The sequence below is a fragment of the Pygocentrus nattereri genome, chromosome 19 (genome assembly GCF_015220715.1).
Source record: "Pygocentrus nattereri isolate fPygNat1 chromosome 19, fPygNat1.pri, whole genome shotgun sequence".
Taxonomy (NCBI): Eukaryota; Metazoa; Chordata; class Actinopteri; order Characiformes; family Serrasalmidae; genus Pygocentrus; species Pygocentrus nattereri.
In genome coordinates this window covers 10,304,495-10,426,390 of record NC_051229.1, presented here as the reverse complement: position 1 = coordinate 10,426,390, position 121,896 = coordinate 10,304,495, and the positions used below count along the sequence as shown (strand labels likewise).

The 121,896-nt window shown below is 38.4% G+C and overlaps 4 protein-coding genes across 9 annotated transcripts; 1 reads left to right on the top strand and 3 right to left on the bottom strand.

The window, feature by feature from the left end:
• Nucleotides 1-296: 296 nt before the first annotated feature.
• On the bottom strand, nucleotides 297-25,445 carry LOC108414169 (SLAM family member 9-like). Of its 3 annotated transcripts, none has more exons than XM_037531053.1 (9): nucleotides 24,520-25,445; nucleotides 20,208-20,297; nucleotides 10,964-11,260; nucleotides 6,089-6,352; nucleotides 5,886-5,999; nucleotides 4,467-4,507; nucleotides 4,180-4,299; nucleotides 1,969-2,025; nucleotides 297-1,758 (listed from the first exon to the last, which is right to left on the bottom strand). In XM_037531053.1, exons 2-9 carry the CDS (start codon nucleotides 20,260-20,262, stop codon nucleotides 1,654-1,656), a joined length of 1,053 nt encoding a protein of 350 aa, XP_037386950.1. In that variant the 5' UTR covers nucleotides 20,263-20,297; nucleotides 24,520-25,445; the 3' UTR covers nucleotides 297-1,653. The 3 variants fall into 3 exon arrangements, with proteins under 3 accessions (XP_037386950.1, XP_037386951.1, XP_017542477.1); XM_037531054.1 differs by having other exon boundaries at nucleotides 1,969-2,022; XM_017686988.2 differs by lacking the exon at nucleotides 24,520-25,445 and having other exon boundaries at nucleotides 20,208-20,369.
• Nucleotides 25,446-26,376: 931 nt separating this feature from the next.
• Nucleotides 26,377-52,426, bottom strand: LOC108414170 (CD48 antigen-like). The gene is made up of 5 exons (XM_017686989.2): nucleotides 52,323-52,426; nucleotides 52,043-52,173; nucleotides 38,396-38,692; nucleotides 30,182-30,436; nucleotides 26,377-26,929 (listed from the first exon to the last, which is right to left on the bottom strand). Exons 2-5 carry the CDS (start codon nucleotides 52,095-52,097, stop codon nucleotides 26,835-26,837), a joined length of 702 nt encoding a protein of 233 aa, XP_017542478.1. The 5' UTR covers nucleotides 52,098-52,173; nucleotides 52,323-52,426; the 3' UTR covers nucleotides 26,377-26,834.
• Nucleotides 30,654-32,921, top strand: LOC119261597. The gene is made up of 2 exons (XM_037531052.1): nucleotides 30,654-31,041; nucleotides 31,330-32,921. The coding sequence occupies exons 1-2, from the start codon at nucleotides 30,861-30,863 to the stop codon at nucleotides 32,775-32,777; spliced, it is 1,629 nt and encodes a 542-aa protein (XP_037386949.1). The 5' UTR covers nucleotides 30,654-30,860; the 3' UTR covers nucleotides 32,778-32,921.
• A 24,287-nt stretch (nucleotides 52,427-76,713) lies between the features above and the next one.
• Nucleotides 76,714-107,855, bottom strand: LOC108413631 (natural killer cell receptor 2B4-like). 4 transcript variants are annotated; one of them, XM_037531111.1, is made up of 9 exons: nucleotides 107,790-107,855; nucleotides 104,281-104,574; nucleotides 103,286-103,476; nucleotides 82,484-82,556; nucleotides 82,234-82,341; nucleotides 80,826-80,866; nucleotides 80,527-80,652; nucleotides 78,661-78,720; nucleotides 76,714-78,450 (listed from the first exon to the last, which is right to left on the bottom strand). In XM_037531111.1, exons 1-9 carry the CDS (start codon nucleotides 107,842-107,844, stop codon nucleotides 78,346-78,348), a joined length of 1,053 nt encoding a protein of 350 aa, XP_037387008.1. In that variant the 5' UTR covers nucleotides 107,845-107,855; the 3' UTR covers nucleotides 76,714-78,345. The 4 variants fall into 4 exon arrangements, with proteins under 4 accessions (XP_037387008.1, XP_037387007.1, XP_017541734.1 ...); XM_037531110.1 differs by lacking the exon at nucleotides 103,286-103,476 and having other exon boundaries at nucleotides 82,484-82,747; XM_017686245.2 differs by lacking the exons at nucleotides 103,286-103,476; nucleotides 104,281-104,574; nucleotides 107,790-107,855 and adding exons at nucleotides 86,023-86,316; nucleotides 97,992-98,048 and having other exon boundaries at nucleotides 82,484-82,747.
• Nucleotides 107,856-121,896: the final 14,041 nt, after the last annotated feature.

Below are 121,896 nucleotides of genomic sequence, written 5' to 3'. Positions count from 1 at the left end.
ACACAGTTCCTTTGGAATGACAACAAATGACAAATAATTAAAATCTTAAGCAATAAATAAATAAATACATTTCAGTGTTGTCCGATTGTGTGGTTTCCCACCAAATTGGGCAGATTTTGGCTGGATTTAATAGGGGGAAGGCGCTTTGTTAGACAAAATTTGGACTGGTTTGTCATTATTTAGGTGGTATTACACAAATTTAATAATGTTTAACATATGCATTAGTAAAGTGCATTGTTTAATATATATAATCAGTAATGTAGACACGTAGACAACTCATGAAACATAGCACAAACCACGGTAAGACACACTTTTAATTAAGCCGAGATACATATTTACATATGAATACAGTACTTCAACCTGTAAACATATAGTGAAACCCAACAAATCTATTTACATCTATATACATTGGATGCAAAAAAAATGTAATAAATAAGTGGGGATGGTGGGGAAAGGTAAGTTAACACATCCTCTACTGAGAACACACTTTGGCTCATTTTAATGCCCAGTTACTGTTTAACTGCTTGCTGAATGTAACTAACCAGCGAAAAACATGGCGCATTTTAAATTATATATTCATTTTTTTCCCAGTAAATTCAGTGAATAAGCCGTACGTCTAAATTAAAATGTGGAGAAGTGTGTTCTTTGCAGAGGATGTGCTAACTTCCTTTCACTCTATAAATCCACAAAACATAATTTGACTGTGAAATATTTGCATAAGAATAGGGATTGTTGATCAGACTACCATCTGTTATTTGTTTACCTAGGGCAATATAAGATAAGCTCGATGGAACTCTACAGTTAAGTGACATGACATGAGAGTAGGCAGGCCTGGTCAGCAGTAGCTAATAGATATGTAATAAGCCTGGGATTTTTAACCCCTTAAAATCACAGGCTTATTACACACCAAGCCTTATTCTTCAGTAACTACAGGGACTTCAATGCAGTGATCTACTAGAATAGATTTACATGCTTTAATGTCCTAAAAACACATTCATTTTCTCATACTGTACATCTACATTCACCCTCTGTCTGAAACGCTCTATTAGAGCTCCTGTGTCATTAAAGACCCGCTCCAAAAAAAGCCCAGTGTGCTCTGATTGGTTACCTTCTTCACTCTGTTCTGATTGGTCAACTGCTAGAGTGGCATCCAGCCACAAGTTCTGTCCCTACACAACTATGGTGCTGCTAAGTTGACATTCTTGGGCCAATGAGCAAGAAACTTAACCCTGTCTGCTCCAGTGGCACCATATCATGGTTGACCCTGTACTCTGCCCCCAGCTTTCTAAGCTGGGATATATGAAGAAAAGAGCTTGATGCACTGTGCAAGTAAATTGACAATAAAAGTACTTAAGCATACCGTAACTGCAATTATCCATTACTAGTTGAAATTAACATATCATTGCACATGGACTACGTAACATTATTGATATTGTCAATGTCTACAAGTTTCACATTTATATATATAGCTAGCGTTGCACCAACATAATAATGCAAACCATGTAAGCACCCCAGCAGAAATTTACATTATCAAAGACTTCTTACTGAACTTAAAACTGAAAATATTGTCACTACCAGTTTTGTGAACTCCCACAAGAAGGCTGTGAAATCACTCGGAATCTTCTTAGTCAACTGTGTAAATCAAGAGTGGCTTTATTTTCTCACACCTGATGCGGCTTCATCCAATTTGGCTTGATTCACAGCTTTGTTGGGTTTTGAAACTACAGCATAAATGGTTTCAGGCTTCGAAAATTGAATCTATGTGAGTAAAAGAACATGGAAAAAGCACAAGTATTTAACATTCAGTTTACAGATCCATAATGAAATAAAAGAATTATTACACAATAAAACACGTTTTCAGCTTTTCAATCAACAAAAGTATCACAAACTCTTGTATGGATAACAACGCTGAAGCTTCTATGCTCTAAAAGCTCTTTTATTACATGACTGGCATTTAGTTCTCCTTACCTGATCTGGAACTGATTCATAGGTGTTAGGAACAGTGATATCCGCTGAGATTGACTGCTTGAAGAAAAGAAACAACATATGATTAATAAAAATAGTATCAGCAATAACAAAATATGATTCAAAGCATATATAAGCTCCTTTTGCAAAAATTGCATGAGGTTAAATAATATATCACTCAATCAAGTTACAAATTGTAAACAAATTTGGCAGAGACAAGTTGGGGAATAATCATACAGAGGCCTACTGTTAGAACAGAACTGTGTTTAGACAAAATATATACTTTTCTTACATTTTCAGTTGTACTGATTATGTACATACAGTACTGTGCAAAACAGCCATTAAGTACAAGTTATTCATTTTTGTAGATATATTTCTAAGGAGAAATAGATATGACAATTGAGTTGCATAAGAAAAGAGTAAAGTAAAATAAATGAAAAACTATGAATGATTATCCTACAAAAAGGGAAATGGGACCCCTAACAACCACGCAAGACCTGATAGACCATTAATACTGACCCCATCAGATAAATAGCACTTTCATCTTTGAGAGAGAGGAGAAAATCAAGCTTCACTCTTGCTTCAAATCTACAAAACACTGACAGGTGGGATGGTAGCCTAGTGGTAAGAGAGGTTCAAATCCCAAGAGACTGATTGGATATTTTTGTTCATGTAACTCACTTGGCCCCCCCAATGACAGCTTTCCTCTTGTAGGATCAATAAAAGGCTAACAAAACATTGTCCATAGTGCTTCTGTGTTTTGGCACTAAAAGGATATGTAGCTGCAAAAAGCCCTTATTGAGAAAAGGAAATAGACAAAAAAGAATAAAATGTGCAAATCAAACAAAGTGGCTGGTGTTCTCAGAACAATGAACTGGTGACCCCAGAGTCCAGACGTCACCATCACTGGGATTTGTGAGAAACAGAAGAAGACACAACATCTATAGCTGTGGAGATATTTCTGCAGATTTCTCAGTAAAACTGAAAGCACATCTCCTAAAAAGAATGCAAAGCAAAATGTGGACACACTAAATGCTGAAAATTCACAGTATATTTAATTGCTGAGGCTTTAAATATATTTTCTGATTTGTTTCCTGATGCTGAATAAATTGTACTATCATAAGACAAAGTCAGTGATACATTTGTTTTCACCCAGAAGACCAGAGAAGCACAAACATGCCTTAATGTGATCACAGTAGGCACTGTAAATGCATCTGAAAGTAATAATTTATTTATTAAACCTTTTAATTAGCTAATCACACAAACTGTGCATACAACTGTGTACTAACTGTGGTGACTAATGTGGCTCAAGGTTTAAATGGTGCAGTAAAACAGAGGAGCCGTCAATGAGCTTGGGGCTAAAGAGAGAATGCAAGTTCAGTAAAGAGATAGCAATTATAATTAATGAAATAATGCATCTTTCGCAACAAAACATTCAAAATATATTACTACTATATTCTTCTTCTATATATAAATATACTATAGTTCAAAAAATACATTTTGGCAAATAATAACATGGAAAGTCATTGGGCATATTGTGGAGGAGTTCTGAGACTTGAAGTATTTTCTGTTGGCAAATTCAAACAGTAAAAAAGTGTTACATGCATTACATTAGCATTTGGCTGACGCTCTTATCCAGAGCGACTTACAATTTGATCATTTTACACAATTGACCTGACTGCATGTCTTTTGGACTGTGGGAGGAAACCGGAGAACCCGGAGGAAACCCACGCAGGCACGGGGAGAACATGCAAACTCCACACAGAGAGGACCCCGGTCACCCGGCTGGGGAATCGAACCCAGGCCCTCCTTGCTGTGAGGCGACAGCGCTACCCACCACGCCACCGTGCCGCCATGCAAAACTGACAATCAATAGTGGTCACTGGCCACCACCCAATTTTTATTCAATTCTTCATTAATTGTCTATCTATGAGTGAGAGAAACTGCTGGTGCAAATGGGTTATAGGCTCATATCCATCCTTCACCAAGCAGAGAACTTTTTCTACACTGCAGCTCTAATCAGGCCTTTTTGACTGTGAATAAAAATGATTGCATGAATATTTTCCTGTAGTTTTAATGGTATCACTTTCACAGCTCTAACTGCATTAAACAGATCTGGATCTACACATACACCTACATATGTCTGATGGACATACATTGTCCATCAGAAATCAATATAAATGACAAATTTTTGTACATGCTGGACATTTTCACCTCATTTTCAGGAACTGGAGTCTGATTGGACTGTCCTGTACTTGCAGGTTTCTTCCCTACAAAACTGTACACAGTAGAAGGGCTCTCCAGCGCCATAGTTGGTGTTGTTGCACCATTGTTCTGTAAACATGATTAAGCCACATAGTCATTTATAAACACAACATGCTGTGTTTCATCTTACCTTCCATAGAATATCTAGCATGAATTAACAATATAAATCTTAAATCCATAAATTCGCATTATTAATGTCCAAATGTCTACAGGAATAAGAGTTATTTAAATCTTACCTCGACTTCTGCATAGACTGTGTTCTCACACTGTGTGGGACCTACACAGTTTTGAATGAAAAATAAAAAATTAACCCTCCCAAATTTCCAAAAGTATTTTGTTTAACTTCTATACAGCCTTTATTACTGATTCTCAGTTTGTGTTACAGGCTAAATTACTATTATGATTATTATGACTATCACAGACATTTCACAATGAGTAAGAGGAAGGAGTAAAGGAGGGCTTCAACATAACCTTTCCATACTGATCCACAGTTCCTGCATGATCCTGACTAGCCTAGATTCAGCCCTGTCCTAAATGGTCAAAGTTTCTGTGAATAACTAAATAGACTACATTTCCCATAACCTTACAGAGCCCCTGAGGGGACATGGTGTATTTGTTTTTTTTTTTAGGTTGAAAGAGACGTGGTGTATTTTTTTTTTTTTTAAGGTAAAAATCTGGTGCACACCGGATGCTATCAGGTGAGCACCAGATACTATCAAGTGAGTACCTGATACTATGTGGTGAGCACCAGATGCTATCAGGTGAGCACCCAATACTATCAAGTGAGAACCAGATACTGTGTGTTAAGCACCTGATACTATGAGGTGAGCACTACATGCTATGAGGTTGAGCACCCAATACTATCAAGCGTGCACCTGATACTATGTGGTGAGCTGTTTACAGCGTTTACTAGCTTGGCTACAAAAGCATCTTAAATTAGATTTCAGACTTTTTTTGTAAACTGTAACTTTGGTATTTATCTTTTTTGATTTGTGTCATTGTCTTATATGATTTTAAATTAGTACTCATGGTTTCTGCTGTTACTGTTGAGCTTTATCACCTGTCTGTAAAGCACTTTGAGCTGCCACTGGTATGAAAATGCTCTGTATATATAAAGATTTTGTTGTTATTACTATATAGTAAAACACCCCATCAGATGTCCATAAATGTACCTACTGGTCTAAGAATTATGAAAATACATTTCTTGAATGAAGTATGTGATAAAGTTTGTATCTGATAATATACCAAATGTTCCAAATATATTAGAATTGTATTACTCCATGGCTAAGATGACTTTATTAAAGTTTGAAAGTTCATTGTACTGCAGTTTTGCTATGCTCTGTAGTGCATTTCAAGCTACTCATATTAATGTAAGGACTTCTTCCCAGTTCTGCTTTGACTTAGATAACACTAAGAAATAAACATAAATTCACTATAAACATAGTGGTGCTATGCCAGAGGACATTTGCAAGGATTGGCCCATCAGTGTATACTGAATTGATGTGGTTCTAGAAGTGAAGGTCTTCTTATATGAGCTTTATCACTATGATCCAGAAGAGATTTCTCTTAGGTCTGATATCAATAAATACCCTATTAGACACATTTGCTGCTTAGAATTAATTAATCTCAAATTGAACATAAATAAAAGACAATACCTGTTGATCTTTTCCGGTGACAATGTAAAAGAGTAATGATGATGATGATGACAAATAGAATGGATCCCACTGCAATCCCCAGCCATAGCATAGTGTTGGACGGCTTGTGTCCTCCTAATGGGTGGGGGACGGTTATAAATCTTACAACAGAAGCACAGAATGGGTTCAAAATATGGGATGTGTTTTAGCATGGGAGTGCTCACCTTCATCAGCACAGTGTTGTTTAAGTTCTGTCATCTCCAAAACTTTGTTCTTGTGGTTGACTGGGTTGCTATGGTTACAGATGATCCTGCTGCCATTGACTGACAGGGAAAGGGTGATGCCTCCAGGTGATGTCACTGCCTTCTCCTTACAGGCTTTCCTATAGCAGCTGGAGTTGATAGAGAAGTCATGACCTCTACAGGTGACAGTGATGTTACAGGTGTCGTTGCTTAGCTGGTGATTTAGGACTGGAGCCTCCACTGGATCTGAGGTATACAGACATACAGATCACTGCAGTGTAGGTAAATAGCCTAAAAGTTTCATTAAGTCCCCTTTTCACAGTAGCCGTAACTTGCAATTTCTGTCTGTTTTGGAGGCCCTTCAGATTTTTGCACAATGCATTTTTTTAATTGAATAAGGCTATATTCCTATGTTTGATTTATAACTGAAGGTGAACTGGATTTTCATATTCATTGGAAAAAATGTTTTAGAATGTTTTAATGCTATTTTTCATGGTTTCAATTGTACTGGATTGTTGGATATGTAGTTGTGCTGACTGTTTTATCTTAGCATGGCTATCTTTGTGGAGAGGTCTGAATGGTTTTCACAACAAAGACTTCTCACTCCCTTTCACCTCTCATTGCTCACTAGCAGCTCAACACCGAGTCTCAACATTTGCTATAATTATACACAGTGCATTTAAAACATTCTTTGTCTGTACATATGACCTATACTCGTGCATGCTACCTGCAATGACTCACTGCACAACTTTGATTTTGAATATAAGCAGTTCCCTAAACTTTCAGATGTAGCAAAAAATACACTGGACTCTACATTCACAGAAGTAAATGTTCTTCAGGCAAGTAAATCCTTTCCATCCGGTAAGGCTGCTTAAACCTGATGGGTTTGGCTGTAGGTTCTATAAAGCTTTTTCCTCTAAACTTGCCCCGCTGATTTTGAGAATGTTATTAAATTCTTTGGACAATAGAAAACTCCCAAAGATATTATATGAGGCTAATATATGTCTCATCTTAAAGAAGGTGAAGGATGCTACTGATCCTCCTTCTTTTAGACCCATCTCTTCCTCCAAAAAATATTCTCTAAGATCTTGGCACTGGCAATACATATTTCAGAAATTGTGCATTTAGACCAAACGGGGTTTATATTTAATAGATTTTTGTTTTGTTTTGTAATGTCTGGCTTCTGCTGAATATTCTCTACTCAAATCATAATGTAGATTTGCCTGAAGCCATAATTTCACTAGATGCTCAAAAGGCATTCGATCAAATTAAATGGCCATATATGTTTAATGTTGTTAATCAATTTGGCTTTGGAGATATATCTTTGTTTTTCCCCCAACTTCATCTATACTTCATCCATTAACCATTATATTAACATTATTAAATTGTACAGAGAGGTGCAACAAGGCGATCCTCTGTTTCCTCTGCTTTTTAATATTGCTTTGGAGTTGCTGGCTATTGAAATAAGGAATCACCCAAAAATACATGGTGTTACATTTGAGGAAGTGGAATGTTTGGTTAGTCTCTATGCTGATGATTTATTGTTGAACATCTCAGTTCCAGCCATGTTTGTTCCTAGTCTTTTATAGTATGTAAATTTGTTTGGTAAATATCAGGATATACTATCAGCTAGGCCAAAAGCGAGTTTTTTCCTCTGCCTGGAACCTTAGATCCTATTTTCTTTAATGCACTACCATTTAAAGTGTTTGAATATTTTACTTAAAGTGGGATTCCTTAAAGTGCCAAGGAATCCCAAATTGTTGATAAAGGTTAAAATTCTTAAGCATAGTAGAAAAACTTAAGGCAGACATAGATTGTTGACATCTGCTTACTATGGTGAGCTGAGTCAATGCAATTAAAATGGTGATACTACCTAGATGTACATATTTTTCGAAACCTCCCCATTTTTGTAATTGCTACATTCTTTAAACAAGTAGATTCAATAATAATGCAATTTGTATGGGGTTATAAAACAGCACATATTTTGAAAATTAATCTACAAAAGCCCTATTCATATGGAGGATTGGCTTTATCAGTGTTTGAATATTACTGGGCTGCAAATGTGTGCAAAAGAGTTCTTATATTCTGGAAATTGGGATCTTCGTACAGTTGAATGTTAAAGTATAGGCCATGTTGGGTTGATCTGAAATTTAAATCAATTAAAGGAGCTTCTTTGGTAGGTTTTCAATCAAACAAAGTCTGGTTGTGGGGTGACTGGCAACAATTTCACATTGAAGAATTCACTTAAAATATTGAAACAAATTCCTGAAATCTCCTGCAGCCTCCATTCATACACCTCTCTTCCTTAATCATCTTTTAGCACTTTTCCATACGGGCCCAGAAAGGGTTATCTAGTATTGGTGATCTATTTACAGAAAATAAATTTGCATCATTTTTACAGTTGAGAGATAAATATAGTCTTGCTCATGCAAATTACATTTATAAACCAACAGATCATCCATTTGTCTTATTAACTCTTACTCTCCAGCACCTAATATCTAAGTTTGTTTCACTCTTATTTCCCTCTTCAGACACTGACCAATTCAGGGAGGCATGGGCTGTAGATATTGGCACTTCTTAGTCCGAGGAGGTCTGAGAGGAGAGTCTGTCCAGAATCTCATATTGCTCCAGCAATTCAAAGTACAGGCTGATACAGTTCAAGGTCCTGTACAGACTCCATTACTCAAAAACTAAACCATCTATAATCTACGGATCAGTATCTTCACTTTGTGACAAATGTGAGATTGCAGGTGGCACCTTGGCCCATCAGTTTTGGTTCTGTCCAGTCTTACATGATTTTTTATCCAATATATTTTTATTTCTTTCTAATCTACTTGACATCCACACATCTCCTGATCCTGTTGTTGATTTTTCCCAAATTCAGCAGCAGGTTCAAATGGCCAGTATGGTCGCTAATAAAAAGGTCATTCTTCTCAAGTGGAAATCATCCTCAGCCCCTTGTTTTTAAAAAAATGGCTGTCTGAGATGACATACATTGTCCAGGTGGAGATATTGAGATGCTGCGATAAAATCTGTTTTTCTTTCATTCTCTCCCTCCCTCCCTTTTTTTTTTTGTGTGTGTCTGGATGTTGGATTGTGCTGGGATATGGGAGTGTATTCAAAATGTTTCTGTTTGTTATAAATGTAAAATTATAAATAAAATAAAATAAAAAACAAACAATAATAAAATAAATAAAAATAATCCTGTATAGTCATGTGAAAAAAGGAGGACAACCTATTAAATATTTAGTTTTTTATTAAGAAATGTGACATAGTGACACATTTTTGATCTTCCTTCAAACAATATCTACAGATAAAGGTGATGTAATTGCATCACTTTTGCAAAAACAATATAAATTTAACTTTATTTATAAAAAAAAAAAGAAAGGTGCCCATGTCTACTAAGGAAAAGTTAGGGCACCCTATATGGTATTTGGCTGATATAACCTCAGTTAGAAATAGAACCATCTTCCAGTCTCTGACAATGATTGGGAGAAAGTTCTTCCCACTCATCCATACAGAATTCCTTCAGCTATGTGATGTTTGAGGGGTTTCTTCCATGCACAGCCTGTTTCAAATAATTTCACAGGGTCTCAGTAGGATTCAGATCCAGGCTTTGGCCATTCCAGAGCTCTCCACTTCTTTCTTTTGAGCCATTCCTTGGTGGATTTACTGTAATGTTTTGGGTCTTTGTCATGTTGTATGGTCCACCTCCGCTTCATCTTCAATTTGTGAATAGATGGTCTTACATTTCCTGAAGCACCCTCTGATACAAAAAATAATTCATAGTGGAATCAATGATGGAGAGATTGCCAGGCCCTGCTACAGCAAAGCAGCCCCAAACCCTGACGTTCCCACTTCCATGTTTCATAGTTGGTATGAGGTTCTTGTGCTCAAATGCTGTGTTTGGTTTGTGCCAAACGTGTTCTGTTACTGTGCCCAAATAATGCAACTTTGGATTTACCTGTCCAAAGCACATCGTTCCAGAAGTCCAGTTCTTTGTTTAGGTGTTTTCTGGCAAAATCTTTGCTTTGCCCTGATTTTTTTTTTTTTTTTTTTTTTTGACAACAAAGGTTTCCTCTTTGCCCACCTCCCATGGAAATCAAACATGTGCTGTGTCTTTCTGATGGCAAATGCATGTATTTTGATATTTACTTATAGGTCCTATGATGACTTCTTCATGCATCTTGTAATCTGCTATTGGGCTGAACATGCTAGAATGGCCTGATCTGGCCATGTTGGCATTTGTTTTAAATGTTCTCCTCTAGTAAATTATTTTCTGCATAGTGGAAAGGCTGATTTTTAATTGTTCTATATTGTTTAAAATTGTTTAAAAACCCTTCCCAGATTCAAATGCATCTACAACCTTCTTTCAGAAGGTTTGAATATTTTGGATCTTGCTGGTGACACCACTTAAGGAAACCAAACCAAACATTTGAGGTTTAAAAAGACAGGCTCCTCAAAAATTCTCTCTAAAGATGCCCTAATCATTTGCTACTAATGTGGTGCACCTGATTCTACTTTGTTTTTTTGAGTGTTAAAAATTTGTGTCCTAACTTTGTCCTCACAAGAAAATTGCATTTCTATTAATTATATTTTACTATTTTTTCAAACCATTACTACAGTTTTATGTGTTTAGTTATTACTTCCATTTCTCAATATTGTTAAAATGAAGATCAAATGTTTATATGTTTAAATATGTTAAGAAAGAAAAGGTTTTCATGGGCTGTCATAATTTTTTCACAAGACTGTATGTACATGGTTAAATAATGAATAGAAACATATAAGATTTGACTGATAACAGCAGTGTTGTGTCATGATGTTTCCTCTTACTGACTGATTTTCTATAAGACTTACCCAACACAGAGAGTCTGTACTCAGCAACAACTGTTTTCTGTGTACCAGATGCTTTTGCTTGATACAGTCCACTATCATTCTTCTGTAAGTTCTTCAGTGTCAGACTGTAGGTTTCCTCATTGAACTCCACTCTGCCTTCATAAGCAGTAGATGGTTTCTTTGTTTTACCTTCAGTATAATATTTTAGAACACTCTTAGTTCCATTAAAAACCCAGAGAAAGTCATCAAACGTCGGTACAGTATGTTGTATGTCCAGATAAACAGAACTGCCAACCAATCCAAACACATCACTGGATTCTGTAGAAAAACAACAAAGACAGATAATTTGATTATATTCTGGTTAAGCTGTAATGTACATTAGTTCTGTTAAGTTGTTTTTGGTTTAAGGTAACTGTACTTCAGTTATTCATAATTCATTAAAAAACAACTCTACCGCCATCATATCATCATTTACCTGAAGAAAAAAAAATTCTGCTGTTTCTCCACAACTTTTCTCTTTTTCTCTACTTACTTCCCACTTTGCTCTCTCTCCTCTCTCCTTCTCTAAGTTTTGCTTTTACTGCTATTTCCATTTCAGTCTTTCGTAATTGCTAAAACACATTAAACAATTTCATGTGGTTCGCTTAGTTTTTTCTTTTAATCTATTGCCTAAAAGAGAACCTCTTTGCCAAAAATTCAGGCAAATTTCCAAATACACACAGTGCAAATCTGCTAAAGATATATATTTTTTGCATAACAGTAAACATATATGTCATCACAAAGCTGTTTATCCACATGTTCATCTGTCAACTGCCATTTAATACTCAAAAATCCAGTTACTATAATGAAACACAGATAACACACTGTTTTCGTTTTTGGTTTACAAACTAACCATGAAGGACCAGATCTGCAAAAATAAAATTCAAAAATCCAGTTAAAAATAAATGACTTATATATACATGATTAATATACAAATTAGAATGGCAAAGAATAATGATAATGAATATAAAAATAAATATACATCAAAATGAATATATTAATAAATAAAACATTACATAAATTAATGTCTGCATATACTTGTATATCAATTTATTAATTTCCCGTTCTCACTAATTTTTGTCTTATATTTAAGTTATTTGTTAATATTTGTTATTTAAGATTCTTTATTAACATTGTTTCTTTATGAACATTTTATTCATTTATTTCCATAACTATTAATTTGTATATTTATTCATTTCTCTTTTTATTTATTTCTGTATTTCCTTCTCCTCATGTTAATAAAGGGGCTGTCAGTCAATGATGTGTCTTAATATTCCTATTGGTTGATCGATATCAGATTCTATAGATCAAACCTACAGTGTATCAAAAAAGTTGCCAGTGGTTTAGACATTAATGGCTGTATATTGAGTTATTTTGAGGGAAGAATAAATTTACATTGTTATATAAGCTGCACACAGACTACTTTTCATTGTGTCAAAGTGTCATTTTGTCAGTGTGGTCCCATGAAATGATAAACTTAAATATCTGCAGAAATGTGAGGGGTGTACTCACTTTTGTGATACACTGTACATGTCTTGCTCTATCAGTGGTATTTAAGTACAACAATGGCTGCTGACAGGCTGCACACAGCCAGAGATCTGAGATTCTCAGCTGATCTGGCTGAAAATACAGGTGCAGGTTATTTACTGTTTTGTGTGGAGGCTGTGGCAAACAGTTTGTTTCAATAAAGAAATTCAGAATTAAAAACATTAAATAATGAAATTAATTAATTAATGAAGAATGAATAAATGAATCAATAAATAAAGTAAACACATTAAAAAAAATTGATATGGGAAAAATGTAAATATGGCATTAATAAAATATATAACTGTATAATATAATATAACTGTAGAAAAAGGAAATGTGTATAATTACAATTAAAATAATCAAAATATACACTATTCAGTTATTTTTCATTGATTCATTTGTTTTTTAGTTTTGTCTATTTTTTATTTTGGCAAATCTGGTCCTTCCTACTAACAAGCTGAATTGTTCACACATATTTCTAAAGATAAAACAGATACTAATAATGGAGTTTGGATGCATAAAAAGGGACTCTAGTTGCTTAGTAAAATGTAAACCAAAAATTAAACAAGGATCAGAGGAAGAGGTCACTTAGGACAACAGACTACTCCCTCTGGATAAACTGTAAACCTACCCAATTGAATTCCTAATGTTACTATACAATCTAGCTATGACACTCCAGTTTAAAACTGGACAGTGTTAAAGCTTGTAATATTAAACTACTTAGAGACTTCAAATACTATAGACTTATAAAAGCTGTTAGCAGCCATGACCTAGACCAACAGTTATGTTGTTTTTAGTCAAGAGTTTTCATGCAATAATTAATTTTTGCACTAGCCTATCACATTATAATAGCACATTTTTGGATAGCAACCAATGTATAATTATGGCTTTATATTGATCATTTATATTGATATAGATATGAAGTTAAAAGACTTCTCTCTAGTAATACTACAAAAGAAAACTACAATAGTAAACCTCACAAAGATTATGAACATACATAAATATGCAATATGTAGGTCACTTTATAGTCAGACTTTCCACCAATGGACCCTTACAATATATTTGCCAGAATTTGAACCCTGGATAGTTTATAGCTTTAGACAATAAAGAACCATATGATACTTTTGGCCCAGAAAAGCGTTCATATTCTGATTTCTGTCTTTGGTTCAGCTGCGGAAAGACATGTTTATTGTCTCAGCATATCTAAGCACAATATGTGACTTAACCAAGATTGAGTATTTATACAGTAGCAGACCTGCCTACTAAAATGTTTTAAAAACAATGTATAATAGATGCTACAGTGTGCCAACTTAGACCTAGACATAAACCTCCCTCCACCATCTGTAATTGACAAGCCATGATTAATGCTCTGGTCTATAAGTGTTGCCTGAAATTCATTGTAAATTTTAGTTAGCATGGTATGTACAATATGCCCAGGCTTACTGTTTGGATCTCCTGCCGCAATCCATCATTCTACTGACAAATACTCCTACTTGGGATTTCACAATATCATTTAGTACACTGTTGCTTTTCAAGAGTAGGCAACATAGCACCATCACTGTGCTATTGTAGCAGCATGAAAATGATTTGTTTCTGAATATTTTAGGTGAACTTTTTTTTATGGTTAGTTGGGGGTAGGCAGAGGTGGGGTTATGTAGTACACTTAACTAAAATATATTTAAAAAGTCGGAGACCACTGGTGAAAATGTTTTTATTTTGCATTTCTTTCTGATTTAATGCAAAGTTGTTCATTTCAAATGATATTTTCTGCATTACAATTTGAGTTAAATGTAGAATCTTCGAATGTTCACATGAATTTCAGAATTTATTTTATTATTTTGCAACTCCATCTTATGCTTTTATGACAGCATACACTCAAGTTGGCATAATTTCCATATATTTGTTTAAAGAACTCTGGTCAATTTCAGAAATTTGCTACAATTTGAATTGTGGCCTAGAAATAGTGCAAAATTTGCAGTATTTCTTCTTCATTTTAACAATGGTACTGTCAAGTTGGGACCGGGGGGCCACAGCTGGGTTGGCCTCCCCAGTGGTCTCCCTAGTGGCCATCTTGGTGAGCTACATTTGCATGTACTATTCATTTAAATCAACAATGTATATTTTTCAACAATTTCTGGATCTTGGGGTCTTGTTCATGATGGGAAGAGAGATTGTGAGTCCTTTCTGGACTAAGTGGTTAACAATGATGAAGATGATGATGACGATGATGATATTTTTCACAATATTTAATGTGAAAGAAAATAACAAAAAATAATAATAAAGCAGCTAGCATGCCACTGTCACTGGTGTCACAGTGTCCCCCAGTCTACTCCTGCACAGTGTACTGCCAGATGACAGTCTCTTTATAGAGACTCTATCATAATGTGCACAATTTCAGGACCATTTGTATGGACCACAATTTGCCCAATTTCAGGACCATTTGTATGGACCACAATTTGCCCAATTTCAGGACCATTTGTATGGGCCACAATGTGCACAATTTCAGGACCATTTGTATGGACCACAATGTGCACAATTTCAAGAGCCAGTATAGACCATAGTGCAAAAGATTTCAGAAGCATCAATTTACAGTTGCAATCAAATTTATTCAACACCTATTGAAAATTAGGTTTGTTAGCAAAATTTACAAAATTTCAGCAGGGTGTTCTTTTCAACATATACTTCTTTATTCCTACTCCAGATGTACTGCTGATCTATAGATCCAAAAAGTTCCAGTTTTGTTCCTAGAGCTTTTGTGGCTTTTTAATATGGTTTTCAACACATTGGACTTTTTGTAAACAGACTCACTTTTCAGAATAATGTAGTATAATGTAATAATGTAATAATGTTTACAAAAAAGCAAGGCTGAGACTCTCTCTCTTCAGGAGGCTAAGGAGTTTTAACACCAGCAAACTCACTCTGATCATGGTCTACAGATCACTCATAGAAATTATTCTTAGTTTCAATATTGTGTCTTGGTACGGGAACCTCTCATTTAAGCAAAGAAATAAACTGGCCCAGGTGGCTAACCAGGCCAGTAAGATTATTGGATATAAACAACTGTAACTCCAGAACTTATACATCCGGGCATAACGAGGCAACCCAGATCTACAAGGACCCTACCCACCCCCTTCATTCATCATTCCAGTTGCTGCCATCAGGCAGGAGACTTAAGGTTCCACTAGCTCGAAAGAATGGGTAAAAAAATCATTTGTGCCCACTGCTGTGAGCATTCTAAATAAGGACATAATAAATAACCCCCTACATAGTTCATGTCCATCATTGCTGTAATTGTTTTTAAGTGTTTTATGTGTCTATGTATGTATTTCTGTGCCAGATTGCCAAAGACAAATCTCCATTTTATGCAAATTTAATGGGACAATGAAGTTTTCTTATTTTATCTTAAAATCTTTGGAGGGGTTTGAAAAAGCAGTTGCAGCATTGAAACCCAAGAATATTATTAAAATGGAGGCCACTGACCATGAGGAATGGCCTAAAATTCCTCAGGAATGCTGCAAGAAGCTGGTGTCTGGCTGTGCATCACATCTGCAGCAGGTCATAACAGCAAAAGGCTGCTCTATTAACTATTAAACACATATAATGAAGGGGTTGAATCATTCTGAGACTGCAGTAGTCATTAAAAATGGCAGTTTTATGTTGAATTTGGAGAAACCACTTGCTATATTGAGCTATATAAACTTTTCTTGCAAATTTAGCAAATAAACGTAATTTCCAAATTCAATTAGACCACAATTCAGGAGTGACAACATAGACCACAGTATATTTGATTTCTGAACCATCTATATGGACTACAATGTGCTGTTTTCACGAACGTCCATGTAGATCACAATGTGAAAGATTTCAGGAGCATCTATATAGTGAATGCTTTCACACTTAAAGGCCTCAGCAGTGATCATGCAGGAAAAGGGATAAAAAAAAGAAAAGCCAGCACTTACAGATGATGCCTCTGTCTGAAAATAATCTTTATCCATGGCCTTACTCAGTGCTGGAGTGGGTCATCTGGAAAGTTGGGAGAATTCCCAGTGGGCTGCTTACTGTGTGCTGAAGTATAAACTCACACGTTTAAGCACAAGAATGCTGAAAAAAGTATATTACATTTAGCTGTATATCTGTAGTAATTTTGGGGTTAAACAAGTGGCTCCCACCTCAAGTTATACAGCTTTGTTTTGCTGATTACTGAGACTTGTACAGAAAATTGAGCTTAGATGAAGCTGAAGATAGCTTCAGCCCCAGTTCCATCTTAAATTATGTAGCGGTTACATTCAGACGCCTGGACGAACGATAGCAGGATTTTTTTTTTAAGATGGAACAGAAATTTGAATAAACTGACTTCAGCCTCAAGAGATTGTGTGAATCTGGCCACAACATTATCCAGTCTGCTGTTGGCTGACACAACTCTACTGAGTTTATTATATTTGCTTCAGTTCGTTACCAGTATGCTAGCGTTTAGATTTTAAGCTCCATTTGCTATCAAAGTTCAAAGTTCAATTTCTTTCTGTCCAAAGCCGAAAATAACTGTAAAATCATTGTTGTGAATTTGGTACTTACAGTGCTGTTTTACTACATAAGCTGGCATGGGCTTTATGAAAATGTCAAAACAAACATTTCACATTACTTCAGTGCGTCAACACATCACAAGACCATAAATAGACCATAAACATGTTTCATGCCCACTGTGGCAATATGCTTTTGTCTAGAGTGATTAGGTTTAAGTGTTTAAGACTGCTGTGTTGTATTTCCCTGTTTTCACACATCAGCTGTTTGATTTAACTTTCTATTCTATTCTATTCTATTCTATTCTATTCTAACTTTCATATCACCCTCATCATGTCTATCTGCTGTGGCAGTAACTTGAGTTTTTCGCTTCGATAATTATTAGGTTTTAGGTTCATTCATTTTGTCAGACTTTAACTTTTCGTCTTCTCTGGGCAGAAGTTGTGTCTGTGGTATACCCTAATGTAATGACATTGCAGTTTTTTGTTTTGTTTGTATGTGTGTGTGTGTATGTTTAGTTGGGGTGGGCTGGTCTACATCATGTAACTACGCGTCTAAAAACAAATCCCACTCTGGCCTGGCCTTACTCAACCTTCCTGTCATGCTCAGGTCAAATTTGACCGATTTACAACTTAAAACACTCATAAATATTATGTTTTACATCTGATTGCCTCAAAGCCTTATGATATCATCCATACTATGCACTTGAACATATAAAAGTGATCACCTCTTTTATTGAATTTTGAGTGTTTAATCAATTGTTACACCCGTGGTGCTCCCGGTCAAAAGTGACCGCCATAGGAAACGAATGGGTATCCAGACTATATTCATCCATCAGACAGAAAACATCCTCATACACCACCCCCCCAACTCACTCACTCTATTTGTATTTTCACAGCAGTTATTTTAATTCTATAAATTCAGGTTAAACACTACTTTGAGACATTGTTCACAGCTAAAGAATGTTGAATAAAAATATGGTGGTGAAAAATGTTTTTTTGTGCTAATTTAAGAGCAGTTAAAACAGACCAGTCAATTTTGACCAGGAACACTAAAGTAAGGGGCGGGAGGTGAAGAGAATAGGAGGGTTAAAGGAATTAGCTGATCTGATGTTCAGTATTGACGGCTAAAATAAAAATGAACAGTTTTTCTTTGTTGAAATTCCAACAATATACATCTCAAATTCTTGTAAAGCAAGTCTGTTCTAGACAAGTAAGCTTTTGTAGAAGTTTTAGTATAAATCATTATGAACGCTCAGTTCCACAAATACATACCTATAATCCTCAGTAACACACACACACACACACACACACACACACACACACACACACACACACACTTTCTAAGCCACTTATCCTTGTGGGATGCAGGGAGAGAGCTGAATTATGAAAGGAGCTGAGCTGAAACCTATCCCAGCAGTCATTGGGTGGAAGGCAGGAAACACCCTGGACAGGTTGCTAGTCCACCACAGAGCAGACAGACAGACAGGCACAGCGTTTTAGTGTGTCCAATTCACCTGACTGCATGTCTTTGAATTATGTATGGAAACCAGAGCACCTGAAAGAAACCCACTCAGACACGGGTAGAACATGCACACTCCACACAGAAAGGACCTACCCACTGCACTGAGTAACAATACATCCATTTTTAAAAATCAATTAGCTACGTTTTTTTAAAAATACTTTTTTCTTCAAGTACATTTTGGAGCGTGCACTTTTATACTTCACCTGTCGAAGTAGCTTCAAGTGGAGGATACAATACTTTGTGCCACTTTAGGCTCATTTCATCAGTAGTTGACAATAAATTTAAAGACGTTAAAAGAATGTCCTGTTTCCCTCATTTCTACTCCTTCTCTCAATTTGTCCTGCTCCTTTCATCTACGCTGCATTTTACCAGGGTGGAAGAGGAGCAGCAGGAAGGGAAGGTTGAGGACAGGAACAATAGCAAATGTTTCTGGACACAGCTGAAGAGTTTTTCTATTTATGAAGAATCAGGGGATGGGGTCCTGCTGCCAGGAGAGATTTCCGAATAATCCCCCTCACAATTCAGTGTTTTAATCAGCCAATCAACAGAACTTTTACTAAGTAGCCTATGTTATTTTACATTAACGAACTGGGTTTATGTGAAAAGAGAGCACAGTCCAGTGAGCAGTTAGTTTTATTCTCGCATGTATGATTTTTCTTCTTAAGCAGTTTTCAAATGATGGGTGCCGAATGCTAATATGTGTTATCATTATTTGTAATGAAGTCAGTCAATGAGTCTTTATGTGAAATGAATGCTTATAAAATTCATAGTACATGTTAATCTGTGTGTGAGAAGCTGCTGACAGCGCAGAGAGTATCCGTAAAATATATCACAAACAGCGATTATCGAATTCCATGCACTAGCCATCAATATGAAGCATGATCTACTACAAGCCTTTTAGCATTCCTGCTAGTTGGCTAATGCAGAAGGAATCCAGATAGCTAATTTTACTGCTAGGAAACCAAATATTACGTCTATATGATAGCCACTACATCAGGGCATGTCCGTCACCATGGGGGTATTCCCAGTGGTCTGTCAACCAAAAAGATTGAGTTCCACTACTTGTTAGCTATGTTAAGGTAATCTAGTGTAACTTTTTTTGGTAAACCACAAAGTAGAGCTAAATGATTTACAAAGAACATAAATGTTTTTAGAAAAAACACTGAAAAGAAACTGTTAAGAGCAGATAACAAGAAACAGACTAGCCTGAACCATAAAATGCAGACACTTCATAAGGTAAGGCAAGGTGTGAGTGCAACTGTTCTCCACTCTACAGCACTGAGAAACCACTTAACTGGTCATTACAAAAGTCTACAAGAATCTTAGGACTAAACCTGCTCAGTTTTCTGACCTCAGTGCCATATAACTAAAGGATAAACTGTAAAAACAAGCCCACACGTGCCTATGTGTTTGAAAAGAGTGGCAGAAACATGTTGGGTAATTTTCTGTTTAAACATTTGAACTAAATGCCTCATGTTTGAAAAGCTGCAGTATAAAAAGTTCCATTTTAAGTGTTCCTCCAAGACTGTAGCATGGTTTAGTGTAAGTGATAGATGATGACTGCTTTGTCTATGATATGAACATGGATCAAGATAAATTCTGAAGAGAATACAGATAAACCTCTGTACTGCGTTAGGCATAAGTTTAGATTTTTCTTTACCTGTAATCGAGACGAAACTGAAGAGAACAAAGATCAGCCGCGCTACCACCGCCATCGTGTGAGGAAGTTTCTAAACCAAGGAAGTAAGTTCTATGAAGTAAGCACATGTTAATACCCAATAGTTAACGAGACATGAAAAAGAAAGAAATAAGTAAAGAAAAATGAGAATAAATAAATAAATAACTAAATAGTGTAAAATAAATTTACAACCCCAATTCCAATGGAGTTTGGACGTTGTGTAAAACACAAATAAAAACTGAATACAATGACTTGCAAATCCTTTTCAACCTATATTCAATAGAATACACTACAAAGACAAGATATTTGAGGTTCAAACTGATAAACTTTATTGCAAATATTCACTCATTTTGAATTTGATGCCTGCAACACGTTCCAAAGAAGTTGGGGCAGGGGCAACAAAAGACTGGGAAAGTTGAGGAATGCTCAAAAAACACCTGTTTGGAACATTCCACAGGTGAACAGGTTAATGAAGGTTAAGGAAACAGGTTAAGGAAACAGGTGAGGCTCATGATTGGGTATAAAGGGAGCATCCCTGAAGGGCTCAGTCATTCACAAGCAAGGATGGGGCCATTGCGTGAGCAAATAGTCCAACAGTTTAAGGACAACATTTCTCAATGTGCAATTGCAATGAATTTAGGGATTTCATCATTTACAGTCCATAATATCATCAAAAGATTCAGAGAATCTTGAGAAATCTCTGAAAGTAAGGGGCAAGGCAGAAAACCAACAGTGAATGCCTGTGACCTTTGATCCCTCAGGCGGCACTGCAATAAAAACCGACATCATTCTGCAATCGATATTACACATTATTTCAGCAAGACAATGCCAAGCCACATTCTGCACGTGTTACAACAGCCTGGCTTAGTAGTAAAATAGTGCAGGTACTAGACTGGCCTGCCTGCAGTCCAGACCTGTGTGGAATGTGGCGCGTTATGAAGCGCAAAATACGACAACGGAGACCCCGGACTGTTGAGCAAGTGAAGTTGTACATCAAGCAAGAATGAGAAAGAATTCCACCTACAAAGCTTCAACAACTAGTGTCCTCAGTTCCCAAACACTTATTGAGTGTTGTTAAAAGGAAAGGTGATGTAACACAGTGGTAAACATGCCACTGTCCCAACTTCTTTGGAACGTGTTGCAGGCATCAAATTCAAAATGAGTGAATATTTGCAAAAAACAATAAAGTTTATCCATTTGAACATTAAATATCTTGTCTTTGTAGTGTATTCTATTGAATATAGGTTGAAAAGGATTTGCAAATCATCGTATTCTGTTTTTATCTATGTTTTACACAACGTCCCAACTTCATCGGAATTGGGGTTGTAGTTAATATACTATATGGTACACACTATTTGGAGATTTTAGGACATGTCCATTCTAAATCCATGGGCATTAATATGGAGTTGGTTCCCCCTTTACAGCTATAACAGCTTCCACTCTTCTGGGAAGCTAGTGAGTGTGTGTCTGGGAATTTTTATCCATTCATCCAGAAGAGCATTTGTGAATTTCTGCTCTACTTCATCCCAAAGGTGTTCGATGGGGTTGAGGTCAGGGTTCTCTGTGGGCCAGTCAAGTTCTTCCATACCAAACTCACCCAGTCATGCCTTTATGGACCTTGTTTTATACTCTGGGGTTCAGTCAGGCTGGAAAAGAAAAGTACCTTCCCCAAACTGTTCTCACAAAGTTGAAAGCATAGAATTGTCCAAAATGTTTTGGTTTCCTGAAGCATTAGGATTTGCCATTAGGATTTTCACTGGAAGTAAGGGGCCTAGGCCAACCCTGAAAAACAACCCTATAACATAACATCCCTCCTCCACCAAATTTTACAGTTGGCACAATGCAGTCAGGCAGGTAACTTTCTCCTGGCATTCACCAAACCAAACCAAGGCTTGTCAATGGGTGTGGCTGAAATACCTGAACTCAAAAATTAGTAGATGTGTACCAAAACTTTTGTCCATATACTGTATGCATAACATAAAAATAAGTCATTATACTATAATGCTGAAGCTGATAAAGCACAGCAGGAATCAACTCGACATTCTGTGGAACCTTATCAGAATTACAATCAAAATCTTCATCACCATGTACCAGGTGTATGAGGAATTTCTCTTGGTGCAGATGTCAACATAATACAATTTAAACTCAATGAAATAAATACAGCCAGGTCCAGACGTATTTGGACTGTGACACCATTTTTGTCATTTTAACTCTGTACACCACCACAGTAGTTTTCAAATGAAACAGTTAAGTGATTAAAATGTAGACTTTCAACTTTAAGTTTGGGGTTTAACAAAAATATTACATGAACTTTTTAGTACAGTAATTTTTACATAGGCCCTCCATTTTTAAAGGGTCACAGTAATCAGACTAACATAATTATAAATGCAAAGATTATTTTCAATGACTGCCTGAAGTCTGAAACCCATGGACATTGTCAAATACTGAGTTTCCTCCTTTGAGATGCTTTGCCAAGCCTTTACTGCAGCTGTGTTCAGTTGCTGCTTGTTTGTGGGTCTTTCTGCCTTCAGTTTTGTCTTTAGTAAGTGAAAAGCACGCTCAGTTGGGTTGAGGTCAGGTCATTTAAAAACATTTAACTTCATTGCCTTCAGAAGCTTTCAAGTTGCTTTTACAGTAGGTTTTGAGTCTAGGCACTGCATCACATTTTATCCACTGGAGGGCACCTTTTGGGACACTATCATGTAGGGGTGGCATAGATGTCACTTCATAACGGCACCCTTTTCCATTTTTGAGAGACCCATAGAGAACATCAAGTTTAGACCATTGTAGGGGTACCTTATAAGAGAGCATCATGTTCTCTCCACTAGAAGGGCACTCATTAAGAAATTTTCTAGAGGTCTAGAGAACACACATCATCATAACTTATTGTACGAAGGGGCTCCCTTGAGGTCATTTAATCATTTTGTCCCATGTGAATCACAGTCAATAGGGCACTTCCTCTTCTTTTGCCTCTTCTTTATATAAATTTTCCATTCTACCTTAAATGGTGAGGCAGTTATATTCTTGCGTTGGGCAAGCAGTCATTGGCCAAAGACACCTATACATTTATTCAAACAGAAGAATGTATGGCGCATCCAATGTTGTGCCTGAAGCTATTTTTTTTCACTAGGAATCCTCAACAATTTAACAGAAACTGTATTGAATTTGACTAGTTTAATTTGAGCTGAAATGGACTTTTAAACTCTTTCCTTTCTTCATGAGAAGTACTTCTCAAATTATTGTAGACTGGCAATATGAGCACCATTAAAAAGTAGATGTATAGTATTATACCAGAATCTAAAAAAAGACAGGTCATGTTTTAAATGGATGTCTACAAGATAAGCTGCTTCTGAGCTCCGAGGTTACCCTTACCAAAAACCATATCCTTCCTGCTCAGCCCATGACCTCAGAAAGGAACAGTTTCTCAAGTCTGGATCTGACAGTTTACTTCTCACATCAGCTCTACAGTACTGGTGCCAATATGAAGAGCTAGAAAAGAGGCTTCAGTTTAGAGGAGGCAAAACTGAGGCTTTAGTCACTGAGACAACTAATAAAAATAATAGGCAACTGTGTGAGGCTGCTCTGTATATTAGGGAGTGCACATGGAAGGTAAATAGATGAATGTTTTTCAGTGGATGTTACTTGTTTTAAGGACCCTGTCTGTGACTGAATCAGTCCACCTGCTCACCGTATTGTACAACCTCCCTGGGTATAACTGAAGGTAGCTGCTATTAGATAAGAGCTTCAGTTAGCTTTAGAAAGGTGTGGGTGTGCAACCACCACTGAGTCAGATGTTCCATTTTATTTTATTCAGCGTCTATAATGCATGACATTTTGTCCATTTCATTTTGAGCTGGAACAAGTGAATCACCTGTCACAATGCGAGCATGTATGAGAGGAAAGGGGAAGCTATTACAATAGCAATAGCATCACCTTCCGGGGGCGCTTCATAGTGTGCGACTCGAGTAGCGGCTCGTCATATGTGTTATTTATTTATTTATTTTTCTTTGCATGTTTTGTATGTCGGGATGTATTTACATGGACGTAGCAATGTTTGTGGTGTTTTTCTTATTTTTATGGATGTTTTTGAGCCCTTGTTGCTTTAGTTGGGAAACTGCCCTTGGCATGGGCCAAGATCGCGGTACTACCATGGAGACAATCATTCTCACCCGCGAGTTTCTCCTGTATTTACAGGCTTCAACAAATGGCGTTGTGCCAGTTAGCATTCCCACAGAGCTTTGCAGATCAGTTTTTAAGAAGAATCGTCAGAAAAGAGGGAGAAGAGTTGGAATACCGTAGACTTAGAAGTATGGGTCTCGGTGACCGTCGCAAGCTTCCTGCACTGCCAATAGTCCTTCTTTCCAACATGCAATCTATCTGAAATAAGATGGATGAAGTGGAAGCGTGGGTTAAATTCAGACATGAAGGGAAGGAAGCATGTCTTTACTGAAACATGGCTTAGTGAATTAGACCGGGACGAAGAACTGTTAATAAGTGGGTTTAGTAGCCCACTTCGACTGGACCGGTCTCCTGAGATAACTAACAAGCACCGTGGAGGAGGTGTGTGCTTCTATGTTAACCAGAGGTACTGTAACACAGTGGTGGTTCGGGAGAGGATGTATACGCCAGATATTGAACTGCTGACAATTTCACTCCGCCCTCATTATTTGCCTCGTGAATTTCAACAGGTATTTTTCACAATAGTGTACATACACCCGCGAGCAAATGCTCCCAAGTTCATTCTTGGTGATTTTAACCATTGCAAACTGGACAAAACTCTTTTTGTTTTGATCAATATGTGAGTTGTACTACTACACGAAAAAACCATGATTGATCTTTGTTATGGTTCTTTGACTGGTGCTTATAAATCCTTGTCAATGCCTGCTTTTGGGGCATCTGATGCCCTTGTACAAACGTTCCTTCAGACGCCTTGAGCCTAAGGTGAGAACAGTAAAGATTTGGTCAGAAGACAGTATTTCCTGTCTTAAAGCATGTTTTGATTGTACAGACTGGCAGTGTTTCTATGATGCTTGTGATGATATTAATGAACTGGCTGGTCTCATCTTACATCACATTTTGTGTTTTTCATTATTATTCCAAATAAAAAGGTTGTTATTCATCCAAATAATAAACCTTAGGTAACAAAAGAGCTCAAAACGACACTCAATAAAAAGAAAAGGATTTTTTTTTATCGGAAATCCTCTGGATAAAAAGCTTGTCTCCAGAGAGGTACGAAATGAAATTAGGAGGGCAAAAATGAAATATAGGGAAAAGTTTCAGCTTCAGCTTACTGCTGATGCCCATATGGAAAAAAATGATCACATTTTAAATAGATCATTTCATTTTCAACATTTATATCAAACACTGAAGTACATTAAGCAAAAAAATATTTTCAGAGCACATCAGGGCACAGATCTGTGGATTTTTTTTTTTGCCAATCTAATCACAAACGGACGTCATGCATTTTTATCTTATATATTTCTATTTCAGTCATGGCAGATGTGAATGTAACAGAGTGATATAGGGTTAATTTGAATTGAATTGTTTTACTTGTTAACCGTCTGGTATGTACAACCTTCCAATGAGCACCTGAATGCAGCATAAGAAATACTGATTTAAACAGCTGCAAAGCTCACCTAGTTTGCTCTTTAGTGGACACTGCTAGACCATTTACTGCTAGTGATAGGTGGTACAGCTCAACTCAGAAGCTAAGGTTACCTAACTAATATTCTTCAATTTCCAAAGTATTTTACACAGGGTGACACATGACTCTGAACACGTTACATTAATGATTATGACACATATTGCTTATAATGTTGGACATGGCAGCACTGTCCTCTCTGGCAGTACTACACAGAGTATGAAGTGCTCCACCATATTTGAGGCAGATCATGCATACTGGGCTCACAGCTGTGGAGTGGTGTGTTCAGAAGACCTGTCACTCCAAATCAGGTGATCAACAAAGAGTTCAAATGAACGCCCTCTTCTAAGACCTACCCCCTCTGAAAATGTGCCAAAAGAAGCAAATGAAACGTTTCTGTCAAAATTAGTAATACATTTATATCAAAATGAATTAAAATGAGAAGCAGTGTTTTTGAGAAATTAATTTAACTGTCAATATTTGTATTTACAACATACTCTGTACCTTCTTAATGGACTACAGGACTAAAATACTCCAGGTTATCAAATGTCCTAATGGCACACAGGTGTTATTACATTTAATCATTCTATTCCAGTTTTTTTTTTCTTCTGAATTCCCAACAATTTGCCATGGGGTCATTTGAAAGAAAGCTTGTGGACAAACATTTATATTTCAGCACATAGAACCAAGATGCACTACACATTATATCAAAAAACAAACACAGGAGTTTTGTGTTGTTCAGTGGGCATGTGGGCAAACTCCAGTTAAAAAATACAATTAAGAAACAGTAGAAATATTTGTGTCACAGGACTTTTACGTTGTTCATAAGCTTGTGAGGTGGGCATGTGGGCAAAATGAAATCAAACAAATAAATAAATTCCAAGAAGACAAGCCCTAAAAGAGAGCAGCATAATTATAACAGTCAAAAAATACAATTAAGCAGGTAGAGTAGCATATCATTATAACAGCTATAATGAACTAGACAGTATTAGAATCAGAATAATGGGATACAGCACAGTCTTCAGCAAACACACAGATGCACCAGCAGAGGGAGAGGCTGCACCTGAAACACACACAACAAAACCCACTGTTGTATTAAATATGATGACACAATATAAAAGACCTAATTTGTTTCTGTCTCTTTCTTTATCCTATTCACTTAAAATGTCATTTTGCATTCATTTTCAAATCAAAGGTCTCTAGATGGTAGATGCTCTAGAACATGCTGAGTCTTGCCAAAATGCTGAACTGCAATTTGTAATTCAGCAGCTAGAAGTGCAAAACAAAATATATTTTAATTTGGGTTTGTTCTGAACAGAAATTGTGTTTCTTCTGCTCTAGCATTCCACACTTCCCTCTTCAGCTGGAAACTAGTTAGAAAAAAACAAAAGAACAAATAATTATGTTGAGTTCATATGTTTTATGCACATAGTCTGTATCAGTTTAATAGTACACTACCTAACTACCATTACCCACTGTCTAGGCTCTGTACACATGGGCTTTTCTACAATGTAATCAAGATTATACAAGACAAGTTTTCCTCGACTGCCATCAGCTGCATGGAATTCTCATGAAAGTTTAGCAAAGACTATCATGTTTCCTAATAATAAAACACAATGAGTCCAAACTCTAGTTTAGATATTTTATTGTAAGCTTCACTCAACATGCTTACAGGCAGTCACATGCCACAGTCTTTCTATAGGCTAATACATAAAGTGACACAGTACAGCAACATCACATCTCTTTTTAGAGACAAAAGGTAGACTACTTTTTTCTAGGCAGACTTTAGGGGATTAGTGGATTATTTGTTCTTAACTGGGGATTATTTGTTCTTGTCTGTTCATATCTAAACCTGTAAGAGCAACAAAACATTACAAAATCAAAATGCTTCACTTCCTAAACATTTAGCTAGTTTACACCTATTGTCAAACATATTTATGCCAACTGTTTCTTAACAAATCCAAATAGCTATATATTGATGGGTAAAGAACAACAACACACATTTTGTCCTTTTTTGATGGTCACCAGGGTCTTCACAACCCCATGCTATGCAAATATAGATTTTAAATGCACAATTACATTTATGCACCTGGAATGAGCTAAATGGGCAAACTTCATGTATCTGGAGTAGTAATCCACTACCAACAAGTAGATTTTGCTTCCCAATACATAAATGGATCATACACGGCCAACACAGATGGAGCTTACAGTGTCTCTTTTAGGGTTTGGAAAGCTTTGGCCTATTCAGTAACGCAAACCCAGCTGTTCTTCTTGGATAGTAGATCAAGAAGTCACTTTTTTTTTCAGCCAACTGAGGAATAAATTTTCCCAGCTGATTAACCATTCCAAGAAGACTACTGAGCTCCCTGACACTAGAAGGTTCCTTCATTTTCCTAATGGCCTCAGTTTTCTTAGGGTTAGGACTGATACCACTGTTTGAAATTTCATGTCCCTGAAAGCTCATGTCTTGTGGAGACAGATCACACTTATGAAGGTTGACTATGATACCTGCTTTCTGCATCCTCTACCATCCTGAGTTCTGCCCCACACCAGAACATCATTCATTCTTGTGACATACAATGCCCTCAAGGCTATATGTGTTCTTGGTTGCAATCCTTTTTCGGAAGTGTTCCAGCACAGAGGCAATGCTAAAGGACAGTCTTCTGAAAAAGGAGCGGTCAAAGGGTGTTGGGTAGGATGTACTCTTCTCCCAACATACTTAATCTTTAAACTTGGTGATAACCTTGCATATCCTCAGAGCACCAATCTGTTGGCTCTTCTACTCAGTTGATAACTTCAGTCTTTCCCAATGGGGTACTTTGTCTTTGCCCATTAACAGCTCCTGGTTTCAGCTTGAATAGCATATGGCTGACAAACCAAGCCTGCTGCACAGCTTTGGATTGCATGTTTTTAATGGCTTAATGTCAATGCTGTCTAGACATGCAAACAATCCACACTTTGAGATACTCATTCTGCCTTGCAGTGTACTATGAAGGTTCGAATGATATACACGTCTTCCACTGCAGGCTACTGACACCAGCAATATCTAACAGAATCTGACCTGGTCCTAGCAGTGGCCTCGCTGCATCCTTGAAAACAGGTAGGTCTGTGCCAATGAAGATTTCTTTAAACAGAGTTTGAAAAAAAGTCTTGCCAGGTCTTGGTTTAACTGCATACATTCATAGAGCCATGTATCCCATGCATCTTAGCCCAATGATAAGTCTATGGAGAATTAGCACTTTATGCAAAGCTCCATAAGTACAATGTTTAGACAAGGCATACAAAGATTTTGCACACTATGAATGTCGTGCTCGTAAATTACATTTTTATTGACAATAAGGTGATCTTGGAAGTCACTGTGCACACTGCTGTACTTTTACCTTTAAGCACCAAAGTGACAATTTGTCAAAATATTGTTCCAGTGTTACCTTCTGGCGGACTTACACCAATCAGGCATAACATTAAGAGCACCTCTTTGTTTCTATGCTCATTGTCCGTTTTATCAGCTCCACTTACTATATAGGTGCACTTTGTACTTCTACAGTTATAGACTGTAGTCCGTCTGTTTCGGACTACTATAGTACCTGCTCTGTGAGGGTCCATGGGGGTCCTCACCACTGAAGAACAGGGTAAAAAGGGGGCTAACAAAGTATGCAGAGAAACAGATGTAATACAGGCTGTAATTGTAGAACTACAAAGTGCACCTATATAGTAAGTGGAGGTGATGAAATGGACAATGAGTGCAGAAACAAAGAGGTGGTCATAATGTTATACTTGATCAGTGCAGTGGTCATATACTAGTGCTTGGGTATTCACCTGAGTTAACTACAGGTAAATAGCACAGCTTATACTGGAAAGTGAAAATTTGCAAGAGACAGACACAGCCAAGCCCAACTACTCACTATTGCATTACTGCATCCATTACTAGAGCTTTTGTAGTTTCCTTTACACCTGTCAAATGTCAGTAAGAGGCAGTGACTCATTTTTTTGACACACTGGAATGTATAATAATAAGTATTGTTACTTACTAATACTAACTGGTTAACCACATTTTAATGTAAAGTTTTTATTCTGAAACACTTGACTGACTTACAAATACAACATTATGATTTGCTGTGGTATAAATAAATAATGTATCAAATATTAGTCAAAAGGTTAAATCTTCCCCACTAGGCAACTGTACAGAAATACATTCAGGCTATTGCTTGCAATAGCTTGATGGAAAAAACAAACAAAAACAATAGGTCTGAATATTTTTAGTGATTTTGAGTGATTTTGGTGGCATTTTTTGTATGTTATGTATTTATGTGCAAACCTTTTTCAGTACAGATGTTTCCCGTGTCCAAAGTAATGTTTGCCCAGCTGACTGAGTTGCTATGGTTACAGATGATGGTGCTGCCACTGACAGACAGGGAAAGGGTGACGCCTCCAGGTGATGCCACGTTCTTCTCCTCACAGGTTTCCTTGTAACAGCTGGAGTTGATAGAGAGGTCATGACTTCTACAGGTGAGAGTGATGTTGCAGGTGTCATTGCTTAGCTGGTGATTCAGGTCTGGAGCCTCCACTGGATCTGAGGTAGAAGATGTACAGACACACTGTAATGCTGACAGTCAGTCACTGATAAATCATTCATCATAGATCACAAAAATTATAACACCATGTAACAATTTTCAAAAAAAATGTTGTTCCCAGTTGTTAAGTGTGTTTTCCTGATTGTTTGTACCCTAAATGAATAGAAAAAAATTATTATTCCCTGTAAACTTTGCTTTTGTGGTCAGCACAATGATATTTTGAAATTGATCTATTTTTAAGGATATTCGCCATATTTCAAGATACTTAAGAAGCTTCTGGAATTGTGAGAACTATCAAGAAGTTTCTAGAACTGTCCAGAATTATCTAGAACTTTCTGGGACTGTACAGAATTGTAGGTAGCTGTATAACTATAAATAATACATCCTTTTTCCTTATAGTACACAGCAACTTAGTCAATTTAGATGGCATCAAGAGGTTGCATACATCCAGCAGATGCATTTTGCTATGTATGTGGCCATTTTATAAAGACAAGAGCGAAAAAGTACTCTGTGGAAGCATCTGCTAAGATGTGTGAGGCCTACAAAGCATACTTCGGCATGCCTGTTGGTGACCAAGACAAACCATGGGCTCCTCATTTCACATGTGAGCACTGCAAGAAAACTCTTGAAGTATATAAATGATACTCTCTTAAATAGCAGCTTTAAATTTTTATTTTGCAAAATTTTTAAATCAGTTAAAGTTTAAAAGCTTTAATTAACACCTTTTCACATGTTGTAGTTAAATATATCAAATATATACAGATATTTTAATGTTTGATATATGTTTGATACAGATTTCAAACTGTGTTAATATCGCACATACCACTAGTCATTAGTGTGAAATAGGCCTAAATCAAATTCTCAATCCAAATTTTATTTTGTTTGCTTATAGGTTGGTACAGGGGAGAGAAGAGAGCCATGCATTTTGCTGTCCCAAGAATTTGGCGTGAACCGACTGATCACTCAACAAATTGCTACTTCTGCATGGTGGACCCTTCCAAACGTCGCACTGGCAAAAATGCAACGCCTGTAATGTATCCTGACATTCCTTCATCTATTGCCCCAGCACCACACTGCCCTGAACTTCCTGTACCATCACCTCCAGACAGAGCAACACCACCTTCAGAAGAAAGCAGCAGGTCAGACACCCAGGAAGATGTTGAAGATCACGATTTCTCTTCATGTGCAGATGAGGAGCGGAAGCCATACTACCCTAACCAAAAAGACCTCAACGATCTGATCAGAGACCTTGGTCTCACCAAGTCCAACGCTGAGCTTCTGACATCAAGGCTCAAGCAATGGAACTTATTAGATGAAAGCATCCAAGTCACAGGTCAGAGGAAGCGTCACCAAGTTTTTTCCACCTTCTTCAGTCATCAAGACGGACTGTGCTTCTGCAACAATGTGGCCGGTCTATTCGAGGCTATAGGTATCACCTGTAACCCGAATGAGTGGTGTCTCTTCATAGACAGCTCATGCAAGAGCCTCAAAGCCGTGCTGCTTCACAATGGGAACAAGTACCCATCTCTTCCTGTAGCTCAATCGGTGCACCTGAAAGAGGAATACACCAGTGTCAAGATGTTGCTAGGTGCCTTGAAGTATGATGAGTACGGCTGGGAAGTTATTGGAGATTTCAAAATGGTGTCATTCCTGATGGGCCTCCAAGGTGGTTTTACTAAGTATCCTTGCTTTATTTGCCTTTGGGACAGCCGGGATACTAAAGCGCACTACCACAGGCGGGACTGGCCTCAGCGGACAGAGTTCACTGTGGGGAAGAACAATGTAAAGTGGCAGCCACTGGTGGACCCACGCAAGGTGCTGATGCCACCACTACAAATCAAGTTGGAGCTCATAAAACAATTTGTCAGGGCTCTAGATAAGGAGTCGAGAGCTTTCAATTACCTCCAAGATCTTTTCCCTAAGCTGTCTGAAGCAAAGATCAAAGCTGGTGTCTTCGTCGGACCACAAATCAAGAAGATCATAGAATGCAGTGAATTTCCCAAGAAGCTGAATAGGAAGGAGAGAGCGGCTTGGAACAGTTTTGTCGCAGTGGTTCACGGCTTCCTAGGCAATCATAAAGATGAAAACTATGTACAACTGGTCCAGACTCTGATAAAGAACTATGCTGCAATGGGCTGCAGGATGTCACTCAAAATCCATATCCTTGATGCTCATCTTGATAAGTTCAAAGAGAACATGGGAGCTTATTCAGAGGAGCAAGGCGAGCGCTTCCACCAGGACATTATGAACTTTGAATGCCGTTACCAAGGACAATATAACGAGAACATGATGGGCGACTATATTTGGGGATTGATTCGTGCATCTAAATTTGCAGTATAGTCGTAAATCTCAGAAAACCACACACTTCTGAACAGTTTTTGGTAATCTGTGTAAATTTGCAATGCCTATAGTGTTCTTAGTCTGACTGTATAAATGAGAAGATGCAAAATCGTCTGTTTCTATAATAAAAATTCATAATTTTCGTTGCCGTGGTCACAAAAGCGAAGTTTATGATGAATGTAAGCAATTTTTAATTTGTTTTAGACATAAGCAATTGGAATATAACATTAAAAAGCTGGGAACAAAACTTGTGTTACATAGTAATGTAATATTAAATGTTGGTGATTATAATGGTCACATAGTCTTTCAGAACTAGTCATTATCTTTTGAAGTAGCTGAGATCCATCTAGACATTGGTGATAGTGTTGATATTAAACCTGAGAAACAAATGAGTAGAGAAAAACAATAAGAACTGCCCTTAAATTTTCAGTGTTTGAAATCAAGCTGGTGCATTGAGGGTCAAAGTAAAACTATATTTACTAGGAATGTTATAGTTAAAATAGAAAGCTAATTAAACAAAGAAGTCATCCATGCTGGAGACAGTACACTGACCTAGTTTCAGTATTGCTGTTAAAGGGAACTTTCTGCATAATTAAATGTAAACAAAGTCATTCAATATGAGTTGAAGGGAAATTATCTGTTCTAGAGGAACTTACAGAGTCTGAATTGTTCATTTTTGGTGATAGGAATGTCCAAGCATTTATTGCCTCTAAGGGCTGTGTCACAGAAAAATATTGCACAAAATGGTTACAAATACATTGTTTTCCATCCATCCATCCTCCACCGCTTATCCGAGTCCAGGTCGCGGGGGCAGCAGCCTAAGCAAAGAGGCCCAGGCCTCCCTCTCCCCTGCCACCTCCTCCAGCTCTTCTGGAGGGATATCAAGGCGTTCCCAAGAGAGTCGAGAGATATAATCCCTCCAACATGTCCTGGGTCTTCCCCAGGGTCTCCTCCCCGTCAGACATGTCTGGAACCCCTCTCCCTAAGGAGGCGTCCAGAGGCCATCCTTACCAGATGCCCGAACCACCTCAACTGGCTTCTCTCAACATGGAGGAGCAGTGGCTCTACTCCAAGCCTCTCTCGAATCGCCGAGCTTCTCACCCTATCTCTAAGGAAGAGTCCGGAAACCCTGCGGAAAAAGCTAATTGTATCCACGATCTCATTCTTTCAGTCACTACCCAAAGCTCGTGACCATAGGTGAGAGTTGGAATGTAGATTGACCTTCTGGCTCAGCTCTCTTCACCATCACGGACTGGTTTAGGGTCCGCATTACTGCAGACAGTGCGCCAATCCGCCTGTCAAGCTCTCGCTCCATCCTTCCTTCACTCGTGAACAAAATCCCAAGATATTTAAACTCCTCCACTTGGGGCAAGAATTCACTCCCTATCTGGACAGAGCATTCCACCCTTTTCCGACTGACGACCATGGTCTCAGATTTAGAGGTGCTGATTTTCATCCCAGCCGCTTCACACTCGGCTGCCAACTGGTCCAGAGAGAGCTGGAGGTTACGCCCTGATGACGCCAACAGGACCACATCAAGCAAAGGACCTACAAAAAGCAGATGTGAAATCCTGAGGTCACCATACTGGACACCCTCCGCCACTTGGCTGTTCCGAGAAATTCTGTCCATAAAGTTGTGAACAGAATTGGTGACAACGGACAGCCCTGGCAGAGTCCAACCCTGACTGGAAACCAGTCTGACTTACTGCCAGCTATACGAACCAAGCTCCTGCTTTGTTTGTACAGGGACTGAATGGCCCATAACAACGAGCCCCTCACCCTGTACTCCCGGAGCACTCCCCACAGGATCCCCCGAGGGACGCGGTCGAATGCCTTCTCCAAATATACAAAGCACATGTAGACTGGTTGGGCAAACTCCCACGCACCCTCCAGGACCCTGCTGAGGGTAAAAGGCTGGTCCAGTGTTCCACGACCTGGGTGAAACCCGCTTTGTACTCTTGTATCTGAGATTCAACTATCGGTTGGACTCTCTTCTCCAGTACCCCTGCATAGACCTTACCAGGTAGGCTGAGAAGTGTGATCCCCCAATAGTTGGAACACACCCTCCCTTTCTTAAAAAGCGGGACCACCACCCCAGTCTGCCATTCCAGGGAGACTGCCCCAGATGTCCACACGATGTTGCAGAGGTGTGTCAGCCAGGACAACCCTACAACATCCAGAGCCCTCAGGATATCTGGGCAGATCTCATCCACCCCTGGTGCTCTGCCACTAAGGAGTTTTCCAACCACCTTGGTTACCTCAGCCCGAGTGATGGATGGACCCTTGCTTGGATCTCCAGGCTCTGCCTCCTCTAGGGAAGGATCATTGGTGGGATTGAGAAGATCCTTGAAGTACTCCTTCCACCATCCAACGATGTCCCCAGTCGAAGTCAGCAGCCCCCCAGCCCCACTATATACAGTGTTGGTCGGGAACCGCTTTCCTCTCCTGAGGCGCCTGACGGTTTGCCAGAACATTCTCGGTGCCTGTTGATAATCTTTCTCCATGGCCTCACCAAACTCCTCCCACACCTGAGTTTTTGCCTCAGCAACCGCCAAAGCCGCGACCGGTGACCCGCTTGGCCCTTCGGTACCCATCTTTTGCCTCCAGAGTCCCACAAGCCAGCCATGCCCGATAGAACTCTTTCTTCAGCTTGATGGCTTCCTTTACCCGAGGTGTGCACCAACGGGTTCGGCGATTGCCGCCACGACAAGCACCTATGACTTTGCAGCCACAGCTCCGATCGGTTGCATCGACAATGGAGGCACGGAACAGGGCCCACTTGGACTCGATGTCACCGGTCTCCCTCGGTATGCCGTTGAAGCTTTGTCGGATGTGGGAGTTGAAGATCTTTTTGGTAGGTTTCTCTACCAGACATTCCCAACAAACCCTCACAACTCGTTTAGGTCTGCCAGGTCTGTCCGGTTTTTTCACCTGCCATCTGATCCAACTCACCAATAGGTGGTGATTGGTTGACAGCTCCGCTCCTCTCTTCACCCAGGTGTCCAAAACACATGGTCGCAAATCCGATGACACAACTACGAAGTCGATCAACGAACTGCGGCCTAAGGTGTCCTGATGCCATGTGCACTTATGCACACCTTTGTGTTCAAACATGGTGTTTGTTATGGACAGACTGTGGTGAGCACAGAACTCCAATAACAAAACACCACTTGGGTTCAGATGGGGAGGCCGTTCCTCCCAATCACGCCCTTCTAAGTCTCACTGTCATTGCCCACGTGAGTGTTGAAGTCACCCAGCAAGACAATGGAGTCCCCGCAGGGGGCACTTTCCAGTACCCCCTCCAGGGTCTCCAAGAAGGCTGGATACTCTGAACTGCCATTCAGTGCATAAGCACAGACAACAGTCAGAGCCCGTTCCCCGACCCGAAGGCGCAGGGAAATAACCCTCTCTTCCACCGGGGAAAACCCCAATGTACAGGCACTGAGCCGAGGAGCTATGAGTAAGCCCACTCCTGCCTGACACCTCTCACCCTGGACAACCCCAGAATGGAATAAAGTCCAACATCTCTCTCGAGAGTCTGTTCCAGAGCCCCTGCCATGTGTTGAGGTGAGCCCAACTATATCTAGTTGGTATCTCTCAGCCTCATACACTAGCTCGGGCTCTTTCCTTGCCAGAGAGGTAACGTTCCATGTTCCAAGAGCCAGTTTCAGTAGCCGAGGATCGGAACACCAAAGCCCCCGCCTTCGGCCGACCTCCTGATCCTCAATGCACCGGATCCCCATAAGTGCCTCTCCCATGGGTGGTGGGTCCATGGGAGAGTGGTCCCATGTAGCTCTTTCGGGCTGGGCCCAGCTGGGACCCATGGGTAAAGACCCGGCCACCAGGCACTCGCCGAGGAGCCCCTCCCCCAGGCCTGGCTCCAGGGTGAGGCCCCAGTAACTCTAATCTGGGCGAGGGAAGCTGGGTCCTGGTGTTACTGTTTATATGGGTTTTTTTTACATACATTGTTAAACATACATTGTTTTATCTTTTATGATATTTTTGAGATAAGGTTTTGGTCTTATATGCATTTATTATGAGGAATTACATACAGGGTGCTGTAAGGCAATTAGTACACAAAGAACATTTTTTAAAAATTTACTAATATTTTATTATAAGTAATGTTACATATTCAGTGACTGTTTTGAATTGTAAATAAAATAGCTATATTTATGTTGTTTGGGTAATTTCATTGGGTAGCTTCCTCTAGAATGCAGTTTTACGCTCAAATGGTGTACTGTGAGCTGCTGTAAAAAATAATAATAAATAATAAAGCAATAATATGTTTTTTGCTTTTGCACCATGGAGCATGTGTTTGGCCAAGAAACAGCGACCTGATTGATTAAATTTAACTTTGGTATACATAAAGATAATGTGCATCTCTGTTTTCTGTTTTCATGCTGGTGAATGTGAGAGTTACTAATCTAACAAGAGATATAAATGACTGTTTATAATTAGAAGGAGATGTTTGTGAACTTTAAGTTGGTTTGACAAAGCTGTTCCTGGGTCATTGCTATGTTATTCTTGGCAGTTGCTAAGGTGTTGCTGGGCTGTTACCATGTTATTTCTGCTGGTTGCTAAGATGTTGTTAGGCCACTGCTATTGTATCACAAATGATTGCTAAGGTGTTGTTTAGCATATAACTTATTATATAACTAACAAGTTATAATAAGTTCAGTAAATCACAGTCTTTGCAGAGCAGATTTGAGGTCCAGTACAGAACATGTGGCTGTCATGTACTCGAGCACAGAAAACAAATGGTTAATGATATATCAACAGCACTGAAGAAAAAGCTCTGGTTTCCCTTTTTCTCTTTGAGTCAACCAGTAACTTCAGTTTCAAACTCCAGTGTCCATAAGAAAAGTAACCAGAGAGAGAGTTTGACACATGAGAAAATCACTTTTAATAAACGAAAGGTGAAGACAGCTCAGATGATGAAGATAATAAGAGACAATTATATGTCTGTTACTACATGATGTCTGTCCTGAAAAATATATCTTAAAGAGCTTATATCCTACATTTTTCTTGCATTATATGATTTTTTTTTGACTCATGATTTTCTTGACTCAACTCATGATTTTTTTTTTTGTACGAATATGTTCCAAAAAGACATGTAATTCATATTTACATGATTATTTTCCAACATCTCTTTATTCATTAGAATTAAACAGACAGTGTTTGTTACTCTTTATTTAAGACTGAGGAAAATAAGCTCAGTGCTATTTTTTTGTGTCTCATTCAAAGGCAACCTGGCACTCCTTATAACCTCAATGTTAATGGGCAAAGCTAAACTGCTGTAGAATGAAAAGAAGGATATGGGCAAATGCATTTGTTTTTTGTGACATCACAACAAAAATAAATGCCTGTTTTCAAGCTTAATTTCTGTATATGGACAGTGCAGACTGAGGAGTAAATGATGCATTTTAAAACCTGTATATAACCTGCGTGGCATTCTTTAAAAAGCGCTCAGTTTAAAAAAATCTACTTAAAGTCGCTTTGTGTTTTTAGCATTCAGAGAAACTCAATATTGCTTAATAAAGAATAGAGAAAATTACAGCATTTTCATAACAGAAGCATTGTGTTTCCTGATTGACTGACTGATATTCTAAAAGACTTACCCAACACAAAGAGTCTGTAGTTAACAGCAACAATGACCTCATCACCATCTGCTTCTGCTTCATATTCTCCACTATCAGTCTTCTGTAAGTTCTTCAGTGTCAGACTGTAGGTTTCATTATTAAATTCCACTCTGTCTTCATAAGCAGAAGACTGTATAATTTTTTTACTGTGAGTATAATATTTTAGAACACTATTAGTTTTGTTGAAAACCCAGGATAAGTGATCAAACTTTGGTACACGATGCTTTATGTCCAGATTAACTGAACTGCCAACCAATCTGGACACATTACTGGACTCTGTAGAGAGAGAGAAAAAAATATAAGAATCATTTTGTGATATTGTGATTACTTCTAAATAGCCTCCTAGAGCTCAGTGACAGCAAGACAACCAATCCTTCATAAGCAATCACATTAACATATACACCAATAATATGACTGATAAATCAAAGTAAATAAATCACTTGATTTTTTTTTTATTTCTACTATCCCATTAGTTTTCGAGAGGTAACTTAGATGACCATATTGTGAAAATGTATCTCAGGTGCGTGTTATATCCCGTTGTGTTAAATGTTAGTCTGCACGTCACAGTTCACAGACATTCACAGACAGTGATGTAGTTGCTATTTTAACAGTTGTTTTAAAGGTTATCTTACATGTCTACCTCTCTAGCTAGTGTTAGTATGTATCAAGCTGAGTGTGATGCCTCTAGTTTATCTATTACCTTCAGTGTCATACTGGAGCTAGTCTAGTTTATGGATATGTCTTAAAGAATATCTCTGTCAGCTGATGTAGAAAACCCCATTCTTACACTTTCCTCCTGAAACTAATTTGACATGTTTCTTTTTGGATGTTCGTAGTTACTTAAGAATTTATGGTAATTCAGAACTACAGAGTAAAACAGCTGATACAAGATACTAGTTGTACATACCAAAAAAAAACAGTACCACAGTATGTCTATATCTATTTTAGTGATCAAGAAAATTTGATTATTATTTTATTTTATTTTTATTATTATTATTATTTTTTTTTTTACAAATTTTAGTATGTGTAAATATATTTCAGACTTTGTATTTAAACACAATTATTCTGGGAGCCAACCATTGGCAAGCAATCTCATGGGTTGGTTTATTTATTTATTTATGTTAGATAATGGGAGATTTCCTGATGGCCTGGCCTGTCAGCTGGCCTTGACAGTCTAGCTACATGATGTTACAATGTATGATGACCTAAACACAGTACAGCTTGTGAACATACACCGTCTCTGCAGCTCTGTTTCATGAATCAAGTCTTTCTGCTGTGATGCAGTAAAAAAGACACTCATTACCCACTGACACGCATACAATAAAGATAGTGAGTTTGTGCTTTTCCTGTCTGACCAGAAGAAGAAAGGTGGTGTGGAGAGAGAAAGGTTAAAAAAATAAAAGCCCTCAAAGAAGAAGCTGCTAAATGTTACAAAATCACTAATTTGTTCAGCAAAGGAGCGACAGGTCAACCATGTAAGAGCCATTTTGTTAGTTTAGGTTTGCTTTTTTTGTTTTCTGTTGTTTTTGTTTTTTGCAGTCTACAGCATCTAAACATTAGCTAGCTAACTAGCAGGTAAATGTTCTCTAGTGTGCTTTTCAGCTGAGGCACAATTGCTCTTCATGGATGTTTCAAAAGCATACGTTATATGAAACAAACGTGGATCTGATTTAGATGCATTCATTTTTAAAATATGTGTGAGTAAATTGATAATTAACTTTGTGATTTAATTTTTTCTTTGCAAAGGTAGAGATAGTACACATCCAGAAAGAGAGCATGAGACATCAAGTTCAGGGAAAGCTGATATATATACAGTAAAACGCAGTAAAAAAAAAGGTTTAAGGTAGTTATTTCAGCACCTAATGAAAAATATATTTTACATTTTCAATTCGTTTTGCAGCAAATGCAGATGTGGAGGAGGGAGAAGGAGTTTCAAGACAGAACACAGATACAGGGAAAGAGCAGAAAAAACATTTGATTATTTTGCTTGGCCTCAGAGATTTCAACTTTTTAAGCATCATTTTTAAGCATTACCCAAAACAAAATCCCAAATGACCCATTCCCAAAGTGTTCCATACCAAAGACGGAAAGAATAGAAAGTGGCTAGCATGCTGTGAAGAAACTCGCTCAATTTTCTCTTCAGTATGTCTTGAGGTTGCAAAACAATTCAATGACAGTGTATTTGTCAAAGGAGGCATGCAGACATGGAAATGTGCATCAGAGAATAGAGGAGCATGAACAAACCAAGGCTTACAGAGACAGTGCAGAAGCATATTTCCTCAGAATTAACAGAGCTAATATCTGTAGCCTTTTGGGTGACAAACAAATCTCAGCTTATAGCGAAGCAGGTCAGAAAGAAAAGGCAGGTTCAGACTCATTATTGTGATTAAAGTCATTGATAAGTGTAATCTTTGGAAAAGGTTAACATTGACTTCAAGCAATATGTTGGCCACTCAACAGCTGCAAACATGCAGGGGTAGTACAGGGGTTTCTCTGCATTGTCATTAGGAGAATTGCCTAACACAGTCCACATATGGTGCTGTGCACACATTCTAAATCTGGTTTTAACAGACACCACTGGCATTGTAGTGGCAGGTGCATCTCTTTTCTCCTTGCTCAGTGACATTGCATTCCTTCGGGAGTCCTACAAGTACATAAAATTATGGGAGGAAGTCAGTGAACACCAAGGATGGGGGAGTAGCTAAGTAGTGCACTACTTTTGTAGTTTACAATAAAAAATGTGTAGCTAATAGCTGTAGCCACTACAGTTTTATGAAATGTTGCTTATAGCTGTAGTGCCTACAATTTTTTGTGTAGCTATAGCTATAATTTTCGCTACTGGCTTTAGGCAATCCATGCAAAATCTGAACCACAGAACGTTTCCATTAACTGGGCTGGTGGCTGAAGTCATTTGATACCATTTAAGGTGGGAACGGGAAAATTCGAACAAGAAGCTGAAGAATGAGAAGCATCTTCAGCTTCACAATGTGTTGCAGATTAAACATTTCAGGAAACCACTGATTGCTTATAAATGCAAATACGTACATTCATCTCCAAATTATCGATGTTCATCTTAAATCTCTCTCTTTGCCTTTTCGTTATCTGCATTACTGTGTGACCATCGGTCTAAGTATCAGTCTTCAGCGTTAAAGGTTGATGAATTAGCAGTTGTGCATTAACTCCAGAATTTAAGAGTATTTTATGTGAAAACTGTTTTAGAACTGTGTGGATTATGTTATTTTACCTGAGAGAGATTATTCAGCTGTACAGGCCTGATTCTCACTGCAACAGAGCCAGGAACACTGATAAGAATTTGAGCCAGAAGTTTTGCTGAAGATTAAAGGACTCTGAATATCCTGTCTGTAAATATCTTGCTAAAATGTTTAAATAGGAGCAGTTTTAATTCAACAGTTTACAATGCTTTGCACAAAATTCCCTGGTTTGTATTTGGTGATTTTTGTTGATTTTTGTTAGGAAAAACATGGAATGAATCACTTTAGTCTAAGTTTTTGTTGAATATCACACCTTTGGTTGTGTAAGTTTGACTGTTGGTTACACTTTTTGATGATCTTATACACTCGCCAGCCACTTTATGCTAGTAAAAGGTTGGAGCCACTTTTGCCATCAGAACTGCCTTAATTCTTCATGCCATACTGTCAACAAGGTGTTGGAGACATTCCTCAGAGATTTTGGTCCATACTGACATAATAGCATCACGCAGTTGCTGCAGATTTGTCGGCTGCACATCAATGATGCGAATCTCCTGTTCCACCACATCCGAAAGGTGCTCTATTGGATTGAGATCTGGTGACAGTGGAGGCCATTGGAGTACAGTGAACTCATTGTCATGTTCAAGAAACCAGTTTGAGATGATATGAGCTTTGTGACATGGTGCATTTTCCTGCTGGAATTAGCCATCAGAAGATGGGTACACTGTGGTCATAAAGTGATGGACATGGTCAGCAACAATATTCAGGTACGCTGTGGCATTTAAACAATGCTCAATTTTGGGCAGAATCACTACACGATCAGTATGCTAGCAGTAGGCTATTTCAAACACAGCCAAAGGCACTGTAATGGGAATGGGCAGGGTTAAAAGTTGTATGGTTGCCTGCCCCCAGAGGGCATAAAAGAGCCTTTGGCTTTACTTTTTCCTCCTGCAGTGTAGTCCGCTCTTATACACAGCCTATGGGCTGGTTTATACCCAGTGGGAGAAAAAAAACACATTTGTGGATTGATGTGCATGAAGCTGGCATGAGAACCATTTTGAAATTCCACAAATGAATACCAGTAGATTGAACATGTGCTGTGTGATGCATGAATGCACTTGAAGCGATCCACAAATTAATGCAACTGATTTGTAATGCCAGGGAACGAGGATGAGGCAGACACATATGCTGAGAAGAGCGAGATTTATTAGGTGCAAATCCAGAGTCATGGTTAAGACGGTCCAGGGTCAATGAGCCAACACGGAGAAATACAAAACACTTCAAACAGTATATATCAAACAAAGGCCAGTGAGAGACTAGGGAAAACACAGGCTTAAATACAGGAACAGGTATTGGGAGACAGGTGGTTAACAAGAGGGTAACAGGTGAACAGGTGAACAGCTAGAAACAAGGGGGCAGGACCAGGAAGGAATCAAAACAAAAGCACATGGACAGGTAAACAAACGCACATGGAAGACTGGGAAGGGCCAAGTGTGACATGATTACAAAATAATGAGTGGGAATAACGTGTTTGTGAATCCCAAACATATTTGTGAAGTGATTATTTGTGAAACACAACACATTTGTGGATCTTGTACTATTTATTTGTGGACCTCTTTTGTGAATCATCTACTGTGTATTTGTGAAATTATATATTTTTTTATCTTGTGTTATTTTTTTTCTAATTACTAAACAAATATCACCTCATACATGAGTAGGCCCATTTAAAGTTTGTCATGGCATTTTGACTAAGGGCCACATGGGACTTACTATGTGAAAAATTTCTACAGCATTTCTGTTTTGAAAAAAGTGACCCAAATGCAACCAACCACATTCAAGGGTTAGCATTGCATTCAGACTCTACACTACATGCTTCACACGTGGGCCAGATTCGGCTGCTGGAAAATTTAAATTTGAGTGATTATATTACCATTTGAGAAGTCAGTTAAGATCAGTGGTGGTTTAAAGGTGTCTGAGATACTGCCCTTTCACAACTGTAACAGACAGCTGTATTATTAAATACTGTATAATATTATACAACCCCAATTCCAATGAAGTTGGGACGTTGTGTAAAACATAAATATAAACAGAATATAATGATTTGCAAATCCTTTTCAACCTATATTCAATTGAATACACTACAAAGACAAGATATTTGATGTTCAAATGGATAAACTTGTTTTTTGCAAATATTCACTCATTTTGAATTTGATGCCTGCAACACGTTCCAAAGAAGTTGGGACAGGGGCATGTTTGCACCTCTATGTTACATCACCTTTCCTTTTAACAACACTCAATAAGCGTCTGGGAACTGAGGACACTAATTGGTGAAGGTGGAATTTGTAGGTGGAATTCTTTCCCATTCTTGCTTGATGTACAACTTCAGTTGCTCAACAGTCCGGGGTCTCCATTGTTGTATTTTACGCTTCATAATGCGCCACACATTTATAATGGGAGACAGGTCTGGACCGCAGGCAGGCCAGTCTAGTACCCGCACTCTTTTACTATGATGCCACGCCACGTACAGAATGTGGCTTGGTATTGTCTTGCTGAAATAAGCAGGACGTCCCTGAAAAAGACGTTGCTTGGATGGCAGCATATGTTGCTCCAAAACCTGTATGTACCTTTCAGCATTAATGGTGCCTTCACAGATGTGCAAGTTACCCATGCCATGGGCACTAACACACCCCCAGACCATCAGAGATGCTGGCTTTTGAACTTTGTGCTGATAACAATCCAGACAGTCCTTTTCCTCTTTGGCCCGGACGACATGACATCCATGATTTCCAAAAACAATTTGAAATGTGGACTCGTCAGACCACAGGACACTTTTCCACTTTGTGTAAGTCCATCTCAGATGAGCTCGGGCCCAGAGAAGCCGGTGGCGTTTCTGGGTGTTGTTGATATGTGGCTTTCGCTTTGCATGGCAGTTTTAATTTGCACTTGTAGATGGAGCGATAAACTGTGTTCAATGACAGTGGTTTTCTGAAGTATTCCTGAGCCCATGTGGTAATATCTGTTACAGAATGATGTCGGTTTTTAATGCAGTGCCGCCTGAGGGATTGAAGGTCACAAGCATTCAATGTTGGTTTTCTGCCTTCCCTCTTGCTTGCAGAGATTTCTCCAGATTCTCTAAATCTTTTGATGATATTATGGAATGTAGATGATGAAATCCCTAAATTCCTTGCAATTGCACATTGAAAAATGTTGTTCTTAAACTGTTGGACTATTTGCTCACGCAGTTGTTCACAAAGTGGATGCTCCCTTTATACCCAGTCATGACACTCACCTGTTTCCAGTTAACCTGTTCACCTGTGGAATGTTCCAAACAGGTGTTTTTTGAGCATTCCTCAACTTTTCCGGATTTTTGTTGCCAGTGTCCCAACTTCATTGGAACGTGTTGCAGGCATCAAATTCAGAATGAGTGAATATTTGCAAAAAACAAAAAGTTTTTCTAAGACCTTTACTTTTAATGGAGCTGCAGTTTGCCATTTTGTAAAATATTTTGTATTTTGTAAAAATATACCTTAGTTGCCTAATGAGTAACCATGTTTTTATTGCTGATTACAAACATTAAAAAATGTTCTTGCCAAAGACACATCAGTATCTTAATTGATGTTAGCTGCCATTTCAGCTGGAGGAAAAAACAGAAGTGGGAAAGTAGAGCTGCTGAGGTCCAGGTAAGCCATTTAAACTGTAGCTATACACTGCTCCAAAAAATAAAGGGAACACTTAAACAACACAATATAACTCCAAGTAAATCAAACTTCTGTGAAATCAAACTGTCAACTTAGGAAGCAACACTGATTGACAATGAATTTCACATGCTGTTGTGCAAATGGAATAGACAACAGGCGTAAATTATTTGCAATTAGCAAGACACACTCAATAAAAGAGTGGTTCTGCAGGTGGGGACCACAGACCACTTCCCAGTACCTATGCTTTCTGGCTGATGTTTTGGTCACTTTTGAATGTTGGTGGTGCTTTCACACTAGTGGTAGCATGAGATGGACTCCCACACAAGTGGCTCAGGTAGTGTAGCTCATCCAGGATGACACATCAATGCGAGCTGTGGCAAGAAGGTTTGCTGTGTCTGTCAGCATAGTGTCTGGAGGCTGGAGGCGCTACCAGCAGACAGGCCAGTACACCAGGAGACGTGGAGGAGGCCGTAGGAGGGCAACAACCCAGCAGCAGGACCGCTACCTCCGCCTTTGTGCAAGGAGGAACAGGAGGAGCACTGCCAGAGCCCTGCAAAATGACCTCCAGCAGGCCACAAATGTGCATGTGTCTGCACAAATGGAGAAACCGACTCCATGGGGATGGCATGAGGGCCCAACGTCCACAGATGGGGGTTGTGCTCACAGCGCAACACTGTGCAGGACTCTTGGCATTTGCCAGAGGATTGGCAAATTCTCCACTGGCGCCCTGTACTCTTCACAGATGAAAGCAGGTTCACACTGAGCACGTGACAGACGTGACAGAGTCTGGAGATGCCGTGGAGAGTGATCTGCTGCCTGCAACATCCTTCAGCATGACCGGTTTGGCAGTGGGTCAGTAATGGTGTGGGGTGGCATTTCTTTGCAGGGCCGCACAGCCCTCCATGTGCTCGCCAGAGGTAGCCTGACTGCCATTAGGTAGAGATGAGATCCTCAGACCCCTTGTGAGACTGTATGCTGGTGCGGTTGGCCCTCGTAATGCAGGACAATGCTAGACCTCATGTGGCTGGAGTGTGTCAGCAGTTCCTGCAAGATGAAGGCATTGAAGCTATGGACTGGCCTGCCCGTTCCCCAGACCTGAATCCGATTGATCTGGGACATCATGTCTCACTCCATCCACCACAGACTGTCCAGGAGTTGGCGGATGCTTTAGTCCAGGTCTGGGAGGAGATCCTTCAGGAGACCATCCGCCACCTCATCAGGAGCATGCCCAGGCGTTGTAGGGAGGTCATACAGGCACGTGGAGGCCACACACAATACTGAGCCTCATTTTGACTTGTTTTAAGGACATTACATCAAAGTTTGATCAGCCTGTGGTGTGTTTTTCCACTTTAATTTTGTGTGTGACTCCAAATCCAGGCCTCCATTGGTTAATAAATTTCATTTCCATTGAAGATTTTTGTGTGGTTTTGTTCTCAGCACATTCAACTTTGTACAGAACAAAGTATTCAATGAGAATATTTCATTCATTCAGATCTAGGATGTGTTATTTGAGTGTTCCCTTTATTTTTTTGAGCAGTGTATTTACTCTGCTATCATAGAAATATGGAAAAAGATGCCTAGTTAGCTACACTTTGTTTTTAAACAATGTGAAATATAATGCAAACATGTTCTTGCACACTTGTATTACTTGGCAACTTCAATTCTATCCAAGATCAACATTCATAAAATGTAGCACAGGGATAACAGCAGTACAAGAGCCAGGCAAAATGTAGGTAACATATAATTTTAAAGAGAAAGATACTAAAAGTAACAAAATCTAAAAAATAATTTACAATGGTACTAGAATGCTTGTGAACTCTTTAGAATTGTAGGATTTGCATGAATTTTACCTAAAAAAGTAATCAGATTGTCATCAACATAATAAAGAAAGCCATCCATCCATGGGGGGGTGGGGCTCACCTGAGCTGCCACTGATATGAAAAGTGCTCTATACATAAAAATGTATTATTATTATTATTTTTATTATTATTAGAACTGCAGTGTTACTGGCAATGAGACCTTATAAACAATAAATTATAGTAGCTACATGTATTTATTCCAAGTTTTAAACTTGTGAAACTGCAAGTAATCCATTGTCTTTTTCAGTGTGACTCTATGTAGTTATGATGAACTAGTTAATTGAAACACAAAATGACCATGATGGTTGGAATAACAAGATATGTAAAATGTATAAAATGCATTCAGTCTTGTTCAAACAAACAAACAAAAACTAATGTGAAGTAGTCTGTGGATGGCAGAAGTAACAACTGCAAGGAATGAGAGAATGCTTTTTCCCCCAAGTGCTACAATATTTAGGGACAGACTAACATTACCCAAAACTAACGTTTTACCCCCTTACGTAAGTCCATCAAGTAAACACAAAGTCTGTGAACCAAACTGTGGGGCAGTCCCTGCTCCTGAAACACACTGGGGTAGTGGACTCCCTTGGTACTGAAAATTGAAAACCAAGAAAACACTTGGGACAGCAGCATTTTGTGCCTGAAGAGGAACAATTGTACTCTATACACAACTTTATCTAGCCTCTCCATGATCTAGCATGGCCCCACCTTGCCCTTTTTCCTTTTCAGGCTGTAGATTCATAAGCTTCCCTACCACAATGTCCATGCATATGCAGCTCACATCTCTCTCCATTACGAAAGTGAACCAAGTGCAATAGATGCTGGAGAACACAACCTAAATTAAAACATTTCTTGAACATCATCATCATCATCGTCGTTGACTGCTTAATCCAGATGGTTGTGGTAACAGTTGGGAGAGCAGAGAATCCCAGTTGACCCTGTCCCCTGCAACTTCCTCCAGCTCATTCCCAGGGACCCCAAGCTGCTCCCAGGCCAACTTGGAGATGTAATCCCTCCAGCGGGGGGCGTCCAGCAGGCATCCGGATCAGATGCCCGAACCACCTCAGCTGGCTCCTCTCAATGCAGAGGAGTAGCGGCTCTACTGCAAGCTCCTCCTGGATGGCCGAGCTCCTCACCCTAACGAATAGAGTGTAGCCCGCCACCCTGCAAAGAAAGCTCATTTCTGCTGCTTGTAATCGCAATCTCATTACCCACAGCTCATGACCGTAGGTGAGGTTTGGGATGTAGACCGACCAGTAATCAGAGAGCTTTGCTTTATGGCTCAGCTCCCTTTTCACCACTACAGTCCAGTACAGTGACTGCATTGCTGCTGCCGCCTTTCCCAGCCTGCGGCCGATCTCACGATCCCTCTTCCCATCACTCGTGAACAAGAACTCCTCCACCTGGGGCAAGTCCTTTCCCCTTACCTGGAGTGGGCATGCCATCCTTTTTCGGGCTAAGACCATGTACTCAGATTTGGAACACAGCTCTCACTCTGGGAGTACAGAGATCGAAAGGCCCGGAGTAGTAGCCTCGGTACCCCATACTCCCGGAGGATGTCCCACAAGATATCTGGGGGAACCTGGTCGTAAGCCTACTCCAAATTCACAAAACACATGTAGACTGGATTGGCAAACTCCCATGCTCCCTCAACAATCTGCAAGTGGGTGAAAAGCTGATCTATTATTCCATGGTTCAATCTGAGGTTCAACTATCGGTCGGAGTCTCCTTGAACATGCTACAATATTTTATTGTTAAATGAAGATCATCATCATCATCATCGTCATCATCGTCGTTGACTGCTAGTCCAGATAGGGTCGCGGTAGCAGTTGGGAGAGCAGAGAATCCCAGATGACCCTGTCCCCCGCAACTTCCTCATTCCTGGGGACCCCAAGCCAGTCCCAGGCCAACTTGGAGATATAATCCCTCCAGCGGGTCCTAGGACAATCCTGGGGTCTTGTAGGCCGTGCCTGGAACACCCCCACCGGGAGGCGTCCAGGGGGCATCCGGATCAGATGCCCAAACCACCTCAGCTGGCGCCTCTCAATGCGGAGGAGTAGTGGCTATACTCTCGGATGACTGAGCTCCTCACTCTATCACATAGGGTGTAGCCCACCACCCTACGAAGAAAGCTCATTTCTGCCGCTTGTATTCGCAATCTCATTCTTTCGGTCATTACCCACAGCTCATGACCATAGGTGAGGGTTGGGATGTAGATCGACCTGTAAACAGAGAGCTTCGCCTTTTGGCTCAACTCCCTCTTCACCACTGTAGTCTTGTACAGTGACCGCATTACTGCTGCCGTCTGTCCCAGCCTGCGGCCGATCTCACGATCCCTCTTCCCATCACTCGTGAACAAGACCCCAAGATACTTAAACTCCTCCACCTGGGGCAGGTCCTTTCCCCTTACCTTGAGCGGGCATGCCATCCTTTTCCGGGCCAAGACCATGGACTCAGACTTGGAGGTGCTGATCCGCATACCAACCGCTTCACACTCAGCTGCAAACCGCTCCAGTGAGCGCTCGAGGCATTCATGTATACGGACACAGCTCTCACTCCGTGAGTACAGAGATTGGATGGCCTGGAGTAGTAGCCCCGGCACCCCATACTCCCGGAGGGCCTCCCACAAGATATCTTGAGGAACACAGTCATAAGGCTTCTCCAAGTCCACAAAACACATGTAGACTGGGTTGTAAAACTCCCATGCCCCCTCAACAATCTGTGAGAGGGCGAAAAGCTGGTCCATTGTTCCACAGCCAGGATGGAATCCACATTTTTCCTCCTCAATCTGAGGTTCAACTATCGGTCGGAGTCTCCTTTCCAGCACCTTGCATAGACTTTCCCAGGGAGGCTGAGCAGTGTGATACCCCAATAGTTGGCACACACCCTCCGGTCCCCCTTTTTAAAAATAGGGACCACCACTATTCTGCCAGTCCAAGGCTATTGTTCCCGAGGTCCATGCAATATTGCAGAGGCATGATAGCCACGACAGCCCCACAATATCCAGAGCCTTAAGCATTTCTGGATGAATCTCCAGAATGAAGATGGGAAGTATAAACACAAATAGTAAAAATCTGAATATGAATATCTGGATAGCTTGCAACACAGAGCTAAGTGTAAAAAACATTTGTTGATTCTCTGAGTAAACTTGCAAACAATGTAACAGAGTGTCTGCAATTATTGTTAAGATGTGGGGGTCCACAACTCTTTCTATATTAGCATAAACTTATAATTTCTATGTGTAAGGGCAAAAGCCATTTCATAAAGACAGCTGGTTATAAGTTTAAGAAATCAAGGTCAATCTTTAAGCCTGATTACAAACAAATGAGGTGTCACAGATCACTGAATAAACAAATCTAAGAGCACTACAACCACGACTACAACTATTGCAAACATGTACACTCGCCTCCTGCAGTGGTGCCACAATAGTCCTGAGAGCAACATTGTCCAGTTTAAAGACTAGGGAAACCCCCTTTTTATGTACCTTGAATGTAGGAATAACTTTTGAAAAATAACAAATGCTTTGTGGTGGATGCATGATGGGAAGTGATTTGAAATGTTTGTTTTCCTGTTAGCAGGCTAATACAGAAGGAAGCCAGATAGCTAATATTACTGCTAGTAAACCAAATATCATGTACATTTATTAGCCACTACACCAGTGCATATCCATCGCCATGGGCAGATTCCTAATGTTTGTATAAAATATTTGCACAATGCATACTGAGTACTGTAGTGAAAGAGCACTGATGAGCAAAATGTTCAGTTCAGTTTAGTTTATTCAGTTCAGAAGCCCTTTTAAGTGAGTGGTTTACTAAAAAGCCCACCCCTCCCCCTTACTTCAAACATTTGATTGGCCAAAACAAGTTTGGTGTCTTAAGTTTGCTTTTTTATTTTTGACTGGAGTTACAAGGCTAATAGCTAATATAATAAAGCGTCAACCAGAAAAAATAAAGCCTTCAATACTAATTAGCTTAGACAAGAAACATATCACTGCTGTCGGAACAAAACCTTGCATCTTCTTTTTTGTGGATTTTCAGATTTTTGACACTATTTGAAAATGCATGTTGGTCTTTGTATTGTGTGTAAATTTCATGATGAATGGACCAAAATAAATGGCCATAAATGACTTAGAAAAAGTCTGGTTCCATTGAAAGTAATGTATTTTTTCCTTCGCCTGTAAAATGACCATTTTGGAGACACAAGGTTTAATTCCAACAGAGAAAGTGCAGATTACAACTTGATAAAGTAAGATGGTGTGAGCACAACTATTCTACACTGTAAAGCACAAGGTACTGCTTAACTGGTCATCACAAGCGTCTATGAGAGTTTTATGACCAAACCTGTCCAGTTTCCTGACCTCAGTGTCGTACAACTTAAGGTTCAAACTGTAATAGCCCCCATGTGCCTGATATGTTTGAAAACAGTGACAGGAACCTCACGTGATTTCCAGTTTAGAAACTTGAACTAAATATCTCAAGTTTGAAACTGTTGTCGATTTTAGGAAGGACAGTTTAAAATGATCAATATTTCCTTAATGTTCCTCAGTATGGTGTGTAGTTTGGTAATTTAGTAAGCTTTCATTTCATTTCCATTTACAGAAATAACAGTGTAAAAAGTTAAATTATGAAGAAAAGAAATTAAGCTTGCATTATAAAGCCCTTGACTTTTAACACTGTTTACTACAACAAACCAGGCCCTAACCTTATAATATATACTTCTACCTCCATGACAGTAGCAAGGGTAAATGATAGACAATGATTGCTTCATCTATGACATTAATAGGGTTACTGGATACAGTACAGCTGAACCTCTATAATGTGAAAGGCAGAAATGAAGTTTAGAAAGTTTTTTTTTTTTTACCTGTGATCAAGACGAAGTTGAAGAGCACAAAGATCAGCTGCATTTTCACCGACATTGTGTGAGGAAGTGTCTAAACTAAGGAAGTAAGTTCCATGATGCAAGCACATGCTAAAACGTTAACCATGTGTTATCTAGACAAAGCAAAAAACAAATAAATGAAGAAGAATGAACAAAGATGCTAAATATTATAAAGTGATTATAAATAACAGGCATTATTTAAAGAATATATTCCAGGACTGCTGTTTTGAATGAGTGTGATAAATTTGTGGGTGTGGCAAACCTTGAATTCCAATGTCCTAGACCAAAAACGGAGAAAAAACTACACCCTATACCCAAAACTATTACCCTAGTTGATAACAAATAAAACTATATATAAACTGCTTGCTTTGCACGCAATGGCAATAATGACCAATATACAATATGCTGGTGTTTATTCCTCAGTGAGCTGGCTGATGATTGTGTTACATTCAGGCTGAAAAAACCATTTAAGTAATCCTATTGGCTGCTTTTGTGCATAAAAAGCTGTGCTCATATGTTTCCACTAAATCCACGTCACTGTTTTCGACTCATTTATCTCCAAAATGCTGACAGCCTTCCTGCTAATTCAGTACCCAAACTGTGAAGAGAAGTGAAAGTGCTGTTCATGACTGATCCAGCTCTTTTAGGCAAACACTGGGAACTGACACCTATTGAAGAGCTTTTTTATGGTAAATTAATACAGAACAAATTGGAAGTTCTTATGATGCTGTTGCTGAAAATGAAAGATTATTCTATAGATTTGTCATAAACCCCCTCCTTGATCACCACTCTCCCAGAATCCCTTGTGTCTTGTTGAGGTTGTGTTGTGTTCTTTTGATTTCCTGGCCTGTTTCCAAGTGTATTTGTCCAACTGTACAACTGTACATCACAAGCAGTATATCTTGTTTGGAGGTCTTGTGAATTTCTTCATAAAACATGATTATTTCTTCACTTGCATCCACTGTTGGACCATTGCAAGACTTGAATATTGAATGATGCAGCACAAAATCAGATTGACATTAGTTGATCATTCACAACATTATATCTAGCAGCAGTCCTACTGACATCCTTTTGGACATATGTGTATATGTACAGTGCCATCCGTAAATATTTGCACCCCGGTAAACATGTAAAAAACTTTTATTGCTTATCATTGACCGTTTATTCAAAATATTAGCATTAATTTACATTGCAATGATTGAATGATGATCTCATCCATCCATTTTATAAGCCGCTTCTCCCTCAGGGTCATGGGGGGGTGCTGGAACCTATCCCAGTGGTCATCAGGCGGAAGGCACAATACACCTTGGACAGGTCGCCAGTCCATCGCAGGGCAGACAGACAGACACAAACAGTCACTCACACACTCACACCCAGGGGCAATTTAGCATGTCCAATCAGCCTGACTGCATGTCTTTGGACTGTGGGAGGAAACCGGAGAACCTGGAGGAAACCCACTCAGACACGGGGAGAACATGCAAACTCCACAGAGAGAACCCCGGTCACCCGGCCAGGGAATTGAACCCAGGCCCTCCTCAATGTGAGGTGACAGCACTAAAACTAAATCTCATCATATATAAAATGTTCATCTCAAATCTTTGTGCCAATTGTTGGCACTCCTAGAATAGAAATTCATATGAGTAAAATCGGACTGGAGTATATTCACATTTGTATTTTAGGTTTTAAAGTTCACCTGCTTTATTAGGATCAATTAAATGCTCAACTTCCAGTTTCACTAGGGTATAAATATGAGGTGACACAATGGCCAAACTCATTTAGTCATCAATAATGACGGGAAAGACCAGAGAATACAGTGATGATTTGTGACAAAAGGTTGTTGAGCTGCACATGGCTATAAGAAAAGAGTTAAACATAAAATGACCATTTACACTATCAGCGTAAAAATGAAGATGTTTAAAGCAACTGGTGATGTTAAGAATCTGCAAGGATGAGGACATATGTCTATACTTACCACACACACAGTGAAGAGGATGGTTTCAGTGGCCAAAGAATCTCCAAGAATCACAGCTGGGGAGTTGTAGACAGTAGTTAGGTCTTGCAGTCACAATGTCTCCCAAACTACAATCAAACACCATGAATGTAACCACAGTTGTGTGAGAGGGTTGCCAGATAAAAAGCCTTTGCTATCAAGAACCAACAAAATCAAGTGCCAGACTTCAAGGTACCTTTAGTGGAACTGTTTTCTATAGCCTGATGAGACCAAAATAGAATTTTATAGCAACAAACATCAGAGGTGAGTTTGGTGTGGACACAAAGATAGCTATGCAGAAACTCATCCCCACTATGAAGTATGGTGGTGGACCTATGATGTTGTGGACAGTTCTTCTTCTAAAGGCCATGGACAGTTTATGCAGACACATGGTATCACAGGCTCCATCGAGTACCAGCAGACATTAAATTGGGTCATCTCAGCCAGGAAACTTAAACTGGGCTTCCAGCAGGAAAATAATCCAAAACACATCTCAAAATCTAGTCAAGTTAAAGTTTTTATATTTATATAGTACTTTTTTCCACAGGTATTCTCACAAAGCAGATTCACAGAAAAATCTCGGTCCGAGCCCCTATGAGTGTCACCAATGGTGACAGTGGCAAGGAAAAACTCCCTAAGAGCAACAGGAAGAAACCTTGAGAAGATACAAGACTCAAAAGGGGAACCCATCCTCCTTTGGTCGACACCGTAAACAGCATTAGTTTATGCAGCGGCAGCAGCATCAGGAGGGTCAGTTCATGATGATGAGGTTTGCACGGCATTGTACAGCGGGAAGCTCAATGGTGGTCAAAATTGTCCAGAAAGCTGAATTTGTGGACCCAATCAAGGCAGAAAAAGCAACAGAAATCAATACAAAAATGGTTCACTAACCACAGAATCATGGTTTTGCCACCACAGTCCCTTTACCTAAACCCCACATGAGCTGAAGAGGAGAGTCCACAAGTATGGCCTTTGGAACCTGAAGGACTGGGAGAGGTTCTGTGTAGAGCTTTTTTGTTAGAGGTTTTGTGAATATTTTGATATATAACATCACAAGCATAAGCAATAAAGACAGGATGTTTACTCATGTTTACCAGGGGTGCCAATATTTGTATTGCATATACAGTGTTTATTAACACTTATTTGTAAATATTTCCAAATTATTTGGCCTTGTTTTAAAGCCATAGTCTGTCTCTTACAAAATTGCTAATAGCCTATTTAGCTGCTCATTTCTGAATTAACACTCACAGGAGTTTTCAATCACAGTTACCTTTATTCATTAAAGTTGAGTCAAATTTGATTGCAAAATGAGGGCATGCTGAACCCATGTCTGGTAGGAGTGTATGTAAATTTGAGTGTAAGGTTTAACAACCTTAAAAATATGCTGGATTTGGGGTTAGCTCACTAAAACTCAGTTTCATCCACAATACCAGTAAGTAATAATAATAAAAATAGAAAATAGAAATAATAATGCTTTATTAATAATAATGCTTTTGTTTTATACAGATGGCATTGCCCAAAAATAAGTACAGCTAGTGCAGAAGCATCTCATGTACTGCAATAATACAGCATTGAATTTTATTTTAAGAAAACACACTACACAATTACATCATTCTTAAAAAAATGTTTTCTTTATTTCAAATTTTATTCTTTCCAGTTGTCATAATTTTAACACAAGTTTGGTCAGCGGGGGAAGCAGTGTACTTGCTGCCTGACCTCAAACTCTGCCAAGCACAGTCATTCTCACTAGTCACTAAACACAGTCATTTCAGTTATTCCCTATCAAAACATATGTATGAATTAGGGCATGCTTCATATTAATGATATGTAATTGAGGTACCGACAGGCTGGCGCTTGATTTCACAATTCAGTTTACAAAGAGTAATTAGACCTCCGCATTTAACCCATCCATGCAGTAAAACACCCACATACATGCACACTAGTAAACACACACACTAGCGGGCAGTGTGCACACTTACCCCTATCCACAGCACCCAGAGAGCAATTGGGGGTTAGGTACTTTGTTCAAGGGCACTTCAGTCACACACTGTTGGCTGAGGGGATCGAACCATCAACCTTCCAGTAACAAGGCTGGTTCCCTAACCTCCAGCCCACGACTGTCCCATTCCTGTTGCAATTGGAGGATTAAGAACATAAGGTATTAGAATGTATGAGAATGCAATTGGTCTGTCAAAGAAAGAACAGTGATTTTAAGCATACAAAATGAATTGACCTTAGCTGCTATAAAATACAAAAACTGGTCATTTCATCACCATACCTGCTGCATATTCCCCATGAAAATACTGTAAAGTTTTTTCCATTCCTGTTGTCTCCATATCTGCAGTGTTAATGCTATTCCCATTCCAAAACAGCTTCTTATCCCATTTCTACTTTGTTGAGTAGTAGTTGGTGTGTTCTTTTGATTAAGTGTCCTAATCATGTCCTTTTTAGTAGATGCTGCTTACACAATCTGTTTCCATCTTCAACACTTCTAGTTTATCTTAATTCACACTCCATACTTTCCAGGTTCCAACTGTGCTTTTGTTTTTGCAGCTTTCAATTTTGTATTCTTTACTAGATGTCCAGGAAGTCTTTAATCTAGCACAGGTGCACGACCAAAGACATTTTTGTAGACGAGACGAGTCATTGTAGACTTCAGGAAGAACTTCACAAAACCAGACCCATTATACATCAACAGGGACTGTGTGGAAAGGGTACATGATTTTAGGTACCTCAGCACATACATTATTGAAGATCTCTTCTGGACAACCGACACCACGCCATTAGTTAAAAAAGGCAGAGCAGCAACTCTACTCAGGAAAAGGACCCTGCATATATATATATATAAAGGACATATATATCTTTCTTCAAGCTTAAAATTTCCACAACACTATGTCCTGCTTTAAACATTTAAAGTGGAAAAAGGTATATCTTTATAAAAAAGTACAGTCAACTTTATTCCTTTATTGAAAACAGAAAAAAGAAACTACACTATCCAACATTAGCTAAGGGGGTGCTCAAGTGTTGGTGGCTGCCTGTGGGAGGGAGTGAGGGGGTGGATTAAGACCTCTACGACCTCATAAGTTAAGTGTCACTTAGGTGTCACAAAGTGAAGCAAAGAAGAAAAAAAATACCACAATTACAGAACTCAAAACAACCGCAGTGCAAATGAGCCGTCTAAGCTACACCCACTGACCACCGAGTTTAGCCCAATCTAAAAGAAAAAAAAAGAGAAAAGAAGTATTAAATAAAAATCCAACTAAATAAAGTTATACAGTTCATATACACTTAGAACCTAAAAACTTACCTTGAACAAAAAAGGTTCACAAAACAAGAAGAAAGGAAAACAGAAAAAACACAGGCAAAACAGCAGGATGACTTGAGACTCTGTCTTTGGACAAAAAGATAAAATTATATTTTACATAAAATAACTTATTACAATTACCATTATGATTAGTGTACACTAATTGAGTTGGAAACAGCAGCTCCAAACCCTCAATCAATGGTATACAGCATAACCATGCAGGCCTTCACCACAAAGCAGCCAGCCAATCTAGGGTCAAGTATAGGCCCAACTGAACAAGCACCTAAAAAAGTAAAACTTCAGTGCTCCATATGCATATAGCACCTTTACACTAGCTAATATGAAGCAGCTCTAAACATGACCTATCAAAACCCCTTATCTTTGCAGCTTCAGGAGACCAATAAAAAATTACAAATGGCACCAGTAAAACTCAAAAAGATTAAAAAACATGAACCTACATCTTGTAGGATAAGATTAAGGCCTATGCAATAGGAAAGAAGTAACACGTCACTACTCAAAAACTACAACAGATACTAACATTTCAGTTCGATCTAACCATCCATTGAACTAAAATCACAACCAAGATATTTTCCTATCTTAGGCTGTCCACAGCAACAATAAATGCAGAGAGATCCAACTACTGCCTTTCAAGGACTCAGACACCTGTGACCAACTACTATGGGGAGACCTAGAAGACTGCCACAACAAAAGCCTCCAAAGGAATGTTGCACCTATCATAATAAAAGGCATCCAAATACTTCGTCCTGCCACATATACACATATTTGTATTTTTATGGTAGTTAGCATTCAAGAGACACCTATTTATTTAAGCAGAAGAATGTATAGCACACCCAACATTGTTCTTGAAGCTAAAACTGTCCATTTTAAACTAGTCTTTGACAGTCTAGTGCAAACTGTACTGAACTTTAATTCAAGCATTAGTCATGTTTAATTTAAGCTGCAGTGGACTCTCTGCATATTTATTTTTTTGAAACTCTGTACTTTCCTCATTAGAAGTATCATCATATACTTGCAAAATGAACACCATAATATAAAAGCTTATCTCATGTTGTTAAATGAATGCCTTCAAAATAAGCGGTTGCTGAAACCACATCCTTCCTGTGCAGCCATGAGCTGAGAACAGCAGTTTCTCAAGTCTGCAACTGACAGTTTACTCATCACAGCAGCTCTACAGCACTGGGGCCGATTTGAAGAGCTAGAAATGAAGGTTCACTTTAGAGGAGATTCAGTTTAATTTTTAGTCACTGAGACAACTAACAGAGTACTAAGTAACCGTGCAAGGCTTCTCTTAGAGATATAAATACTAGGGAGTTCAAATGAAAGGTGACCACATTAACTTTTTTGGGGACATTACTTGTTTTAAGGACCCTGTTTGTGGCTGAATCTGCCCACCTTCTGACTCTGTTCTACATCTTGCTTGGGTGGTACTGCTGTTAGTGGCTGTTATGAGATCAGAGGTTCAGTCAGCTTTGGAAAGGTGTGGGTGTGCAACCACCACTGAGTCAGATGTTCCATTTTATTTTGTTCAGCTTCTAGTAATTCTCACCCCTAGCTTCTAGGGGGTTGGATAGATAAATTCAGTCATTGTTATTTTCATCCTCTTAGAAAAGAAAGGCCTTTAGTAGACCCACCTTTTTAAAAAAATGTGCTACTTCCTTGAACTGCCCAACATCCTGAACTTTCGAGTGTGATACAGAGTCTGTGAGATTAGCAAACCATGCTTTCTTAATTTTGCAGTTACTCCTCCCACCAACTTTAGACTGTTGCTGTTATTATGAAGACTCATGTGATTCAAGTACTAATAGAAGCAGCTTCATTCTGAGCTGAAACAAGTGAATCAGCTGTCACACTATGTGATGAATAAGCTTTTATGAAAGCAAAAGGGGAAACTATTACAATAGCAATAGCATTTACAAGTTCAGTTGTCCATCACTACTCTGGAGGTTCTTTGACCTCAGCCTCTCTTTCTCTTTCGCTCTCTAAAGGCCAGAAAAATTTAACCCTCAAAGTAACGTTATTAAGGGAAACATATTAGCAGGTCTGAACACTCTCAACACCTTAACAAATTCAATGGTAGTAGAAAGTTAAATTAATTATAATTTAGAATTTAAATGTGAAGCTTCACGCTGTCTCCACACTAGTCACGCTGACAGTTGTGGTTATTCATATTTTGTGGTTTGGGCTTTCTCTTCCTCTTCCTCTATTTCTGGTTTGCACTTCCTCCCTCACCAAGCTCTGTGTGTGTTCCATCTTTAAGGGCGTTGTCACATTTACTTTGAAACAGTTAGTCTTGCATATGCAGGACCTGAAGTTCTCATAAATGTAGAAAAAAGGGGCTTTAACCCTTAGAACCATGTGGAGATGCCAGTGACTCCTGTCCACATCTTGCCAAAAGTTGACTGTCATGGAGAGATTTCATAAAATGCATTTTTGAGGCTTCAGTAGAAAGCATTATATAACTCATGCCTAACTTTGAATGGCTTAAGTATAAACTAGGATACACAACTTATTAAAATCACACACATTTTCATTGCTTTTCTGTTTGTTGCTTAGTTGTATGAGCTAATGAAATTCTGCATTTCACTTCTTCAGGTGCCTTTGTTTTGGTTTCCGTATGTAGCCATGTGGCAAATAAAATTATTTCAGAGCTTTCAGTTAGGAAAATAACAATATCCTTCTTGTTATCAGCATCCTTTCTGTAAGTGTAAATGTGGTGGGTAAATGAACACCGGCCCTTTAAGAAACTCGACTTATCGCGTGGTTTGAGCGTCTCTAGCGAGAGTTTGTCATCAGAGCGCATGGTTTTGTACAGATTGCGTGGTGGAGTTAGAAATGTCTCGGAGGGAGAAATCCACTGGTAATTATTTAATCCTTAACCCCAGAAGTAGTATTCAAACTATGTCAAACTATTACACAGTGTTCCTGTAAGGTAGAGATGACCATCTTTTCACATATACAAAAAATAAAACGTTTACATATGGTTCGAGGTGTATGAGATCATATTCAGCTGCCTCTCCCATTCCAGCAGAGATCTTAGATGTTCTTGAGGATATTTGTAATAACATTCTGTAACTTTAAAACTGTAAATCTCTTGTGCTGAATATAGAACTATGTGTACGCAGTTGAGAGCAGTTTAACTGCACTCAAAAAAATAACTCATTGGATTAACTCAATTGAATTGTGGGCAGGATTTCCACACATCGACTTTGTGTAGCCTCAACCCAACCTAAATACCTCCATGGAACACAACGTAATTGAGTTGGTCGAACCCATCTTCATTAAATGTAGCCACAACAACTGAAATACCCCGGTGTAATACAATGTAATTGAATTGGTCAAACACATCTTTATCTAATGTAGCCACAACAATATACATATATTAAATGGCCTAAACCGATTTAAATTTATGCAATGAAACCTAAGAGAGTTGATCCAAAATAAATTTGTTATATTACCTCAGTTGTACCCCCAACCCCACTTCAGACACAAAACACAAAATTTGGTTGTTGTTTTTTATTATTATTCAAAACAGCAAAGAGCACAACTCTGCCCAACCAGAACTTGGGCACCATGTGCCATCAGCCCTGAAGTAAAAAAAACACAAAATCCCTTCAAACATTTAAATATTTCAAGCAAAGAAAAGAGGCACTCAGGCTGGAGGCAAAGCCAGGCCACCCTCATTTATCGTTTGTGAGTCTGTGTGTGTCTGAGTCTGTCCATCTGTCTGTCTGTAGGTGTCTCAGTCTGTGTGTGTGTGTGTGTGTGTGTGGGCATCTGCGTCTGTCTGTAGGTGTGTGCATGTGTATGTGTCTGTCTTCCTCTCACTTGGTCCTGGGTGACAAGTCTGTACACTACAAAAAATGAAATCTAAGCAAGCTTATTTTTCTAGTTTCAAGTAAAAACATTGTCAATTTTTTAAGTAAAAAAAATAAACAAAACTAATTACTAGTACTTTTCAACTAGAACTTGTCCATGAGACAAGTCATTTTTTCTTGATCCGATTTTCTCTCGTTAACAATTTCAAAAATCTAACCAAGAAAAAATGGTGTGCGTGTGTGTGTCTGTATGTGTGTGCTGGTGAGTAGTCTGTAGCAGGGCACTGGCATGGAGCATCTTGCTTTGAATGTGAATTGAGGGGTGACTTGGCAATACACCAAAAAGCTGAAAGTGGATAGTGTCATAAGCAAATAGCTTGATTTTCACATTGTTTGTCTCCATCCAGAGTCATGAGAATCTTCTGGACAAATTCGAATGCACAAACATCTTCAAACAAGTCTAAATACTCTACTTGAAACTATAAAAATACGCTTGCTAAGATTTCACTTTTTGCTTGAAGCAGGGCATTGGCATGGAGAATGCTTTAAACATCAATTAAGGGGTGATTGAACACCACAAATAGTCAAAGAAAAACACAATAACATTTCTGTTAACCAACCACATAGTAAATAGCAAAAAAAGACAACAGTGTGCATGTGCGCATTGGTATCTGGCGAGTAGTCTATAGTGGGGCTTTGAATGTGAATTACTAAGCATCACAAATAATCAAGAAATTACATTTGTATGGACAAAAATGTGTTCCCCACATATCAAAAATTATAAGAGTGTGTGTGTGTGTGTGTGTGTACGCGCTGGTCTCTGGTGACAAGTCAGGACACTGTAGCAGGGCATTGGCATGGAGCATCCTGCTTTGAACATGAAGAACATCAAGAAAACACTTTAGTGTAGCCCAAAAAGTGTTACCCACAGGACTCCATGGGTATAGCAAAAAGGATAACTCTGTGGTCTGTGTGCGTGTACGCTGGTGAGTAGTCTGTAGCAGGGCATTGGCATGGAGCATCCTACTTTGAATGTGAATTGAGGGGGGGGGACTTTGCAATACACAAAAAAGCTGAAAGTGGATAGCGTCTTAAGCAAATAGCTTGATTTTCAGTTGCTGAATTTTCACATTAAGCTTGTGTCCATCCAGGTTCATGAGAATCTTCTGGACAAATTCGAACGTGTACTTCATGCTGTCTGGGTAGGCAAGATCAAGGGCATAAATCAGCCCAAACAGGACAATGAAAGCGTTGATGACAGTACTGATGTTGTTCATAACCTTGACACCCTTGATTACCACTCCAACGTCATCTGGCTCTTGATGTCCCTGGCTCCTGATGCTGTAAATCCCCATGACTGTGGCTGTGATGTCCCCTTCTGCCTCCTCAGTGGACTGAACAAAACAGAACAAGTTTGACAAAAGCATTAAGAAATCAGAAAGTTATAAACTACAGTGTATAACAGAAGTGAGTACACTCGCCAAATTTCTGCAGAAATATCACTGACAATGAAAAGCAGTCAGCGTACAACGTGTAAAATTCTTCAATTTATTGTTCACTCAAAATAATTAAAAATACAGCCATTGATGTAAAAAGAACCAAAAATGCAGCCATTTTTTTCTTGATCAGATTTCTTTTTTTACTCATTTCAAGCAAGTATTGCTGGGAATAAGTAAATAGATCTCACTAAGAAAATATGACTCACCCAATGGACAAATGTCTTAAAACAAGTCTAAATAGTCTAAGTTCTAGTTTAAAAAAAGTACTAGTTATTAGGTGATTTTTACTTAAATTAAGATTGACTAGATGTTTTTATTTGAAACTAGAAAAATAAGATTACTAAGATTTTGAAGAGATTGAATTTCACCAATAGAATCATGCATGGCATTGTCAACATGTACTGTGACTACTGAAGCAGATCATGATCCTCTCAATGGGATTTTAACATATGGGTGTATTCACTTTTGTGGGTACATTTTGAGACCTTAATATTGAATTCATTTGAGTGAAAAATAACTTGAAGCATTATACAAGTTGTACACTGGCACTTTTCATTGTGTCCAAGTGAAATTCCTTTCATGTCCCCTGAAATGATCTGCAGAAATGTGAGGGGTGTACTCATTTTTGTGACACACTGTACAGTAGTACTGTACTGCTTACAGTAGTGATAGTCATCTTGGTCACACCATTGGCTAGAGACTTCAATGGAAAGAAGAAAAGTTAGAAACTAAGAAAAGTTTCTTAGTCAGCACCCCCACTGTATGCCATCTCCTGGAATGCACTGCTGCTTGTGTGAAAACCCATCATCTTTTACAGGACACTTAAGACTATACTACACAATAAAGAACTGAAAGACACTTACCTCATACTCCTTGAAAAACGCATCTGGGTCTTCGTTTAGATAGACAACCAGGCTGCGCAGGACGCACTCCCTCCTCAAGTCAATGTCGCTACACTAAAAGATGAATGACAAGACACAGAAACAATAATGGCAGTTAAAAACATTCACAAATCCCCAAATGATCGTGCAATTGCCCACAACTGAATTGTGCCTCATTAATTTGACCAAACCATTGATTTGACCATTGGTTGCAGTTCCTGACTATACTGCTACAGACTATTATTTGGTAAGAGTGAACAGTTTTGTGAAATACCAGTTGAGACATGAATAGTGAGCTGTTGTATAGAAGTGAAAGACGGCCTTGCCAAACAGTCTTTTAGTTTTAAGAATGCAATTGTCATTTCTGGAAATGAGCCAAATTAGAGAAAAAAAATGTCATGTAATCATACTAACCGAATCGGCCATTTCCAGGAAGCGCTTGATCCTTTGTCCCTTGACACCTCCTTTGCTCCGGAGGATCTGCATCAGTTTCGCTGTGAAGTTGTCAAACTGGGAGAGGAACTTTGATCGAAGTGGTTTGGTTGTTACTCGCAAGAACTCTGCATTTACCTGAAAAAAAAAAGAGAGAAAGACTTAATTGTACTGCCATTAATAAATGGAAACACTGCTATTGCAAAATACAAATGACAGCCATTGATCCCCCTGGAAAATAAAAAGCGCACACACACTTACTTCACTCTGCTCAAAAAGGGCAGGCCATCGGTTTTTGAAATCCTCTATCCTGGGCCTCTGGTTCACAACTTCTTGTCGTCTGTAGGAGAAGGTTTTCTCCATCTTGGCTTTTATTACAGCTTCATTGTCACGCTTGGCCACTTCTGTCAGCATAGCAATTCGTTCACTCTCCAGACTGTCTTCAGTTTCACCTTTGGGATGTAGTGGGATGTAATTCACTTCAGCCTTTCTAGGCTTTTTGATATGAGCAGCAGATTTCCCTTGGCCTTCACGTTTATGTTTTAAGGAATTGACTCGAATTTCGGGGTGCCCAAGTCTCCCAAGTTTGGTTCTGTAATTTTGCATTTTGTATTTTAAAGACTGCTTCCATCCAGAAAATCCTGACTTGCATCCTAACTGGCCCAAGCAAGGATGGGCCTTTGTCAAAGCAGCTGCTACTTCCTCACACTGGTAATCCTTCGGATACTTGGTGTATTTCATCATCTCTTGTGCCAGGCCATTAAGGATGATTCCTTTAAGCTTCGGGCCAGGATTGAAGTATGTTCCCTTTGTTTCAAATTCAGTGTTCTTTTGTTGTAGCTCCAGTTCTGCTTCATAGGAAAACTTTGGGACAACAAAAACCAGGGGCCAGGACAATCCTGATGTATGAACCTCTGGGGAAGAGTGTGGAGTTGATGTACACAAGGTGGCATCACTGCTTGATGAGGCCAATGATGAACTCTCAGTGTTCGGGACTGGGGAACTTGAAGCAGTCGGTTCCACTGTGTATAAAGAGATGTAGGGCTCCTCGAGTGGTGTGTAGATTACTTTGAGTGTACCCATATTTTGGATTTCAGACACTGAGGTGAGATTCATGAACTCATTGAAGTCAGAATCCATGTACTGCAAACGAAAGTCTTGATGCAACTGAAAGCTTGCTTTCACAAGATCATGTACTTCATCCACAGTTTTTGGAATTCCAGAAACCATGTGCAATTTCCTGGAGTCAGATCCATCACCAAAAATGACCCGTAGAACAGCTGGATTGGACATAGTCAAACACCTCCTGTCCTGATCTGAAACAAAAGTAGAACACGAAAATAATACATTAGTAATATACAGTATATTAAATGCAAATAGTTCATACTGTATAAGAGCAAAGTAAACACCTAGGTTATTTAGTGGCAACCAACTGATATTAAGGTCTGAGACCAAAGCCACACGCAGTTTTGACAATACAGGCATCAATAAAAAATGTAAATGACCATTATCGTTTCCAACCTAAAAATATATTTTAAAAGCATCCATTCTCGCCATTATCTTCTGTACAGAGATCCAAAAATGCATCACCACATTGGACAACACTAATAGCGATGTATTTATTATTGGGCTAATATCAAACGATGCATCAGTTGGGCTACACCGTTTATTAACAATGTCACTAACCTTTGCAATGACAACATATGCCACAAGCGGAGTCGTGTCCTTCAAGTCACTAAGATCAATCAGGCCAACCTCTCTAGTGGGGCATCACAGTTCAAAGCCAACGGAATGCTCCCTGTACCAAGCACCAACACCTTCAGTCCTGATCTGAAACAGAAGTACAACAAGAAAATGCCATGTTAGCAATATACAGTATATTAAATACAAATAGTTCATACTTTAAATGAGCCAGATAAAGACCCAAGGAATTTAGTAGCGCCCAACTGCTAATGTTTGAGGCGAGAGCTCAAACAGAGCTCAAACAGCTCTGACAATAAAATGTTAAATTTCCATTACAGTTTGCAACTCAAAAATACAATTGAAAGAATCTTTCTGCATTGTTTATGTAAAGAGAACAGAAAATCAATCAGCATATTTGGAACCAAGATTTTCACTTACCTTTAACAAGGACAAATCTTTTCAAAATGACCATGCGCAAACCCCGCTACAATGTACTCCACAAGGGGATATGGGTCCTCCAAGTCACCAAGCTCAATTAGGCCAACCTCTCTAGTGGGAGACTCCGATAATTCAAAGCCACCGTAATGCTCTCGGTACCAAGCACAAACACCTCTAACTATAAAAATGGGATTATCCTTTACAATGCACAGCTGAATTATCTCATTAAATTTCGGAAGTCCATCTGAAGATCCATGCACAATAAGCATCCCTGTTCTGTAACATATGCCACTGTACGACAAATGTTTTGCCATATGAACCTCAAAAATTTCGGGGTATTTTTGATGCAGTTTTGACCTTACTCCCTCATTAAGGACATCCATAGGCAGAACTGAAATATCTGAGACTTCCAAGGATGACTTCTTTAAGTTGGAGCCATGCGTTTCATAGGCTAGCATAAACTGATGTTTAGTAGCTAGTGAACGAGGTATATTTTTAAAACAGTTTGTATACCGAGCAACCTGCTTAAAGAAGCTATGCTTAGCCTCGAACCTCATAGTCCATAGTGCTACCAGCGGCCCAAAGCAGCGGATCATTTGCGGATAATGCTCTAAAAAGTGATGTTTTGGCAGGAGCTTTACATGTGGAAAGAGTTCAAGATAGCCTTGTCTGTGATCATAGATCTTAGCCTCAAGATATGCAATGGTTTCACTTGTGTGTACAGGGGCTACTGTCAACTCAACAATGTCCTTTAGGTCCAGAATCAACAGCCATGATGGTTCATTTTCTGGTACAATATGCCCAATGAAAAAGGGAAGAAATCGCAACAATGTCCAATTTTCATGAGCATTTCCGCCTACGATGTTAGTGGATGTGAAAGAACGCGGTATGGCATGTGGGCGATTGGTTTTGTCTCCCCATTTGAATGGAAACGTCCGAATCAATGTGTTAAGTAAATCAAGCATGAAGTATTTTTTTGAGATCAATAAGCAAATACAGCGTGCAAGTTCAACTGGCACAATACCTTCAAAGAGGTCGTGCACAATATCAGGAGGATATCCAGTGCTTACATGAAAATGGGAGAGGTTCTCTGTTAAAACACACTGTTTCTTTATACCGCAGCAAATTGCTGCACTTTCCTGGGCAGAGTGGACATGAACATCATGAATATCTCGGGTTCTAAGCTGGAAAGCACCAGACTTCACATCTCTGGTCTGAAATTCTGACTTATCTCCTGTACAAAATCTGCAGATTGACCCACCAGAAAAACTCTCAACAAATCCAGCTATTCCATGCGCACCAAGATTGTCAGCAATAACACATTGTACTGTACCTTTAACAAACTGACCAATTTGGGAAATAAAAACTCCGTGGTGCTCTAGTATACTCAAATCTTGCAAGAGTGGCTCTAACAGTTTTTCATAGCCATATGTCTTAATGTCATCAGATTTGGAAAGAACAGCTAAATAAATTGAGCTTAATTTTGAATGTGAACCTGGTGGCAAATTTCCCAACACCCAGTAGACACCACAGAGTTTGTGTTTTTTACGAGATGTCCCCAAAGGATTGCAGACTTCAAAATCATCTACATAAAGATGTAGTGCTATTCTAAAGCCTTCACCTGACAGAAAGTTGTTTTGTTTATAGTAGTCACCATCTCTTATGCTTCGATACTCTTGTAAACAAGATGTGGTTGGGTGGTTTTGCAAACCTGGAGTTTTAAGATGATCAAGGATGCCTTCACCAGAGAGCAAATTTTGCAAAGATTGTAACAGTGGTATATATTGAAATGACCTTTTCTTTTGGGTATCTAGTATGTATTCAACAGGCTCCACAATCCTAAAATGAGCTTTATAATATTCTTTACGCTTATAAGCAGTAGCAAGAGGACCATCCTTTGCAATTGCTACACCTAATGCGTTAGTCTTACATATGACATTGGAAAGCTCGTCAACGACTGAATCTTCAATTTGTAGATTATGGCTCTGAAATACATCAAAAACTGTAGCTTTTGTCAAAGGCAGAGATTCTGTACTTAATATAAAGTGAAGTTCAGAGAGGACCTGGTCAATAACAGTCTTTGGAGTGTGAACAATATTCTCTAACCTTAGTAAAATGCACGCAATTTTCTCTTCAATAAAATTTCTCTGATGTAACTCTGAAAGACCAGTACAATTAAGTGACTCGTGTTCATTATCCGTGTCAATGGAGTCTGTTTGACCATCTGCAGAATGATCTAACTGATGTAAATCATCATTACTACTGATTATGGTCGCTTGAAAGTCTGTTAATGAATATTGGTTATGTTTCCTGTTTTTGTGTGTATTAAATGTACTGTAAATATTGGTTTTAAATGTACATCCTGAAAACACACATGGAACCGTTTCGTTTTGCGTGAGATGTCTATTTAGATGATGAAAAAAGTCTTTCTCTGTTGTTAGTTCTCTGCAAGAACACACATGGCACTGAAATGTAGAAACTTCCAATGGCTTTTGAGATAACTGTTTAGCGTGACTTTTGTATGTGTGATTTAATAGCTTATTCCATGTGTTAAATGTACAAGGACAATCTGTATATGGACATGGAAAATTACCTCTAAAATGGCCATGCGTCTGTCTGAAATGCTGTAATAACAAATACCTGCTAGCTAGTTCCAGAGAGCATTCTTTGCACTTCCACATTAATTATCCTGCAAGGGAGAGTAAAGACAGTTAGCAAAATTAACTCTTGTAAGGTCTTGTGTTACACAGGAGATCTTGCTTGGGTCTGGTGGACCCATGGTATTTTGAGGCTTTTAGATCTTTTTTTTTTTTTTTATTACTGATTTGGGCCCATGTTCCTCACAAAAACTGAACCAAGACCAGTGAATCCCAGTGTGAAAATTATTTTCATATTATTTTTCTAAAGCTAAAATTGTAAGAGTCAAACAGACCCTAAGACCTCACAAAGGTTCAAATTGAATGAAAATGAATGAAAATGATACAGATCCTGTGAAACAGGTGGTCAATTACTTACAATCACTGAGAGGTTGGCTGCTGTACGCTACCACTGATGTAAACTGCAAAAGATAGATATAAAATCAGTGCAAGTGTAGGGATTAACAGCATTTAATTTGTCAACATTTATTTGTTGCTTATTATGACATCAACTAAAATGTAAAAATTTACCTCTTATGCATCACACATCCTAGACAAGCATACAAATAAATTGCTGAGATTTTTGCCACTAATAGCTAATTTATGGCTACTGACTGCAGCATGTGAGATAGATGGATTTCCAAGAGTTTCGAGCAAACATAGGGAGCTGGCGACACAAATCCCATGCACGAAACTGAGTTCAGCTTGCATGGACGTAGCAAAAGTTTTGCTGCTTACATCCATGCAAAACATTACTGCAAAATGTCCAATGCTGCAAACCGTTAACTCAGGCAGAGAGGGGCAAAACACTGTGTTGGGATAGGCTCAGAGGGATATTACTTGTTATGGCAGAGGAAAATGGTCACCGATTGTACAAGTGGTTGCACGAGGCTACCAAACGGGAGATAACAATTCCAAAAAACATGCTGCAGAACGTTGCACTCGTTGAGGTTCACCCTACTACTGCAGGGTGAACACCACCCACTTCCCCTCCGCCCTGCAGTACGCTCTGAAGGATGAGCTTCTGCTGAGGATGCTGTTCAACTACAGCTAAAAAAAAAAAGTGTCATTTTGTCTAAAATTTGGAGAAAACAATTGCTCATTTAGTGGTTCTGGGCTATTTAAATTGATCTTGTTTGTTTGGTTTATTGCAAATAGCTGAAAATTGGTATATTTTTCTAATAAACATAATTATTTGTACCTGTAAAACAGAAAATTACATATAAGAACTTCATACAGGACACATTAATTCAGTCGTATTAGCCACAAAAATAATGGAAAGAGTAAAATGTTAATAAATCCTTTAAAAAAAGAAGAATCTTTAATTGACAGAAATACATGTAAGCTAACAGGTACATAGCTAACCAGCAAGTTCTCATGCAAACTCGGTCATTGTGATTAAGGGTGCTTAAACCTGCTTTAGTTCAGACTTTTCAGATTGGTCCAAATCAAAATAAGAGGTGTGAAAGGTGCTGCTAACCACAACCCGGACCAAATGATCATGATTTGGTCCAACCTAAAGAGGTGGTGGTTTCGGTCTGAATCTACTGCACCATTGTTCGTTTTTTTCTAGAGTGGGAAAGCACATTTTCGGACTGTTCGGATTTTCGTACCAATTACAAGATGTTTAGACAAGCTATTTTCGTTCATTCGGCAAGAAAACAATAAAAAGATTAAAGTAATAAAAGATTGTGTTTTGCCGAAATACACTGATTCACTCGCTACACCTGAGACTAAAATGGGCGGGAAGACAAATTACCAGTCTCTAGCTAGCTAACACTAGCTAGCTAGCTACCTATCTAGCGAATTAATTTGGCCAACAGTAAGTTAAGTTAGCCATTTGTACAGCTTAGTTAAACTAAGAAAAAAGTCATTGTGTACATTTTATTACCTTAAGACCAATGTATATGTAGAAGGGCCCTGGAAAAAAAAAGCTAATTATCAGTTTCGCTAGCTAGCCAGCACTAGCTAGTTAGCTACCTAACCTAGCTGAGAGACGTCGGCAAACCAAGCTAACGCTAACTACCTAGTTAACAGTTTTGCTAGCCAATTAGCTAGCTTAGCTTGGTATGGTTTGCCGTCTTTTTCGCCAGCCATTTTTGCAACTTGGTTAAGCTAGCGTTAATAAAACAGGCGTCTTGTAAACATTTCATTACCTTAAGATCAGTATATTGTATGTGTAATTACAATGAACCTGACAAACCAAATTATCAGCCTCTCTAGCTAGCTATCTAGCTAATGCTAACTAGCTAAAAGACGTCGACAAACCAAGCTAACGCTAGTGCTAGCTAGCTAGAGAAGCTGAAAATGTGTTTTTTTTTCAGGGTTCTTGTACATATACATTGGTCTTAAGGTTAATAAAATGTACAAGATGACAGTTTCATTAATTTATCTAAGGGAACTGCGCAAAAGGCGGAACTGGCCGATGGGGTACGGCCGATAATAGCTTTGCTACCTAGAATTTGGTTTGCCCGAACTCTTTTTATAGCCAGCCATTTTCTACAACTTGGTTAAGCTAATAGAACTGGCGTCTCGTAAACATTTTATGACCACAAGATAATTTTATCGTATGTATAGGTGCAAGAAAACTCCATTATAAGGCTGGTTTTCAACTTCACGGACAATTCACTGCTTCCACACTTACCTCACGCCGCTTTATGACGGTCTCTCTGGCATGGGCATAACTCACAATATGAAGTTAATTTGACTCTTTAAAACGTCTGCTTCAGTAAATTAACTTAACAATACTTGTTGAAAGACTAAAAATTCACAAACTATAGTTGAAATCCGAAAAGTCAATATGAATAGTTAGGGTAACTAAAGAGTGTAAGTTATTATAACTTAAAGGCTAAATATTTTTTTACAGTGTGGGAAGGCGCATGCGCACGAGCAGGTCCCGAATTGAAACAAACAGATTGGTATTGGGTTCATGAATGATGGGTAAATGTATTGTGTTGAAACAATTATATCTAAATGCATTTAATATTTAACCAATTTGTTCGGGCAAATCAAGCAAAAAAATAATGTGGCACACCAAAGGAGGGCTTGAGTCATTTTTTTGAGTGTGTGAAAAGGGAGTATCTAACGTACCTGAGATGTGAGTTTCTGTTTGTTTTCTCTGTATCATTTATTAGTGGCTCTACTTTTGTGATTTTGTTCTTCTCACTATTTTTGTATTTCTTTGTTTTACAGTCGTAAAGCACTGCCGTATTTATTTGGTCTTATGTATATTGCACTCTAGTTTGTACTGTGTTCCCTCAAGATAAAGTGCGCCCCCATGGGGTTGAAATCCATATGAAACTTTATAAAAACCGAATACAATTTTTGGAAAGAAAATAAGCAAGCAAAACAAGAACAATACTTTTCCAAACAAATTAACAAGCGTTAACGAGCCCCAAAAAGAATTTATTGTGTCCTGTGTGGTACCTTTTCCCCAGGCTACACGTAGCCAATGGCAGCAACAAAACAGTATATTGTCACTGTCCAAAGAAAACAAGTATCTCCAAAATAGTAGCCCCACAGGAGAGGGCAAAAACAAAGTTTTACTTTATTGTTTACTTTTACTTTTGATGTAAGTTAATGGAAAGAGATTTTATTCGAAGCAGTTTTGCAGCAATTCTATTGGTCCAATCATCATAAAATTTTCACACAATGTAAAGAACAACTGTCAAGCTCAAAGGATGAAAGAAAGTAAAAAATGGAGATCAATGTTTTTCATTGGACAGTGACTATCCTTGTTTTCAAACAGACTGCTTCTAGAAGAAAGACTTTTCTAGAAGAAAGCTTCTAGAGCTCCATAAAGGCCTCTGTAAAAACACCAGTAGTCACTTGTCTCAGCTCTTAAGTGCCATTTTGTAGACTAATGTTCATCCTTCAGCAGGTAGGACCAAGATGCACAACACATTTTAGTCACCAAAGAAGCACAGGAGATTCATGTTGGTGATAAGCTTGTGCAATGGGTTTGTGGAGATAAGCACAGATAGAGATGGACATTAAAGGTGGTGGGCAAGTAGACAAGTAGATTGGAGATTGTAAAGTGGTGCCAGGGGAAAGTGTAGCAAGACAGCATAGGGTGGTTGTCTGTAGAATGAAATTAGAAACAAAGAGGAAGAGAGTGAAGACAGAGCGGAAAATACAGACAGAGGGAAAATACAGCTAAGGTGGTGAGAGAAACTGGCAAGAATGTGTTGGGTGTTTTGTCTGGTCAGAGGAAAGAAGACAAGGAAAGTTGGTGGTGGAATGAGGAAGTCCAGGAGAGTATTCATAAGAAGAAGGCAGCTAAGAAAAAGTGGGATAACCAGAGAGAAGAAGGAAGTAGGCAGGAGTACTGTGAGGCTAGTCGCATAGCAAAAAGAATGGTGGCAAAGGCAAAGGCTCAGGCCTATGATGAGCTGTATGAGAGGCTGGACAGTAAAGAAGGAGTAAAGGACTTGTATCGTTTGGCTAAACAGAGAGATAGAGCTGGAAAGGATGTACAGCAGGTTAGGCTGATAAAGGATAGAGAGGGAAATGTACTAGTGAGTGAACAGACAGTGTACTCTGGAAGGAGTACTTTGAAGACCTAATGAATGAGGACAACGGGGGGAGAGATAGTGGATCAGGAAGTGCAGAGAATTAGTAAGGTGGAAGTGATGGCAGCTTTAAAAAGGATTAAGAATGGAAAGGCAGTTGGTCCAGATGACATACCTGTGGAGGTATGGAGATGTTTAGGAGAGAAGGCAGTGGACTTTTTAACCAGGTTGTTTAACAAAATCCTGGAGAGTGAGAGGATGCCTGATTAGTGGAGAAGTAGTGTATTGGTCCCCATTTTTAAGAACAAGGGTGATATGCAGAGCTGCAGTAACTACAGAGATATAAAGTTGATGAGCCACACCATGAAGGTATGGGAAAGAGTTGTTGAAGCAAGGCTAAGGCGAGAGGTTCAGATCAGTGAGCAGCAGTTTGGTTTCATGCCCAGAAAGAGTACCACAGATGCAATTTTTGCGTTGAGAGTGTTGGTAGAGAAGTACAGAGAAGGTCAGAAGGAGCTACATTGTGTCTTTGTGGATCTAGAGACGACATATGATAGGGTGCCAAGACAGGAACTGTGGTACTGTATGAGGAAGTCAGGTGTAGCTGAAAAGTATGTTATGGTGGTGCAGGACATGTATGAGGATAGTGAGACAGTGGTGAGGTGTGCAGTTGGAGTGACAAATGGTTTCAAGGTGAAGGTAGGGTTACATCAGGGATCAGCTTTGAGCCCCTTCTTGTTTGCAATGGTGATGGACAGGTTGACAGATGAGGTCAGGCAGGAGGCTCCATGGACCATGATGTTTGCAGATGACATTGTAATCTGTGATGAGAGTAGAGAGCAGGTGGAAGAGAATCTGGAGAGGTGGAGGTTTTTTACTGGATAGGAGAGGAATGAAGGTCAGTAGAGATAAGACGGAATACATGTGTGTGAATGAGAGGGAGGCAGGTGGAAAAGTGAAGATGCAAGGAGTAGAGGTCATAAAGGCGGATGACTTCAAATATCTTGGGTCAACCATCCAGAGCAATGGACAGTGTAGAAAAGAGGTGAGGAAGAGGGTGCAGGCAGGATGGAGTGGGTGGAGACGGATGTCAGGGCTGATGTGTGACAGAAGGATAGCAGCAAGAGTGAAAGGGAAGGTTTACAAGACAGTAGTGCGTCCTGCTATGATGTATTGTTTGGAGACTGTGGCTCTGTCTAAAAGACAGGAGGCTGAGCTGGAGGTGGCGGAGATGAAGATGCTGAGATTTTCGTTGGGAGTGACAAGGATGGACAAGATTAGAAATGAGCAGATCAGAGGGACAGTGAAGGTGGAGCAGTTTGGAGATAAAGCCAGAGAGGCCAGGGTGAGATGGTTTGGACATGTGTTGAGGAGGAATAGTGGATATATTGGGCAAAGAATGTTGGAGATGAAGCTGCCGGGTAGAAGGAGAAGAGGTAGACCTCAGAGAAGGTTTATGGATGTAGTGAAGGTGGACATGGAGATGGTTGGTGTGAAAGTAGAGGAGGCAATGGATAGGGCAAGATGGAGGCAGATGATCCGCTGTGGCGACCCCTAAGGAGAGCAGCCGAAAGAAGAAGAAGAATACTGTATTGTCTTTAAAGTGTTTTTGCAAGTATTTCTATAATGTTGTGCTATGTTGATATAAATTTAATTGAATTGAATTTTCATCACAAAACGGAAGAACAACTTACAAACCCTTACAAACTCTTTCCTTTTAGAGTAAAGCTAAAGCATATCTGTGCGTTAGTTCAGCGTTATGTTCCCCTCAGATGTAAATAGGGGTGGACAGGAAATAACATGGCATGTGATGGGAGACAGAAGGAAAGGACACAAGTACACAGTAGTTGCGATTTCACTCAATGCTTTTTCTTTATTTTGCTTTGCAGTTGCAAAAGTGTACGATACAAGAACAATATTTACAATGAAAGATATATGATACAATGAGCATATTCAAAGTTTTCAGAAATTGTGCAAAGAGTCTAGATAAAAAGTTAGTACCCTGATGGGTCTGGATTATTTTAGGCAACCTAAAAGTAGAAAAAAACTTCACTAATGCCTGTATTACAACAGGAGCTGTAATCTTCTCCAAATGCTTCATAAATTCATCAATCTTCAGCACCGCACAGACCTGACTCAAAATGTTACATTCTTAAACGTTTTAACCTCTATATATGAAGAGCACCGGTTCACAGCACAGTGTGGTGGCATCTGCAATTTTATAAAATGCCTTTGAAAGAGCAAACTGATTGCACAGTCTTCATATCTTCATATCAATCTTTCATATGGCAACTTCAAAACACATAGTAAAGTTAGCTTAATTTCACTCTGTGTCTGACTCTAAGGTATGTTTATGGGGTAATATTTGTTTCATAGTTTGAGAATAAATAACAGGATCCTTAAAAATAAAACAATATTCACAAATAAATAATATGCGATTCACAAATGAAATGAGATCCATGAATGAATAAAATAAGATGCAAAAACATTTTTCTATTTTACAAAAAAGCTAATCACTTTAGGATTCACATTTGGGACATTTCACATTTTTCCCTTTCATTTAGTTGTGTACTTTTGTCTACTGATGTGCCAGGGGAAACGGTGCAACCAAACCAGGGTATGCTGACAGAGGTGGTAACAAGTAAGTCTCAAGTCTTGACAATCAAGTCCTGAGTCAAGTCCAAAGTCAAGATAGTCCTAATTGTTGAGTCCTAAACAAGTCAGTCTGCATTCTTCAGCTAATTTAAGGCCATAACACTGAATAATGGTAAGAGTATGGTTGTATATACATTTTTATTTTTTATTTTTTCCCTTTCTACCTAAAATACAAAATCCATGGTACACAGATAACCATGACAGGCATACTGGTATACACAAAGAGTAGTGCAACTACACATGAAAATAATTTTAAAAGCATGTGGCATACGCCCGCCCCGAAGATGACGGCTACGAGAGCTAGCAGGAAGGCGGGGCCCAAACACCCAGCAGTGACGAACCTCAGTGAGGACGCCAGGGAGAGAGCCGCAAGGGTGGAGGGGTGGAGCACAAAGCCCAAGTACTCCAGATGGACGCGAGTCATGAGAGTGATGGCGGGAGGAGGACGAGGACACTGGTGCTGACTTTCGTGACCATCATCGCCAGGGGCGAGCGCATGCCACAAAGTACTACTAAGCTATATATATATATATATATATATATATATATATATATATATAATTTTTGCTGATTTTTGGGAACATTGGGCACATAGAATGATGGTGAATGTACGAAGCTGAAGTTGATGTTTTCATTTAACTTTCCTTTCCACTTTAAATGGTGCAGCAGTTACATTCTGGCACCTCATTACTGCACTATTTAAGGTGGAACGGCAAACTCGTCTATTAAGCTGGTGAATAACATTGACAACTTCAGCCTTGTGGTGAATGTTGCACTTTTTTACCTGCAGAAGCTGCTAAATTGGTTGAACATAAAGAGCTGTTTTTTTTTTGTTTAACTACCATGAGGAAAAGGTTCAGTTCGCCTGGTCAGTTTCTCCAGTAAGAGTTTAAGTGCTGAACGAGGGTGCACTAATGCTGTTGATGTTTCACTTGTTTCCAGCATTTGGAGGTGAACTTGAGCTCTTGCTCTTCTGAAATAAACCAAGCATAAATACAGTAACAGACATCTGATGACATTGCTGTTTATTCAGTTTGCAGCAGGAAAGGAATCCATTCATATGAAGAAGAATCAACTGAGTTGAGTTCCATCTGCAATCTGACCCTGTCCATGTTTCTTCCACTTCGAGTCTTGAGTCTTTCTGAGTCATGAGGCACAAATCTGAGTCAGAGTCTGAGTCATTGGTGTTGAAGTCAAAGTTGAGTCTCAAGTCTTTCGCAGTTTTCTTGAGTCTAAAGTCATGAAATTTGTGACGGGAGTTGGATTTGAGTCCAAGTCACATGACTTGAGTCCACATGTCTGTATACTGAGGAGCAGACTGCGGGTGTGCTGCTGAGGAGTGGGCACCCTATGGCACTTGTGCAAATAGGGCCTCTGGGTCTCTGGGTCCAGGCACTTCTGGTCTTCTTAGCAAACTAGTCACCAGGGTTAAATCCTACTAAGCCCAAAGTTAGTGGGGTAAACAAGAAATACTGCACCATGAGATGAGCCCTGAATCCAGAATGGTGAGATTATTTGTAATTTAACTAATTAGAATCCCAAACAAACATCCAATCATCAGCAATAAGATGTATACAAAATAAAGATATTTAGACTGCTTGTGGTAGCCATTGTCATTACTTTGCCTCTAATCTTACAGTAAATCAGCTAGCAAGAAGGGGGGGTCATCCAAAAAGGGTGTGAACAAGGCCTGCTTAAAATAATTACAAAGTTTCTGCATTAGACACTGTTGTGTCCGACTCAGTCTAGAGTCAGGCCATAACAGACACTGGGAGCGGGCTCTCTCCCCAGACCTGCTGTCAGACCAGACAATGAACACCGTTTAAACCAGAAAATGACACGTTTATTTACTTCAAATGCTCAATAAATTTGCTCGCAGAGCTCAGGCTCTCAGAGCATTATCAAACAGTCACATTTTGATAATAGCAGAAAAGCCTATCAGACAGATGTAAAGAGTCCCTGGCTGGTATGGACAGGTGTTCATCCAGATCATATCAAAAGGGAAAAAGTCTCCCAAGATGGTAGCTAAGCCATCTCTTATACTGCCAGGTGCCCTCGAGTGGCCAAACATGCACCTGCACACAACATAATAATCGAAAAACACACAAAATGGCCACAGGCACAACGAAGGGCAGTTACGACTGGGGGTCGTAACATGCCTAATGTGACATCTAAGCCTGGAATTGCTCAATTTTAAGACTGTATCTTAGCGTAAAACTAAAATATTGCATGAAAAAAAGTTGTCAATGAAAGACCTGGATTCAGCCTTTACACAGTAGACTCATAGATCTGCTGTCTTCAGCAGTGGGCCAAAGTCTTTCACACCACATCAGAGAAAGGCCAAATGTAAGTGTGTGGACACCCACAAGATGGCTGTGAAATCAAGGGGAGTCTTCTAGGACAGCTGTGTAAGCGTGGCTTTAATTTCTCACATCTGGTGCGGCTTCATTCACTTTGGCTTCATTCACAGGTTTGTTGGATTTTGAAACTGCAGCATAAATGGTTTCAGGCTTCTTAACCTGCATCTATGTGATAAAAAAGACACAGAAAAAAGCACAACTAATAAACACTCAAAGCATTTGCAGAACCATAATCAAATCAAAATGGTCCTGCAATGAAGCACATTTACAGGTTTTCTCAGCCAACAAATGTATCATGAACTCTTATATGGATAACAACACTGAAGCTTCTAAAAAGCTCTACAATTGAAAGAATGTGCTATTAGTTCTCCTTACCTGATCTGGAACTGGTTCATAGGTGTTAGGAACTTCAGGGTCCAGTGAGGTCAACTGCTGCTGAAAATTTTCAAGAAAAGAATATGATGAATAAAAAGTATTATTTGCAATAACCATGTGTAATTCAAACCTATTGCACATATACGTCTCTACTGCAAGATTGAAGGACTGGCTCAGGTTTAATAGTAGTGTTACTTAATCAAGCAAACAAAAAATAGTCAAATAAAATCCTTAAATGTGATCACAGGCTATAGCAATAAATCAGAATCAAAGTGTAAACAAATTTGAGAGAAGTTGGGAAATAATCATATTAGAACAGAACAGAACATGTTAGAACAGAACTGTCTTCACAGAAAATACATTTTCAGTTTTACAGATCATTTAAATACAGTACTGTGCAAAAGTCAGAGACCACCCTTCATTTCAATTTCAAAACATCCATTAAGCACAAGTTTTTTCAGGAGATATTTCTGAGATGATTAGAGATATATAAGGGGGGAGTCAAAGGAAAAGGAGTTTTCCAAACTGGATACAGAGAAAAATATAGAGAAGATGGAGCTCTAAACAACCATGCAAGACCTGGTAAAGCATCAACACTGCTTCCTTCTTATAAACATTATCTAAAGCTTTCCTCTTTGAGAGAGAAGAGAAAATCAAGCCCCACTCTCGCATCAGATCTGAAAAATCCACAGATAAGGTGGGTGGTAGTCTAGAGAGCCAGCAACTGGAAGGTTAGGGATTCAAATGCTAGAACTGATTGAGAATTCCTGAACCTTTCACTGCTCTTCTGGTGATGTTGTACTGCGTAGTTAGGCAACAAAATGACGAAGACAAATGTATTTTTATAGGATCAATAAAAGTGAAACATAACAGTCCATCCTTCCATTTTGAGAAGACATCTCAGCTTTATGGATCTGCAAAGGATGTGCACTGAGAAAATCAGACAAAGAAGCTTCTGATGGTCTCATAACAATGCACTGTCCACCCCAGAGTCCAGGCCTTAGCATTACTGAATGTGTTTGGGATTCTTTGAGTTTGACAAGAGGACAATGCAAAACTCAAGTGAGTTGTGGAAAAAGTACTCTTGTAGAAAAACATAAAGATAGGCTCCTGAAAAGAATGGAAGGTGTAATAAAGTGTGGACAAACAAAATACTGAAAAAAGTTTGCTGTTGACGTCTAAAAAAAAAATTCTGCTTTGTTTCCTGATGCTGAAAATGAATAACTATTTGACTGGAAATTTAAAAAGTGAAAGGTGATCTCTGACCTTTACTCAGTATTTTATAAGATACACTCAATAATACAATTACAGTCAAGATAGATTTGAATTCACACAGAGGGGCGGAGGAGCACAAAACACGCCATGATGTGGTCAGTGTCTGCACTCTGAATGTAGCTGAAAATAATGTAAGCCTTTAGCTAATCACACAAACTGTGTGTAGAACTGTGTATTAATTGTGCTGGTTACTGAGGCTTAAGGTTTAAATGATGCAGAAAAAAAGGAGGAGCCGTCAACAAGCTGTATTACCAAAACATTCTTCATGGATCTTATTCTACTCTGATTTATGAGAAATAATAACATCCAAAGTCATTAGGTTTCCTCTGGAGGAGCTCTGACAGTTGCAGTATTTTCTGATGCCATGTGTTCCATGCAAAACTGACCACCGTTTATAGGCTCATCCAACACAAAGCAGACAGCTTTTTCTACACTGCAGCTCCAATCAGGCCTTTTAGAAAATGACCAGCAATGGTCGCACAAATATTTTCCTTAAGCTCACAGATCCAACTGCATCAAACAACTCATTATGAATTATCAATCAGACGTCAATTTAAATGACTGCTTTTTGTATATGTTGGTCATTTTCACCTCATTTTCAGTAACTGGAGTCTGACTGGACTGTCCATTAGTTGTAGGTTGTGGTTTCTTCCCTACAGCACTGTACACAGTAGATGGAGTCTCCAGCTGGGTAGATGCTCTTGCTACACCATTGCTCTGTAAGCATGATTATCATCATTATCAAATTATTATAGCTTGTGTTTCATGTTACCTTCCATAGAAGAAGATTTGGCACAAATGAACAATTTAAACCTTACATCCATGAATTACAGCATTTTCTGTCATTAATGTCTAAATGTCTACAGGAATAAGAATAATCAAAATCTTACCTCGACTTCTGCATAGACTGTGTTCTCACACTCTATGTGACCTATGAAGTTTTGAGTAAATAAAGAAAAATATACTGTAAAGACAATCCTAAACTTCTAAAGCTATTTCATCTAACAGCTAAACATTACAGATGCACAGTGTGTGTTACAAGCAAAGTTACAATTATTAGACACTAACAGACATTTTACAAAGAGTAAAGGAGTAAATAGGAGGACTTTAACACAGCACACCATTCCATACTGCTCCACAGCTCCTGTGAGATCCACACCAGCCTGTCCCAACTCTTTTACGAACATGCGCCGGCAGATTTAAATTGAGGTTAAGAGTAAATACCGTGGTGGTGACATGTTTTCTAATTCAAGAACAAGTACTACCTTCTGTTTCAGTGCTTGTGTGATGTGAGTTGTGGGCTTTTATCTCATTTACATATGGTGATAGTGATTCATAACACAACACAATCCCACCAAATTACCCCCTCTGGTGGTAATTTCCCTGGAAAACCTTTTACCTGCTGCTGCAAGAACAGAAGACTTGCTTGAGCAGGATTTCAGATTGACAGATTTAAATGGCAATGTTTTTAAAATGGCCTCATCTTCCTGTGATAAATTTGATTTCACAAATCCACTACCGTTTATGGAAAGTAGGTTTAGCTTGTAATTCAAATCACTGAAGAGTAATTTGACATGGAGAGACTCTAACTATATGAATTTTGAATAGATTTTATTGCAAACAGTTTTAGCTTTTATTCCTGTTTTTTATAATAGATTTCACAAAGGAATTCAATTTACACATGTGAAAATTACATTTACTAGTGAAAATTAAATTCATACAAATAAAAAAAGATTTTTTACAATTTGAAATTTAATTTTTAATAGTGGAATTTTCATTTTTATATCTGCAAATAGAATTTCTGATCTTAAAAATGAAATATTTGTCAGATGTGTAAACCTCCTCCACCACAGTGAATAAATTGGCTACTTAGGATCATTTCAGCTATACAAATACTTTTTTGTGAGGAACAATTTTCATGACACAGCCAATCAAAATAACAGTAACATATCATTGATTACACAGTGACATACTTTAAAACAACTGATTTCACCGGATAAAGAAGATAACACAGAAGATGGTTTATTGGCTTGAAAAGGAGACCCCACCCCACCCCTTCAAGATTGTTAGGTTTTGTCTGTTTCCTGAGCACTGACAACAAACTTGAGTTTCTTGAAGCTATCGAACAACTCCATTAACTAGCCAACTAATGCTAACAGCTGTTTAAACGATGCTCCTACATCACATATTTCTAAAGCTGTTCTGACAGAAAATTGTAAAAAAAAAAAAAAAAAGATATTGTTTGAGAAATGTTTAAAATCTCATTGCGCATGCATTTGAAATAAACAAAGAAAATACCTGCTGACCTCCTCCGTCTATATAACAAGAAGAAGAAGATAACTGCACTGATGGTGAGCACTATGACAGCCACGAGAGGCCACTGCCAACTTGGGACAGTGTTCCTTCCTAACGGGGAAAAAGACTGTTGTTAATTTTACAACAGAATTACAGAATTGGTTAAATTAAACAGGATGTGTTTGAGTTTGAGCATGTGTGTGTGGGTGTGCGCACGTGTGTGTGTATGTATGTGTTGTGTGGGTGTGTGTACCTTCATCAGCACTGTGTTGTTTAAGTTCTCTCATCTCCAAAACAGCCGTCTTCCAGCTGACTGGGTTGCTATGGTTACAGATGATGGTGCTGCCACTGACAGACAGGGAAAGGGTGATGCCTCCAGGTGATGTCACTTCGTTCTCCTGACAGGTTTCATTATAGCAGCTGGTGTTGACAGAGAGGTCATGACCTCTACAGGTGAGAGTGATGTTACAGGTGTCTCTGCTTAGCTGGTGAGTCAGGACTGGAGCCTTCACTGGATCTGAGGTATACAGACATTCAGATCAGTGAAGTGCAGGTCATCACACTGAAAGTCGGACAACAGTAAATGAGTTTGAGAGATTATTAGGACTTAGTAACTTCAGTATCTGGTTATTTGTCTCAGGATGTGGTGAAGTTCCATAAACTTAGTCATAGAGGCCAGGACTCAAATATGACATATTACATATTACTACTTAACAACAAAAACAACAACAACAAAATAATAATAATAATAATAATAACACAGCACTTTTCAGTAACCCAAAGATGCTTACAGTGGTTGAGAACATAAACATAATGCACAATACTAAGGAAACACAGACTAGAAATCCTAAAAAAGGTCATTAACCCATTTTCACAGTAGCTTTACAATGTAAATCCCACATGTTAGGGAGATCCTTCAGATTTCCTACTATACATTTTTTATCTTAACACTGTATTCAGTCTTTCAAAGGAAATTTTCAGTAGTTTAATTTACAGAACTATAAGTGAACTGGATTTTCATCTTCATCATTAAGCAAGGAAGTGAACATTTATAAACATGTTTAAATTGTGTTTAAATGAAAACTTTATTATAACAGATGTAAATGATTTTTTGACATGAAAAAAGATGCTGTTATGCTGATTGTTTAACCTCAGCCGAATTGTTTTCATAGCAAGGAGTTCTCATCCTGAGTCCCATCATTGCTCACTAGCAGCTCAACACAGTCACAACATTTCACACATAGAGAGCCAACAGGGTCCTAGTTAATCTGATAATGGAGTTATAGTTGAAATATTATAATATTTTATCTATATATAATAGTTAAAAATCCCTCAGATGATTTCTTTTCTGTTGATGGAACAGCTACTATGAGGCTGGCAGAAACAGGTTAATAATACAGTATTGCACCTGCCAATGAGTGTTCGTCATTTATACACAAATGCTTTATTTTCTATTGTTTGATTAAATTACAGTAATATTATGAACAGTACTGTGGTCACATAGTACAAAGCAACATATTACAGTGATTATATTCTCCTGTAATGCAGAAGTGTAAATTATTTAATAAGAATTCTGTTACTTGCGTTATTCATATGTCTTTAATTATACACACTGCATCAGGGATACAGGAAAGAGTTTTGTATGTATATAAAGTGCAAAAACTTTAAGCAGCATATATGTGAACTTAACCTTGACGTCACGCAAAATGATTTGCCATTTTTCCAATTTGATTTGATAATTTACATCAAACAGGACATTATAAAATGGTGTGATGTGGCGAGAGACAATAAACACCTTGCTCGCTCTGCTTGGTCTCCTCCTGGACAAGCTGAACGGTGAGCAATCCAATTGTTGATACGTGGCACAGTAGCCATAACCATCTGCGTTATTATTAATGTTACACACTGAGGTGGATTTGAAGTGGACTGAGGGGGACCCCCCCATATATATATTATGTTCAATTGCTTGTTCATACAAATAGCTAATCAGCATGGCTGCAACTCATTGCATTTAGGCATGTAGAGGTGGTCAAGACATCTTGTTGAAGTGCAGCCCCAGCTTCAGAATGGGGAAGAAAGGTGATTTAAGTGACTTTGAACGTGGCGTGGTTATTGGTGCCAGACAGACTGGTCAGAGTATTTCAGAAACTGCTGATCAACTGGGATTTTCACACACAACCATCTCTAGGGTTTACAGAGAACGGTCTGAAAAAGAGGAAATATCCAGTGAGCGGCAGTTGTGTGGACGAAAATGCCTTGTTGATGTGAGAGGTCAGAGGAGAATGGGCAGACTGGATCGAGATGATAGAAAGGCAGCAGGAACTCAAATAACCAAGGAATGCAGAATACCATCTCTGAACGCACAACACGTCGAACCTTGAAGAAGATGGGCTACAGCAGCAGAAGACCACACCGGGTGCCACACCTGTCAGCTAAGAACAGGAAACTCACCGAAACTGGACAATAGAAAATTGGGAAAATGTTGCCTGTTCTGACGAGTCTCGATTTCAGGTGTGACATTCAGATGGTAGGGTCAGAATTTGGCATAAACAACATGAAAGCATACAAACCATCCTGTGTTGTATTAACGGTTCAGGCTGGTGGTGGTGGTGTAATGGTGTGGGGGATATTTTCTTGGGAAACTTTGGGCCCCTTAGTACCGATTGAGCATTGTTTAAATGCCGCCGCCTACCCGAGTATTGTTGCTGACCATGTCCATTCCTTTATGACCACAGTGTCTTCTGATGGCTACTTCCAGAAGGATAATGCACAAAGCTCATATCATCTCAAACTGGTTTCTTAAGCATGACAATGAGTTCACTGTACTCCAATGGCCTCCACAGTCACCAGATCTCAATCCAATAGAGCACCTTTGACATGTGGTGGAACGGGAGATTCGCATGATAGATGTGCAGCCGACAAATCTGCAGCAACTGTATGATGCTATCATGTCAATATGGATCAAAATCTCTGAGGAACACCTTGTGGAAAGTATGCCATGAAAAATTAAGGCAGTTCTAAGGTTCAACCTTTTACTAGCAAGTATAAAGTGGGCGGTGATTGTATATATTAATATGAGCAGTGCTGTCCTCATGCTGAAGGAGAGCCCCAAGCTCACATAAACAGGCCTAACACAATTTTTGCTCTTTTTGGTAAGAGCTCTGTAAGATTTACTTATTCATAATCATTCTATTGTGAGACAATGGTATATGAACTGTTTGTACTGGATAATTCAAATGGTATGTTTTCAAATGGCACTTGAATTTTAATCAAGTATAACAAGCATGTTTTTTCAGAGTAAGGGCAGGCATAGTAACGTCTGTTAAATGTGTGTTTTTGTTGTTTTTTTTTACTTTGATGGGCTGTTTGTTTCTGAATAAAGTACTGAAAGGGCTGCTGCAATTTCAGTTGTACTCTTCAGATCTACAGTTTATGGGATTTAGAGAGTAAAATCTTTCATTTTCCTCATCAAGTTGTTCTAATGAGAAGTGAAATTAGTTTTAACAGGAAGTAACGAGTAATCATATTATAGTCTGAGAGAAGTAATTAATAATTTGTAAAGGATGACGTTATTGAAGTAACACTGTAGTACACTAACGCTGATTATGAATGTCCCGTAACAGCAATATGTTTTAAAGTAATCAGTCCTCTCTTGTCAACAAGACCTTAGATCTTAGCAGACTTTGTATGTACATTGTTAAAGAAAGAGACATATAAGGTTTGACTGACAGCAACAGTGTTGTGTCCAGAATGCAATTTTCCTGCCTTTGAATCTTACACCATAAGACTTACCCAACACAGAGAGTCTGTACTCAGCAACAACTTTGTTCTTTTCACCAGACACTTTTGCTTCATACAGTCCACTATCAGTCTTCTGTAAGTTCTTCAGTGTCAGACTGTAGGTTTCCTCATTGAACTCCACTCTACCTTCATAACCAGTGTAATGTTTAGTTGTTTTAAACTGAGGAAAATATTTTACAACATTAGTTGTGTTTAAAACCCAGGTTAAGTCATCAAACTTCGGTACAGGATGCTGTGTACCCAGCTGAACAGAACTGCCAACCAATTTGAACACATCACTGGACTCTGTAGAGAGAAAACAAAGTCAGAGCATTTGGTTATGTTCTGGTTGTGTTATTATGCAGGTCTGTTATGTTTGGTTAAGTTGTTTTTGTATGTTGTGACAGTTTGCATTTTTGCATATTACATTATTTAGAAAACATATATACAATTCTTAGAGTAGAAGAAATGCCATCATCACAACAAATTATCTGTGATTTTTTTCCAGCCTCTCTTTCTCACACTGTCTCTTTCTCTTCTCCCCCTTCACTCTCTTGCTCAGGCATCAGTTACAGTTTCGAGTTGTGGTGGGAAGGCAGCAGTGGTGGACAGTAACTAAGTAAATGTAATTAGTTACTGTACTTCAATCAATCAATCAACCTTTATTTTGACTCGGAAGTACATTGAGGGCAACCCTCATTTTCAATATAGCCGAGCATTTACAAAAACAGGGATTGACATGACAAAGAAAATAATAACTACATTTAATCATTTTAAATTAAAAGAAATTTTAAAATAACATTCAATAAAAGATAAAAGTAGATAAAAATAGAACTTGAGATTTAAATGGTAAGAAATTAAGATCACAAATTAAAAAAAGTAATGATAAAAAAAAGTACTTAAGTAGTTTTTTCGTGCATCTGTATTTTACTTAAGTATTTCCATTTTGGGCGACTTTTTACTTTCAGTCAAATATCTTACTTTTTACTCCAGTACATTTTGAGAAATCGGTCGTTCTTTTTGGTATTTGTGTGTATAAAAACATATCAAAACAAAAGAAGCGCAAAGCAAGAACACCAATCAGGGCACAGTGGTCACTTTGTTCTGAGCTTGTTATGACCTGTTGGTCATACCAACCCAGTGCAAGCACACAGTTCAGCGTCAGATAGAAACTGTTTGCCTTCAGTGTTTTGTGCTTATGATCATAATGACGTTCTATTAAAAGACTGGTTTACCAAGAGAGACACTGGAGGATTTTCACCTAAAATGAGTTCATGAAGCGAGTCTTGTTATAAAAATGATAACAGGACATCAGAGCCATAATTAATCTTTTAGTACTTTTACTTTTGATACTTAAGTACATTTGAAGGCAAATACTTTTGTATTTTTACTCAAGTTGAGGTCTAGAGTAAGGACTTCTACTTTCATTGGAGTAATATTTTACCTTGGGTATCTTTACTTTAACTCAAGTACATGATTTGTGTACTTCGTCCACCTCTGGAAGGCAGTGCATGGACCCTACCATGTGAGACAGCAGAATAAGGACATCAGCAGGTTAAAAGACTGATGAGCTGAGATACTCAACTTTAGCTAGTTAAAAGCCCCAGAGAGCTAATCAGCTTTGAGTTTTGTTTTAGTTTTCTGGGTTTTGGATGTAAAATAAAGTAATATGCTGCTGAAACATTAACTATTCATGGTGCCAGTCTTCTGCTGCTTTAGATTGCACTATTTTGGAAAATGTTCAGGCAATAACCTCCAGATACACACACATTGCACATCTGATAAACATTGTTTTAAATAACAGTAAACACAAGGACCATCACATAGACCTGTTTTTCCACATGCTGTCATATAGAAAGCTCTATCATTCTATACACAAAACACCCACTAATACAACCCCATTTTCAAAAAATTTGAGACGCTGTGCAAAATGAAAATAAAAACAAAATGCAGTGATGTGCAGATCATTTAAACCCTATATTTCATAGAAAGACAACATAGTACATAGTACTAAGACAGCTAGTACATAATACCCAACTTTTTTTTAAATGTATTTGTGGGATCAAATCAAAATAGGCATATATTAAAAAAAAACACAATAAAACGTTCTCAGTTTCAACATTTGATTTGTCTTTGTACTACTTTCAATTAAATATAGGGTTTAAATGAGTTGCACATTGTCGCATTTTGTTTTATTTACATTTTGCAGTGTCCTAACCTTTGGGAGTGTATAATGAAACGCAGACAACACACCGTTGTCATTTGTGATTTACACACTAACAAGCTTTATTGTTCTCACATATTTCTCAAGATGAACCCCCCCCCCAACACACACACCACATACACAAGACAAAACTGGTGGAGATCCTATGTTATTTCCTTGAAAAATGTAATATTCTGACAAAATGTATGCCCTCCCATGTTGCGACCATGTCTCTAATGCTGTTTTCATCATATTTGATATTATAGTGCTTTCACTGGATAAATTGTAAAAATCTTAATTGTACAATCTCACATAGAGTGAACACAGAGAAAGTAAACGCAGTTAGCAGCCACGACCTAAACCCAAATGTTTTTCTTAGTCAGAAGTTTTCATGCAATAAGTAATGTCTGCACTAGTCTAACATGAAAAAGTATTCATAACCCTTGAACTTTTCCACATTTTTTCACGTTACACCCACAAACTAAAATGTATTTTATTGGGATTTTATATGATAGACCAACACAAAGTCGCAAGTAATTGTGAAGTGAAAAGAAAATTATACATAGTTTCAAAATTTTTTATAAATTAAATTCTGAACAGTGTGGCATGCATTTGTATTTAGCACCTGTACTCTGATACTTTTAAATAAAATCCAGTGTGACCCATTGCCTTCAGAAGTCACCTAATTAGTAATCCACCTGTGTGCAGTTTATTCTCAGTATAACTACAGCTGTTCTTTGAAGGCCTCAGAGGCTTGCTGCAGAACATTAGTGATCAAATAGCAACATGAAAAGCACCAGACATGAAAGTTGTGGAGAAGTGTTAAGCATGGTTAGGTTATAAAAATGATCCCAAACTACGTATGAACATCTGACGTAGCACTGTTCAATCCATCATACAAAAATGGAAGGTGTATGGCAGAACTGCAAACCTACCAAGACATGGCCATCCACCTAAACTGACAGCCCAGGCAAGAAGCAGGCAAGAGGCCCATGGTCACTCTAGAGGAGTTGCAGAGATCCACAGCTCAGGTGGGAGAATCTGTCCACAGGACAACTATTAGTTGTGTTCTCCACAAATCTGGCTTTTAAGGAAGTGGTGAGAAAAAAGCCATTTTTGAAAGCAAGCTATAAGAAGACCTGATGCAGTTTGCCACAAGCTATGTAGGGGACACAGCAAACATGTGGAAGATAGTGTTGTGCTGGTCAGATGAGACCAAAGTTAAACTTTTTTGGCCTAAATACAAAACGCTATGTGTGCGGGAAAACTAACACCGCGCATCACCCTGAGCACATCATCCCCAGCATGAAACATGGTCGTGGCGGCATCATGCTGTGAGGATGCTTCTCTTCAGCAGGGACAGAAAAGCTGGTCAGAATTGACGGGAAGATGGATGGAGCAAAATACAGGCAATCCTGGAGGAAAACCTGTCAGAGGCTGCAAAAGACTTGAGACTAGGTCAGATGTTCACCTTTCAGCAGGACAATGACCTTAAACATACACCTAGAGCTACAGTGGAATGATTTAAATCAAAGCATATTCATGTGTTAAAATGGCCCAGTCAAAGTCCAGACCTAAATCCCATTGAGAATCTGGGGCAAGACTTCAAAATTGCTGTTCACAGATGCACTCCATCCAATTTGACTGAGTTTGAGCTATTTTGCCAAGAAGAATGGACATAAATTTCAGCCTTTAGATGTGTAAAGCTGGTAGAGACATACCCCAAAAGACTTGCAGCTGTAATTGCAATGAAAGGTGGTCCAACAAAGTATTGAATCGGGGGGGCTTATACATGCATGCCTTACTTTCCAGATTTTTATTTGTAAAATGTTTGGAAAAACATACATAATTTTCTTTTCACTTCGAAATTACTTGCTACTTTGTGTTGGTCTATCATGTAAAATCTCAATAAAATACATTTAAGTTTGTGGGTGTAATGTGAAAAAATGTGGAAAAGTTCAAGGGGTGTGAATACTTTTTAATGACACTGTATAACTGAACTAAAGATGGAAAACACAATGAGAATTGAGTAATTTCTCTGGGCCAGAATTATTATATGGCTCTTTTTTGTTTAATTTTATTCAGGATTTGAATTGTGGTGTACATCATTTGGGGGTCTCTTGGTTCTATCTAGCATATATTTATGTATTTTCACAATATATTTTGTGATGTTTACCCCTGTAGTTTTTTCACAGGAATTACTATGCATAAATCATTAAACTACAAGTCTGTATGAGTATAAATGGTTTTTACCCTTGCCAAGAAGCCACAGTAACTAGGTCTAATATTCAAGCATTTCGCAGTTAATTAATTAAAATATATTATTTTGAGTGTAGAGGTTACATAACCAATTACGATCAAAAACAAATTACGATTCAGTTTGCCATACAAATGGATAAAATTCCAGTCATATATCGATTGTAAAAACAATCAAAACACATGTGCAAAAACATGTTATCACATGATGTGTTAAACTAGTGCTGACATTGCTCATTGCATGAAAACTCCTGACTAAGAAAAACATTTGTGGGTTTAGGTCATGGCTGCTAACTGCACTTTTTCAAGGCATTGTAGATAGGCACAGCCATTATTGCCTCATCTGACCTTATTGTCTAAAACTACAGAGATATTGCAGTTTTTTTACAACTGCTAATAAACATGTTCAGTGCAGTCCTCCTTTTAAAAACTCGTCACATGGTCAACACAGCACTCTGCTTCGATCAAACCATGAACGGGTTTTTCCTTGTTGGAATACAGTATGCATTCAGTGACCACAGCTTCCTAAATTATTTTAATACTTAGTTCACAAAGCAAAATTTCTGTAGCTCAAACTGCAAATACTTCCAAACACTTTTTCAAAACTGTTACACCTGAGTCCAGAATAGCATAAACATAAACTGCTAATCCATAAATACTACATTAGATAACAATCAAAGCCTAAATAAACAAATTAAAGGGACAGAGACAAACTGCTGCTTGAATGTATGTAAAAACGACCAATCACAACTGAGGTGAATCTTACCCAGGTACTGATCATCTATAAAAGAGGTCAATTCTGGATTTATTTTGATCACAATGGATGGTCCATTATGAGTCCAGCTCAGCTTATAAGCAAGAGAGGACTTTAGGTGTGATATGGATGAGAGCACATGGCCAAATGATGCAGACGAGGTAGAAGCATTTATATTCACATGTCTTTGCTAGATAATGTAAAGTGCTAGACTTTTTTGTTTCTATTACTTTATATGTTCCTACACAAGAAAAATGCATAATTTCATTTTGAATGTTTTCTGAAGTAATATTTTGATAGTTAACACATAAAAATTGTCTTAACAAGTAGGGGTGGGGGGAAAAATCAGTTCTTAGATGTATCGCGATGCAGATGTGGATGATTCTGAATCGATTCATGAATGTCAAAAATTTTCAAAATATTTAATTTCTAACATAATGCTGACGGAATGCAAAAGCAGAACTTGGAAGTGTGGAAGTGCAGCGCCCGGACAGTCTGTGGTGGCACATGAAAAAAACACAACTGGATGAGGGAGAAATCCGACTGGCTCTCTCTGCATTAAAAGCTGGGTTCGGTCAGGAGTCCTAAATGTTAAGAAGATCCATCTTGTCCTTTCGACAAATATCAAACCTCCTCGGGAGCCACATTTAATGTCTAGTACAACCCCAATTCCAATGAAGTTGAGACATTGTGTAAAACACAAATAAAAACAGAATATGATGATATGCAAATCCTTTTCAACCTATATTCAATTGAATACACTACAAAGACAAGATATTTAATGTTCAAACTGATAAACTTTATTGTTTTTTGCAAATATTCACTCATTTTGAATTTGATGCCTGCAACACATTCCAAAGAAGTTGGGACAGGGGCAACAAAAGACTGGGAAAGTTGAGGAATGCTCAAAAAGCACCTGTTTGGAACATTCCACAGGTGAACAGGTTAATTGGAAACAGATGAGTGTCATGATTGGGTATAAAGGGAGCATCCCTGAAAGGCTCAGTCGTTCACAAGCAAGGATGGGGCAAGGTTCACCACTTTGTGAACAACTGCATGGGCAAATAGTCCAACAGTTTAAGAACAACGTTTCTCAATGTGCAATTGCAAGGAATTTAGGGATTTCATCATCTACAGTCCATAATATCATCAAAAGATTCAGAGAATCTGAAGAAATCTCTGCAAGTAAGCAGCAAGGCAGAAAACCAACATTGAATGCCCGTGACCTTCGATACCTCAGGCGGCTCTACATTAAAAACCGACATCATTCTGTACTGGATATTCCCTCATCGGCTCAGGAACTCAGAGACTTCAACTTCAGAAAACCACTGTCAGTGAATACAGTTTATCGCTCCATCTACATCTTTTAAGTGCAAGTTAAAACTCTGCCATGCAAAGCGAAAGCTGTATCTCAACAACACCCAGAAACGCTGCCGGCTTCTCTGGGCCCGAGCTCATCTGAGATGGACTGACGCAAAGTGGAAAAGTGTCCTGTGGTCTGATGAGTCCACATTTCAAATTGTTTTTGGAAATCATGGATGTTGTGTCCTCCGGGCCAAAGAGGAAAAGGACTCTCAGGACTGTTATCAGTGCAAAGTTCAAAAGCCAGCATCTCTGATGGTATGGGGGTGTGTTAGTGCCCATGGCATGGGTAACTTGCACATCTGTGAAGGCACCATTAATGCTGAAAGGTACATACAGGTTTTGGAGCAACATATGCTGCCATCCAAGCAGTGTCTTTTTCAGGGACGTCCCTGCTTATTTCAGCAAGACAATGCAATTGAACATAGGTTGAAAACGATTCACAGATCATCGTATTCTGTTTTTATTTATGCTTTACACAATGTCCCAACTTCATTGGAATAGGGGTTGTACATCTCAGTGTGCTGATGTCCTAGTATAGGCTAAAAATATAAACAAAACTGCAGACTTGCTTTGTCCTGCTTTAAGTTTCAGCTGTAGCTTTAACTATTTCCTCCTCATCTCCACCAGAAAACTTTTCTTCAAAAGTGGAAGTGGAAGTTTCTTGTAAAACGTCTCTCAACCTTTGACTGTTTTACGAGGCTGAAGTCACTTCTCATGCTCCAGCTTCTTGTTCAAATGGTCCCATTCCACCTTAAATTCTGCCTGAGGTGGCAGAACGTCAATGCGGCATCGTTTAAGGTGGACTGGGAAAATTTGTAAGAGAAGCGACTTCATCTTCACAACTTTTTAGTGTTTGACAGTCTCTCGTTGCAGATTTAATGAAACCAACTGCTCTGTTTATGAATGCAAAAAAGTCCATTCATCTTCAAATGTTTGTCTTGTCTCTTTTTTTGCCTTTTTCGTTACCTACTAGCCAGGCGAGACTGTGTTGCTTGGTGACATGCAATCTGCACACCAAGGGAAAAAGGACCTGAATAAGAGTCACACTATATGCAAGTTGTGTCACACTAAACTAAAATATATTTGAAACGACAAACATGAAACCCTATTACATGTTTCCACCCGTTTTCTGTCCGGTTGTACTTGCTGCCAACCAGAAGACCATTGAGCAAGCAATGTCAAAGCTTTCACCCAACTCAGAAGCAAATTACAAACTCTATCACAACCAAGGATTTGCTTCGTTCTGAGTCGTTGAGAACCAGGGCTTTCGCACTATGTTGGACATTTTGGAGCTGAGATACAGTGTCCCATCTCAAAGATATTTTTCTGACAGAGATACCCCCCTCCACTTTACCGAACCTACATTTTTTTTTAGATATCTTCAGATTCGTAGTTTTGTAAAGAACACAGTTCCACAGTTTCCCAAGTTACCAGTTGCATCCCCTTTGGATAGGTTTTTCCAATTATCCCTTTTCTAAAGGCCTAATATCTCATTCATATGGACAGATCCATTTATTGCAAATGTCATCCCTAGAGCATATCAAGGCCCTTTGGGAATCAGAGCTGGAGGAACCTGTTTCAAAAGAACTTTGGGATCGCACATTGCAGAAGGTGCACAGAATCTCTATATGTGCTAAACATGGGCTAATTCAATGTAAGATTATTCCCCGCTTCCATTTTACTAAACTCAGACTCTCAAGTATATATAACAATATTGATCCGATCTGTGATAAATGTCGCCAAGCAGTAGCAAACCATTTGCATTCTTTTTGGTCCTGTCCCTCACTATACTCATTTTGGTATGAGACTTTTCAATCTTTATCTGATATACTGGGACAAACTCTTGAACCAAATGTTTTCATCGCCTTGTTTAGTATGTTCCCCAAACCAACCACTTTGAGATCTGTGGAGGTAGATTTTGTTTCTATGGCCACTTTCCTTGCTAGGAAACTTATACTTTTGAAGTGTAAATCTCCTATCCCCCCTTCTCGCCCTTTGTGGATCTCAGAATTGTGTAATGTGGTGAAAATGGAGAAGATTAGAAGCATTAAGACGGGTTCCATCCAAAGATTTTATAACAGGAACCCTTTTTTTAATTACTTAGACAAGTTGTCTTCATTGGACCTCCCTTAAAATAATATCTCAGGGTAACTGCATTTTATCACAGATGAGTGGCAGCCCCAAATAAGAGCTCTGAATGAGAGTCTTCCAGTTTACTTGCCACATCACTTCCATTTGTTTTAGTTATAAAAAAAAGATACTGGAAGTAAATTCATTGTGGGTCATTACAAATACTTACAAATACTACTAAGTCCTCACACAGCGAGAAAATACAAATCCTGTATAGAAAAAAAGATGCATCAAGATGCATTCATAATCGTTTTATAATGGCATTGCAGAGCCTGAATTGTAATTGAATTGAATCGTGAGTGCCTAGAGATTCCCACCCCTAGTAACAAGCAATTTAACTGATTTTATTCAACTCAAGCAAAACATACAATTTTCCTCTGTCACTAACTTCACAGTAGCTTAATTTTACTTTAAACTGGTAACTTCATGGGTTCATGCAGCTGCACTTTAAATTAAAGCTGCCTGCTCTGTCAAAACCAGCACAAGTCTACCTGATCCGCCCTTAAACTTCTGCTTAAACCGGATGTGCTGTCAAATTACATCATCAGCAAACTAAAACCAAACACTGCATAAAAAGGACATTATTTTGCTATATAAAATCTCTCAAATTAATCAGGTGATATATTACTCAAATTAACATTTAATCAATCCACACGTGTACTCAGAATACATTCATTACCACCCATAGTGGACAGTGCAATGGTTGCTTAATGATTGTGACTGGCATCTGGCTACATTTGTCCATTTATGTTCAATGCAAAAGGCTACATACACATATCCCTCAGGTCAGTGCAGTGTTCTTTAGCTTCCATGGGACATGGGAGCAGAAGACCCACCAGAGTCCCTCTGTTAACACCACAACACCAGACACAGCGCCTTACTTGGGCTCATGAGGTGGCTAACTGGACCTTATAGGACTGGCAACAGTGGCCCGATAAGTCATGGTACCAATAGTTTTGGGCTGTTTGTCGGGTTTGTGTGTGGTGCAGACCCTATGAAGCAATGGACCCCAGTTGTGCAGGCTAGTGGTGTGGGGCATGTTCTCATGACATGGGTAGGGCCCACAGAAGGCAAAAAACATCATCTTTGCTCATGCAGTGCTTCACGATTTGGCAATCAACAAGTTGCACAGCTGTCTGTTTAATACTGCACACTGACCCCAGACTGACGACATTGCAGGCATTTTGCTTAGCTTTGCAAATTTTTCCACTTGGTTAGCGGACTGTTTTTCTTTCTTTCCTTCCTTCTTTCTTTCTTGTGTGGGTGTGGTGGAATGGAGAATAATTGTTTGATGAGATGAAACATGCGTCTGCTGTGGTTTCTCTTTGGAACCCATAACAGTGATATAGGCTGGACGCTGTCACATCTTCCGCCCACCATTCCCCTCCCCTCCACTGGAGGTCACTGTATCCAGAATATTAGATGGTCTATTGACCCTTTGACCTTTTTTGTTGGCCATTTTGTGTATATATATATATATATATATGCTGCTTTTGCACATGTTTATTGTGAAGTCTTGTTTGGTCTACCTGCACTTCTGACTGTTAGTATTTCTGATTCGGTTTTTCTATTATTTTGACCTTGTACTTTGTTTGTTCTTGACTACTCTTTTGGATTTGATTGCTATTTGTGGCCTGCTTTTCTGGATTTCTCACCCTCTGCTTATTGTTATCTACTCTGAACCTGGAATTGAACTTGCACTTGACTCCTTACCAGTGTGTGAAGCACTTCATAACAGACACAAGTCATCTTTAGCTTTTCTGAACAATCAGTCTGAAAAAGTCTAATTAAGCCTGTAACGATTAACACTTTCTCTAGTTGAGTATGGTACCTCAGTGTGTGTTTAACTTAACTATATAGCATTTATTAAAAATGTGCTATAATGTCCCCAAAACATGACACAAGGTATATAGACCAATGTATGGAAAATTAAGTTATCTGATCTGAAAATATGCATCAGTTATAATATTCTTGGCTTTCAACTCAGTAATACAATGTCTGTAACAGGTTTAGGATAAACCTCAGTTACACCTGAGATACAGCACCATTTATTGGCAGATGTGTGATCTTCCAAGGACACAGCAGTGAAGTTTAAGAGCCCTCATTCAGGTTTAAACTCAGAATAAACTATAGACCACAGCTAAGTTAATGACGGTGTAATTGCCCTTCCACATACAAGCGAATGCTTGTGTTGCTTGATCCACAAGCAGACAGGAGTATATGGAACTCCAGTGCCAGTACAGCAACCGAGACCCCAACATGTTATGGCAGCCCCCTACAGTTAGCCCACTTTTTTCTCAAAATATTACGACTTTAGTCTCGAAGTGTTATGACTTTTTTTCTCAAAATATTATGACTTTAATCTCTATTTTTATGAACAGTGGTCCTAAAATGACATCACAGAACGGTGCGTTGCACTGGGTCGGTATGTCCAACAGGTTAAAACAAGCGCAAACAAAGTGTGTCCTGTACCCTGATTGGTGTTCTTGCTTCACGCTTCTTTCGTTTTGACTTGTTACATTACGTTTTTATACATGCATAAGCCAAAAGGAACGACAGATTTAACATAATGTAGTGGATTGAAAGTAAAAAGTGTCCCGAAATATTTAAAGTACAGTCCACCACTGATACATACTTGGCTATGCAACGTCAGTACCATTTATTCAGTTCTTGTATGTTTATTTATATCTGTAAGCTTTGTTAAAACTACATACTATATATATATTTTTTTTTTTTCTTTCCCATATGGGCTGTGTGACGTAAGTAATACAGTAAGTTTTCTTTGAAGTTAAAATAATTCATACATTTTTTAAAATTCTGCTATATGTGCACTATGTCTGGACAATATCTGCCAGTTTCCTAACCTGTTTCATAGACCATAAAAAATAAACGTTCACAGCCACAAACGTCCACAGTGCCGGATATATATGAGAAGAGTAGAGGAAACATGTCGGGTGATTTCCTGATGAAACCCTCGAACCAAATGCCTCGTGTTGAAGAAGCTGTCAATTTTTGTCAACATTTCCAAAAGATGCTTTATTCTATATAGTATATAGGTTGATAATTGAGTATGCCATCTGTTCCATCTGTTCTACTCATTTCATAGCCTATGTTTTAAGTGAACCTCCACGACCTATCATTTAGTATGGTTAAGTCATAGTAAAAGATGATTTCTATCAACTATTTTCACATTACAGATGAAGATGATTACTGGATGTAATACAGTTGAACATCTTTGATTTGATACGCAGTAATGAAGAATATTTTTTTTACCTGTGAACGAGACCAAACTGAAGAGCACAAAAACCAGCTGCGCTACCATCGCCATTGTGTGAGAACTAAGGAAGTGGTGACGAATTGATGAAGTAAGTGAAAAAAAAAGCAGAAAACAAATGTGTAACGGTGTGGAGCGATGAGGAGGCAGATACATGTGTGAAGACAAGCGAGATTTATTAAGGGCAAATCCAGGTTCAATAAGGAAACACAGAGAAAAGGAAGGACAGACATGACAAAATAAACACAGAGTAGAAACACACAATGGACTAAATAATTCAAACACTTCATAGAAACAAAGACCAGTGAACACAAGGGGCAATCATAGGGCTTAAGTACAAACAGGGATAATGACATAAAACACGACACAGGTGGGAAACAGGTGTAACCAATCGGGGTGGAGTCAAGAAAACAAGGGGGCATGACAAAGAACTCAAAACAAGGAACAGAAACTCGGGCGGTGTCCACAATGCTGGGAACTGGCTGCGATGCTAACCTAGAAGAACAAATAGAAACAAGACCCTCTCAGCCGCCCCCAACGCTCACCCGAGCTATGACATAATGATTGTACAATTGACTACTCATACAATAATAATGCCTGCAAAATTTTAAAAATGTTACAGTAGTGCAGGGTTGGGATAGTAACTGAAAGATTAATAGTTAGCTACATTGTAGCTACTTTCCCTACTTTTACTTTTGTGGCTACAATTTAGCTACTTTTCCAGAAAAAGTAGTGGCTACTTTTAAGCTACTGTTTGAAAAGCAGTGCACTACTTTTTACCTATTTTAAAAGCACAATTAAGAATATCTAAGAATAAGAATATCTCCACCTGACACACCAAACAGGCCCAACTGACAGTGTAAACAAGCATTTAATCCTGGGCCAGAAAGAAACATACAATTGAGAAGCTGCAAATATACAAAAAGATCAAGTTGAAGTGTAACCAACAATCAAACTTACACAACCAAAGGCATGAAATCATTCCAGGTTTTTCCTAATAGAAATCAACAAAAATAACCGAATACAAACTAAACAACATAGCACAGCAAAACATTGTCAACTGCAGAAATAAAATTGCTAAAATTTAAATATTTCATTTATAAGACACAGTTCTATCACAGTTGTCACAATAAATGGTCTTAAACGCTTTAGTTAACACACAACTGCTAATTCACCAACCTTTAACGTTGAAGACTGATGCACAGAATCTTGGACACACAGCAACACAGACAATAACACCTAACATCTCACCTAGTAGCTAAAAAAATAGCAGAGAGAGAGATTTAAGATGAACATGGATAAATTGGAGATGAATGGACTTATCTACATTTAAAAGCACTCAAGCTGGTTTCCTGATATATTTAATCTGCAACGAGAAACTGTCAAACAGTCAGTTTCTCTTTCGCCAGCTTCTTGTTCAAGTTTTCCTGTTCCACATTAAATGAAGCAGCAGTTACATTCTGGCAGTTCAGGCACCATCCCTGCAGTAGTGATTCATTCAGTACTGACAATTTTAGCTAATTTTGTAACTACATGATTTTTTAAAAATTAAAACACAAAAAATACTTAATTGCAGAAAATGTGTTTTTGTAGTGACAATTCTTAATGTTTCATATGAGGCAGGATATTGTTTCTGCTACTGATGAAGACATGGCATTTTTTACACAAACTCTTGGGCTTTATTTAAGGCTGTAATTGGACATGGCCTTGCCTCACACATGGAATGTTTTTGTTAACAACATGCTCTAAGCCTTGCTATGGCTGGTTTGCTTGGCTGCCAGTGATAGACTCTGCAGCACTTCCTGAAGTATTGATAAAGCAGTGAAAAAACAAAAGGCTAGTTCCACCTTTACCATATGAGCCTTTCTAGAAAAGAAATAAACCCAGAAAATAACTCTGGGACATAGTGTGTGTGTGTGTGTGTGTGTATATATATATATATATATATATATATATATATATATATATATATATATATATGTAGATAGATAGATAGATAGATAGATAGATAGATAGATAGATAGATAGATAGATGCAAGTCCAGAAAATGGGTCTCAAAAGTAAGGAAACGCTCATCTAAAATGAAAACTGCAGATGGTTATGCAATGTTAAAAATCAGGATATGTTCCATGCTTGTCTTCAATTTTAATATTTTTGTCTCATTTTTGTCTCAGCTTCTCTTTATCTACTAATCTACTGCTAGGTGTTGTGTAAAAATCTGATTAAGTTTTAGGTCAAATTTATGCTTAAACATAGAAAATGTAAAAAAAAATGTTCTAAAGGGTTCACAAACTTTCAGTTACCACTGTACATAGCGTGTCTCAAAAGTGGTGCATATATATATATATATATATATGCACACACACACACATGCACACACATACACACACATACACATATACATATGTGTGTGTAATATATGCATGTATTATTTTTATTTTAATTCCTTTTGAGAACTTTTTAATGAAGTTTTGACCCAGCGACTGTAGAAATCTTCACTTCAGAAGCTCGAGTTCCACCACTACAATAATAATTTATGATAGCACTTCATTGGAATGTCAATATTATTTTGCTCATACACTTAACCTCACTTAAAATCCCAATTTCTCTTCCACATAAAATGAGCTGTCTTTGTGTCATCACTGATTAAACAGGCTTCATGAGAAGAGCAGATTTATCTTTAGCAAAATTTGTAAACATAAGCATGAACAGTATTTACAAATGCCTTTAAATACATCTAATAAAACAACATACTATATTGTAGTACATTCAGTCAGCTGGCTTCTAAAAAACTACAACAGTGACGCTTAAAGTCTGTGCACTACAGCTTACAAAAAACAATAAGTGATGAGAGCTGGCTGGGTACAGTTATACATTAGAGGAGATTATAATAGAGAGTATTATACAGCTATAACAGCTATAATAAACTGTGAAACACCATCCATGTCTTTAAGACGATTTGGTCAGTCTTTCTCTGATGTCGACAGTGATGACAGCAGACAGCATGAGGGTCAGAATAATGGAACCCACCACAGTCTTCAGCAAACACACAGATACACCAGCAAAGGGAGACACTGAACCTGAAACACACACAACAAAGCCCACTGTTGTGTTAATTGTGATATAAATGAGCTTACGCACTTGTTTCTCACTTCAGTCTGTTCTCTGTCCTGTTCAATTAAAGCATCACATTTTAGTCATTTTCAAAGTAAAAGCATATTTCAAAAACCTTGTGTAACATACAGTTGTGTGCAGACGTTTTAGCACCCCTGGTGAAATTCCATGTTTTGTTGATTTTCTTAGTGAATATAAGTTAACACAAATGTAAATATGACAATTTCCTACAATTTTAACTAACATGTTCTGTTTATTTGCTGTATATAACATGACATTGTTGTCCAAAAAACAAAAACAAGTATCTCTAAAGTGGCAATTTTAAAGGAGAAGGTAAACAAAATGTTTGCTTTTAATGTAAGAAAATGTAAGAGATATTATTACAAGTTTGGAGAATTTCTATTGGTCCATTCATCATGAAATGTTAATATGATGTAAAAGAAAGCTGTCGTGTTTAAATAATGTAGATGAAAACTGAAAGTGAAAAAATGAAAATTTTCTTTTTTTTTTTTGGACAGCAACAATAAAATATAAAATGTGCTGTAACTTTTGCAAAGGCTGCATTTAACTTTTTTCCAGTATGTTAAATTCAGCACAGTAATAAAAACAGTAATTGTACATTAAATAGTGTGGATGTTTGTTCTCTGTAGAAGAAGCGTTCCTTTATTTTCACTTAGAAAATGAACAGAATGTCACGTGAACAGGGGCGACTACATTATTGAATATGACAGTAAATACAGAGGGACGTTAACTGGAGCACATGCCCTAGTTTTTATTAACTCCTAGTGTAAATGGCTGTGAGAGCTTTTAATGAAAGTTTAATAAAAGTATATTTTTCACATAACTCTGTCTATCTTCCCTAAAAACATCTGAATGTGTGATGCAGTCTGCCTCCTGTGATGAAAAAGAAGTGTATGGTGTTTACATGACCACTTGAATAATCTGATAACTGCAGAAATCTGTTTATGGTTGTATTATTGAGTGCATGTAAACACACTCAATGAGACAGACTTATCTAACTAAGCTCTCTAGCTAGTTTTTAATTAGCACAGTAACTGAGTCTATGTAGCACAATCAGACTATCAGACTCTAAGATGATGTCTACTTGCACACACACTCACATAAACATCTACAGTTATAGAATCATATCTAAGTCAAGTAAAATTTACATTTTCTCTTGATAGTGTCAAACACATGTCAGGCTCCAGTCCTCCAAGGATGAAACATCATCACACTGCCTCATTAAACAGCTGATTCAGCTTATCAGCTATCTAGCAAGGACTTCATGAACTGAATTCAGAGCGTTAGATGAGGGTAAACACTAATCTCCACAGCACTTTGACCTGCCTGGTGTAAAAATGAGCAAAAAAAATCTCTTCTAGCCACTAGGGTCCATGCTCATTTTATGCATGTTATACATTATACATTATACATAATACATGTTAGTAACTTCCAAGCTAACTAACATAACACTGGCAATCTTGAAGTGTTAATTTTAAAAATATCAATCAGCATGTTAAAATATTAGCATATCTTACATTCTGGTTGACATAGTACTGTACTGGTGCTTAGTGACGTTATCCTTACAAGAAATTGTTGTATGGTGTTAAATAACACTCCTCATACTGGAAAGTGAGAACTGCCAACTGACAGACAATTAAAAAAAAACAAGACGGTGTTTCTGTGCCTGTTATTAGAGCTTTTCTTGTTTCCTTAAGACCTAAGACTGTTTCAGTTAATTTATTTTCATATTTATTTCATTATTTATATTACAGTGTTCACCACTATGAAAGAACATTTTGCACAAGTCATTGTGCTTTATTAATGAGCTACAGCTATGCATTACACATTAACAGATTTCTTTCCAAAAGTTCACTCCAGCCTCACTATATCTTACTTCCTGACGTTATTTATTGAAAAAATTACTTTTCAGTAGATGACGTTGGATGCAATGCTGTTATATACTGTCTTCTATTATTTGCTGTGTTATAATCAAACATGCAACTGATTTTGGAATCTCCCCAATTAGGCGCTTACAGAAATACTTACAGATTATTGTTGGAATAGTTTCATGAAAAAATTCGGTAACAGTGTTTGTGTCTGTGTTCATAACTTCACCATCAGCACAGAGTCGTTTCATCTCCAAAACATCCGTCTTCCAGCTGACTGGGTTGCTATGGTTACAGATGATGGTGCTGCCACTGACAGACAGGGAAAGGGCGACACCTCCAGATGATGTCACTTCCTTCTCCTCACAGGCTTCCCTATAGCAGCTGGAGTTGACAGAGAGGTCATGACCTCTACAGGTGAGAGTGATGTTGCAGGTGTCTCTGCTCAGCTGGAGAGTCAGGACTGGAGCCCCCACTGGATCTGAGGTAGAAGATGTACAGACACATCACTGTAATGCTGACAGTCAGTCAGTGATAAATCACTCAGCACAGATCACAGATTATTAGTCTTTCAGAACTGGTCAGTATCTTTCAGAGTAGCTGAGCTCCGTCTGGGCATTAGTATTGTTATTAGACTAAACTATGTTTAGAATGTTATAGTTAAAATCAAAAGCCAATTAAACAAACAAATCTTGCAGGCTGAAGATATTGCCATCATTTTCAGTGATGCTTTTAAAAACCTCTGTAGGTTCACTCTTAGTTGTACAAATCTGATAAAACGGCTATTGTAGGCAGTGTGACCTCTGGTTCCTATCATCACCACTGAAAAGAAACTTTGTATGTTTTATCTACAGTAAACCATTTCACATCAAACCACTTCACACAGCTTTGTTTACATCTCAACAATTGTACAATTATGTAGAACTTTTCCATCTCTGTATTTTTCTCTTGTGTACACTCAAAATTTAATTGAACTGTGAAAGGATTTCCACAAAATTAAAAGTCAATTTTGTTTATCCATAATAATTGAGTTAAATTGGCAAAATCCAACCTATCACATTTCCAATTCAACTCAAGGTTTACTGAACTTGATTTATTTGATGCAGTTAAAATCATCTTAAAGTGTTCGACAGTACAGTGCATCTTGCATTTCTTAGCCTTCAGAGAAACTCAATATTGTACATGATTAAATAAGGAATAGAGAAAATTACAGCATCTTAATAACAGCAGTGCTGTGTCAGGACTGCATGTTTCCTCTCACTGATCGATTTTCTGTAAAACTTACCCAACACAGAGAGTCTGTACTCAGCAACAACTCTGTTCACGTCACCAGACACTTTTGCTTCATACAGTCCACTATCAGTCTTCTGTAAGTTCTTCAGTGTCAGACTGTAGGTTTCCTCATTGAACTCCACTCTACCTTCATAACCAGTGTAATGTTTAGTTGTTTTAAACTGAGGAAAATATTTTACAACATTAGTTGTGTTTAAAACCCAGGTTAAGTCATCAAACTTCAGTACAGGATGCTGTGTACCCAGCTGAACAGAACTGCCAACCAATTTGAACACATCACTGGACTCTGTAGAGAGAAAACAAAGTCAGAGCATTTGGTTATGTTCTGGTTGTGTTAATATGCAGGTCTGTTATGTTTGGTTAAGTTGTTTTTGTATGTTGTGACAGTTTGCATTTTTGCATATTACATTATTTAGAAAACATATATACAATTCTTAGAGTAACTGTACTTCAGTAATTAATGTAGAAGAAATACCGTCATCACAACAAATTATCTTTTTCCAGCCTCTCTCTTTCTCACACTGTCTCTTTCTCTTCTCCCCTTCACTCTCTTGCTCGGGCATCAGTTACAGTTTCGAGTTGTGGTGGGAAGGCAGCAGTGGTGGACAGTAACTAAGTAAATGTAATTCGTTACTGTGCTTAAGTATTTTTTTCGTGTATCTGTACTTTACTTAAGTATTTCCATTTTGGGCGACTTTTTACTTTCACTCCACTACATTTCAAAGTCAAATATCTTACTTTTTACTCCACTACATTTTGAGAAATCTGTCGTTCCTTTTGGTTTCTGTATGTATAAAAACATATCAAAACAAAAGAAGCGCAAAGCAAGAACACTAATCAGGGCACAGCGGTCACTTTGTTCTGAGCTTGTTTTGACCTGTTGGTCATACCAACCCAGTGCAAGCGAATGGTTCAGCATCAGTGCAGCAGCATAAAAATCTGGGAGCACATGTGTCACCTAAATGATGAACTAACCTAACTTTGTGTAAATAGACCACAATATAGAAATATTTACACCTATGCAGTCGTGACTGGCATATTTCTTTTTTTCTGAATTCATACAAACACTTTCATTTTATAGTAAATTAGTTACGGTTAGTTTATGTTTATGAACAGAGGCCTACAGATCAATATAGTAAAGGAAAACTTATTTGTGAGTTTAAAGCAAGTTTTTCTTTCAGCTTGTAACTAATTTACAAAGTAATCTTAAACTGAAACTTTGCTTGTGTGTAAAAGTGATTTCAGAGCCACTCGGTTCTCCCTGATGGAAACTGTTTGCCTTCAGTGTTTTGTGCTTATGATCATTTTAATAGAATGTTTCATTAATTAACGTTCTATTAAAAGACTGGCTTACCAAGAGAGACACTGGAGGATTTTCACCTAAAATGAGTTCATGAAGCGAGTCTTGTTATAAAAACGATAACAGGACATTAGAGTCATAATTAATCTTTTAGTACTTTTACTTTTGAAACTTAAGTACATTTGAAGACAAATACTTTTGTACTTCTACTTTCACTGGAGTAATATTTTACCTTGGGTATCTCTACTTTAACTCAAGTACATGATTTGTGTACTTCGTCCACCTCTGGAAGGCAGTGCATGGACCCTACCATGTGAGACAGCAGAATAAGGACACCAGCAGGTTAAAAGACTGATGAGCTGGGATACTCAACTTTAGCTAGTTAAAGGCCCCAGAGAGCTAATCAGCTTTGAGTTTTGTTTTTGTTTTCTGGGTTTTGGATGTAAAATAAAGTAATATGCTGCTGAAACATTAACTATTCATGGTGCCAGTCTTCTGCTGCTTTACATTGTACTATTTTGGAAAATGTTCAGGCAATAACCTCCAGATACACACACATTGCACATCTGATAAACATTGTTTTAAATAACAGTAAACACAAGGACCATCACATAGACCTGTTTTTCCACATGCTGTCATATAGAAAGCTCTATCATTCTATACACAAAACTCCCACTAATACAACCCCATTTTCAAAAATTTGAGACGCTGTGCAAAATGAAAATAAAAACAAAATGCAGTGATGTGCAGATCATTTAAACCCTATATTTCATAGAAAGACAACATAGTACATAGTACTAAGACAGCTAGTACATAATACCCAACTTTTTTTGAAATGTGCTTGTGGGATCAAATTCAATATAGGCATATATTAAAAAAACACAATAAAAAGTTCTCAGTTTCAACATTTGATTTGTTGTCTTTGTACTACTTTCAATTAAATATAGGGTTTAATGAGTTGCACATTGTTGCATTTTGTTTTATTTACATTTTGCACAGTGTCCTAACCTTTGGGTATAATGTATAATGAAACGCAGACAACACACCGTTGTCATTTGTGATTTACACACTAACAAGCTTTATTGTTCACACATATTTCTCAAGATGAACCCCCCCCAACACACACACCACATACACAAGACAAAACTGGTGGAGATCCTATGTTATTTCCTTGAAAACGCTTTTGCTTCATACAGTCCACTATCAGTCTTCTGTAAGTTCTTCAGTGTCAGACTGTAGGTTTCCTTATTAAACTCCAATCTGCCTTCATAACCAGCGCAATGTTTAGTTATTTTAAACTGAAATAATATTTTACAACACTGTTAGCTGTGTTTAAAACCCAGACCAAGTCATCAAACTTTGGTACAGGGTGCTGTCCGGTTGAACAGAACTGCCAACCAATCTAAACATATCACTGGACATTATAGAGAGAGGAAAAATAAGAAATGAGAAAATATAATTATAAAAATATAAGTAAAAATTGTTTTTATATTGTGATAGATTTTATATTTTACAGGTATTGTGATGCAAGTTTATTACTAATGTATTAGCCTCTTTTCTGTATGTTCATATATACAGTGAGGACAAGCATTTATTCAGACACTTTTGTTTTTGTTATTTAAAATACAGTCCTTTGCAAAAAGTTTTGACACACCTGGTCAAATGACATTTTGTTGAATTTCTAGGTAAACATGAATAAACACATGCTTTACAGAGACATACGTCTGCACATTTTAGTGCGCAATTACTGTTTATTTGCTGAATTGAACATATTTGAAAAAATAAAACAAAAAGAGTGGCCTGTGCAAAAGCCATGGCACATTTTTGATTTAGGTTTCATTTCAATATGTTACATTCATTCATCAAATACACAGTAATTGTGCATTAAAACATGCAGAAATGGATTCTCTGTAGAGAATGTGTTTATTTGGGTTTACTTGGGTACATTTTGTCATTCAAACAATTTTACAAAGTGAAAAGAATTATGTGAGAGTTGGATTGTAGGTTTTTTCAATTAAAGCTAATCATAGACATTTATTTTTAGTTATCTTAATCAGCTCTTCTTGTGTAGATTGTGTGCTAACAGTGTAGAGGATTAAATAATAATATTCAGTTACACTCTTTAGTTGACAAACCAACCCAAATATGACATTATCATACATTTTAACCTCTATAGTGATGAAGTTCAGAGAATTGTTTACCTGTGACTGAGATCATAGTGGAGAGAACAAAGATTAGCTGCGGCACCATCGCCATTTCAGAGTGTGATAAACTTCCTCTTTAACAGTGAAGGAGGAAGTTCTAAAAGACCCCCTCGCTGCCTCAGAGAGGTTGTTTTAATATGCTGATTTTCATGCAGTCATAAGGAGAAAGCGACAGAGTATGTACACTTAAAAGGCAACATATTATCATAATATACATACATGACATTAAGTAATGAAGCTTAGTATGACACATTTTGCTATTCAAGCAATCTTACAAGTGTAAAATTGTATTTTTTCTAAGATATAGATCGACTGTATAGAGGTTAGTCACATCAGCTCTCTGTGTAATTATGTGTATTAACAGTATGGAGGATTAAACCTGCTTTTCAGCTCACCTGTGACATTAACAGATGCCTAAGGATGTCTTAAATGTCTGTGTGGCGCACTTCAAAATGATCTTAACATTTGAATGAATTCTATTCAGGTCACTTGAACAGGCACACTTGTGACGATCACTTACGCTCTTCATATTACGCTCTTTAGTCTGTCTCAAAATGATTGTCATACACTTTAACCTCTATAGTGATGAATGTCAAAGAACTTGTTTACTTGTGATTGAGAGCAGAGTTCAGAGAAACATGATTAGCTGTGGCATCATCGCCATTTCAGAGACTGTGATATGCTTCCTCTTTAACAGTGAAGGAGGAAGTTATAAGGACTACCTCGCTGCCTTAGAGAGCTTTACTAATGTGCTGATGTTCATGCAGGAGTTATAAGGACAACATGAACGAATATTCCATACTAAAAAGCAATTTACTACAATTTATTATTGAGATGAAAATACAAAGTAGGTCCTCAATTTTTGCTTATGTATTAATTATTTTTCATGAGCACATAAGGACTGGTAAAACAGTTGTCATAGACATTATTTATATAGCATTACTTACCTTTAATGATCATTCAGTTGATTAACTGAACAGTCAAGCATCATTCACTGTACAGTAATAAAGGTACCATGCAGGTACATGATTCCTTCATCACGGTACAAACAATGTAAATGTTCCCTCAAAGGTACAGCAGTGGTTTTAAGGTCCAACTGTGTACCTTAAGTTTTTCCCAGTGGAAAAGTAGGCGTTTGTATATTTTTATAAACTAATTTTTTAAAACAGAACCATTTAATAAAAAGCCTGCCGATGAGATGGGGTGTGTGGAGTCAGTACATCTTAGAAAATGTCATTTCAATGGATTATGGTACAGTTATGTTCCCTGACTAAAGGCACTGAGATATACTCTTGAGGGCACCACCACAGTGACAAGAAGGGTACTGCCCCAGTGACAGTGGCATGCCTTTTTTTCTGAGAGTGTTGTGTCTTTAGATTATATTGCAATGGTGCCGATGACACTAAAAATACTTTTAAGGTGTGTCAGTTCCTGTTTCCTCTGTGATTAGTCTAGTTTCTCTTCATTAGAATTTCTGTCTCTTCTGCCTTTGGCAAAAAGGATTGTGCAGCATTCTGTGTTCTTTAAAGGCCAAAAATTAAAATGGCTTATATGGACAATAATATCATGCTTTCCATAATTCTACAATTTCATAATTTCTTTTTTGAAAAATACAAAAAAAGCTTTAAAAATAAAAATTTGAGAGAGCTACCGCAAAAATCTTCACTTAAATAGCCTGAGTTCCACCATTAATGTAATTATTTCTGCTAGCACGTCTCTTGGAATTTCTATGTTTTTCTTACATTTACACTCACTTGAAAGCCCATTCAAACACTCACTTAAAAAGCACTGTCTTTGGGGCATCACTAATTAAACAAGCTTCCTGTGAAGAGCAGGTGTATCTTCAAATGTATTTCTAAGCATATGCATAAACAGTTGTTAAAAATGCACTTAAATACATATAATAAAAGATATAGGTACAATGTTCTAATACATTCAGTCTACTGACTTCTGAGAAGCTCTAACAGTGATGCTGAAAGTCTGTGTAGAAAATAATAGTAAGTGATGAGAGCCTGTTTAGTTCAGCTATACTGTAGAGTAGATTATAATCAGAAATTACAGAATAGAGTATTATGTAAATATAACAGCTATAATAAACTGTGAAACACCATCCATGTCTTTAAGACGATTTGGTCAGTCTTTCTCTGATGTGGACAGTGATGAATGCAGACAGCATGAGGGTCAGAATAATGGAACACACCCCAGTCTTCAGCAAACACACAGATACACCAGCAGAGGGAGACACTGAACCTGAAACACACACAACAAAGCCCACTGTTGTGTTAAATGTGATAACCACACTTTAGTCTATTTCCCATTCTGTTCACTTAAAGCATCACATTTCTAAAATTTTCAAAGTAAAATCCTCTAATTTTCAAAAATTGCAAGTCTACAGAGAACACACTTAAGTATGCATCTTTCTGCACAATTTAGTGCACAACTGATATTTATTTTCAGCAGTTAACATGGCATAAACAAGAAAAAACCCATAGAAAAATACAATTTGACATAACTTTTGCACCGGCCTCATTTTATGTTTTATTATTCTCCCAGTATTTTAAAGTTAGCAAATCAACACACACCCACATCTGATATACCCACCACTGTAGCTCTGCACCTGTTATTAGAACTTCTGTTTGTGATTGTTTAAGACCTGTGACTGTTTAAATGAATGCATTTTCTGTTTTCTTTAATTATGTATGTTATTCCCACACACATGCATTGCTTCATTTAATTAGATGTGTAATGCTACCTACTCACTTCTGTGTGATTGTGTAGATGTGTTTCAGCAAAGGCCGTCAGGTACAGAGCATGTCAGTTAGAGACTTACTAAAAGACAGAGAGTCTCGTCTCTAAGGCCCTGTTTACACTTGGCATTAAAATGCACCTACATGTTCTCTGTATACACCTTTAAAAGACAAGTGTGACCATTTTTGTACTTGTGATGTGTTTTCTGATGTAGTTGTCCTGATCCTGAGGTAGTCAAACAAATTGTGCTCAAATTGTAAGCAGATTTGTGTGCATGTGCAACACACAGAAAAAAACTTGTCTATATTCATGGTCTAACGGTCTTGTGCCGCCCTGAACTTTCGATATTGTTTCTGTCTGTGTTGTTACATGTTATTTTTAAGCTTTTGCACTTGTGCTAAAGAAAAAAAAAGTAAAAAGTTTATAAGTCTTCTTTGTATATTGTAGCATGTATCGCTATTAAATGAGACACAAAGCTTATGCACAAGTTGTGCTTTATTAAACAGCCACAATCATGCCATACAATAAGCACGATTTTAGCTAACAGTTCGCTCTAGGCCTAAGCTCTACACTTGCGTCTGCACTCTCTCGCTTCCAGCTCCCAACAACCACTTCCGATTTGCTCTGACACACATCCCCTCTGAAGGCGAATAGCCACACCTCCACGTTAAGAGTCTTTGTCAGAATAAAAAATTATTTGATGTATTTTATTGTTTCATGAGGAACTTATATGAACATGTGAACCAAGTAAATTAAATGCATTACAGTGGATTGATGTTAATATTTAAGGTCATAGACATTAGGCTGCTCTCAGTATAGGTTACTCATGAGTCTCCTGATAAAGCAGACAGACAGCAAAGAGTAAGGTAACAATAAGAGTGAACAGTGTTTAGCTGGGTGACAAGCTGAATTATGTTTAGCTTGAATGCGTTCCATGCTGGATTCACCCCAGAATGATCTGTAATTAAGCCTTACAATGGAATAACATGACAAATGACTCTAGCTGAGTAATTTAAATAGTTAACACATACAGTACCATAGCCTAGTTCATATACACTGTTAGAAATAAAGGTATCATACAGGTACATGATTTGTTCAGTAAGCTACAAACAATGTAAATGTACCTCAAAGGTGCAACAGCGGTTTTAAGGTCCAACTGTGTACCTTAAATAAGTTTTTCCTAGTGGAAAAGTCAACATTTGTATCTTTTTATAAACTAATGTTTTAGAACACAACATTAAAATAAAAGTCTGGAGACGAGACGGGGTGTGTGGAGTCAATACAACTTAGAAAATATAATTCAATGGATTATGGTACAGTTATGTTCCTGGATGGTACCACCACAGAGACAAAAAGGGTACTGCCCCAGGGAACAGTGTCGTACCTTTTTTTCTGAGAGTGCTGTAGCTCGCAGAGCAGCACTGCTCTGAGCAAACAATAAATGTTGTTATAATTCTGTGCCATTTTTTTGTCCAAGTAAGCACATTTTTAACTGCATTTTTTTTCTTCTGGAAAAGCAGAGGGTGATTTTGCACCTCTTTTTAAGAGGGTTCTGTAAAATACTGTGTGCTCTCTCTAGGGCAGTCGTGGGCTAAAGGTCAGGGAACCAGCCTTGTTACAGAAAGGTCATTGGTTTGATCCCCTGAGCCAACAGTATGTGACTGAAGTGCCCTTGAGCAAGGCATATAACCCCCAACTGCTACCAGGGCACTGTGGATCAGGCTGCCCACTGCTCCAGGCAAGTGTGCCCACTTTCCCCTAGTGTGTGTGTGTGTGTGTGTGTGTGTGTGTGTGTGTTTTCTCGTGTGTATGTAGGTGTTTCACTGCATGGATGAGTTAAAATGCAGAGGTGAGATTTCCCTCTTGTGAGACTAATAAGGGAACTTAACTAGCTTGTGTTATTTTCACTGTTAGACAATCCGGTCATACTGGTTAAATATTCATGTGATCCACAGACAGAACAGTTGAAGTGCTGTACCATACTGATGTAGATGTTAGCTGTGTTTTAACATATTAAATCTTTTGCTGCCTCATTTAGCAAACTGGCCAAGACCGGCATTAAGATTTTAAGCAACACTCCTGCTCAGGACAGTAGTTTATCACATCAAGCTGTCCACCGTGATCACACTCTTACAGCTGATCAGTAACTCCCATGATTTGAATTGTTTTTCACCATAAGCAAAACCGTTCACAGAGAGCAGGTAGGAGAACTTTTCTCTGATCATTCTGTGGTGGCACTGGCCACCCTGGCCACTCCTTGGCTATGCCCCTGCCTCTGAGATCACCCATCACTCCTTTTTTTTTCAACCAAACTTCAGTTGTGGATGCTACGAAAAATGAACATAACTCACTGTCTTTTCTTTCTCTGCATCTTAAAAAGCCTGGAGTGCTCTCACTACGATGGCAAAAATTTGATATAATATTAAACACAGGGCAGCCTGTATAAACTCCACCTCCTCTGCTTCAGTGCCATGCCAGCCTAATTTAAAATTTTAAATATTGCACAGGATAGAGCATTATGTGGGCATTATGTAACTATAACAGCCATAATAAACACATGTAACACATCTATGTCTTTAAGATGATTTGGTCAGTCTTTCCCAGATGTGGACAGTGATGACTGCAGACAGCATGAGGATCAGTATGATCAAATACAGCACAGTCTTCAGCAAACACACTGAAACACCAGCAGAGGGAGACACTAAACCTGAAACACACACAACAAAACCCACTGTCGGATTAAACATGATGACCAACTGACTTGTGACAGAACATGAAAATAACTTACCAACAGATACTCTGTGTATCTGTGTACACACATTCATTAGCAAAGAGTCTCCCATCTCCAAACTTGCTATGGTTACAGATGATGGAGCCTCCACTGACAGACAGCAAAAAGACAACGCCTCCAGCAGATGTCACTTCTGTCTTCTCACATGTTTCATTATAACAGATGGAGTTGATAGAGAGGTCATGACCTCTACAGGTGAGAGTGATACTACAGGTGTTTTAAATGGTTTAAAGTTTTAAAATGGTTTAAATCATATTAGTAGATAGTTCATGGTTTTACTGGGAAATTAGTCATCAAAAGAATTTACTTCACTTGGAGTGAAGTCCCTCAAATTTCAGTTTTAGGGTCTTTGCTTTTAGCTATGCTGATGACACACAATTCCATACATTTCCATTCCTTCTGACAATCAAGACTCTGTTGACTGGCTTACCAGCTGTGTGTCAGATATTTATCAGTGGATCTCACAAAATGTTCTACAACTTCTCCTTCTTCTTCTTCTTTCGGCTGCTCCCTTTAGGGGTCGCCACAGCGGATCATCTGCCTCCATCTTGCCTTATCCACTGCCTCCTCTACTTTTACACCAACCATCTCCATGTCCACCTTCACTACATCCATAAACCTTCTCTGAGGTCTACCTCTTCTCCTTCTACCCAGCAGCTCCATCTCCAACATTCTTTGACCAATATATCCACTATTCCTCCTCAACACATGTCCAAACCATCTCAACCTGGCCTCTCTGGCTTTATCTCCAAACTGCTCTACCTTCACTGTCCCTCTGATCTGCTCATTTCTAATCTTGTCCATCCTTGTCACTCTCAACGAAAATCTTAGCATCTTCATCTCCGCCACATCCAGCTCAGCCTCCTGTCTTTTAGACAGAGCCACAGTCTCCAAACCATACATCATAGCAGGACGCACTACTGTTTTGTAAACCTTCCCTTTCACTCTTGCTGCTATCCTTCTGTCACACATCAGCCCTGACATCCATCTCCACCCACTCCATCCTGCCTGCACCCTCTTCTTCACCTCTTTTCTACACTGTCCATTGCTCTGGATGGTTGCCCCAAGATATTTGAAGTCATCCACCTTTACGACCTCTACTCCTTGCATCTTTACCTTTCCACCTGCCTCCCTCTCATTCACACACATGTATTCCGTCTTATCTCTACTGAGCTTCATTCCTCTCCTCTCCAGTGGAAACCTCCACCTCTCCAGATTCTCTTCCACCTGCTCTCTACTCTCACCACAGATTACAATGTCATCTGCAAACATCATGGTCCATGGAGCCTCCTGTCTGACCTCATCTGTCAACCTTTCCATCACCAAAGAGTCAAAATCCTTAAATACTGATCTGTGACACTAAAAGTCAAAAAGCTGCTTCAAGAGAAGCTCAGTTCTTTAGCTTTGGATACTATAAGTGAGAAACCTGGGAGTGATTCTAGACTCTGAGCTCTGTTTTACCCTGCATGTAAACGCAGATACTAAAGTAGCTTTTTATCATTTGGGAAATATCACTAAAAATCCAGACTTTTCTGTCTCAGAGCCATGCAGAGAAACATATTTATGCATTTGTTACAAGCAGGGTTGATCACTGTAGTGATCTTCTTACTGGACCTCCTAAGACAACAATACATCCCTTACAACTCAAACAAAATGCAACAGCGTGGATCCTAACAAAAACAAAAAAGAGAGATCACATCACTCCCACTTAGAAAGAACTGCACTGGCTACTTGTATATTTCAGGATACATTTCAGTTCTGCTACTAATTTTTAAATCTCTAAATGACCTTTAAGCTCCCACTAGCTTCACAGAATGTGAAGCTGACCTTCTGCAAATACCTTCTGTAAAGACCAGAAAACATGTAGAGGCCTTTTTGAGTTATTATGCTTTTAAATGGTGGAACTCGGTTCTACCTTATATCAGACACTCAAGCGTTGTGCTTACTTTTAAGAAGCATCTAAAAATGTATCTCTTTAACTTACCGTCTAAAACTCTGTATCTTGGTATTTATCTGTTTAGTTTGATCTGTGTCATTTTCTTATATGATTTTAAATTAATGCTTATAATTTCCTCTATTACTGTTAAGATTTTTCTGTAAAGCTCTTTGAGCTGCGTCTGGCATGAAAAGTACCATATGAATAAAGATTCTTCATTTTTTTCTTCTTTTTCATCTTCTTCTTCTTGTTATTATTTGTACAGAGGTGTATATTGGAATTTTAGAGAGACATCAAGACAACGTCTCTTCCTGGACAGTCCATGACTATTTTAATAAGACAATGCCAGGCCTCATTCTGTGTGCTATACAACAGCACGTGTAGCTGAGGTTATTATTTTTATTTTTTATTCACTTTTTTTTGGCTGTAATAATTTTGGGGTTTGTAATGTGAACTTCACTAAAACTTTATTTCAGTTTTCTAATTAATGTCTTTGTGTAATGAAAAGTTAGGAGTTAATTAGTGAGACATTTTCTCTTAGTTTTTGTTCCTCCTGCACGTTGTAGCTGGGGCCTTAATTACTGTGACACCCAGAGTAAGCACACGCGGCAGTTTTTGCCGGGTTGTTAGAAGCAGAGTGGAAGCTTGTGTGGGTAAGACGTGCTGAATAGCTCTCCTCCTAAAATGTCTAACTAAACATATAAAAATGAATTTCGCTTAAGACGGCACATAGAACGTAAAGCTAGAGACACAGAATGTGTTTAAATGGTGTGTGATAAATGTATGATGAATTTGAACAGAACTTTGATGTTTAGCTCACGTTTGACTGTCTATAGGGAGTGCGAGAGTGTTATTCCGGCTGCCTGAGCTTACTACTGCCCCATGCTACTTTTGTGCAGGTATGTTCATGCCTTATGTGTTTGTAAAGTGGATTTAAATGAAATACGAGATCTGTCGGGCTCTAAAATGTTGGTTAAGACGCTATATTTAGTTGTATTAATGCCGTTCCTTTTGTCCATGTTTCCGAAGCGCCATCTGGTGGCATTGTTGTTTACAGCATTTATGCTTAAATTAAGCAGCAGAGTTCAGTAGCTTAAGTGATTATCTACAATACCTTAAGCATTGTAACTTGAAATCAATTATAGACAGTTTAAATTTTAGTTAATCTTCAGTTGCCATACATGTTTACATTATAATTTATTACACATGTTTTGTGAACATAAGAGAAGCATAGTGGATGCTTGTATGGGGAGTGCGAGAGCGCTATTCTGGCTGCCTGAGCTTACTACTGCCCCATGCTACTTTTGTACAGAAGTAAACCTTCAGATCTCCACTTCCTGGGTGTGCGTGCCTGGTCTCAACCACTGTTTCAAGTCTGCTACACGGAGTGCACGTGCTTGACTGGCCTGCCTGCAGTCCAGATCTGTCTCCTATTGAAAATGTATGGCACATCATGAAGAAGAGAATCAGACAGTGATGTTCACGGATGGAAAGGCGATGTAAACATGCCTCTCTCCCAGCTTCTTGTATTACAAGCCTCAGATTCTAAATTTATCAATATTTACAAAATACAATTATGTTAGTCAGTGAAAACATTGGAAAGCCACTCCCAGGCCAACTTGGAGATATTGTCCCTTTAACGGATCCTAGGACGACCTCAGGGTCTTGTCCCAATAGGCTGTGCCTGGTACACCCCCACCGGGAGGCGTCCAGAGGGCATCCAGATCAGAGGTTCAAACCACCTCAACTGGCTCCTCTCAGTGGAGGAGTAGCGGCTCTACTCCAAGCTCCTTCTGGATGGCCGAGCTCCTCACCCTGTCAAGTAGAGTGTAGCCTGCCACCCTGCGAAGAAAGCTCATTCTGCTGCTTGTACTCGCAATGTCATTCTTTTGATCATTACCCACATCTCATTACCATAGGTGAGGGTCAGCATGTAGACTGACCAGTAAACAGAGCATCGCTTTATGGCTCAGCTCCCTCTTCACCACTATAATCTGGTACAGTGACTGCATTACTGCTGCCTCCTGTCTCAGCCTGCAGCCAATCTCACGATCCCTCTTCCTATAATGAACAACACCCCAAGATACTTTAACTCTTCCACCTGAGGCATGTCCTTTCTCCTTACCTGGCGTGGGCATGCCATCCTTTTCCAAGCTGGAACCCTGAATGTTTACTTGTGAATGTACATTGGTTTAAAAATTTAAGCAGAATGCTATTTTTAAGTTTTTTAATATATATTTTCATGTAATAATACTACAAAAAGATATAGTTCATTTATGTCCAGTTGACTTTAGTTGGTGATTCTGAATAGCGTTTAAAAATGAAAGGAACAGAGAATAGCCTCACCACTGCTTCCAGTTACAAAGCAAAATTTGATGTAAGCCCTATTTGAGCTGGATTAGTTTTACGTGGGGACATGCTGTAATCTGACTGATTACTGATGAGATCCATGATTTTAATTCAGTACGAATCTGCAATGTTCATAGTTTTTACAAGTCTGCTAAATAATAAATCTGGAGTGAATTGCCTACAATACTTTTCTGAACTCAGAGCTCCTCAGTAATATGAGTCAACATTTGAATCAACATCTCAGGAATATAAATATAAAAATAGGCTAACAGAAAAACTCAATTTTTCCACTACAGTTGTGCGTATTCCCTTGTTTATGTTCCGATTATGCACCATCATTTAGAACTGCCATTGACATTGGATGTCACACCCTGAAAAGAAATGTAAAGTCTCTTACCTCGTCCAGTGTTGTTTATTTTTTTCTGACATTTAACTTTTTTTTATTTAATTTTTTTAAATTTATTTTATTAAAAAAATAATCATTCAACTGGCTAACAGGCTTTTGTGAGAGAACATAGCATTTTTTTCTATAGCAAACTCATGTAAATGTGGCTTATTAAAGTTAAATTACCTTGTACATTTTAATTCTGCTCTAAAATGTACTTAAGACCTGTAAAGATAAGTTGTGATGTTCGTTTTCCCTGGATATAGATTCTGGATGTAAATACCATCCTTTGATCAGAATATCTTGAAGGAGGACTGAAAGGATTTCATTTCATTGAATCTCAGTGAACTGTTACACTCAAACTGACACAAACCCAAAAACATCTCCTACATTTTTTAAAATTTAAGCTCAAAAGACACAATTACTTTTGTGCAAGGTCAATTAGTCTGATTATATTTGAATCATATTACCCCCTGTATATTGATCCTGGCGTTTCAATTAATATCTAAGTTGATCTTGTCCTCCTAAAGCTATCACTCTTCTGATAAGCCCAGGACAGTAAACATTTCTACTGACACACTGTATATACACCTGGATCTGTAACATGCTTTCAGTTCCTTGTTTGATAATTCAAATCTGTGTTGAGTGAAATTAGATGTGTTGATGGTGGAATTTAAGAAATCTGTTCAGTAGTGTGTCTGCCCTGCGATGGACTGGCAACCTGTCCAGGGTGTGTCCTGCCTTCCACCCGATGACAGCTGGGATAGGCTCCAGCACATCCTCTGAAACAAGTCCCCTGCCAACCCTGAGGGAGAACCGGCTTAAAAAAAAATAATGTGTTTGTGTGTTCAGTAGCTAACCTGTGTTGAGGTTGATGCAATATTAACGTTATTATTGCTAAAAACCTTTAGATGAGGGTGTGGAGTAACCTGGATATATTCGAAGTCTACAGACCAGGGCAAGAGAGAGAGACGCTCGCACCAAGGATGCTTCGATAAAATGGAGTTTATTGCCTAAATATCAAACTACCTTGGACTACATTCAATGAAAATAAGAGAAAATAAAATAAAACTAAAAATAAAATTTAAAAGGATAACATAGTTCGCGTAAAGTGGTTCAGTTAAATGATCTGAGGCAGGGGGAAGATGCTGGAAACTTAAACCTGAAAGAGTCTCTGTAGAGAATTAAACTAAGTCTGGACAGGAGTACTTATTGACAGTTTGATAGCAAGTTTCTGAGTGCAATCAGAGTTCTGAGGCTGGTGACACTAATTTAACTAACTAACTCTCTTCAGCAGACAAGAAACATTACCTTTTTTTTTCTCTGAGGGTGGTTTAAACTTAAGGTCTATAGACTGATCTTGGAGTGTCTAGCTAATTCTGACCTGTCTCTCTGACCAAGGCCGGCACAAACTTAGAAGCTGAGCTATCTTCTGGTTGAGAACGCTAACTCCAACTCTCCCTCTCCACCGTCTCCTCTCAAACCCCCCTAAAAGTTCCGTTCCCTGGGGTTTTGCTCTTACTGCTGACCCTTCCTTTTCGATATGGGATCAGAGTGCTGATAGGTTTTCCTAACTTAAAGCTCAATTAGCTATTCATTGTTTCTAACCCTGACTGGCTGCACATAATTTTGGGAACATGTCCCCAGAATCACAACCTTGGTAGCTAGACACTGGGATTGCCTGTGTCTCGTATATACATGACTAACTTTACATTAATCACACTTATCGTTCTCCATCATCCTCTTCTTGCACAAATGGAAAACCTTTCCATTTTTCTCTCGCGAGCTCAGGGTGGTGCCATTACCTGCTCCTTGTTTTCGTGATGCACACTGTTAAGCTCCAAGCCTATTTTTGCCTGAAATGACATACCCAAATATTAATGCTTTTTACTCAAAAAAATTATGTAATCCAGAGGCAATTTTATGAAGTATTATTACTCAAAAGCCTTTACAAAATTAATTAAAAACACTTGAAATTATTGAAATTAAACTATAATGGCCAAAATATGGCAAAAAAGAAGGGGAAAAAAAACAGGCGCTTCTCAAAATTTTTTTTGTTTTAGATTTTAGGGACCATAAACTGAAGAGGTCATGTCCATGACATGTTTTTGCAGTTCCATATTTTGCCCCTTGGGGTCAGATTTTTACCATGTAAAATTTTAAACTGATTACCCTCACTGATCAGAAGTTATTCACTCTAGAGTAGATAGTGTACAGAAGTTTCTTCAAGTGTCCCTTTGAAGTCTCCAAAGGACCCCAACCTCTCCAAATTGAAAAAAACTAATTTTCTAACAATTTTTGCAGGAAAAAAAGTTTATGTATTACCTACTCTTGATGGCAACATCCTATGGTGTATTTCTTTACATTATTTGACAAACTGTCATCCAACCACACTCCAAGTAGCTTTTTGACGTCTCCAAGTGACCTTTTACCTTTACCACAGATGAAAATCTAAAGCCAAACCAGATCAATAACCAATAAAGAAGTGAAATGAGGCAGAAGATTCATTTTGGTTGTTTTACTCAGGAAAATGTTGTTATAATAACAATTTCAACTGTATTATAAAAGTCAAATAATTATGTTCAATAAAAATAACTATGTACAATACACAACACAACACCCCACCCCACACAACACCCCAATACAATAGTAGTAGAATGTGCCTTGCTACATAAAATGCTGTATTATAAAAGATAGAAAAATAACTGTGTACAATAACTATTTACATTTGTGCCTTGCTACATAAAATTCAAACAGTATTATAAAAGATATAAAAATAATGTACAATATCTATTTATATATCTGCATATGCTTTCTTTTACTTTTCATCATGCCACTGCTTGAAGCAGTTGCGTGTTGGTACTAGGCACAACGCCACGCCACATTTTGCACAGAAAAATGGAGTCTTTGTTTGCTGCCCTTCTTTTTCGCAGTTTTCACATTTTCTCCTTCCTGCAGTAGCATCATCAGAAAAGAATGCAGGCATGCACTTCTCCTGGGCTGGCTGCTTGGATGGGCCTGAAGGTCCTGCAACTTCTTCAGACCTTTTCATGACATTTGTGAGTTCTATCACTAAGGCTTCTCTGAATGCTTTTTGTGTTAGAGCGGCTTGTCCATGGATGTCAGACAGTTGTTGGTGCAGAATGAAACTGTTCACAATTCCGATGTCAATGAAATGGAAAAAGAATGTCTTGTACCATTTTCTAGACTTGTGGAGGACATTGTAGTACCCAATCAGTGCATCTGAAAGGTCGACGCCACCCATGTGCTTGTTATAGTCCTTCACAGCAGCCGGAATGGGAACAGAGGTGGTACTCCACACGCCTTGTTTGTGTTTCACCCTTCTCCTCACTGTGTCCCCTTTGTAGGCCTTGTGCATTGTAGAACACATGGTTAGCTCTCTTGTGTCCATCCATTTGACATACAGCAGCTTTCCATGTCGGTACCAGCGGATGGTTCCTCTTTCTGCCCTTTTTGGAAGATCATTCCGTTTTGTGTGTGGAAATCCTTGCTGATTGGAACGAATGGTACCACAAGCAAGAGTGTTGTTCTGCAGTAGGTCAGTGAAAAGGGTTGGACTGGTGTAAAAATTTTCCATGTACACCCTGTATCCATGGCCAAGCAGTGAAAAATCCAGTAGTGTGTGTGGACTGAATCATAGCTTAGTCCTTTTCCTGATGTGAAGGCACTTTTCCCTTCGTACACAAAAGAATTCCATGTGTACCCACTTGCTGAATCTGCCAGGATGAACAATTTGTAGCCCCATTTAGTGGGCTTTGCCTTCATATACTGCTTCAGTCCACTTCTTGCTTTAGAAGCCACCATTCATTCGTCTATGGACAATTCTCTCCTGGGCTGGAAAAAACTGCGGCATGCTGAGAGGATGTCAGTGTAC

Bases quoted from the DNA above. Each gene is read 5' to 3' on its own strand.
- LOC108414169 (XM_037531053.1), bottom strand. From the start codon at position 20,262: ATGGCGGTGGTAGCGCGGCTGATCTTTGTTCTCTTCAGTTTCGTCTCG. The intron at 11,261-20,207 runs GTAAAGAAAAAT...GTTTTTCTACAG, and splicing joins CAGTTTCGTCTCGATTACAG to AATCCAGTGATGTGTTTGGA. The intron at 6,000-6,088 runs GTGAGCACTCCC...CCCACCCATTAG, and splicing joins ACAACACTGTGCTGATGAAG to GAGGACACAAGCCGTCCAAC.
- LOC119261597 (XM_037531052.1), top strand. From the start codon at position 30,861: ATGGCATCAAGAGGTTGCATACATCCAGCAGATGCATTTTGCTATGTA. The intron at 31,042-31,329 runs GTGAGCACTGCA...GTTTGCTTATAG, and splicing joins ATGGGCTCCTCATTTCACAT to GTTGGTACAGGGGAGAGAAG.
- LOC108414170 (XM_017686989.2), bottom strand. From the start codon at position 52,097: ATGTCGGTGAAAATGCAGCTGATCTTTGTGCTCTTCAACTTCGTCTTG. The intron at 38,693-52,042 runs GTAAAAAAAAAA...CTCTCTCTACAG, and splicing joins CAACTTCGTCTTGATCACAG to AGTCCAGTAATGTGTCCAGA. The intron at 26,930-30,181 runs GTTTGCACATAA...TGTGTGTTTCAG, and splicing joins AAACATCTGTACTGAAAAAG to GTGCAGCCTCTCCCTCTGCT.
- LOC108413631 (XM_037531111.1), bottom strand. From the start codon at position 107,844: ATGGCGATGGTGCCGCAGCTAATCTTTGTTCTCTCCACTATGATCTCA. The intron at 104,575-107,789 runs GTAAACAATTCT...TTCTCTCTACAG, and splicing joins CACTATGATCTCAGTCACAG to AGTCCAGTGATGTGTTCAAA. The intron at 82,342-82,483 runs GTACACACACCC...TTTCCCCGTTAG, and splicing joins ACAACACAGTGCTGATGAAG to GAAGGAACACTGTCCCAAGT.